Genomic DNA, 144,179 nt, shown 5'->3' with positions numbered 1-144,179 from the left:
GCACACCATCAACACGGAAAATAAATTATCAATAATCCATTTTAATAGCAGAAGTCTGTATGCCAACTTCAACAATATAAAGGAATATCTAAATGAGTTGACAAATCCATTTGGAATTATTGCCATTTCTGAAACATGGATCAATGCGGAGAAAGGAATGGACTTTGGACTGGAGGGATATGAAGTGAATTTTGTAAATAGAAGGAACAAGAGTGGAGGGGGAGTAGCTGTGTATGTGGATAAAAACCTAAACTACAAGGTGGTAGAAAGTATGACAACTGTAATTGATAATTTACTAGAATGTATAACAATTGAAATTTATAAGGAAAAAGAAAAAAATGTAATAATTAGCTGTATATATAGAACACCTGGCTCTAGTATTCAAGTATTTAATGACTTCATAGAGGAAATATTCTCTAAAACAAATCAAAAAGTTATGTTTATCTGTGGTGATTTTAATATTGACCTGTTGAATCCAAAAAAGCATAAAATGACCGACGAATTCCTAAACACTATGTACAGTTTGAGTTTACATCCTAAAATAACCAGGCCTAGCAGAATTACACCACATTGTGCCACCTTACTTGACAATATTTTCACTAACAATATGGAAAACAACATTGTGAGCGGAATATTAATTAATGACATCAGTGATCACCTACCAGTTTTTGCAGTTTATGACACTAATTATAAGAAAAATCAGCATGAAGAACAACTGAGATACAGACGTGTAAGGACAGAAGAAACTATGACTGCATTTAAGAACGATATATTAAATCAGGACTGGGACAATGTGCACAAAGAAGCTGATATTGATATTGCATATGGCATATTTTTAAGAATATTCATGGAGTTGTACGATAAAAACTGTCCAACAATAAAATACAACAGAAAGCACAAATATTCAGATAGACCATGGCTCACTAAGGGTTTACAAAATGCATGTAAAAAGAAAAATACACTCTATAGGGAATACCTAAAACAAAGAACAAAAGAAGCTGAAAATAAATATAAAAAATACAAAAATAAGTTGACCAATATTATACGTGTATGTAGAAAGGAGTATTATAGTAAAATATTGAACAACAATAAACATAATATGAAAGGAATATGGGATGTTTTAAACGGTATCATTAAAAATAATTCTGGACAACAAAGTTATCCACAATACTTTATCGATAATGGCAATATTATGGAAAACACTGCTGATAAGGTCAACAGCTTTAATCATTATTTTGTAAATATTGGACCAAAACTGGCAGAACAAATTCCTGAGTCACTGCCATCAGTAGACTGTAGTGAAAACCTGATTGATAGGAACCCTAACTCAATGTTCCTCACATCAGTGGAGGAAAAAGAAATAATTGACATTGTACACATGTGTAAATATAAAACATCCACTGATTGTAATGATATTGACATGAAAATCGTCAAGAAGGTCATTGAAGGAATTGTAGGACCTCTAACATATATTTGCAACTTATCATTTCAGACGGGAAAAGTGCCAAACAAAATGAAAATAGCTAAAGTTGTGCCGCTGTATAAAACCGGGGATAGACGCCACTTCACAAATTACAGGCCTGTTTCTTTACTACCACAATTCTCCAAAATCCTAGAAAACCTGTTTAATAAACGATTAGACAAATTCTTAGATAAATATAAATGACTCTCTGACAGTCAATATGGATTCAGATCAAAAAGATCAACATCTCTGGCATTAATCGAATCAGTTGAGGAGATTACGAATGCTATAGATCAGAAACAGTATGCAGCTGGAGTATTTCTGGATCTCAAGAAAGCATTCGACACAATCAATCATGACATATTAATTAATAAACTGGAACGGTATGGGATTAGGGGGGTTGTACTGCAATGGGTGAAAAATTATTTAAGTGACCGGAAACAATTTGTGAAGCTGGGTGTCCATTCCTCATCATGCTTGGACATTGCTTGTGGTGTTCCACAAGGCTCTGTACTGGGTCCAAAATTATTTATTATTTATATAAATGATATTTGTAAGGCATCTGATATATTAAAATTAGTATTATTTGCAGATGACACAAATATTTTTTGTTCTGGGGGGAAAATAAGGAGCTGCTGGATACAATTACTTCAGAAATGTGCAAAATTAAAAAATGGTTTAACAGGAACAAACTATCGCTAAATCTAAGTAAAACTAAAATGATCTTATTTGGGAATTCCCTTAGAAATGCACAAGTGCAGATTCATGTAGATGGTGTGGAAATTGAAAGAGTACTTGAACATAAGTTTCTTGGTGTGATTATAGATGATAAATTAAACTGGAAGTCTCATATAAATCATATACATAACAAAATTTCAAGAAGTGTCTCAATCTTGAGTAAAGTAAAACACATTCTGGACCACAAATCACTCCACATTCTCTATTGTTCCCTGATTGCACCGTATTTGAATTACTGTGCAGAGGTTTGGGGCAATACTTACAAATGTTCGCTATCATCAATCTTTATATTACAAAAAAGGGCCATAAGGATAATCCATAAAACTGGTTACAGAGATCATACAAATCCACTATTCTTAAAATCAAAAATTCTAAAATTCACAGATCTGGTTCATTTTCTCACAGCACAAATTATGTATAAAGCAATAAATAACCTGCTTCCTGACAATATTCTAAAAATGTTTTCTAAAAGGGAACGGGGATACAATTTGAGGGGGGAATTAAATTTAAAACATCCTCGTATCCGTACAGCATTAAAAAGTTTTTGCATCTCTGTGTGTGGAGTGAAGCTGTGGAACAGACTAAGTAAAGATATGAAGCAATGTCCAAGCATGGCGCAGTTTAAAAAGCGGTTTAAGGATATGGTTTTTACAGGGTACAGAGAAAAGGTAGAGATTTGATAGGGTGTTCTTGTCTAATATTTTCATGTGTGTGCGCATGCACGGGTTTGTTGGTATGGGTATATATATATATATATATATATATATATATATATAATTGTAGGCTGTGCTTGTCAGCGCACACTCTCAACTGTGCCTCTGTAGGAGGTGGTGATAACATCTGGACTCAGATGCAACCTTTTCAGCCTCCAAAAAAGTGCAGGCAGTGGTTTACTTGGTGTGCAGGGACCAGGACAGATTGTTCATCACATGAACTCCCAGGAATGTGCTGCACGCTCTCTACTGTGCTGGTGTTGATCTAGAGTGGTGTGAATGTGAGCTGTTTTTCCTGAAGTCGATCAGTAACTCCTTGTTTTTATCCTAAATCAGGACCAAGTTGTTGTTGCTGTACCCTGACGTAAAACGTCACGTGAAACGTGAAACGCTCCACCTCCTCCCTGTAGGAGTCTCCCCATTGTTGTATCGTCTGCATACTTAATGATGTGATTTGTACCAAACTTTGCACAGCAGTCATGTGTCATTAGGGTGTATAACAGCAGTCTCAGGACACACCCCTGAGGAGAACCAGTGCTTAGATGGTAGATGTGTTGTTTCCCACCCGCACAAACTGAAGCCTGTTTGTCAGAAAATCGAGTACCAGTTTTGAACGGGTGTCTTCATCCCCAGTGGGCCAAGTTTTTTTTACCAGATGCTGGATGATTATGGTGTTAAATGCTGAGCTGAATTCTGCAAACAGCATCCGGACACGAGTTCTTTTCCTCTGGGTGACTCAGGCTCAGGTGCAGTCGATATAGCATCCTCAGTTCGTTTGATATGCAAATTGAAGAGGGTCAAGTGAGAGTGGCAGAGTGAGGTGATGTTATTCTTAATCAGTCTCTCGAAGCACTTCATTTTCAAGGATGTAAGTGCTACAGGCCAACAGTCATTTAAGCAGGTGACTGAGGGTTTCTTTGGCACCGCTGAAGGCTGCAGTTTTGTAGCAGAATGGCACAGCAGCTTGACACGAGGAGATGCTGAATATCTCCCTGAAGATGTGAGTGAGTTCTTGTGCACATCCCTTTAACAGACGACTCGGTATATTATTGGGACCTGCAGCTTTCGTCTTGAGGTTAAAGCTCAGCACCTGCTCATCATGATGTGGGGTTATGCTTTTGCTTTGACAGATGGACATCATATGATGCAGAACAGCAAATGTTCTCCAAAAGATCTCCCCCAAAGTTCACATCAGTAGTTCAGATTGTGAAAAGATGTAATGCTCCAGTCATATTTACTTGTCCAAGGTATATCAACTGCTAGAACAAACTTTATATCGTAAGGTCGACCTACAAAAATACATACAGAGGAAAAACCCAACAATCATATGACCCCCTATGAGCAAGCACTTCGGCAACAGTGGGAAGGAAAAACTCCCTTTTAACAACAAGAAACCTCCGACAGAACCAGGCTCAGGGAGGGGCGGGGCCATCTGCTGTGATTGGTTGCGGTGAGAGAAGGAAGACAGGATAAAGACATGCTGTGGAAGAGAGACAGAGGTTAATAACAGATATGATTCAATGCAGAGAGGTCTGTTAACACATCAGCAGTAGTGTTACAACAAGATCAGCCTCGAGGTGAACCAACAGCTCAAGCTCATGTCAATATTCACAGTAGTTCACTGGTTTAGTGTTAGTAAGACCCTAAGGGCCTTCATCAGGAAGTCAATGGGGATGTGGCCTACAACACTAGAGACCAACTACAAGCTAATTTCACAAGCAATCATCAGGCACCTCCTGTATGACATCAAGCTGTGTGCCAGGAGTGAACGAGACATCGATTCACTGATCCACACCACCAGGATCTACAGCACAGGTGTTGAAGTCCAGGCCTCGGGGGCTGGTGTCCTGCAGGTTTTAGATGTGTCCTTGATCCAACACAGCTGATTTAAATGGCTAAATGATCTCAGCGTGTCTTGAAGTTCTCCAGAGGCCTGGGAATGAAGTCATCATGTGATTCAGGTGTGTTGACCCAGGGTGATATCTAAAACCTGCAGGACACCAGCCCTTGAGGCCTGGAATTCGACACCCCTTATTTACAGTGATGACTTCAGACTGGAGAAGTGCAGTGGCATGGTAACTGAGGGAAACTAACTGCTAACTGAGCGGGTCGGCAACATTGCAGACAGGGCTGGACTGGGACAAAAAATCAATCTGGGCATTTTGACTAGAGACCAGGTCTTAAAGCCATAAAGCCTTTGAATGAAAACGCTGTTGTGACAGTGATGTACAGTCTTGTTGGTATATGTATGATTTCTATACATTTTACGTCAGATAAAAACTTTGGTTGTAAGATTCAGATAATTATATAATAAAAGTGAGACATTTTAAATGAGAATAAGAAAGAAAAGTATTTCTTTGGGCCCCCCTCTCCCTGTTAATTCAGTAAGGACATCTCCTGGTTTCATCTTCATGTTTCCCTCTCACCACATATCCAAACCGACATCATGACCAGCAGCTAAACAGAAGGAAGGAGGCTGAGAACTAGTGAATCCGAACCACCATCCAGGATAAGACAACAAACAACAGGACATCTGGAAGATGGCCACAACTGACCATGTGTTCAGTGAAAACTTCAGGACCTAATAGATCCCATCTACCAGAGCCTAATCCGACTCGTGATGACCACACAGGCACTATTTAATAATGTTCTGCTGCAGCGAACAAAAAAAATACATTTACTCTTTAAAAAACTGATTTGTACATCACTCATAACAGGCATGTTATTGTGATTGTCATTATTTCTGAACAGGAGAGAGAAAGCCTGTCCCAGCTAATTGGTACTATGCACACTGTGTTGAAAACTGTCATATTAGATCTTTCCTCTCTTGACTGTTAGTAAATGGACTTACTGCACATTACATCGATACATAGATATCGACCCTGATTGAATATAATCACTGAGGGGTTTAATTTGTCAAAACTGCAGTCTCTACATAAAGACACATTTTTATAACTTAATGTGCTTTTGAAGCTCTGTCACCTTCCAGCAGACCTGCTGCTCCAAAACAATGAGATAAATAAGAGTGGGCGAGTCTTTGCCAGATAATGCAATGAGACTGTCGGGGTTTTTCTCTGTGAACAGTGTTTGGATTTGGACCTGGGTTAATCCCTTGTGAAAACAGCCCTGCATGCACTCTGCTCTCCTGGGCTCCTGGATAAATATCGCCCAATTAGAGGTGCCTGGGACTGGTTTTGTACCAGGCTAGTCTGCAGTCAGTGTGTGTGTGTGTGTGTGTGTGTCTGCGCACACATAAGGCATTTTCCAATCATCATTGCAAAGATAACCTCATAGTTTTACTTCATAAACCTAAGAATGGATATTCAGTGATATACGTCACAGACATGTAAGTTTCTTTGTATATAGACAAATATAGCATCATTATTAAGTAGCATTTCAGGTTCTAAAAAGGCTTATTTATATTTGACTTAATATTTATCATTTTGATCCTCTGCAGTTTTCTACAGAAGCATTTTTTCACTGATAAACGCGACGACACAATAAAGCTATTTTAATAGGAAACTGTGGGCTTAGAGTGAAGAGCTACAGCCTTTGGAGAGAATCAGTAAAATATGTTATTGTTTCTCATTAAATATAGCTATTGTACAAATGTAGATTAATTCTACTGTTGTGTCAATGTTGTTAGTTTCTTTTTGTGTGACTTTCTTTACAGCAGTATTTTGGAATAAAAAGTGACATAAGCCCAATGGTTTATCACAACAACAAGAAGAAGAATCATCATGTTATGTTCAACATATCTACTGATTACAGGAGATTGCATCGAACATGAACAGAAGAAGAATAAAGTGAAAGTGAGGAGAGCCCGTGCCGTAAGCTGACAATGTGTCTGCAACACAAACTCACAACATCTCTTCAAACTGTGTGCATGGCATGCATATTGGAGTCCATGATCAGGATAGTGGGGGGAGTTTTAAGGCAAACAGGAAATTACATGCAAGACAGCACAAGCTGGAGGGGCTGGAGAAGAGAACAGAAAAGCTAGATCGGTCGGCTCGGCACTGCAAAGGCTTACTGTAGGAATGTTAATCCTCCTAATGTATTACAGTTGGAGGAAGAACAGGACCACAGGCTGACCCGTGGCCTCGGGGCACAAAGGGGGAGGAGACGCAGGAGAGGAGACACAATACAAGGTCAGAAGAGAGAAGACAAACTGTAGGCAGATGTGATGAAAGATAAAAGGAAGTGTGGTAACGTATTGTCTGTTTGTGTGTTTTCAAACTTTCCACCACCTGGCATATGAACATAGGTTTTCTGAAAGCCCTAAATCATTCCTGTCCTATTAATACGAGATGTGCCAGCTCCTGCTTCACTGAGCCTCCATCACAAATTTGCCTGAGCTCTCCTCCAAGTTCAGCTTCGACCTCAACCATGGTGCGGTACACACCCATTTCTGTCTCCAGCATGACACAACGCTGGCTTCAGCTATAATACATGCATTGTGAAAAGTGATGTGAAGAACAATCTCCATAGTTTTATATGAAGACTGAAACATGTAGCTCGACTCTGTGTACACACCAGTTATCTGTCGTGGTCTGTGTGCTGCCATCCATCAGGGCGTGGTTTCCATTTCTCACCTGCTGTGACCACCTGCAAGCCTTCAAACAGCAATCAGCCATCCAGTGTTTAAGACTTCCACTCTCTGCCAGACCGTCTACTACCCTTGGTGGTAACTTGGCTCATGTACTCTTGAATTTGGGAGCGGTCTCTGTGCTACCTTTGTGTCTTCCTGTGCTCTCTGCATCCTTACCTGCCGTCGCTGGATTTTCCCTCACGGCTCACCTGAATAGCCTCCGCTGGCTCTCTTCTCTGCCTGCCCTCCTGCCCGTCTCTCACAAGGTTGGACTGTCTACCTCTCACACACTCCTCCCCCAAGGCCTCACTTCTCCCAACCTGAGAAGCACCTTCTCCATTCTTCTCTGTCACCAGGCTGTTATTCTCTGTCCCTCCACTAACCGCTCTCTTCCTCTGTTTCCAGTGATGCCTGAGACTCTCACCTCAGCCCACTACCCCAGTTCACCCCCTGGACAAATAAAAGGTTGTTCACTTAATTAATTTGTTGTTCATTGGGTCTGCTTTTGGGTCCTTCCCACGTATCGGACTGTACAGTGACAGTACAGTCAGGACCGCTATTTCAAAGCAGGGCATCATAATCACATGAGCAGTCCCTGCGATTGTTAGTACAGCATTATAAATCCATTAATGACTAACTGGTGCAGATTCTCTCAGGACATCCGTTCTGGGACCGTTGAAGGTCCTACTCGGCTGTCTCCCCCCACAGATCACACTTGCTCAGCCAGTCCTACGCCTCCTTCAAGCATGATCCAAGACACTGTTTCAGCAGCACCCGAGTCTTTTCCCGGTGATTTGTGTTGCTCTGGTGGCTTTTTATTACAAAGCTCATTGGTGTTCGGCATGAACAAACTGGAGTCTATTAGATAGATATGATACAAACCACTGCAGTGCAGTACCTGTAATACCTACAGCATGTTCTAATCGCTCTAATAGGATATTATGGTCGACAGTATCGAACGCTGCACTGAGGTCTAGCAGGACAAGCACAGAGATGAGTCCACTGTCAGAGGCCATAAGAAGATCATTTGTAACCTTCACTAAAGCTGTTTCTGTGCTGTGATGAGCTCTGAAACCTGACTGAAACTCTTCAAATAAGCCATTCCTCTATCACCCTATTAGAGCACTTCGCTCTCGCTCTGCACACACACCTTTTTGATATAGTTAGGGCTAAAGGTGGGGATTGATCAGAATTTAGCACTTACGATTCCATTATCGATTTAGTTCCTTATCAATCCCTTATTAATTGTTAGCGGCTCCGGTTTGAGAGTCGCCACCATCTCTAAGCAGCAAATCAAAGACATTACATTCCTGCAAACTGATTACATGCTGTAGGTCAAAGGATTGTGGGTGTTGGTATTTCTGCACTTTGCTGTGATCAGCGTAGGTGTCAATACTCAAAAAAAGTAATGTATTACACAGAACCATTTTTGAGTTAATTACTTACTAATACCTTAAATGTAATGTAATGCATTACTTAATTATTCCCAGGAGGAAGTAAGTCGTTAAACTACATTACTGTTGCATTTCTCTGTGAAATGACCTGAAACACATTCTCTCATAATTATCGTTTAACAATATATACCTGAGGCTACAGTCCTACACACCAGCACACATGTGATCTTACTCTTAGTGTTTAGGTATGAACACAAAGCAAAAATGAAACCAGAGACTTTAAAGTGATCTTTAGAAACATGAAGAGGGTCGTATTTTGCACATATTCAACTCTGTATATTTTATATATTTTATTATTATTATTATTATTTTATTTTATTTTTTTACTATTTAATTTGTAAAAATGTGTATACACACACACACACACACACACACACACACACACACGTAGGAAAATATTTAGTATACACATCCAGAAATGCATACACTATTATATATTGTACATATATTTATTAGTTTCAGGTTGGCCATTCTTGTATTTTGCTCGTTTGTGTTGTTGTGTTTGCACATCTCTGTTGCTTGTGGGGCTCGCACACAAGAATTTCACTCGCATGTGCTGTGCCAGTGTGCCTGCACATGTGATGTGACAATAAAAGTGATTTGATTTTATCGTATGGTCTTTACTTTCCAATATAAAGTGCCCTGGGGCAGCTGTTGTTGTGAATTGGCCCTATAGAAATCAAACTGAATTTAATCTGATTTAATTGGATTGATGAAAAAAATCGCTCCATTCATAATACAGCATAATAAAACAGGTTTTCTCAAAGGTAGACACTGAGCCAATAATACACCCACAGATTATTCCACCATCATCCGCGTAGAAACAGCTGTCTCTATAGATGCAGAGAAAGCATTTGACTGGGTAAACTGGAACTTTTGCAACCAACATGTAGATGTTACTTTCCAGACCATAAGATTAGCCTACGTGCAACTCCCAAACCTCTCTTCTGAAGACAATCATTCTCATAGATACTTTCTCATCCATGTCAGACTACTCTGTTACCTGGAGGAAATCTACAGTTCTGCCTCTGAATGGTACATTTCAGAACATCTCGACTACAGTCGGGTATAATCTTTCCACCAGATGCTCAGACCATATGATTGAACCATATTGCTCTACTAAAATCAGTAGAAGATGATCTCACACGTTGGAGCACTTTACCTACAACACAATTAAAATAAACTGTTCCCACTGTTTCCCAATAAACCCTCTACTGTCTAGTTCAGGTCACTAGACTCAACCATCTCGAAACTTTTACAGAAAAATCAACCATCACGAATAAGTCTGAAAACTACAAAAAACAAAAACACAATGGTGGTGTAGAACTACCACAATCTCATGACTATTTCTTATCCAACAGGTTGCTATAGGTTTCAGAATGGATCAAATCAAGATGGAGTTCTTGTTCTAGATCTGTGGCTGGATCGAGAACAAGAACCCTGTAAAAACGTCTCATCTCGCTCTCATAAGCACCAGTATTAAGCATCTTTATATAAACACCGCTGAGAGGCTGATGGCGATTTTTTAAAATAACAGCATCTTCACTTATCCCATGTAAACCAACATCCATTTGGAACAATCCAGATATCTGTCAGGAAAAAGAAAGTTTTCATGGCACGAAAAGGCGGAAACCTAGAAAAGGTTATTTAAGATGGAAACTTTCATTTAAGGTACCAAAACATGGACTCAGCAACAGTACGTTTCTTGAATACTGGCTGGGGATCTGGGGGCGGATTAACTGCATCCCATGGGGGGGGCCTTGGGTCCAGGACCCCATCCTCGGCCAACTTTCTCACTCTCTCACACACACACATGTTTGTTTGTGTGCCTCCCTGGGTTTTGTTCGGTGTATTTTGTTACAGATGTAGCAGAAACCCCGCATGTTCTTTTCTCTCTTTCTTTCTGTCCATTTTCTCGTTCTAGTCCTCTGTTTTCTTCTCCTTTCTTTCACCAACCTGGTCTTAACCCCCGTCCACTCCGGCATAACGCACAGATAATAATAGGAAAGATACAATAAAATAAAACGAATAAATAAAACAACAAGATTAACAAGAAGAGTCTACAGTGCTCCTCTTATGAAAGCAAACGTGATTGCCGCAAGAAAGCATTCAGACCATGATTCTGCAGAACAGGATTAAAAATAAGTAAAATAACTTCATTTGACCAAATAATAATAAATGGAGCAGCTACAACATGGCCTTCATGCTGTTGATGTGCCAGCCCTTGTAGTAATAACTGCAGCAGATAGAGTAGTGTCACCGTGGTGCTCAAGCGCTAACAAATATCCAGAGTTATGTGTCACACTTATTCATCTTTACATGCATCTTTTTCCAAATTACTGCTGGCAATTAACAGCTGAGATGTTTTCCACTTTAAAAAGGTGAACAACGAGGTAATAAAAACCATCACAAAAAGTCTCTTTAATTAACTACTTCAAAAGCTTGCTCCACCCCGGCTCTTCTCATTTTTTTCTAATCCCCTCCCAGGAACAAACAGTAACCCGTCTGTTGATTTACTCTGTGATTTCAACAGTAATTCTGTGAACTGCTTTTCTGCTTGAATCCTAATTATATTTGTCACATTCTTTGCTTTCATTCAGTCCACCTTCTCCAAGACAACGCATCTACCATAGCATGCTGACACACTGCACTCTCCTCAAACCTGCAAAACCCGGTGGTGGTGGCACTCCTCATGTGGTGGTGTAGCAGTGCACTGTGCAGTGAGGCACAAACTTGGAGGTGGCTGTGGCTCAGGTGGTAGAGCAGATCAGTCACCGATTGGAAGGTTGGTGGTTTGATCCTTGGCTTCCTCAGTCTGCATGTCAAATATCTTAGGGCAAGATGCTAATCCAAAGTTGCCCTCTGGAGTGTGAGTGTAGAGCACTTGTGTGTTGTATAGAGTGCTTTGAGTACTCTGGGAGAGAAGTATAGCGCTGTATAAGAATCAGTCCATTTACCAAACTGGAGGTAGTAGCCAGCAGCCCCAAAAACCACCCCACTTGTTTTTTTGGTCCTGGTATGTGATGGCTATAGCTTTCTCCATCTGTGGATCCACCCCCCCCCCCCCCCCCCCCCCACCTGGGAGGCTGGCAGGTGCATCAGACTGAGGCTGTGTCCCAATCCAGCGCCCGCACGCTTCGGAGTACGCGCAGTTCACGGACCACGTACGGCGGGTACTACGAAGTATGAGAAGTGCGGAAGTGAGAGGCTTGTGAAATGGGACGGTCTGGCCTTCGTCGCGCTGCTCAGGTTTCCTAGCAACCATTTGTTCATTCATTTTTGTCATAACATCACTTTGATTAGTTGAGTATCTGAGGCTGAGACCACCGGACTGTAAAACATGATTGTTGGGCTTCATTTCTGTGCTGAACAGTCATTTAAGATTAGTTAGTAAATAACAATTAGTTAATGTTGTTCATGAGACTAAAGTCATCTCACTGTGTAATGTAAATATAATATGGACAATGTTATATTTATTGTCAGATTATTATGATATATCACAGCAGTGAGCTTGAACTCTGTGTCAAAGATTCAAAGATTCAAGTTGCAGTTATTTATATTTCCTGTCACCTTAAATCTTCACTCAAAGACAAGAATCTGTGACAGTGTATATACAGATGTGTTATATATAAGAGACAAATATTGTTCTTTTAATATGTTGGCATCACTAAATTTGGCTCAATGCTTACATACATGTGTAAAAAGCAAATGTACGAGCTGTGATAACTGTGTCTGATAGAATGAAGAGTCGACTGATATATGAAATATTCCTTTATTGGGTGAGAAAATCAGACCATGTCATAACTGCTGTAAGTCACACAGAATAGATATCAGAGCCTTAAACAGGCTGACGTCTGCTAAATGGGTCAAACTGGGCAGAAAGTCTACAAACACATAACATCCTTATAGAATATGATGTAACACTATAGATCAACTTAGCTCAGAATATATAAAGCATATAAACAGTTACAGCAATATGATGCAACAAACACAGCAGCTACTGATCCAAAATACTCAAAGCTTCATAGAACTGAAACCAACATTTATTTTTAGCTCCATTCTGCTGCTGATACAGACTTTAGGTTTCTGAACATTAAACTTGTTGCTGCCTTTCATAGTGTGTAACCTGAAGGCCCTGAGTACTTTCTCCCAGCATCTTTCTTTCAGCTTAACGAGTGAACCGTCAGCTCGTTCAAACACACGTTAAAGTCCGTTTGGCTCGACACCACTGCACAGAGGCAACAATATAACATAGCTAACATTAACAGTGCAGTGAATCCTGCTTGTGCCGTGATGTTCAGGACTGCAAACCGAGCAGCATCACTGACTTTCAGCTCGTTGTGTTTGTGGATATATGACTGACTTTAATTATCCACAAAATCATCAGAGTCTCTGTCAGATTAAGGTCGACTATTGAACGGCGCATATTTTAAAGTAAAGGCTTTAAAATCAAGTTAGTACAAACGTCACTAATGTCACATAACTTTGCCGACATGTGGCCAACAGTCATGTTTTAATGTTCTTCGTTATTAAACATTCGCACATAAGTGACATCATATTCAGTGCTTACTTTTGACAGTTTACTCTTCGGCCGCTCCGCTTCAGCCATCTGCGTTTTTTTCCGAAAAAAATATCCACACCCACTGCCGCGCTATGAATTGTGGGACCACAAAGTCTACACCGGACCACACTTCAAATTTGGGGAAATGAACTGCGCATTTGTCGACCGCATTTGGAGTACACTTCGAATTGGGACACCCTTCGTCGAGTCGCTGTGACGTAATCGGTCTCCAGATGTGCACTACGAAGCGTGCGGTCGCTGGATTGGGACACAGCCTGTATGTACCCAGATGCTGTCACTACCCAGATATTGCACCTCCCTCCATGCAACTGAAGACTTCTTTGGGTTGGCCATGTTGGACTGTGACCATCATGCTATGGCATGTGTCTTCCCAGGTGTCATGGACTAGGGGCAACATCCTTCCAGCATCAGACTGTGACACGTCATTCACCTTGGCCACCTGGTCCCCACAGAACCAGACAGACCCTTCTTTCTTCAATACAAGAACTATGGGGCTACGCCAGGCACTGTGGAACTTCTCTGTTACACTCATCTCCAGCATAGCAGTCACCTCCTTCTGAGCTATTTGCCTCTTGTGTTCAGCTAACCTGTAGGGATGTGTTTCAACATGTTGCTCTGTGAGAGTGGTGTGACTATGCAGGATCCCAATTGTGTTCATCCTCGGGAATTAACTAAGGAGTCATGGATTTTAAACTCTTCTTCAGCCGCTCCACCAACCCGTCAGTCTGAGGGTGGTAGCAGATTAATTCCCCCTATTTCATACAGCTGTTTCAGTGTGCGAGACATGTGCCCAGTCAGTCAGTATCTTTGCTTGGAGATAACCAGAAACAGCACTAGCAGAAATTAAATACACTCTTTGCAGAAACTCTGGCTCAGCTTCATGATACTGTGTCCATAATCCACCAGAAATAATACAAAGCAATACAAGCACTCCAGTGAAATGGCCCGATAAGGTCCAGGCCACTGTGCTTAACTACTGGTAATGAGCACAAAGACACTTTTGGAATGGCACGCTGGTTCAGCAGCTGACAGTGCGGGCAGGATGCACATCATTGGTGCACGTTCTGTCAGGTACCCGGCCAATAAAATCAGTCCATTATTCACTCCAGAGACACACTGCTCAACAATCAACAAAGCAGGAGCAGGGCTGGAGAGCCTCAGGGCAGGGACCGGTGCCACCAGGTGATACTCTGCAGTGTGGCTGCCGCCTCCAGGCTTGGCTGCTGATGGCAGTGGGCCCACTGGGCTGTCTCACGGGAGAGTTCCTCCACAAATTGCTTGTGGATGGCCAATTTCAGATGTGGATAACAAATGCAAAGGGGCAATCATACACCTCCATCCTGGTGTTGCAGAGGCCCAGTGAGTCCATAAATACTTTATGGATTCAGCAGAGCACCCTCACAAAGCTGGCTGCAGGCTGGGCTTCCCCCGACAGCAGCAACAACCACAGTGACCATGCCTCTGCTGTCTCCTGCATCGTCTCCAGGAACGCCTGGGTATCATCCTCCTCCCGATTCAATGCAGTGTCACTATCGGGCTTGAGACAAGCAGCACTGGAGAAGAACCAGACTGTGGGACCAGCTGCTCTAGCCCCTACATCTGGCACTTGGTCTAGGCCTGCAGCTTCTTTAGTTGCACATAATGCACCACTGCCTGCTCCTGGTGTATCATTAACCCTAACCTTAACCCATCATCATTTACAATATCAACACACGACCACACTAAATCACATTTTTGTGATACTAAGACTTTTGAGTCACCGTGTCTCCAGCTCAGCTGAGTTCATTTTACCCCGTCAGTCCCAGCTGCCCTGCAAGCCTGACACTGTCCCGCAACCACTGCAGCGGTGCCCATCCCTGCCATGACCGTCAGTCCCATTTTCTATCCTATATCGTCACCTATGGTCTCACGCATTGGGTCGTGACCAAAAGAATGAGACTGCTGATCCAAGAAGTGTGGCTGGGCTGTCCCTCACTGATAGGGTGAGGAGTTCAGTCATTCGGAGGTACAGAGCACCATAACTACTTCTCCATAACAAAAGGAGCCAGCTGAAGTGGTTCAGGCCTCTAACTGGGTCATCTGAGGAGGTGTTGTGCACATGGTCTACCAGGAGGAGACCCCTGTGCAGACACAGGACAGACTGGACAGATTATGTCTCTTGACTAGCTTTGGAACATTTTGGTGTCTCCTAGATGAGCTGGAAGTGGCCTTATCATCTTATCCTATACCAGTGTTTTTCTCATTTTTGCTATGTAACTTTGCACTGTCCACTTTCTGCTGTAACAAAACACATTTCCCACGTGTGGGACTAATAAAGGTGATCTTAAATCCCAGAAAGAGCAAGAAAATGGGCGGATAGATGTCAAACACACACATAAGGAGTTTTAGCAGCACTCCCATAATGCATGAGTCCTGCCAATAGTGTCATGGGTCGCCATTTTACAGTTTTTGCTCGTTGCTTGAACACTATAAACCCATGCTTAGACTAAAGTAACACAACTTGAAGCTTTTGTTACCATACCCCAAACACATGTACCCATACCTTAAACAAAAGTGCTGCTTTGCACTCTGGTTGCAATTATGCAACACACTTACTCCTTTATGCAACACACATGGTCCTGCATACTACACTCTATTTCATACATAAGACACTTCGTTCAAAAATGAAATTTCAAGGTGCCATTTGGAAAACACATGTATCCAAAATACAAAACACATCGGGTAATTGCAACCACTCAAATACACACCTGAAGGCACTTACTTGCAAAACCGAACACCAATTAGCCAACCACAAAAAGCCCTCAGTTTAGCCATTTCAAGAACTTTGCAAGCATGGATGGAGGAAGAGCAAGAGGAAGAGGAGGAGGAGGTCAAAGAGGCCATGCACGGACCCATATTTCTGATGATATAAGAGCAACTTTGGTGGACCATGTCATCAACCACGGCCTGACTATGAGGGAAGCTGGGCAGAGAGTCCACCCACATCTAAGCCGCTTCACAGTGGCATCTGTAATACAGTTTTTACCGAATGCCTAAACACTAACTGTGAATCCTGTAGCACAATTTCTAAAACTAGTCAGACTTATAGCAAAACCACTCACTGAGTGTGCAAAACTAAAAGCACAAAAACTGCTTTGCACTCAGTTTGCAATTTTGTAACACACACTTTGCAAGACTGTAGGCACAATTCACTGCACAACACTCAATTACCAAATTTCCAACACACTCCTAGCAAAAGTATACACATGTATGGCTATCATTAACACTAATTTGCCAACTGTCTGGCACACTTTCACATGTGAAAACTTTCTTAGATAATTAGTTCACTTTGCAATCAGCCTAAGCACTATAATACAGGTAAGCTGTGTGTGCGGAGTACAATGGAGGGAGCAGAAAGAGTGAGAAGTAGAGGAGGCCAAGGAAGAGGACGTGGAGGTGAAGAAGTAGGATGAAGAGGACGACAAGGACAAGGAGGAGCAAGAGGAAGACGAGGAGGGGGCAGAGGAAGCATGTTCACTGCAGACCAAGTAACCCATATAGTCATTATGGCGATTGCAAATAATCCTGTACTTGGAAATAAACACTTGTGTTTGTTTTGATGTGTTTGACTAAACACCAGTACTTGAAGTTTGGATCCCTCCATGCTTATGGATCTATGACAGAAGTATGAGCTCAAACTGACATAGCCTACCTTGTGCACAGAGAAAGCAAACGCCAGATGTGTTTTGTATTCATACCATCAGTGTGCAGTTGGCGCATTGTGTGCTTAGTAGATGATGGCTTGTGTGTACTGTTTGATACGGAAACACCATTTTTACGAAGGTGTGAAGAGTTAATCCAGCTGTGTTTGCTTTTGCAAGAGAACTACAATGTTTTGATGATTGGGTGACAGGTTTTCTTATTTGTGTGAAGAGTTTTGCAAAATTAGCCAATAGTTACAAAAAATGTGCTTAAGCAATCAGAAAAAACTGTAAGAAAATTCCAACTAGAAAACAGGTCTGTCTTCATCTCACTGCCTTCTACTCTACTCAGATGGTTTTTATAGTACTGTTCTACAGTTACCATATCAAGTGTGCAGGGTACTGCAGGGTGCTAATGCTCCTTTTGCAGCCAAAGTGGTAGTTTCTGTGAAACATACCATGATTACTTATATTGAAGTACAGTGTTGTACAGTGGATGATACAGTATATACAGTAAAGTACTGTAAGAAAAATAAGCAAACCGATGACAATATGTGGTTGTATTTCTCTAGAATGACTCGAAGACCTTCTGGGGGAGGACGCCAACGCCTGTTCACACAACGGCAGGAACTTGCCGTTGTGGACCTAGTGAGGGCAGACAATGCTATGCGTCTCCACCAGCTACGAAAGCAAATACTTGCAGACAGGCAAGTGTTCAACAACATAAACCATGTGAGCATCACCACCATCAGACGCATCTTGGGAAAACACAGCATCACCATGAAGCAGCTCTACAGAGTCCCATTTGAGAGGAACAGTGACAGGGTCAAAGGACTTCGAGCTGAATATGTACCATATCAGTACCACATGAATACATTCTGAGAGCTACACAGGTACCTGTGTGATGGGTGAGGGTTCTGTATGTGTAGCACTGTAGTACAGTAATATGTTCTCTTTTTTCTTTTTTTTTTTTACAGAGAATCTTGGCCATGGATGGAGCTGCACAGCCTCATGAATTCATTTTCATTGATGAAGCTGGATTCGACCTGTGCAAAACAAGACGACGGGGTCGTAATGTAATTGGCCAAAGGGCAATTGTGCACGTCCCAGGGCAGCGCGGGGGAAATATCACATTGTGTGCCGCCATAAGCCTTCGAGGGCTTCTGCATCATCATGCAAAACTAGGTCCATACAATAGGCAACATATACTCACATTTCTAGATGCTCTCCATGATATAGTTGTACAGAACAGAGCAGATCAGCCCAGGTTTGTGGTGATATGGGATAATGTCAGTTTCCATCGGGCTGCTCTGCTCCAGGCCTGGTTCTCCAACCACAGTCAACTTGAAGTGGTATGCTTGCCCCCTTACTCACCATTTTTAAACCCTATAGAGGAATTTTTTTAGGCTTGGAGATGGCGTGTATATGACCGCCAACTACATGCCTGCATGCCTCTTCTGCAGGCAATGGAACAGGCCTGCGGCGACATTCAGGTGACAGTAATCCATGGATGGTTTTGACATGGAAGAGGATATTTTCCCCGGTGCCTAGCGGGAGAAGACATTGCTTGCGATATTGATGAGGTCCTGTGGCCAGACCCCAACAGACGGCGGGATCCATGAGCCCACGTATGCACAATTGTCATGATTTTTTGTTTACAGTATAGTGTTTTTTCTATTACTGTATTATGGGTTTTTTGTTTTTGTTTTGTTTTTTTGCTTTATCTGAATTCATGGTACTGCAATGTACAATATTGAGTAGGCCTATTTGCTTTTTTGGTTGTTTGCAAATGTGTCTCCTGAAAATATGCCTTCTGAATGAACAATGGAAATCAAAGACTGCAGTGCTTTATATAAAGTAGACTAGTGTGTTCCCCCTGCTCTGTAAGTGTTTGCATATGATGCAAGTATGTGTCATTTTGTCAACAGAGTTACATTTTGACAAAGGAATGTCAGGTTTTGATAGCAGAGTTTAGGTTTTGAGAGTAGAGTTTCAATTTGGTGCAGATGTGAATGGTATATTTCCCAGTGTTGTGTCATGTGTACTTGTGTTTAGGGTTTTGGCACAATGAGCAAAGTTTTGCAAAATGTGTTCAGGCAACGGGCAAAAACTGTAATATGTTCTAATTAATATTTTTGACTCCTAAACTCTCCAGACGTGTCATTTATGCCACGCCGCCTGTCTAATTCTATTTTAAAATTATGCTTTTTTTAAAAAAGTAATATAGTAGTGATTATAATGTAAATAAAAATATTACAAACATTAGATTACGTCTTCATCGGTGTTGTACATATATCAAATCTATCCTTTTCTATTTTGAACATAATCATCTAAAGTCCTTATGTTAAAAGTAATTAATGCATCATTTCTTAAAGCATAATCCCTAACTTCCTCTGAGGTGTCGGGATTGTTTTAAAACCATTTATGAAATATTAGGTTAAAGCAAAACTAGAGAACGGCTGAATCTTCTCTGTTTCTAGCGCTAACTCCTCCCTGTTAGTTTGCTCTTCTCCCCTACTCTCTGAGGTAATTGTTAGAACTTCCTTCGTTCTGTATTTTTTCCAGACCACGCTCTGTGCCCTCTCCTCTCTTTCTGTGGGTCTGAGGAAACATCAGGGACCTATAAACCCTCCGGTGGAGTATTGATTCTTTATTGTGGTGTGGCTGTGAGGAGCACATACTGTGACCGTTTCTCTTCACTCCACAAAACAGGTCTGTGAGGAGGCCACCAGGAGACTCGCTGCAGCTGGATCAGCAGGTTAATTTGAGCGCTCCTTGCTGCTTGTTGTACAATCTGACAGTGCTGCTTTGTCTCTGAGGGTGTGTTTAATACTGCAGCACATGTTTGTGTGTGCACAACACCCTTAATCTACAGCTTAACATTTAGGGTGATGTAGTCATTACTGTTCTTTAGATGTGGGTGATTTGGCCTGTTTTTAAATATTCATAATTCTGGTGAATAGAAGTTTATATAGAAGCTTATGCAAATGTGACTCTTCAGCTGTATGAAGAATATTACTGGATTATTAATCATTACAACAAATCTTAAAAAACACTCACACAACAATCAGTATCTGATGAAAGGTCCTGTGATCAGGATCTCCACTGGAGAATGTCTGTTTGATTTTATTATTATAGGATTTAATATTTCATTTTAAAAACAAGCATCTCATTCAGCCTGAGAAGTAAAATAATTCTATTGATTTTGCAGGGCTGTAATGTAATTATGGACATACAGGCCTTAATGAGTTAATTACACCCTCAGCCAATAGGACAGCTGAGAGTCATTGTTTTTGTTTGTGTGATGTTAATCCACCTGCAAGCGTTCACAATATGTGAAATTAGATTTCAAAATATAATATTTTTAATTCTAATTATTGTTATTTTTTCATTTTAAATTTACTGTTTTTCAACAAAGCTGAAAATTTTTTTTATTTTGTTTATTTAATTAAGATACAAAAATGACACATATTTATTTGTATTCCTGAAAAGAAATGAAAAATGTGAGTCGTTGAATATTAAGCTTGATTGATTTCTGGCTTCCCAGAGAACTCCAATGTGGCGGGTGTGAAACCAGTTATTTACGTCTTTGACAGATTTCTAAAATATTTTCCTTTTTGTGTTCTTACAGCTGGTCTAATAAATGACATTTGTAATGAAATAGATCTAATTAATATATAGATATGTTTATAATTATAATACATAGAAATAAATCAATAGAGAAACAAAGAACGCGTGCATTAAGTTCAGCCATTGGTAATTCAATAAGTGTTTAAATATGGATAAGAAGAAATATTTGCCCCTCTAACATCTTGTTTTCCAGCCCCACCCTGGTCTCTGAGGCTTGATTTAGCTTAACCGTGAGCTGGTAACAAGCTTCAAACATCCACGATGCTTCACATTAAATCTTCTTCTCCATTGTTCCAAAGCACGCTCATCTGGTAAGTCTTCTGAGTAAAAACTGTCTTAAAAGTGATGGAGAGAAAAGCACTGAAAAGGTAAAAGGCTCCTACTGTAAACGTGTGGCATTTGATTGTTGCTTTTTGTTTATGGCTTCTGACTTTGTGTCACAAAAACATGCTGAAAATTGTGTTAGAAGATCTAAACATATTCATAGAGATTTTTCTTTAAACTCTGTATTTGCCTCACGGTCCATAATCAAAGGAATATTAAGATTTTTGTTTAATTTTTATATAAAATGATTTTTTTTAAGTGTCTTCATTTTCTTCATACTCTCCATATTAATTCTGGGAGTTTCACAGTGCTTCAGTGTTAAAACCCACTCGAGATAAAGTCACCCTGTGGTTTAAAGCTGAATGAGTCCGATAAAGGGAACAGCAGTGGAAATGTTGATGCAAACTCCTTGTTTCTGACTTTGCTGGGACACCCTGCTCCTCAAAGCCTTTATATAATGCTGGCAGCGTCTCTGTGAATTCTCTCAGCGTTACTGGATCTCCTGTGGGCACCACTCACACTGTAGGTCAAACATATCAGTGAGCACTATTTCCCATCGAACTCTCTTCCAGCCTGCTACTTGCTGCTGAGGTGAGTCTGTTTCCATCACATCATGCACATTGCTTTGAGAACAGCATGTTTTAGTTCGTGTCACGTCTTTGAAATGAGAGAAACGGAGTGATAGATGCTCTCCACGGTTCATAGAATCGGATCCTTTAATTGGTTCATGAATGAGACAAAGCAGGCTACACCAGGAAGAAAGCTCGCTTGTTTTTTGTTTGGTTTTTTGTTATAACAACTGCACTCTTACATACATGTTTACAGTCATGGACTTTCTTTGTATAACACCACACAAATCTATATACTCAATGGCTTTTTATATTTACTTGAAACTTCTTGCTCATTCTGGTGCATGTGTGTGTGTTTGTTTGTTTAAATTCGAGGTTGTGCTCGTATTTCAGGACTAACCTGTCACCTCTCCAAGCCGACCTTTGACCTATGATCCTTCAACGGTCGAGGAATTCACAATAAAGTTCTTAAAGAATGTGCTCATAGAACATCAAACTAGGCCTTTGTATTTGTAGAACATGCTCCTGTCATCCGTACTACATTTGATATATTTTTCACATACAAAACAAACAGAAAAATTCAACTATATACATCTTCCAGTTGTCTTTGCAGCGAAGACTGCAGCTCAAAGGGTTTTGTGGGCCAGCAGCAGTCCAGTTGCAGCATCTTTGTTTTCTTTAGCCTTGGTTTCTACATTTATTCTAATCATGCAGTTCAAAAGAAGGCAAAAATGAAAAGGAACAATAATATTTAAAAATCATTTGAAGCAGTTGGTCAGTTCAGCGACAAAGCGCAGTGGTCCATCTGAACACGTCTATTTGTTGTGTCAGTTGTGGAGATAACTCTTATTGTGTACCATGAACACACAAGCTGGCAGTCTGCTGTGCATCGGCCACGTTACAGATGAAACTAAGGAGATGTGAAGTGGGGTAGCAGTGAGTTTACAGCTGGTTGACTGAGTCAGAGTTTCTAGTTCATACTGGCCGGTCCACAGCATATTGACAGGGGCTCAAGTTGGACACGGGGTTCTGCACTGCTGGATAGGCGAAATTGGTGTGCTGCTTGGCCTTGAGCCGCAGGCTGGCCAGACTGGAGTTACAGGTGTCTCTGTACATGTAGGGACTGGCTGTGGTGGCGTAGGGGCAGGTGGCTGCGGTCACTGCTACCGAGTTGAGTGCTGAGGGACTGTTGAGGTTGTTGAGATTGCCCAGGTTGTTGAGGCTCGTAGCAGGAACTCCAGCTACTGCTGTGGGCACCATGCTAGAGGCCATGTTCATGGAGGGGATGGTGCTTGGTGGGGAGAACATGGGCTGGGATGACAGGGGGCTTACATTCATTGAGTTAAAGAATGGGAAGCTCTTGGCAGAGAGTGGGCTGCTTGCTGCTAGGCTCTTGGTGGCCCAGTTGTTGTAGGAATAACCCGTGTACATGTCATCATAGGGCTGCATGAGTCCATTGAATTGGGCACCGAAGCCATTTTTGCATAACTCTGCCTGCTGGTTCCTCTCGCGCTTTCTCCACTTGGCACGCCGGTTCTTGAACCATACCTAGGACGCACAAAAATAGCTAGTTATATGTTACAGTTCATACAGTGTGTGTATGAACAGGTCAGTGTGAGGCATAAGAACATTGTTTTGGCATCCAAAACGTTCTTTTTTCACAAACACAGCTGGACATGTTCTGAATTCTCTTTTTTGGCTTCACTTTCCTGGTTTAAATCCTTCAGTTAGACAAACAAGCTCAGACAGTGAATCGTTACAGCTGCCTTCTTTTCAGAAGAAAACCTTACATTTTGTCTGTATTTGTTACATTTTTGGAACATCTATAAAAACATACATATACGTATATGTATTGTAACCCCAAAACACTGTTTTATTCTGTCGTCATTAATAAACCCAGACAATTCCATTAAACACAGGTATACATAACTCATCATAATTAGGACAATACACAATGCTCAGCATCTCCTAACTCACAGATATCACTGTGTGGTCATTCTGGATGTTTGTACATCTGCCAGTTTGGAAGGGAACACTGTGGGAACACCATGGGAACACTGTGGGAACACTGTGGGAACACTGTGGGAACACTGCGGGAACACTATGGGAACACTATGTGAACACTGTGGAAACACTGGGAACACTGTGGGAACACTGTGGGAACACTGTGGGAACACTGCGGGAACACTGTGGGAACACTGCGGGAACACTATGGGAACACTATGTGAACACTGTGGAAACACTGGGAACACTGTGGGAACACTGTGGGAACACTGTGGGAACACTATGGGAACACTGTGGGAACACTGTGGGAACACTGTGGGAACACTATGTGAACACTGTGGAAACACTGTGGGAACACTGTGGGAACACTATGTGAACACTGTGGAAACACTGTGGGAACACTGTGGAAACACTATGTGAACACTATGGGAACACTGCGGGAACACTATGGGAACACTATGTGAACACTGTGGAAACACTGGGAACACTGTGGGAACACTATGGGAACACTGTGGGAACACTATGGGAACACTGTGGAAACACTGGGAACACTGTGGGAACACTATGGGAACACTGTGGAAACACTGGGAACACTGTGGGAACACTATGGGAACACTGTGGGAACACTATGGGAACACTGTGGGAACACTGTGGAAACACTGTGGGAACACTGTGGGAACACTATGTGAACACTGTGGAAACACTGTGGGAACACTGGGAACACTGTGGGAACACTGTGGGAACACTATGTGAACACTGTGGAAACACTGTGGGAACACTGGGAACACTGTGGGAACACTGTGGGAACACTATGTGAACACTGTGGGAACACTATGTGAACACTGTGGAAACACTGTGGGAACACTGTGGGAACACTATGGGAACACTGTGGGAACACTATGGGAACACTGTGGGAACACTATGGAAACACTGGGAACACTGTGGGAACACTATGTGAACACTGTGGGAACACTATGTGAACACTGTGGAAACACTGTGGGAACACTGTGGGAACACTATGGGAACACTGTGGGAACACTGTGGGAACACTATGTGAACACTGTGGAAACACTGGGAACACTGTGGGAACACTATGGGAACACTGTGGGAACACTATGGGAACACTGTGGGAACACTGTGGGAACACTGTGGGAACACTGTGGTAACACTATGTGAACACTGTGGGAACACTATACCTGACAATTCTGCACTGGGCTCAGAATCGTAGTTTGTATAATCATACAAATATAAGTTCATATATATTTTATTTTGAGATTTTTCAAACATTGTTACAACTCCAGCATGTAAGCTTTCTCAGTGCTGCACAGCATGCTCATATTTCCATAACATATTTTGGTTTAAAGAACAGCATGAAGGCTATATCTCACTAAAAAGAATAGTTTCATAAATATCTGGCAATTTGTGTCATTATAAACGTGGTTATGGTGATTATGGCCCCAACAGTGCTCGCTGGCACCTTCAGTCCTTTCTTCTTTAACCAACACCATCAGTATGTTTTGCAGCAGTGAGGCTGCAGAGGTCTTGAGATCATGAGATGTTCCTTGTGTGACACCTTTTATATGTGTTGTTGTATCACATTTACAAATATATTTACTTAGAAAACTGGTAACATTTTAATACTTATTTTAGCTGCTACATCAAATTAAGACTAGCTCTAATTAAAAAACTTTTATTCTTTTTGTTTTTTATTGTTTTGTGGAAGTTACATGAAAGTTCATTTGCAATGACAGAGCCAACAGGTAATGTTGAGGGTAGAAAAGGTTAAACTGTAGAGAAACACACAGCATGAAATGCCACAGACAGGAAGATGTAATTTATCTGAAAGTTGACGTCTAACAGTTTCACTCATAATTTTATTTCAATAACAAAGACAAAAGCGAAGGACCAAGAAAGTTAGAAACTGTCTCTTAACCATAACTCTCTGTCAAATACTCAGTAATATTGTGTGCGCACGAACCCACAGTCTCTGAAATACGTGATGATCACAGACAGTAAGTGTACTGTCAAACAGTCATATTAGGAAAGGCTTATTAAAACTCATAATTCACTTATTTGAATTGCGAAATCTCAATGAAAGAAATGTCAGGGAAGGGCAAGCGTCACATTGGTGCTTTTATGGCCCTATATTTGGAGGATATATATCGGATTAAAGCTTTAGTGGAAAATTCAAATCTAGGGTTTTTCAAAATGAGAGGAGTTCTTCTGTAGCTACATTTCTGGACAAACTTTGCAGAACAATGGTGTTTGACACACTCCACCATCCATATAAATACTTGGTGTAATATCTGATTCACTCTGATTGACATGTAAACGCTATTTCACATCCCCGTTTCTTTCATTAAGCAACACTAAACTGTGAGCTCGAGTTTCCTCGGCTGAACCGGAGAAAATTGTACATATATTTCTGATATCGTGCACAGATGACTGTGACGCTCCACTCAGCCACTTCTCTGTCACATCTCCAAGCTATAGAAAATACCACTGCCAGATCAGTAATGTGCTTCAGTGCTCTTATTTTATACTCTTTACACTGGCTTCCTGCAGATTTTAGAAGTCATTTTTAAATTATTTTACATATATATAAATATATATTTTAATTCCCGTCTCGCCCCTGCGGGCGGTCTACCCTTGAAGCTCGGGGTGACGGAGCTTTTCAGCACAAAGACTTTGTTCAGCTGACTCTATGGACTCAAAGTCCTTACAAACATTTTTGTTTCTTTATTCTGTTTTGTTTGAATTTATTTTTTTCTGTATTTTTCCTTGTTTTGTTTTTTTTATCTTATTAACTGTATTTCCTGTGAGTTTATTGTCATTATTCCTGTCGTTTTCATTTGTGATGCACAGCGCTTTGTGACTACATGTCTGTGAAAAACACTTTATATTTGCTTCCTGGTGATCTGTTCAGAACCACATGTCTGTCATATTCACGTTTTCTGCTGCTTTAATCCTCCTGAACCTCTGTGTTGGTGCATGCTGTGCATCACCCGATCCTACAGTAACAGAGAAGTGTCAGGACAAGCTTGTGAGAGTCGTCTGCAATGCTGTTTGAAGGTTTCTGAGAGAGGTTTTTTTCACTTTTATGCGTCTTTTGCTGAAATAAATACACAAATCCAACGATCCCTCTGAAACCACAGTGAGACACATTTGATGAGATGGACTGGTTACCGTACTCCACTTTGTTACTTTTTGTCTGTGCCTGAAAAATAGTCACCACAGAAACTCTGACCCAGTTTCGTCTGTTGACACATCTACCAGTGCAGAGACTGGGCCCGTCTTTAGTGCGTCACCTGACTGACCCGAGCTGTCAGAAAGCCAAACCTACCAAACAATAATCAGGTTTCACAGCAACCCGCTCAACAACTGCCAGCTTTAGTTTACAGGTTTAGCAAACCCAGAGCACTCCTGACTGTTGGGAGCTGTTTATTCAATTTAGTCTCATCTTTAGAGTAAGAGACCAAACGTGCTGACCTCTGAGACCTCGACTCTATTAAGCCACACAAGCAGGTTAAAAGCTTCATTTATCTGTTAGGTTTTAACTCTCCTTAGACCAGGAATCAACAATGTTTGCAATAGATTTAAGGCGAGTACTGGCATGTAGCACTTTACATCATCATTACATCTAATACTTTGGATGTCTTTACAAAATGTGCTGCCATCCACCAACATTCACTGAGTTGTACAAACGTTTCTCATCCAGCATCATTATCAGCACTGATTTACCGCACGCCCCGACTAAAGTCCCACTTACCTGCCGCTGAATATGCCACCGACAGTCAATTTAAATCTCCTGCACTGAAACCAACCTTGGATTTGTCCGAGTCTCTGAACATTTGATTATAATTTTTAATTTAAGACTGACACAAAGCCATGACAAGAACATGAAAGTGTAAGGCCGGCCACGCCCTGATGCGGAGTGTATTTCATGGGGTGTATTTCACATTTCAAATCCAAAAATATGAGTCTGCTAATCTGCTGATGTCAGCGTTCAGTTCAACATACAGTCAGTGTAGATCACGCTGATCCAAAATGAAATGAAAACCAATAATGCATCACGTAGAAGTTCTTTATGATCAGTTCGCTCTTTACCCAAGAATCCGTCTTATCAACAGTGGGGTGATCTGTGCCACGCCCTGTTTCTACGAAACCATAGAGGAAGTGGGTCATGTGACCGCACATTTTTAAAGAGTCAACCATTTTCCTCATCCTGCAGAGAGGAGAGCCTCATTGCACAAGAATGAAGCACATAGAAGTTCTCAAACTTACTTTGAAAGGCAACAAAATCAAACTTTTGTTTTGTGTGAACATTTACAGATGAAATGTTTTAGCGCTCTGTAAGCTGCACTATGAGTAACTCAAACAAGTCCAGACTCTTTTTTTCTTTCCGGGCTCCTTAGACTGTGATGACTGAGAACCTTCACAGACATATTTAAACTAACTGTGATTGCTACGGTGAACTTTGCACACAAAACCAGATCCTACAACTACACTGGATGGTTACCGCACACCGGGGGCAGGTTGTGCCACAAAACCACTTTGTTTCGGATCCACAGTGATTGTTCCCACACGCACAACATCCTGAAATACATGTTTTAGTTGGAAACATGACTGTCATTGCCTCGCTTTAAAGTCACTTTAAGTAAAAACTGGCACAGCACAGCCAGCTTTGATGTTTAACAATAGCTCCCTGACAAATCACACGAATCACACTGACAGATGAACTCTTTGGAACATGGAGGAATCTGCTTCAACGGTCCGCATCGAGAGTTTTTAGATTCCACCGATGGACGTTAGGAACGACACGATGTGCGCTCTATTGTCCTTTCCAAATATCAGCCGAGCGTGCGTGCTATGTGACCTTTCCTACAGCCAACATTAATTTGATCCATTACTTGTCAGGCAGGCCAGCGATTGTATTGTCATCCATCACAATGTGTGTCCTCCTGCTTCATATAGCTACAATGACCAAACCAGTGGGTGTGGCCACGTCCTAACATTTAGGTTTATTGTCCAAACTCACGCTTTGGTGAAGGGAACAAAATGTTTTACCCAGCTAATTACATGGAGTCACATCCATGGGGGCAGATTTGTTAATGACATATTTCAACATTGAATAGCACGGTGCACACAGAAGACTGACGTATCCCGTTCTTGAGTTGTGCTAAAATCATGAATTCTGCCCCAGCTTTACAGATGAACATAAATTTTAAAGATTACAATCAGTATTACAGAGTAAAAGGTTTTCCTGAGCAGATGAAGATCCGACAGGATTAAACCCCCCAGATTGCAAAGACACTTTTCTGCCTTTGAATTTTTGGAGGTGCACAAAGTGAGGGAGATATTTCTGATGTGGTCCTTTCAGCTCGTGCTGTGTGCACACAAACCTTCCCACCTGCAGCCAATCAGAAGAAAGTTGGTTCAAACTCTGAAGAGCCAACAAAGCTAAAAAGGCTCGTTTCACTTGATGAAATTAGAATAAGAATAATTCCACCCTGAAGTAAAAGCAGAGTAATATGTCAGAGTCCATTTGTCACTATTGTTTATGAACAGTAGCCCATCACAGACTCATCTGTGGGACTGGCTCATAGACTTGCTGGACAACAACATGTTGTGAGGAGACGTCTGCATCTTATTTGCCTGAGCTCTGCACTCTGCCTTCTCCTGTGCAGGCTGACGCCATTCAAATTAAGGAGATCACGATTTTTCACGCAGTGCTGCAGTCACTGTGAACGCACACTTAGAAGTAGCAGGTTTAACTTTGCCAAGCTTGACAATGGCACTAAAGTTGTGGTTTGCAGAGGTCACAGTTAATAAGTTTGCACACTTGGGGGACACAGTCAAAGGCCACCAAACGTTAATGCAGGGAAATGCTTGGAAACATGTTGTGCAGCCTTGTCACCTATACTGGAACAAAATACAGTCAGGGCTTCCCTCTCCCCACCATGACAGCATGTACCCACCCTGACCCGAGCCTCGGTGAGGTTGGTCCATACTGCAATCTCCTCTCTGGTGCTCATGTCAGGGTAGCGGTTCCTCTGAAAGGTGGCCTCCAGTTCCTGCAGCTGCTGGCTAGTGAAGTGTGTTCTCTGCCGCCGCTGCTTCTTCTTCAGAGAGCCGTCCTCGGCGCTGGACTCGTCCAGCTGGTTCTGCTGGGATTTCTCTGTGTCTACAGACACACAGGGTATAACACATTGCATGAGACACAAGGAGGAAGTGACAGCAACGACTCTATAGACTATCAAACGGCTGGTCGTGAAGGTTCATACATGACTGTACAGTAATGATTAGAATTAAACATACCCGTTTTTTAAAAGGAAGAAACATGCATATAACTGCATGTTGCCGTGGCTGACGATGCAAATCAGCTCACAGTCATAACTGTACTCTACTCAAGACCACATGAAAGCAGCTGTGGACACAGTGACTCAGATTTCTGTCATATGTTCGCTGTAAGTAATAAAGGCCAATAAAACTGATCAGCATTAATCAACAAATCCATAAGAAGTCATTTAACACCAACTACACCTGCTGTACATCACTGTAATCAGCACCACACCTACAAGGAGGAACTCGTTTCTCAAATAACAGAAATGTGTAAATATGTATAAAACATTTATTGACTGTAACCTTTAAGTAAAATACATGAAAACAAGAGTGTTTGCTGGTTTCTCAGTTCATTCAGCATCTATGCTTTTCTGACTCGTACTCAGGAAGTTAACAAATGGTTTTCATTTTATACCCACAGTCATCTCATTTATAACTGGTAAATGGTGGTCACATGGTACCTTTCAAGTAAAGGTCATCCAGTCATACATACAGTCATGTCCCTCCTACATCCATGTCTAAGTACTCTCTAATACTCAAACACTGAGTGAGAGGCTACAGGAGGAGTCAGGCTTCAAGCACCCATCTGACTGGACCCATTTAACCATTATACCAGTGCAAACAGATCCAGTTTTGTTATGCAGTAAAGTTAACATGTGCAAATTAACGTGCAAATTTTAAATTTGTATAAATTAGGAAACAAAGTGGTTTTATGTAGATAAATCTGAAGTGTTTTCACTTTAAGTAATGTCACAAAACTAACATGCAAGCTAACGTCCGAGTAACACAGAAACAGACTTTAACCCTCCTGCCATCCTTTAAAAAACTCACACCCATCACCCTAGGGACCATTCTCAGCCACGCCATAAAAAGACCATATATCCATATTTTATTCCACTTTAAATTAGCCAACCTTGTAAAACTACTTCTCCCTGAAATATTCATGTAAAGTTTTAATTATATTTTCGTTGTTTTAACCCTTCAAATCCCAGTGTTATTACATGAGCGCCCTGTGTTATAAGCCCCAAAAACCAAAAAACGAAACTAAATATTTCCACAAAAAACCAGTTGAAGTAATATGTGATTGTCATTATAAGTAGGCCTTTAGATGGACCAAAGATTGGCACCAACATACATTTTGACCTGCCATTATTTATTTTGCATTTTCTTTGCAATTTAAAAATTTAAACTTCAAGGCCCTGAGTCTTCATTGACATCCAAGAAAAGAAGAAAAAATAAAATCATATGATGATAATTTGGGGTTGAAAAATAGCGTTTATAATGGAAGTCAATGGGCAGAAAATGGTCCCCAGGGTGATGGGTGTGGGGATTTCTGCTGCTCAGCCATTTTAGGCTGATTTAAGGAATTCACACTGGAATATTAACATTGACAGGTAAAAACTATCCTGTGGCAAGTTTGGTTATATTCCACTGAACACAGTGGAAATGGCAGCCATTTAACACATAGCAGTGGCACAAAAAGGTCCCAAGAAGGCAGGAAGGTTAACATCAGTGATATTTGTTATAGTCATATTGTGTGTTAAATAGTTGGCAGAAGCAGTGTTAATGTTTTTATTTGTTGTTGTTTTCTTTTTTGTGATATTTACAAACTGCTCTTCCTGTTGCCCCGGATCATAAAAATAAAGTGTTTCTCTGGAAGTGTGCGTGAACATAAGGAGTGCCGCGGCCCGGCTCTGTTCGGACTTGTATTCCTGACATTCAGAGTCTGTTCCACGTTGTGATTACAGAGGCCATCCTTGCCTGTGCTTCTGTTATCATACTTCCACGTCTTACTTTGTGTTTGGTTAAGTGCTCTCGGGGTTCCCTTGCTCCTGTGTCACTTCTCTTGTATTTAGTCTGTTCACGTGTATCCGTCTCCAGAAGTCTGTTTGTTTACCTTTTTGTCCATGCCGAGCTCGTGCGTTTCCTGTTTTATTTTGATAGTCCCTGTTTCCATGTGTGTCACACTGGGCTTTGGCTTTCTTGGCTCATTAGTGGATTGTGTCCCCCAGGTGTTTTCTCTGCGCCCTTACCTTTCCTCTGTTCCTTGTCGTGTCCTTACACCCAGGCTGTGCTGTGTGTGCTTCTGTTCTTACTGTTCCCAGTTCGGTTTATGCCTGAGTTTTGGGTTTCCTGCATCCTAAAGCTTCAGCAGTACAGCTGCTGTTTCAGGGTTGCTGCTGGGTTGTCGCACAGCAACCACGCATCACTTCCATGACCATCTCTGCATTTGAACTTGTGTATTTTTGATGCGCTTCCAGCATCCATTAATAATCATTAAGAAAAGATTGAGAGTGAAAAACCACAGGAAATGTACTTTATTATTTTATAAACATGTCCTACTTGTTTGAATATAGACACCAGAAAAACTGAACGCTCAGGTTCTTTTCTGGGAAATCATCCGAATGCCGTAGGACAGTGATTTCCCAAAATGGGGATTTTGCTGGCTTCGGAGAGAGCTAGAGACACTGGAAACATTTTTCTGACACCTTTCATGCTGGATGGCTCCGGCACTATCCAGACCAGCTGAAACTGACTGGATAATAATGTGAGAGAATCATCAGATGGTATCGCTCTGTCCCAGAACGTAACATCGTGTTGCCTGCAGGGAATGCCTGCAAACAGTGCATTATGGTCAGAGATGTGCAGGAGAACAGAGTGATTGCATTTCGCCCCCAGTGCAGTGTTTAAGGGACTGCATGTTATGTCTGCCAGGCCTCCTCTCTGACAGATCTGACTCCTGCAATTTGAGGACCTCACAGAAAGAAGTGAAATTAGTTGGCCAGTTAATCCTGTGGATCAGGCTTTTGTGACGAGGGCAGGTTGGGCTCTGTTTGGTGAGGGCTTAGCTCTCTGGGAGCAGTTCAAAATGATCAGCAGGGTTTAAAAGCAGGCTCCAAGGGACCACCGACCAAATGAATAAGCTGAAGCTGCTATCTGGCAGTAAACTGACACTGGGTAAGCTGTCACTTAAGGCCAGAATCTATAACACAATACGGACGAAAGGGCAGCGACTTTTAGAGTAATGCAGCGACGGACAATAGGAGCAATCGGACTGATAATGTGCCGACATGACAAAGTCCTTCCAGGTCAGCCTCTCTGAGATTTTAATACGGAAAACAACTTCAAGAAGCTTTTAACCAAATTACTTTTCAACAGCTGGGAAAAAAAACAAAGAGCAAGATGCATTCACAGAAAGAAGAAAAAGACATGAGCTGCTAAACGTAGACGAGTCCAGATCCCAGCTTTCAGAAGCCAGTCAGGTTTTACAGGAGTGGAGCCTTTTATCCAGAGAGAAAGCGTCCAGTAGCACCGCACACTCGTTCAGTTACGCCTGCAGCATAGGCGTCAGCTCGGTGTGGTGAGGTGTGGCAACCTATTCTCCAGAATAACAGAGCTTAAGGTTGTATGTTTTGTTCATGATCACGTGAACATTAAACTGAAAGTAACACACACACGCATATATATAAAATAGCCTGTGTGTGTGTGTGTGTGTGTTTGGTAAATGGAAGTTATGACATGTTTTATTGCAAAAGACAATTTCTTTAAACCAGACTTTAATGTTATTATTATTATAATTATTAGTCTTTTATTTATCCAGGTAAAAAATCTCATTGAGATTAAAATCTCATTTCCATGAGTGACCTGGCATCAGTGTATTCATTGTTTATGAAGTAGAGTTATTTTGGGTTTTGATTGTGGAGTAAAGGCTTGTAATTCATAAATTGTGTGATTTAGATTTTGAACTTTAAACACTGAGTTTTACCTTCAAACTAAAAGCTTTCTTTGATTTATTATTATAATAATAAGCAGTTTTAACTGGATGAGAAATGTGACAGAAGCAGGAGAACAAAAGGCGACAGCAGGTGCTGCGGAGGGAGCGCCGTATTTCTCTTTAGAATAGCGCGTGTTTGACAGTTTGTTAGTGCCACGGATCTCGTGGCGGAGTGGAGCCATTAGATTGGGTTACACACACATAAACACACAGCCTCACGGCACTGACACGGACTGGCAGACGGGTGTCTGGGTTCAGATCAGACCTTAGAGAGCGGAGACGATGATTCTTATGTACGACCGGTCACGTCACGCAAGTCTGTGAAACGTATAAAAATTTCAGTGGGTTAATTTTAGCGAAGATGAGTGGCAGCTTCATCAAACACAGTTTGTTTCTCTGTAAGAACGGAACTGAAGCCGCCGCCTCTCGGTGTCCGTCCGTCTCACGGTCACGTAGAAATTGGCGGAAGAGTTGACGGGAAGCTGTTCTTCGTCGCTTTGGTGATTAAACACAGAAATGTGGCGACGGCCGCAACTTTTCCAGTTTTCTCGCTTGTAAAGAGCGCGCGATCCTGGCGCCGGTCCGGTGCGCGTCCACGGCGAGAATTACGTTTGATTGTTCGGCGGTTCATTTTCATATTCAAAGTCGGATTGAGCGACGTTTGATTAGAGCTTATCATCGGCCTGAGTTTGGGCCTAGAGAGTCTGCGCCGACACAAATCACCCGCAAATGAAAAAGGCTCAGAATGTAATTCCACTCGCAGCGCAACACTCCGAGCCTTTCTTCACTTCTGAAATGACATTACACTCGAGGTCAGCAGACACAACAGCCCGCAGAAAAAGCAGAAAACCACCAGTTTCTTTTCCAGTCATCTTCACGGAAATATCATCTCGCTGTTAGAGTAAACTAATAAACCATTTAGTCGTACATTTGCGCAGTGCATCAGTCATGTGTCAGACAGAGATCAGACTGACCGCTCTGGTCCAGGCCTTTACATCCCGGGTCATGCTGCGGGGTCCCGGAGTCTGAGAGCGACAGCGCCGGGCTGCGGGGATCACCGTCCGTCAGAAGGTTAAAATCCATAACCAGGCTCTGCACACAGACACACACGGAGCGAAAGACACGGTCAGAACACTTTTCACCACCTGCAGTCAGCATAAAGAAAGAAACAGCGGCCTAAAGGTCAGCGACCACAATTATCATCTGATAAATCTACAATTCTACCAACAGAAAGACGATTTTACCTTTTTAAATATTTTATTTCCAAGAACATTTTCATCATTTTGTAATATTGTTACTTTATTGTTTGCAGTGTTGATTTCAGATGATTATCCTTCTTTAATATTGTCTTACTGCAGGGACAGTCGTGACTCCGTTCAAACATTTATCCATGTTTTCTCCAGTTTTATATTTATGACTCATGTCCAGCTGCCATAATCCATACAGAGCTGATAAAATACTGATGTTACCAACATCATGTGTTGTGCACAACTCCTTTCTTTAATGTAAAAAGGAAGGGACTGAGTTTTCATAATCGTGAAAAATTCAAAAATATTATCAAATACTCTGACTTGAAGTGCATCAAATCAAACACACAGTGTGGTTCATCATGTGCATACAATCATCTTTGCATCTGAGGATCACCTGACGTCTTTGTATCACCCTCTGAATCACAGTGTTTCATGTGGGTCTGTGTGTATTTGTTGTACTTGTCGATACATGCTCTCTTCTCTCTCCAAGCTTTCCTTTCACACTCGGTTGTGGTTATGATTATGATCCCCTGTATAGAAGGCTGACACAAGCAGCTATAAGTAGACCTGCCTTGAATTGGCTCTATTTTGGGATACACAGGGAGCGCTGTAGAGGTCTGGCTGTAAAACACACTATGACATTTCCAAGTGTCGGTCACTGTTTTATTAATCTGAAAGCAGCTGATTTTGAAAATGCAGTTATAGAAAACGATGGGATGATTTGTGGCTTTGAGGTGAAAATAGGATTTGGTTTAATCACAAAATGCTGGTTCAGAAATGAAGCCAGTAGAAACGGTCCTGAAGCGAGCGGATCAGTGCAGGCTCATCGATGTTACTGTCAGCTGCAAAGTGCTGGACTCAATCAAATCAAAGAAAAGGGAATCAAAGGGATAAAGACCCACCCTAAACTCAGCACGGTGCCAATGTTTACTCGTCTTTTTGATTGACTTTGCATTTTCCACGTTCGGTTAGTGAGTGAAAATTCAGAGCAGGTCTTGAGGCTACTGTCAGCGAATCCATGTCATCAGAGGTTTAAAAAGATGATACGGCTGCTCCCCGTTTGATGTTGCCAGTGTCTGTGTGTAGTTAACGTTGTGGTTACAAGCTTTATACTTAGAAGCAGCACATTTAGATTTCCAGGCGAACGGGTATTTGTGACCCCCACCTCTCCTCAGCCCCTCCATCACGAATGTGTTTCCCTGTCCTCTGTTTGCCACTATGCCAGGCCTGACATTCTGCTAGAGTTAAATCAGAGGGCTCGGACTGCGGTGTTGCATCAAAGACCACCATCCCACTGCTAACATGGATTAAACACTATCCCCTGTTTTATGGTAGGAATTCATTAAAAGCAATGGCCTGAAAAGAAGTTTGAGAAAAGGGCTCAAAGTTGTTCTGACCTTTTTGTCAAAATGAAATGGTTATCCTGACCGGACTGGTCTCTTCCAGGAGGACCGTGCCTCCATCCATATGATGTGATGGCTCACTTAATGCTTAATGCAGATGAAAATGATCTGAATCGCGTGTTATGGTCATTACAGTCGCTCCATCTGGAGTCAGTTAAACACCCACAGGAGATTTTAGACCAGCTTGGCAGACATTACGCTCTACTATCAAACACTAAACGAGCAAGATGAAGTTCCAGCTCCCAGGAGAGCTTCATCTTTACAATAAGGAGCACTGAAGAAATCTGGGTGTGTGTGGTGGCTCAACATGTAGCAATGGTTTTCTTTTAATTTGTCACTCATCTATACTCTACTCTTGAAATATGGGAGGTAGAACCAGTGACCACATGGAGTTTTTCTTGTTTTGTCTTTATTCTATTGTTCTAATCCGTTTCTCTTGGCAGAAATGCCCTAAAGAGTCTATGCAAATATTTGTAGCTCCATGCAAAACACACCTAAAGACTCCTACAGAGAGGACATAAAGTCCTAATATTTAGAGGTCAGCTTAATAAGACAAAATCAAGTAAGAATACTAAATGTAATCCCAGAAAGAACCACACAACGCCAAACTCAGCCTGACAAATGCAAATGTCCTCCACTAACGTTCACAGAACAAATGCTGTTTGGCACAACAACACACAAAAACATACAACTGCATTTTCTTCCTGCTCCCTCTTCACATCGTGTCAGCGGGTGTGATGCTGCGCTGAGGCCAACCTACATGTTGTGATGAAAGGTGTGCGACATGTGCCACATCTGAATCAACGTTTTCTTCCACTTCTGTTTCTCAGCCTTTAAAAAGCACGTTCGTGTGATCACCACCAACATTTGCTACACTTCAGAGAAAAAAGACTTGAGTCTCTTTTTTTTATTGAGCATCCGTGACAATGGTGACAACATTTCACAACAGACGGGAAAATGAGCACTGCGTGGAAGCTACAGCTGGATCCCGGGGGTGGGGGGCGAGACCTCAGTGCTTTGGATTAATGACTCTGACATGGACGGTGGGTTAAAAAGATCAGTTACTGTTTTATTTTCCAACTTTTCTTTAACGGGATGACTTAACAACGACAAACACACACTTTTACATTCAAGGCCCATCTATAGGCTTCACTGTAAAAGTCAAACAAAAGCAGCAAAAACTGCAACAAGATATGAATTCAGGCAATCAGCTTATATGATAATGAACTCTTTTCATTTGAAAAGCAGACCATCAATGGATGTTTACCTTTGCGCTGGATTGTTGTTGAGCCACTTCTCTGTTTTAAAGCTAACAGCCCTCCACAGACGCCACTTAAACGGCGATGGACTCGACAGAGCAACAGCCGCCCAGGTTTAGTATCAGCAAGGTCCGGTATTTTGGCCAGAAATGACAGTGAGCTAGTTTGGGGCACTATATCCGCCGTGGCAGTGCTGGATGGACGCGGGGCCTGCTGTCAATGTGGTGCTGAGAGGCCCGAGAGGCCGGCTGGCTCGGCAGTGAGGGCGAGTGCGGGTGATGCAAGCCAGTCATTTTGTCCAAAACAACGTGCCACAGCCCCACCCACCAGCACTCACACACACTTTCTCATGAAGGGCTCGATTATATTTGTAAAATCAAAAGCCCTCATCCTCCCTCCCTGCTCAGTATGTCCAACAAACTATCACCGAGCTAACGAGCAGGCCGGGCCTCAGCAGCTGACAGTGTGACTAATCACTGACCGCACAGCCTCCCGTGACCGAACCACTGAGCTGAGCAGACTTTTTCACGGATCTTACCTCTGCTTTCTAACACAGACCGCGGCTCTTTCCTGGAGCACACTCGAACCTCTACCTCAGCTTTGAAACAAAGCCTAAAACACGGGTAATCTGGAGGAGGCGGGCGGGGGTCCTGCTAGGAAGTAAACGCAAATCAACAGTTTGCATGAGCAGAAGCGCTTTGCATGAGTAGCAGCCTGGTGAAATCGAGCTCAAAGCATATATCTGCTGACGATAATACAATAAATACTTGTGAAAAAGTGCAATCCTCTCATTTCTGCAGTTCTGGCGGTCCATCTGGCAGTGCGCGCGGCGGCGTGCTTGCATTTCCACGGACAGCAGGCATTAGCCCGGGAATTATTCATAAACGCGTTGAGAATTAATTCCTGGGATTAAGAGTTGATTAAGATGTGTGTCACTTTGCTGTCTGAGAACTTATTAAGGGCCTCCTCCTCCTAAGAGGCGGCAGATGGAATTTCGGTCCAATGTTTGTAGATGTTAATTTCTGCCCTCCTATAACAGCCATTTGCATATGATTGAGGGAGCGAGGCCGATGAAGTCCTGCAGCAGAATCACGGAGGAATAATTGGTTGGGCGAGCCAATAGAAGCTCTCGACAGTGATCAGTACAGAGCGTTTCCACATCAAGAATTTATTAGGCCCGATAAAAAATGCATTTCACCCATTCAGCTCAGTCTGCGAAGCAACTTTAGTTAACAGAAATTCAGACCTGCAGGGGAATACTAAACACTCGCGATTTTATTCACAGACGGCCGGGTTAAGTCCCGCGCGTGAATCTGGGTCCATTTATAACTAAAGGTTGTGTTTGAACAGTGTGCGATCTGCTTCTTATTATTAGATGGAACACAAATGACAGTCAACTCCAAGTCTGTATTATTATTATTATTATTATTATTATTATTATTATTATTATTATTATTATTATTAGTATTAGTATTAGTATTATTGTTGTTATTATTATTGTTATTATTAGTAGTAGTATTATTAGTATTATTGTTGTTGTTGTTGTTGTTGTTATTGTTATTATTACTTCGACAGATCACAAAAGTAATGTAAACATGTTGATAAGTCATTGTGCTGGAACCTTGGCCTCTCAGCGGAGCACCTCGGCCCTCGGCTGGGTGTAAAATATTTCCATTGTGCCCTGAGGCCAAACGTGAACTTCGATTAAACAAATTCAAGTAAGTATTTTCATATGTCCGGATCTGAAAACATATGCAAAAAAGGCTATAAAGTACACGCCTGCAGGGGCAACGCTAAGATGGTCATTTATAAATTTAAAAAAGAACAATCGCTTTGATTTTCATGTTTATAATGATAACAACAACAACAATAATAATAATAACAATAAAAATAATAATATGAGCAGCGCGAGCTTCTGAGTTTATAGTGATCGAACATTTTGATCTGTTTATTCTGTAGTGACAGTTTCACGCTCTTTCCCTTTTTTATTATTTTAAAGGAATTAAACAAAATTATTTTGTGGAACAATAATAATAATAATAATAACAATAATAATAATAATAATAATAATAATAATAATAATAATAATAATAATAATAATATAAACAGCGCGAGCTTATAGTGATCGAACATTTTGATCTGTTTATTCTGTAGTGACAGTTTCACGCTCTTTCCCTTTTTTGTTATTTTAAAGGAATGAAACAAAATTATTTTGTGGAACAATAATAATAATAATAATAACAATAATAATAATAGCATTATTAATATTGTTGTTGTTGCTGCTGTTTCCTTGAAGATTCCCTTCAGTGTGATTATACAGAGTGAAGCTTGTGAGTATCCGCGCGCGTGTATGTCCGCGGGTTCGTGGGGTTTCCTCGGGCCTCTGCAGCCTCCCATCAGTTTTCCTCACATTCACAAATATTTTTCACATTTTCAAATATTGTCACGCCGTCGTTTGAACACGTTTCGAGATGATCATCTTTCTGGTTATTACAAAAATAGAGGTAAAAGAAAAACAGGCCTCGAACACCTACCCACGGAGAAGCGCTGCAGCAAACAGCACCGCTCTCTTGTACCAAGTGCGAATTGTCGGATTTACTCGAAGCACGTCACGCCGGCCGTGTATAAAGTTAACATTCACTGTGATTTAACTGAAGCATCAAACGGTCGCTTTTCATCAGCACAGTGATCTGCTCGTGAGGAACGCAGACGGGATTTTATTTGCGTTCCAAGCGCTATTCACGGTTTATTCTTCTGACTCTGTCCAAGAACAAACAACGTGTGTATTTTGGAAAAGTGCAAATCGTCCCACAGAAGAACGTTAACGAAGCCTCTCAATTTTTACTTTGGTCGTCTTGCGAACTTTAATGCACAGGAAAAAAAATCTACTTGGATTTCAAACACACCAAGAAAAGCTGAAAAATAAAAAGACAAAATTACTGAAGGGGCGCGGGGAAAGTTGGGCAGTTTCACTTACATGGAATCCCAGGCTAGTTAAATTAATCCGTGGAAAGGGCAAAGAGCTCTGCTGCAGGCTGATGGCTGTCCTGGCGTCAGGTCTGCTGGTGACATGGACAAAAACTTCCCCGGGTGCGTCCAAACCTCAGAAGAATGTGTCTGCCGTCACTCTCTGTCTTCCTCCTCTTCTTCTATCCTCGGTACTGTCAGACATGAAGGCTGTGGACGAGTGAGACTTGATCCCACACAGAGTATAGGGAAGAGGCGGGAGGGGGTGCGGGGATGGGAGGGGTTGATCTGGTGCTAAGTATTGTGTGCGACAGGTCCACTGCAGAGAGGAGAGGCGAACCCCCCCCCCACACACACACACACTCAGACACACTGATGTGCAAACACACGCAAACACTGAACTCCCATTGGCTCTGTCTACAAACACCCTCCATCTCTTCCTGACTGCACAACTCTGGTTATTATTTACCTGCACATTGTTTGTAGGGAACAGCTGCACTTATAGCTTTAAAATTCAACCAGAAAAATGAACAATAGTTTAGTTTAAATTGAATTTAATCATTTTCAGTTTAGTTTACACTGAAGTTTCTTTGACACAGAAATACATAGATCTGTCACATAAGCTCGAATATTTACTTGAATAGAAAAGAAATGCATCTGTGCTTCCTGTGGAAGATTTCACTTCACCGGCACGTTTTAAAAGAAGTCTTGTCCACGCTCGGAAGTATTTCTGAGCGTCTCTGAGAGCAGCGCTCACAATGACAACACTCAAACGCAGCTCTACATGTGGCGTAATTTAACATATTTAACCACGTGTTCAGTGAACCTGGAATTCTGTGACTAATGCAGCTGATACCAATCAACGGATTCACTGGACTTTTAAAGAGGAAGCACCACTATAGAGAAATGATTTTCATAAACATCAACAACAACAAAAATCAACAATCTGTTATTAGCCTCCAGAATGGCCACTATCAAAACAACAAGAACAAACCTACTGAATATTCTGGTAGCTGAAATAATGGAATTTACCATCATGTACAAATACTGAAATTTTTCATAATTAAAATACAGAAAAAAATGTGTTTCCAGGAAGGCAAATTAAGTTTTAATGCAATTCTATCAACTTTAAACTCCATCAAGTCTTTTGTATTTTTATTGATTATTTTAATATTAAATTAAATGTATTTGCATGTTTACATGCTTACACAAATTGAAATACAATTAATAGTTTAAAATGTGAAAAAAGTGTTGTTATCAGTTGGATTTTATTTTATATTTATGTAATTTTATGAATACCTGAACAGGTAAACCAGACAGTTAAAAGTCAGGAGAACAAAGATGTCTGCCACTAAACTATCCAAGGTGTGCGCTCAGTGGAGGGAACAATACCAGTCCCAGCGAGGCTGGAGACGGAGCCATACTGGAAAGGCTTATGACGATAATAAGAATAAGAATCATTTTATTGGAAAAGTCTGACAGAGCTAATCTGCTATTTGTATGAGAATTAAAAAGCTCGATGGTTGGGGGTGATTCTCTGTATTTCTCTGTTTTCCAATAAAGAGACAAGAATCCTCCAGTACTGCTGTTTTTGTTCCATAAAGCTAAAGTGGCTGATCAGAGTTACTGGCTCTAACATCTTTGGTGTGCATCTTTCCACCACGTCTCCCAGCGTGTCCAGTCTGGTTCCAATTACAAAGCCAACTTTCCTCACCAGTCTGCCTGCATCCGTGTTTCTAATGCCCCCCCAGCACACTGCATCATAGAAAAGCACACTTGCCACCGCAGACTGATAGAACATCTGTAGCATTTTACTGCAGATCTCAGCATATTCTTAGTTTTCTTAACAAAAAGAGGGGACTTTGCTACTTCTTGTAATAGTTTGTCTGTATAGAGGGACCAGTCTAGTTTGTTATTCAGGTGAAAACCTCGATATTTATATCTTGTTACAACCTCTATGTCTAAACCACAAACCTCTGAATCTACTATCATTTCCTTCATCTTAGAGGTGTTTAATATGAACCATTTTTGTAACTCCAGTCAATGAAGGCTTTTACAATGGACAGACTCTGTTTCATTTCTGATACATGCCACAGTGGCACGGTCGTCCAAGTATTTCTAGATGTGACAGGACTCAGAGTTGTATTTGAAGTATACAGTGTGAAAAGAAATGGAGCCGGGAAAGCCCATGTGCTGCTCATTAGTGTCCCACCCAACCTGATAACTATGGGCTTTCTGTCAGGTAGTCGGTGATCCAGGAAACAGAGGAGGAATCTGCTCCCACCTCTGTGAGCTTGCTTTTGAGTATATTTATTTGGAGGTATTGAAAGTGCAAGAACATAATTCTCTCACGGTGAATTATGTAGGGCAACATCATTCAATTCAATTCAATTCAATTCAATTCCATTTTATTTACACAGCGCCAAATCACAACAACAGGCACCTCAAGGTGCTTTATATTGTACAGTAGATCGTACAATAATACATACAGAGAAAAAACCAACAATCATATGACCCCCTATGAGCAGCACTTTGGCGACAGTGGGAAGGAAAAACTCCCTTTTAACAGGAAGAAACCTCCGGCAGAACCAGGCTCAGGGAGGGGCGGGGCCATCTGCTGTGATTGGTTGGGGTGAGAGAAGGAAGACAGGATAAAGACATGCTGTGGAAGAGAGACAGAGGTTAATAACAGATATGATTCAATGCAGAGAGGTGTGTTAATACATAGTGAGTGAAGAAGAAACACCCAGTGCATGATGGGAGCTTAAGTCTATTGCAGCATAACTAAGGGAGGATCCAGGGTCACCTGGTCCAGCCCTAACTATATGCTTTAGCAAAAAGGAAAGTTTGAAGGCTAATCTTGAAAGTAGAGATAGTGTCTGTCTCCTGAATCCAAACTGGAAGCTGGTTCCACAGAAGAGGGGCCTGAAAACTGAAGGCTCTGCCTCCCATTCTACTTTTAAATACTCTAGGAACAACAAGTAGGCCTGCAGTGTGAGAGCGAAGTGCTCTAATAGGGTGATATGGTACTACAAGGTCATTAAGATAAGATGGGGCCTGATTATTTAAGACCTTGTATGTGAGGAGCAGGATTTTGAATTCTGGATTTAACAGGAAGCCAAAGCGGGAGAAATCTGCTCTCTCTTTCTAGTCCCTGTCAGGACTCTTGCTGCAGCATTTTGGATTAGCTGAAGGCTTTTCAGTGAGTTTTTAGGACATCCTGATAATAATGAATTACAGTCGTCCATCCTGGAAGTAATAAATGCATGAACTAGTTTTTCAGCGTCACTCTGAGACAGGATATTTCTAACTTTAGAGATGTTGCACAAATGGAAGAAAGCAGTCTTACATATTTGTTTAATATGTGCATTGAAGGACATGTCCTGGTCAAAATGACTCCAAGGTTCCTCACAGCGTTACTGGAGGCCAAGGTAATGCCATCCAGAGTAAGAATCTGCTTAGATACCATATTTCTAAGCTTTTCAGGGCCGAGTACAATAACCTCAGTTTGATCGGAATTAAGAAGCAGAAAGTTAGCGGCCATCCAGGTCTTTATGTCTTTAAGACATTCCTGCAGTTTAACTCATTGGTGTGTGTTATCTGGCTTCATGGACAGATAGAGCTGGGTGTCATCTGCATAGCAGTGTAAATGTATGCTATGTCTTCTAATGATACTGCCTAAGGGAAGCATGTATAATGTAAACAGAACTGGTCCTAGCACTGAACCCTGTGGAACTCCATAATTAACCTCAGTGTGTGAAGAGGACTCTCCATTTACATGCACAAACTGGAGTCTATTAGATAGATATGATACAAACCACTGCAGCACAGTACCTGTACCTGTACCTGTTAGCTGTTTGACAACTACTCATTCACTGCATGTGTTGTTTGTATGCAAACTGCAGTGGATCATTTTAGTCTTTGACCTCAAGTCTCAGTGTTTTGATGATGTGCAATTATTATTATTTTGGCACAGTACAGGATGTTTTCCAAAGTGTCGGCACCCGCCCCAACTGTAGACTTAGATTTAAGATCCTGTAGAAAGGTGGACACAGTTGGGCAATACAACCTTAAGAAGCCTTGGACACACACCGTGTGGGCCAGCAGCCTTCCCACAGCAGTGTCTTCCTAGCGCCAGTCTTACCCTTGTGTCTGTGACAGACAAAGGTGGGGACACAGGTGTGAGAGAGGAAGAAGCTGCTGCATTAGAAATGCAAGGAGAAGGAGAAGCTGTGGCAGTGGGTGGGACCATAGGGTTGAATCTATCGAAGAACTGGTCGAGCTCATCTGTCACAGGCTGGGTCTCCGACCCAGCACTCTGAGTTTTCTTTGTATTTTTTGATATGTTATTAGTTTGTGTTATTTCCTATTTGCCTTTAGTTTATGCAGTTATTGTTCCTGGGTTTTCTATGTTTTGGGGTTTTCTATTTATTTCATCACGTATTAGGTCTGTTAAGTTGTGTTGTCATTTCCTGTTTTATTCTGACAATGTCATGTGTTCTTTGTTCATTGTATTTAGCTTTCCTCTCCTGGTCCTGTCATTAGGTTTATGTCTGTCAGCTGTTTTCCCCCATGTGTCGCCACTTCCCCTGATCACCTCATGTCTGTATTTAAGCCTTTTGTTTTCTTCATGCCATTGTCAGTTCGTCTGTTTATCTCACCAGAGTTACAGTCATAGTCATAGTCTTAGCCTGTTTATTTTCCACCTCAGTCATAGTTATAGTTTTTGGTCTTAGTACCTTTAGTGTTTTGTTTCTTAGTGTTTTGCCTGTTTGCTTTGGTCTCTTGGTTCATTTCCTGCCGTCATCGCAATAAAGGTTCACTTTTCTGTTAATCATTACTATTCCTCGTCATCATCTGCTTTTGGGTCCTGTTTCCGCACACATCGGCGCACCCCGCCGTGACATCATCAGCTCTTTCCACATCACCTACAAGTGTCCATGTTTTCTTTTTGATTTTGCATACCTCCTCACAGGTATTGCTGTACTGTAGCTTCCTTTCTATCTTCTTTTTGTATTCAGTTTTTTGTTTTAGATCTTCTCTTCCTGTTTGATCCATTCTTTGTCACCATCTCTAAAAGCTCCTTTCATGGTTAAAAAACCTTTTATGTTGCATCCTTATGGGAGAAGGACGCAACACATAACAACAATGTTCAGTGTCTAGTGGACTGAGCAGCACCTCCCTGAACAGGGTCCAGTAACCATCACAGTGTCAAATATCCAAGAAAGAGCCTCAAACATGAAGAGTTGTACAGCACCAGGCCCTGATATGGTTCACATCTGATGGCTAAAGAAGCTAACTGCACTCCATGAACGTCTGGCAGCACAAATGAACGAGATGCTCGTGGATGATGTGCACCTAGAATGGTTTCCCAAAGGCGGGACAGTCCTGATCCCCATCTGAATTCTGGCATGTAACATGCCAGTTAACATAGTGGATAAGATGAAGAGGCACATGGCTCAGTACAAAAGCTGAGCCTAGAGAGGAATTGACAGAAACACCAGAGCCATTATCAGAAATTCAGTGGTATGTGGCAAACAACACTAGAGGCCAACTTCAAGACAATTGCACAAGTTGCCATCAAAACAGAGATGCTCTGCTCCCACTGCTGTTCTTTACAGTCAGGAACCCCCTCACCCAAGACGTCTTTCAGACTGGAGAAATGTAGTAACAACTAGTGAGTGTCAGAAGGAAACAAAAGAAATCATGAATACATCAGGAAGATGACCACAATTGATCATGTGCTTAGTGAGTACCTCAGGTAGCAGAAACCCAAGAAAGGGGGCGGGGAACCGGGAGGAGGAGTTGGTGGTCGGGGTCTGGGATGCTGGGCCTCCCTGCTGCTGAAGGACCGGGGATGGTCTGCTTGTCTCCACCCCAGAGCAAATCTCCTGGGTCTGGGGGCAGATTGCCCCTCTGGGGGTGATGGTACCTGGACCTGGGCTATAGAGTATGTCTGGGGAGGGTGAGTGTGCGTACAGTGTTCATTTGTTTGTCTCCACGTTGGGTGAGTGCTCATTATTTGTATGTGTGTGCGTGAGGGTGGGAATGCATGTTTGTGTCTGTGTGTGCCTGTCATGTGTCAGTCGGGGTCTTAGACTCCACCTCTCTGGGAACATCTCAGGGCCCCCGAGGAATCTCCCCCCACCACACTCCCTGCCAGTGGCTGATGTCCTCACCCACTGGTGCGTTGGTGGTTCCCAGTGTCTGGGGCTAGGTGCTCTCGTGCTCTGGGGGGCCTCTAGATGTCTGGGGCCTGGATCTCCTCCATGTCTGCTTCATGTCCTTGGGGGCAGGGCTATGACTCCTCTGAACCAGCTCCCCTCAGGTTGGGTTAATAAATGCCAGATCGGTGGCAAATAAGACGTTTATTTTGAAGGATTTCTGTTCTTCCCATGCTTTGGATTTCCTCTGTTTGACTGAAACCTGGAGTTCCCCCGGTGAGTTAAGCACCTTTTCTGAACTGCTGCCCGCCAGCTGTGCTTATGTTAGCGCTCCGAGAGCTTCTGGTCATGGCGGGGGGTTAGCTGTTTTTAAAGCACACTTTGAGTTTAAGCAACTATCCTCATGGACACGCCACACCAGCTTTGAACTTTGCCTGTGTGAACTGGGCCACTCGCCTTCATTGCTGTGTGCAATAGTTTATCGGCCTCCTAAATATAACAAGGAGTTTTTATCTGAGTTTTCTGAGTTTCTCGCTGACTGCGCATCCCGGTTTGACCAGGTCCTGCTGCTTGGTGATTTTCATCTGTTGCCCATGAAGCCCCTGGCTAAGGAGTTCATGGACCTGGTGAACTCTTTTAATCTTGTTCAATCTGTTAAAGGTGCCACTCAAGAACCTGGTCACACGTTGGACTTGGTGTTATCATATCGGTTATCTGTCTGTAACTTACATGTGGAGGATGCTGTATTCTTTGACCATATGCCCATTGTATTTGACGTTGTTCCTCTTAGTCCTGTTGTTAAACGGGCTGCACTTATGCGATGCTATCGTGCCTTCGGCTCAGATACTGCTGAGGATTTTTCAACACTATTTGAACAACTTGTGTCCAGTCCCTCTGAGTCGTCCTCCGTAGATCAATACCAGCCTCTTGTCAGGTCAAGTACCAAGCGAGTTTAAGCATGCAGTTATTCATCCTTACTTACAGTTTTTGCCCGTTGCCTGAACACATTTTGCAAAACTTTGCTCATTGTGCCAAAACCCTAAACACAAGTACACATGACACAACACTGGGAAATATACCATTCACATCTGCACCAAATTGAAACTCTACTCTCAAAACCTAAACTCTGCTATCAAAACCTGACATTCCTTTGTCAAAATGTAACTCTGTTGACAAAATGACACATACTTGCATCATATGCAAACACTTACAGAGCAGGGGGAACACACTAGTCTACTTTATATAAAGCACTGCAGTCTTTGATTTCCATTGTTCATTCAGAAGGCATATTTTCAGGAGACACATTTGCAAACAACCAAAAAAGCAAATAGGCCTACTCAATATTGTACATTGCAGCACTGTACATTGCAGTACCATGAATTCAGATAAAGCAAAAAAACAAAACAAAAACAAAAAACCCATAATACAGTAATAGAAAAAACACTATACTGTAAACAAAAAATCATGACAATTGTGCATACGTGGGCTCATGGATCCCGCCGTCTGTTGGGGTCTGGCCACAGGACCTCATCAACATCGCAAGCAATGTCTTCTCCCGCTAGGCACTGGGGAAAATATCCTCTTCCATGTCAAAACCATCCATGGATTGCTGTCACCTGAATGTCGCCGCAGGCCTGTTCCATTGCCTGCAGAAGAGGCATGCAGGCATGTAGTTGGCGGTCATATACACGCCATCTCCAAGCCTAAAAAAATTCCTCTATAGGGTTTAAAAATGGTGAGTAAGGGGGCAAGCATACCACTTCAAGTTGCCTATTGTATGGACCTAGTTTTGCATGATGATGCGGAAGCCCTCGAAGGCTTATGGCGGCACACAATGTGATATTTCCCCCGCACTGTCCTGGAACGTGCACAATTGCCCTTTGGCCAATTACATTACGACCCCGTCGTCTTGTTTTGCACAGGTCGAATCCAGCTTCATCAATGAAAATGAATTCATGAGGCTGTGCAGCTCCATCCATGGCCAAGATTCTCTGTAAAAAAAAAAAAGAAAAAAGAGAACATATTACTGTACTACAGTGCTACACATACAGAACCCTCACCCATCACACAGGTACCTGTGTAGCTCTCAGAATGTATTCATGTGGTACTGATATGGTACATATTCAGCTCGAAGTCCTTTGACCCTGTCACTGTTCCTCTCAAATGGGACTCTGTAGAGCTGCTTCATGGTGATGCTGTGTTTTCCCAAGATGCGTCTGATGGTGGTGATGCTCACATGGTTTATGTTGTTGAACACTTGCCTGTCTGCAAGTATTTGCTTTCGTAGCTGGTGGAGACGGATGGCATTGTCTGCCCTCACTAGGTCCACAACGGCAAGTTCCTGCCGTTGTGTGAACAGGCGTTGGCGTCCTCCCCCAGAAGGTCTTCGAGTCATTCTAGAGAAATACAACCACATATTGTCATCGGTTTGCTTATTTTTCTTACAGTACTTTACTGTATATACTGTATCATCCACTGTACAACACTGTACTTCAATATAAGTAATCATGGTATGTTTCACAGAAACTACCACTTTGGCTGCAAAAGGAGCATTAGCACCCTGCAGTACCCTGCACACTTGATATGGTAACTGTAGAACAGTACTATAAAAACCATCTGAGTAGAGTAGAAGGCAGTGAGATGAAGACAGACCTGTTTTCTAGTCGGAATTTTCTTATTACAGATGCCACTGTGAAGCGGCTTAGATGTGGGTGGACTCTCTGCCCAGCTTCCCTCATAGTCAGGCCGTGGTTGATGACATGGTCCACCAAAGTTGCTCTTATATCATCAGAAATATAGGTCCGTGCATGGCCTCTTTGACCTCCTCCTCCTCTTCCTCCATCCATGCTTGCAAAGTTCTTGAAATGGCTAAACTGAGGGCTTTTTGTGGTTGGCTAATTGGTGTTCAGTTTTGCAAGTAAGTGCCTTCAGGTGTATATTTGAGTGGTTGCAATTACCCGATGTGTTTTGTATTTTGGATACATGTGTTTTCCAAATGGCACCCTGAAATTTCATTTTTGAACGAAGTGTCTTATGTATGAAATAGAGTGTAGCATGCAGGACCATGTGTGTTGCATAAAGGAGTAAGTGTGTTGCATAATTGCAACCAGAGTGCAAAGCAGCACTTTTGTTTAAGGTATGGGTACATGTGTTTGGGGTATGGTAACAAAAGCTTCAAGTTGTGTTACTTTAGTCTAAGCATGGGTTTATAGTGTTCAAGCAACGAGCAAAAACTGTAACACCATAATTCCCTCCACACTCACCACCAAGCTGGAGCATCTGGGACTCAGCTCATCTATGTGTCAGTGGATCTCCAACTTCCTAACTGGCAGACCACAGGCAGTAAGGATGGGCGGACATATCTCAGCCTCCACCACTCTCAGCACTGGAGCCCCCCAGGGGTGTGTTCTGAGCCCCCTGCTGTACTCTTTGTACACATATGACTGTGTGGCCACTACCAGCTCCACCACCATCATCAAGTTTGCTGACGACACCGTCGTGGTGGGCCTGATCTCTGATAACAACGAGACTGCCTACCTGAAGGAGATTAGGAATCTGGAGAACTGGTGCCAGAGGAACAACCTCCTTCTAAACGTCAGTAAGACAAAGGAGCTGATAGTGGACTTCAGCACTAAGCAGGAGAGGAACTACCAGACCCCTGTCATCAACGAGTGCCCAGTGGAGAGAGTGGACAGCTTCAAATACCTCGGAGTTCACATCACGCAGGACCTGTCATGGTCCTGTCACATCAACACTGTGGTGAAAAAGGCCCGACAGCGTCTCTACCACCTCAGACGCTTGAGAGACTTCCAACTGCCCTCCAAGGTGCTCAGGAACTTTTACTCCTGCACCATAGAGAGCATCCTGACGGGAAACATCTTAACCTGGTTCGGGAACAGCACCATGCAGGACAGACGAGCTCTACAGAGGGTTGTGCGGTCAGCTGAGCGCACCATCCGCTCCGAGCTCCCTGACCTGCACTCAATCTACAGCAGGCGGTGCTGGACCAAGGCCAGGAAGATGGTGAAGGACCTCAGCCATCCCAACAACAGACTGTTCTTTCTGCTGAGGTCAGGAAAGCGATTCCGCTCCCTGAAGACCAACACAGAGAGACTGAGGAGGAGCTTCTTCCCGCAGGCGATACGGTCTCTCAATCACACCACCACACAGTACTGACCCACACATATGGTTCTTACACACACACTGGACTTTCTGGACATTGTTTTCACTTCATTACTTAAATCACGCTGCTGTTATTGTGTATATGCTGCTGTTATTGTGTATATATTTATTTATATTTCTTCATACATTCTTATATAGTTCTATATTGTGTATTTTGTTGTAGAGTTTTTTTATTTTCAACTTTAATTTATATATTTTATCTTATTCTTTCCCAGTTAAATTTACCCTTCATTCTAATTTGTGTTGTACAGTTATTTCATTTTTAACCTTAATTTATATTTTATTCCTTCCTAGTTAAATTTACCCTTTTTATTTTTTCATATTTATTTCCTATCTTATTCATAGCCTTTTCCTTTTTTGTTTTCTTTAGGTCACGAGCAGTTGTCCAAGCATTTCACTACATATCGTACTGTGTATGACTGTGTACGTGACAAATAAAAAAATTTGAATTTGAGTATGGAAAAATAACAAACACATGACAACTTCATAAGGTCAAGAATCACAGCAAAAACATCTCACATTAGGCTTTGTTTCTTAATTTGACTATGGGGAATAGGACGCTTGGACTATAGTGAGAGAGCACCGGTTCCACACTGATTCAAAGAAGCGCATGAATCACACTTATCTGACACGTTAACACAACTAAACACAGCTGTGGCCCTCGAGATATGATATTACACATATACACAATACAGTGTTTGTCATCTTTCAATGCCATTTGCTGCTGATGCTAGCCCCGGAGGCTTGCAAATCCAACCACTGGTGCAGGTTGGGTATGAAAATGACCGACAATCGAAGGCAGGTGTATTTGTCTTTCTTTTACACCTGGTGTGTGAAAAGCCCACGCTGAATGCCAGCACTGATAAACTACTTGTCCATGTTCTGCAGCTCAGGTGATACAGAAGGGCAGAGAGTGAATAGTAAACAAGAGACAGTTCTTTGGTTTTAATAAAGAAGACTGTTGCAACCAGCTCAAAGAATTCAGACTGTGCAGCTAGCTAAGCATGTAGGTCAGTTTACAGAGACCACATATCCCACAGGAAACCTCCATAAAAACCTCGTTTGATTCCCAGTTTACAGCTCGAGTTCTGGCTTCTGGAAACATTGGAGTGCATTCAGGACTATGGAGATTTTTGCCATGTCTGTTGTAAACCTTTCAAGAATATATTAGGTTTAGCGACAGTTTGTGTTTGATAAATAAAGTATTTCAAGATGTTGTATTTCTACATTTATTGGTTTATTTTTCAGATAAGATCAATATCAGTTTATGGCAGGGGTGTGGTCTCTGGCCTGCTGCAGTGGAGCGGTGGTGCTGAGGGGACGGGTGATTATGATGGGACTAATCACTCTCTCCCCTTTCCTCTGCACTCTTTACAAAGAAGGCAGGAGGGTAGGAAAATTGTGTTTACGTGGTTTGTGTCTTTCTTATCCATGCGAGTGGGTGGAAGTTAAGCTTTATTGTAATAGCTTAAAACACAATCTGCAGCATCATCCATAAAATTTTTATATCTGCAGGTGTTTATGCACAAGACCAGTTTCAAGGGTTTTAGTTTTTATCATCAGACAACACCAGATTTCTCACTGAAGTAATGACATCAAAATGTAGGGAGTCTTCAGATTATACAAAGTTGTAATGTTTGCCCAGGTTGGAGCAACCAGGCCATATCTTTCCCAGTCCACCAAGCCCAGCCCCTCTCACGCCATTGATGCTTCAGCTGCCTTCAACTGGAAATGATGGTGTAAGATATCCTGTAAAGAGGAAACAAAGAGCATCTGGAAAAAGTGCAGGCTGGTGGCCGACTGGGGACGCAAACAGGGACAGTAGAGTTGTCGCTGATGTCATGTGGTTGTGCGCATAATTAATCCAGGGCAGGTGAGATCTCCAAGTTGACCGGTTGGATGATGCAACACAGCAAAGAGCGGCATCAGTGCAGGTGGTTAGCATGCTCAGTTTTTCCATTAGTCTGGGGGTGAAAATGGATAAAAGACTGAGCGCTCCACACATGAGAGGTGAATTATTATTCCGAAATAAGAAGATGTGATCAATAAACAGCTGGGTGGTTTTGAGAGTGGATGGAAGTTTTTTTGGTTTGTTTTTTGTTGGTTTGGGAACAGAGACAGTTTCTAAGGGTGAATGAATACTGTGAATTTAATCAGCAGATGATTAAACAGAAATGTGAATTATTACACTATGAAATAAGATGTTATCTACAGGTTTTTAACTAACCTGGCTGCACAGATAAGCTGTGTGTTGTAACAGGAACAGGAAGTGATGCTTTCGTTCTTGAGTCCCACTGAAATCTAACTTTGGGAGAGCTGCGATTAGTCTAGGGCATGGTGGTAAAATTTTGCAAATTGTTTCTCCAGGAATCTATTTGTAATCAACATGAATCATTGAAGCTGCTTTCTGCTGGGGGGGCAGGCCACTCCATCACTGCTTGCACTGACCTTTCTCAACAGTGAAACCAAGAAATGAAACTTGGCGTGAACCACTCACATCTCACCCTTTACACAGAGACGGTTTTCCAAGAGATGTTGACCAACTTGACAGATGTTAGACTTAAAGTTGGATTAGGATGTGGTCGAGTTAGACAAAGACAGAGTGAGGACATCGTTCACTAGGGGCTCAAAAGCAACTGGTGCATTAGTTGACTCAAATGGCATTACCAAATACTAGAAGCGAAGACCGTCTTCCTCCGTCCTTTATACTTGACTGGAAGTGGTGCACAGGCCCAGCTCCAGAAGTTGATAGCCACTGCAGAAGGTCAAAAGCAGAGGAGAACAGAGGTCACAGTTCTTTAAAGTTATTTTGTTCAGGCCAAACAGGGACAGAGTTATTTATCTTTCTTTTAAACAAAGAAAAAACCTGCACCAGGAAGAGACACCAATGATACCAGGAGCTCAACCGTCACTGATGTACCTCAGCGGGCGCCGATTTAGAGCAGGCAACCATGAACTGCTGAGAGCGGCTGGTCCGGGTTTGAATCCCAACCCGTCAGTCTCGGTCGTTGTGTCCTTGGGCAAGGCACTTCACCTACCGCCTACTGGTGTTGGCCAGAGGGGCCGATGGCGCGATATGGCAGCCTCGCTTCTGTCAGTCTGCCCCAGGGCAGCTGTGGCTACAACTGTAACTGCCTCCACCAGTGTGTGAATGTGAGAGTGAATGGGTGGATGACTGGGTGTGTAAAGCACGTTGGGGTCCCTAGGGGGGACAGGCCATTTACCATTTACCGTATATCCTTTGCCACATGTCTTCCTTTCTCTCCTTCTGCTTTTACTGCTCCTATCAAATAAGACCAAAAACACAATTTTAAAAAGGACTTGGCTAAACTGTAGAGGCAGCTACAGGGCAAAGGAGCACAAGGAAGCAGATCTATAGAGTCCAAGATCTTTGGGGAACACCTCAGTTAGGTCGTGACACAAAGCCGGATGGTCGGAGGGAGGGACTGAAACAACCAGTGCATAGCTGACTTTGGAGACCCCAGAGACTCCCACAGGAAATGCTATACAACAGCGGTCCCCAACCCCCGGGCCTCGGACCGGTACCGGTCCGTGAGTCGTTTGGTGCCGGGCCGCGAGAGTTGAGGCTCAGGTGTGAAATGTATAGTTTTCAGGGTTTTTATCGGTTTTCAGCGTTATTTTGTTATCGTTCTTATCGTTAACTCGGTTTTCCTGGGTCTTTTCACCTGTGTTATGAATAAATCGTCTTTTTTTCAGTACCGGTACTAGTTTTATTTTGTTGTATTTATCCGCGACACCTTAAAGGCCTTAAAGGCCCACAACCGAGATGTGCGCCTTGTTGACCATACATACAATACACAAACATCACATTGGGGAAACAGGTCAGGCTAGGTAGCGAGGAAAAAAAACATCGAAATGTGTAACACAAAAGGATAATACAGGAATGCACAGATATCAACACACCATAGCACAATAAACACAGACAGCAACATGGGAAAGAGTTCCAGTGTGTACATCTGATCTGGGACCGCTGCAATCTTCGACTGCGCCTCCAGCTGACCCGAATATTGTCGGGCATAAACCGGTCCGTGGCGCAAAAAAGGTTGGGGACCGCTGCTATACAACATAGATGGTAAATGGACTGGTTCTTACAGTATATAGCGCTTTTCTACTCATCTGAGCACTCAAAGCGCTTTACACAACTTGTGCATTCACCCATGCACATTTTTCTAAGTGCTTTATAGCTAAAATTCACACACATTCATACTCCGATGGATGCATCAGAGAGCAATTTGGGGTTAGTATCTTGCCCAAGGATATTTGGCACGTAGACTAGGGGAAGTCAGGAATCGAACCACCAACCTTCCGACCAGTGGATGACCTGCTCTACCACCTGAGCTACAGCCACCCCCACAGCCAGGTGGGAAGTAACTCAGTTTTGTTGTTGTTGTTGTTTGTTTTTTGAATACAAAAAGTGCAGCTGTGCATAAGTTTGGCTGCTGTGCTCAGCATCCAGCTACGAAAGAGGAGCGAGAGGAGCATAAAGAGTAAAGTTTGTAATTAGCAGAAATGCAGCGCTTCTAAACAGCAGCAAACACAAACTGTTCATGTGTGCAGTGTGTCTGCTAAAGGTCCCACTGCTGCATTTTAAAGAGCGAACTTCAATCAGATGGAGAAAGATAAGAAAGAAGGACAGGAGAGGAAGAAGAGAGGTTTGTTGCTGAGGACTGCTCAGCTTGCATCAAGTGCTCATGGCTTCAAATCAGATACTGGGTCTGTACATGTGAAATGTGCTACAAAATAAACTAAGGTAAACAAACGGTGTTATTTAAAGGTTAAAATAATCTGCAGTTTAGTTCAGGATGAACTGGTTAGCTCGGAGTAATGATGGATTCAAATGAAGATCATGGTCTGATTCAGGTTACATTATAGCAGGGACCTTCATGCTGTTAAAGTCAGGACAGCTGTTGACAGTTTTCACAAAGTCAAAGGCATCAGTCCGATTGTGCTGACAGAAGCTAGATGTGACACATTTTTCTAACCCGCTGACAGAGAATTCAGGTTCAGGCGACTCCGGAGGAGCAGGAACATCAGGCTGTGAGGAGGACATGGTTTAGGTTCCAGAAGATTTAATCAGAACTATTAACTCTGCGAATGATCGCACCCTGCTGTCCCGGGCGTCCTGAATAGAGTGGACGGATCAAACTCGGTCCGCTGAGTCAGGTTTGCTAGCGGGATCGTTCTGTAGGTAGGCGCCACTCTACTGAAAATTCACCCGGTTTACGTCCAATAAGAAAGTGCATCCATAATCCAAACTTTACCCTGCAGAGTTAAAGAAAGATCAGTGCTCTTATTCTTGTGTCTGTCATTCATGATAGACACAGAGCCTTCAGTTTTCAGGCCCCTCTTCTGTGGAACCAGCTTCCAGTTTGGATTCAGGAGACAGACACTATCTCTACTTTCAAGATTAGTCTTCAAACTTCCCTTTTTGCTAAAGCATATAGTTAGGGCTGGACCAGGTGACCCTGAATCCTCCCTTAGTTATGCTGCAATAGACATAGGCTGCTGGGGGACTCCCATGACTGTTTCTTCTTTGTCACCTTTGTCTTCATGCACCACTCTTCATTTAGTCATTTAGTGATTATTAATCTCTGGCTCTCTTCCACGGTGTGTCTTTGTCTCGTCTTCCTCCATTCACCCTACTTGTTCATGGCAGATTGCCGCCCTTCCCTGAGCCTGGATGGGCCAGAGGCTTCTTCCTGTTATAAGGGACCTTTTCCTTTCCACTGTCGCCAAAGCGCTTGGTCATAGGCAGTCATCTTGGGTTTCTCTGTATTATTTCCCTCGAGGCACCTCTTGTTGTGACTTGGTGTTATATAAATAAAATTGAATTTTTCATGTTCAATCTTGCCTCTTAGTGTGTGAGACACCAATGATGTGCCCGGGGCAGTCAGTGTCTCTTTTCGGATGCTGAATCAGAAGATTACCAGAACAGCCCCTGAGCCACACACACACACACACACACACACACACACACACACACACACACACACACACACACACACACCAGGAAAGACGGAATACTCAACCGGAAAAAAAGGGCCAAAGGGCACCCTGATACCTGCACAGCTGTGTAATAAGTATTGAGCTGTCAACAATTTCTAAAGGTGCTGCTGACATGAAATGTTTTATTAGGTTTCACTGATAACCCAGATCATGCTAAGAAGTCAAACCATCAATGTCCATAGATGAGTCATGTGTAATAATGAGAAGTACTAAACTCTTGAAAAAGAGAGGTGCAAAAAGGCACGGAAAGCCACGACAACAGCCTAAATGCATCAGATATTAGAAAACAATCCTTCCACTTAGTACAAAGAGCCACGTCCGAGAGCCGAGAACGACGTGTGGAGAGCTCCAGAAGGAACTGGAGTCAGTAGGTACAGTTGTTTCAAAGAAAACAATAAGTTATGCACCCAGTCACCATGGAGTGTATGTCAGTATCACCTTTAGAACAATAGTTAGAAAACTGGTGGCAAAAATGTTTCATAGCAGTTCAAATAAGAGATCTGCAGCAGCAACAGTAACATGCAGCTCGATGCTTCAGTATTATGCAAATGTGACTCACAATAATATGTAAGATCAAACCATGCAATTAGGGTCATGATTTGTTTGACAAAGATAGAATTTGTGTCGTTTTGCTTTGGTACAGCACCACAGAGGATTTTAAATCAGTCAGTATGTGATTGAATTCCAGACTTTCAGCTTTAATTTAAGCGGTTTTACAAATATTTTACATAAACTGCTTTAGAAATGAAACGAAACGTACGTGTAATGGCCAGAACACAGCCAAATGACAGCTAAGCGTCACAGTGGGATTGCTCCTTTCGTGCTTTCGTCATCTGTCCTTCGCAACCTAACGCGCCACTAGTCCCGCCTTTATCACTATGTAACGCAAGTGGTATTTTTGAGAACCCCTGTTATTTGTAAATAGTTATAAAGTAACACAAGCATTAATATAACAATCAGCCTTATTTCATGATCTGATACGTACTTGTATAATGAAGCCGTATATAGCCTTAAAAACTACTTGGTTTAGTTGCACGTCAATCAAAACTGTGCAATCAAGTTCGGTTGAGAGTGTAGAGCTTTTCCACGTCAGTGTGTTTACTAAGAGCAGAGTGACAGCTGGAAGGTGTAGACTTTACTGACCTGTCGAGCATTTTTAAGCGAATGAAGAGCCGGTGTTTGGGAATATTTCGCTATCGCACTGTGGGATGTCCGACCTTTTTGCTTTGTTTCATTGCGGAGACTGAACTGAACTCTGGTCTTTTTCATTCACTCTTGGCCGGCTAGCCTACTAGCTTACCGAGCAAGGCTAGCATTAGCTATAGAAGGACTTCATCTGCGATACAACCGCCCTAGACAGGTAATATATTCATTTCAAATGGACAACAGAAGCGTTTTATGTTTTACTCAGCGGAAGTTTATCCTAAGCAAATCAGGGACGTACATAGTGGCTTGGATGATGAAAACACAGCTACCAGTAGCTAAATAAGATGCTAGCTAGTTAAGCTAAGTAGGTAGCATGCAGGTAATTGGTCCCGTAAATTGCTCATTTACATTTGAGTTCGTCAGAACGTCGATTAAACTTAAGTCTGACGCCATGTTTTTCTTTTGCTCAAATGATAAATGCCTTTCAATGAGAGAGAGCCTGTTGAGTTTGTCTTTAAGGAGATACTGCCTAATCTAATTAGCCACATAGCATATTAGATTATCAGAAGCTTGCATGGCTGAGTTTATTTTTTTGTTTCTTTTTACACTGATTGATAAAATTGTCTGCATGCTTGTAATCCAGACACAGGCTAAAAATACCACTTTCCCCCAAAACAAGCACAAACTGTTCCATAAACACTGTTACTTTTTACTCAGCTTGTTTATGGGGTTGGTATTATGTGATTTTTCTTTCTGTCTAAGGAAATATTACCATTTTAAAGGGTTGGTACAAGTTAACCATAAAAATGTTTTCCTGCACATAAAAAATCCTGGCACCCCATCAAAGATGTTTTGGTTTCCACCAAATAAAAACCAGAACTGTGACAAAGATATTTATTTGTCAGGTTTCATTAGCTGAACCTAAAATACATTTCATTTTTGTTGCTTGTGTCAGCTGTTGTTGGAGATGAGACATGAATATATGAGGCCAATTGATTATGATGACTGTAATTACATTAATTTAATTAATTGAATTTAACAATAGTAAAATGTGCTAAGCTTAATTGGTGAGTTGCTGCTGCTGCATATTTTGACTATCGTTGATGCCCGACATCATCGTCCATAAGCACGACCCTAGTGACATCACCAGCCCCTGAGATGAACATTATAAGGAGCAGGTAGGACAAGGTGTCACTAAATAAAGGCCCCTGCACACTGAGGACACTACTAAAACAAAGTTACTTAGGTGTGGAACAAGGTGCCTTTACTTTGTAAATTAGGGATGTTTTGGCAACTAATTTCCTAGTCAATGAAATGCTCAAAGATTAGTCCACATCTGGGCGTTGTATGGCCCTGGACCACATCCAGCCTTGTAGTTATCTCTGACTCGCCCACGTGAGGACATTTGGGAATTTGGATTCAAATTTACATATGTACATGTGTGCACGTGAATGCAGCTTCAGTGTAAATGCATTGGGACTGATGTGTATGACAGATGTGAGTGTGCTGTCAGCTCACATTTAAAAAACAAAAACAAAGGAAAAAACCCAAAGATTTCTCAGCCGGAAAAGGGTGGAGTGGCCACTCCGGGTCGGGGATGAGTTCCTCCCACAAGTGGAGGAGTTTAAGTATCTTGGGGTCGTGTTCGCGAGTGATGGGAGAAGGGAGCGGGAGATCGACAGACGGATTGGTGCTGTGGCTGCAGTGATGTGCACGCTGTACCGGTCCGTCGTGGTGAAGAGAGAGCTGAGCGTAAAAGTGAAGCTCTCAGTTTACCGGTCGATCTACGTCCCTACCTTCACCTTTTGGTCACGAGCTGTGGGTAGTGACCGAAAGAATCCCCGGGCCACTGACCGGTACCGTCGTTTGGTACCAGGTCCCGAGAGTTGAGGCTCAGGTGTGAAATTTATGGTCTTCAGGGTTTTTATTGTTAACTCCGTTTCCTGGGTCTTTTCCCGTGTTGTAGTTGTGTCTTATTTTGAAAGTAATATTTACACGTTACCATAGCGACCAGAGAGCATTAAGGGACAGAGAGGCGGATGTTACTCTCAATGTTGTTGGCGCATTTCAGAAGGACTAATAAAGTTACACACTTACAAAGTGAATTCGCGTTTATTATTATATTTACAAAATACCACCGTTTTTGTCTTGGTCGGATCATTTTATTTTTTTGTATTTATCAGCCACACCTTGAAGGCCGGCCAGTTTGGTTTATTGGTCAGCTGACGCTAGTACTTATGACTCTATTACCTCAATGTCCATTCTGTGGCTGTTCACTGTAGTTTAGGTAGGTGGAGGATGTTTGTGCTTGTGGAAGTCAACCAGCAGCTCCTTTGTTTTCTCACCTTTGAGATGGGGGTGGTTCCGGTACCACCAGTTGACGGCGTCCTCAGTCAGTTCTCTATAGTCCCTGTTGTCCTCATTGGCGATGAGGCCAACAATTGCTGAGTCATCAGAGAACTTCTGAAGGAAGCAGATACCAGAGTTGAAGAAATCTGGGGTGTATATGTTGATTATGAGCTTACTTACGATAGCCAAGTTAGGGTAACTTATAAATCGTGAGTATTGTGACTGCTGAAGATGTTTCATATTTCTAATATTATCATATGTAAATGTTAGAATTATTTGTTAAACAATTTAAAACTTTAATAACCTTACAATAAAGCAACATCTCAGATTTAATCATTTTGAAACAAAGTGTAAACTTTCCATAACTTTGTATTGTAAGGTTTTAGGGTGGTTTGTTTCCCGGCTCAGGCATTACTGCTCGACTATGATAGAGTTGGGTGATCCAAGTGCAATTTCCTGACATGTCCTCTTTTATTACATAAGGGTCCAACCACAGATAACCTTGTATCTGTCCATTACCAGCATTTCACTTCTATAAATCTTCCAAGTTTGTGTGGTTTTTCCATGTCACCTGATGCAGCTTTCTCTACCGCATTTTTAACATCCTTATGTTTATCACCACACTGTGTTTATGTGCTGAAAGAGAAATAATTTCCTTCCTTGTAATAAAAAACAATTCTGAAGTGTGATGTCACTAACTTGGACAGTTTGGGAACTGTGGTGGTTTGTCTCGAAACAACCATTTCGACTTTCTTCTGGAAATACAAACTAGATTTTCAACTTTAGTTTCTAAATTTCAACTCTAATACTAGCTCTAATACGCCATCTTTTTTTTAAAAAAAAGGGACCTAATGATTCTGTCCTCTTCTTTATGTAAGACTGTAGATGTAGTTGTCTCACCCAGATGTAAGAACTAGAGACCTCTGACTTTCTGCATATGCTGTGGGGGAAATACAGACCCGTTAACAACTGTGGCTCATGAAATGAATGTCTGGTAATTCTTCCAGACTGCTGTCAGCTCCTGAGCATTGGGCTCATTCTCTTGCCAATATCTACTTAATATTATTATCCTTTTTTTTTTTTTCCATCAGCTATACGCCTGTCACTGTATCCAGCTATTTACACTTATATCTGGGTGTTATTTTAAATAGGCTGCTTTCTGTGTATTCAAAAAATGAATGGTATGAAAAATTGCCATGAGAGTCATGGCAAAAGGAACAAGGTTAATCCAACTATTCAGACCTGTACTGCTTGTCAAATATAAATCACATGTCATTTTGATTCTGTTTGGTTATCCATATTGGCTTTAGGCATTGGAAAGCCAGACACGGAAATTTGCTGTTTGCTTCTTATATTCGATGCACATTTACTGGTCATAGTTCTTAGACTTAAACTTGAAGCTTGAAGACTTAACTTTCATATAGTTTTTGTAGAAATTTGGTATTTGACATTGAATTTTTTTAAGTCTCACACATAAAATGACACAGTATACCTACTCAAATTTTTATTGGAACCTATCTGTTCTGAATAGTATGATCAATAATGTATGTTTCTTTTTTTTCTTTTTTTTTTTTAAATATCTATGGTTTGACTTGAAAAGCATACCGGTGGTGCATCTGCTAAAAATCGTGGACTAGTTTAAATCCTGGTGACCAAGGGCCGTTTTCTGAAAAATATATTGACAACAATAAGTTGGGGAAAGATGTCACCTAGGATTTATAAAAAATAACATGGGTGCATCTACTAGGAGGCCGAGGGGTAGCACTGGCGACCACCAGTATTTTTACTGGATGCCGCCGTCAATACTACCAGATTGACGGCAGCAAAACTGGTACGGTAGATAACATCACCCACACCCAAGACCCCGAGTGTGATGGAAGAAGGATCATTGAGTGTGAGAGAAACTGACCTGAGAGATGGGATCATAGCGAAGCTTGAAACCTGGATCCTCCCTAGCCGGTTACCACGACTATGTAAAGTATCCTCTGAAGATCTACTAGATGATGTGAATGAGCACATGGCTCAAAACATGAGCGGGGCACAGAAAGGGATGGGTAATAATACCAGAGTAGGTAAACACCAGCTGCTGGTAGATCAAGCAGTCGTCCGAGACTGCAAGACTAGACTGACCAAACTGTGCCCTTTCTGGATTGATTACAAGAAGGCCTGTGACTCGATGCCCCACACATGGATCCTGGAATACCTAGAACTAAACAAGATGAACAGGACCCTAAGAGCCTTGATCAGGAACTCAACGGGGATGTGGCGGACAACACTAGAGGCCAACTTCAAGGCCATAGCACAAGTCACCATCAAGTGTGGGATCTACCAAGGAGACGCTCTGTCCCCACTGCTGTTCTGCATAGGCCTGAACTGACTACAGATACCGACTACGGGATGGAGCAGTTGTCAATCACCTCCTGTACGTGGATGACATCAAGCTGTTTGCCAAGAGTAAACAAGACATTGATTCACTGATCCACACCACCAGGATATACAGCAAAGACAAAGGAAGTCGTTCGGACTGGAGAAGTGTAGTCAGATGGTAACAAAGAGAGGGAAGGTAGTCAGAACTGAGGGGACTGAACTACCAGAAGGCAACATTGCAGACATGGAGGACAGTTTCAAGTACCTAGGGATCCCGCAGGCAAATGGGAACCATGAAGAGGCCGCTAGGAAAGCTGCAACCACCAAGTACCTGCAGAGGGTCAGGCAAGTCCTGAGGAGTCAGCTGAATGGCAAGAACAAGATCCGGGCTATCAACACCTACGCCCTGCCCGTGATCAGGTACCCTGCTGGGACAATAAGCTGGCTAAAGGAGGAGATAGAAGCCACTGACATCAAGACAAGGAAGCTCCTGACGATGCATGGAGGGTTTCACCCCAAATCCAGCACCCTGAGGCTGTATGCTAAGCGGAAGGAAGGAGGCCGGAGGAGACAACGACCATCCACGAATACATCAGGAACATGGCTCCAACTGACCACATGGTCAGTGAATACCTCAGGCAGCAGAAACCCGAGGAAGAGGAGGAACCATCATGGATGGACAGGCCCCTGCACGGTATGTACCACTGGCAGATAGCGGAGGTGGCTGACATCCAGAAATCTTACGAGTGGCTGGACAAAGCTGGACTGAAAGGCAGCACAGAGACTAATCATGGCAGCACAGGAACAAGCTCAGAGCACAAGATCCATAGAGGCTGGGGTCTATCACACCAGGTAAGACCCCAGGTGCAGGCTGTGTAAAGATGCCCCTGAGATAATCCAGCACATAACAGCAGGGTGCAAGATGCTAGCAGGCAGGGCATACATGGAACGCCATAACCAAGTGGCCGGCACAGTGTACAGGAACATCTGTGCCGAGTGTGGCCTGGAAGTCCTGAGGTCAAACTGGGTGGTGGTGAATGACCGAGCTAAGATCCTGTGGGACTTCCATGTTAAAAACTTAAATTCTTCTGTGATTATTTTATTAAGGGTGAAAAAACCTCGATGACTTTCACTAAGAAAGACTTACAGACAGGCAGAGATGGTGGCTGCCTGCTTGGATGGATCTTTAAGAGGTGACGATAGTTTCAGTGCAAATGAAACGCTGCAGCTGAACAACAAGCACTAAAATGAGAAAATCCCTCTTTTGAACGTTGTATTTTCCTAAACTTTATCACAGAAAAAATTATTGTTTTTGTAACAGTGATTTGTAAATACGTTCTGTCAGTGATTCCTTGAATACCATTTACATGTGATAAAATCAGGGCTGGCATCGAGAGGATATTTGGGCTGGGGTTTGGAAGTCGCTGGCTTCTGTGGGGGTGGGAGCGCTCTGAATGGTCACCCACTGTGTGACAAAGGAACCCACTGTGATGCTAATGACAGCCTGTGCTTTCTTACCTGTCTGTAAAAGTCACAGCAGGCAATTTACTGCATTTTAACATGATGCAATCCATACTTCATTAGTAAAGCTACTGTCAAGTCATCCATTCAATATATTTTTACCAATTGTGTTATAAAAGTGTTCATTTATTTATTCACCGTTAAAATACCATATTACATTTTGATTTTGCATTGTATATAAGAACATTAGCAGTGCAATAAAAGCCTCGTTTTATGCTTTCATGTTCAGAAACACAAGTCGACAATAATCAGAGAACACAAACGGTGTTGGCGACTGTCAAGCCTTTGAGTCGCCGAGCAGCTGAATAGGGGAATAATGTTGACGCGCCCGCTGTTTAAAACGTTAGTCAAAGTTCCAAGTTAAAACTCCTTTATTTGTTATCAAATCCTTAAAATCCGTAGAAAAACAGTGAACAAAAACATTCCAAGCTTGAGCGGTCAGCAAAAGTCGACTTCCCCCATCACCCACTCATTCACAAAATTTCCCTCGGGCCGTGAACAGGTGATATAGCAATCACTATTACTGACACCACGTGACCAAAAGCTACGCCTATCCACAACAAACAGTACTTTCTGTCTGGCTGCTTCGCTGCGCACAGCCTCTATTGTATTTGCTGCAAACACATATCCAGGTATGAGTCTGTCATAATTAAAAAAAACCCTGAACAAGTATAAACATATAGTGTAGCAGCCTGTAAATGACTGCAGCGCCACACTGCTCCCCCTGGTGGATACATTAGACATTACCACTGGTTTTCCTAGCCGTTTAGCAGCGTTACTACTCCATGGTTGCCTCATCCACGTCACAGGCAGGGGCTATCATTACGGTCACCCATCTGCCGGCAGTCAGTCAGAATTCCTTCATGGTCCTGTCAGGGAGAAGGCAGCAGTACACATCTTTCAGTGGCTGTATCTGTCCATGGTCCATCCTTTAGCTCCAGTCCCTCCTGCGCCCTCAGCCCAAAGCCTAATGTTCTAAATTCAGCAGGTATCCAATCATTATTTTCCCCAGCGTACTTTTTACACTGGATGCCCTTCCTCTACCTACAATTGAACAAGTAACCTTTCACTTGCTAAGTGAACGTAAATCAGTGTAGCATGGAGCCACAGATGAAGAGCCGCATTATAAACGCCTGTAGAAATGGCCTTTCAGTGACTTCAGGTTATTTAGCCTGGCTCTAGAAGTGACCATATGCTATTATGTGTTTTCTGTCAGGAAGCAGCATGGTGGATAAGAACATCTACATCGTCCAGGGTGAAATTAGCACCGTTGTTGGAGCCATAAAGAGGAACTCCAGATGGAATACCCACACTCCACTAGTAAGTTCAACACAAGCGTGTTATGTGTTGTTTTACACAGTTAGTTAGATTTACTAACAATATGAAAAAGTGACCAGCGTGAACGTGATGAGCTCCAGCTTGGCTGTATGTCTGTCTACAGTCAGTCTGCTTCAGGGCCAAACAGTAAACCCATAATACTGATAATACTGTGTGTAAGTGTTTTCTTACCAATCAGATTCTGTTCTTTACCCAGGACGAAGAACAGGACCCATTACTCAACAGCTTTGGCAATCTCAAGGACATCCTGAACACCATAAAAGGTACGTGGCCTTATTTAGGCTGTGTGCTAATTTGAATTCCACTTTAAATACTGAAAGATTTGATTTTTGAGTCACAGCTTCACTGGAGAACCTTCAATCTGTAAAAAGTGTTATGAATTCGTATTATTGAACAGATACGAGTCTGCAACTGTTCATCAAGATTTGCTTTGTTGGTTATCTTATTTTCAGGACTTCCACGTACTTACAAGTTTATTTATCAAATGACCTGAAGTTGAAGTTAAAGGACAGGTCCACTGTTCTTCTGTAAATCACCATGGCATAGATCTGTTAGAACGTGCTATATATGGGTTTAGCTCAGGAGGCAGAGCAAATGATCTGCCAATTAGAAAGTTGGTGGTTTGATCCCAGGCCGGGTGCTAAAGTGTCCTTGGGCAGGATACCGTACACTCAGTGGAGAGTGTATAAATGTTAGAAAGCACCAGAGCGTAGTGTTGTTGAGTGAGGCATGTTGTATAAAGTGGAAAGAACGATTTACGTTACGTAATGACTCACTGTGTTTTGATTCCTGCAAATGTGATGATGACATTTTTGACCTTGACCACAGAATTTTTTTAATTTTTCAATAAATGCCAAATGTACCATGTATACATGTATATAAATAAATGGCCTGGCCTGTATTTATATAGCGCTTTACTAGTCCCTAAGGACCCCAAATAGAGCTCCTGTGGACTTGCAGAGCAGCTGACAGTCTATGTGACTCATGTTTTCATGCTTCATGTGTGAAAATGTCAGAGATCACAATAGGTCGCCTATTATATTGACTGGCTCTAAATGGGATCTTTTTATCTAACATTACTCTTAGCCAACAGAAGAAATGAGCAGGAGCGAACCAGCAGTTTGTATTTTACTGTTTCGTTCTAGTTGCTCGAGGAGTCTGAAAGCAAAGTGTTAACAGTGATCAGTGATGTCTACACAGATCAGGTCAAGCAGGCATTTGTTGCTCTTGTTGATAGCACATCTGTAACAGCCGTCAGGCTACGATGAGAGTTACAGTAGTGCTGTTACAAATGTGCAGGGAAGGGTTGGGTGGCTTTATGAAATGATGGTTTCCAGTTTAACTACCTGAAGCTGCTGGCCACCCAAGGTGCAGAGGGTGTAGTGCACATACCCCAGGGCACACCCACACTTGTGTTTCCAGTAGATTCAGGTTGTGCCATTGGATGTTGTAGTAACATTGTTACTGAGTGGGACCAGTTATTCACGAGTCCTCGTGTCTGTAAGTACAATGGTGGTGCTGAAGCCCCGCCTCTCCGTCAGCTGGCCTGCTCTTTCTGAGCGGTCCAAGCTGGCTCCGTCCCGCATGTTGTCATGCCTTTGGAGTGAGAATCCTGGCAGCTCCCATGGCCCTGCAGCTCTGGGCAGTGGGAAAGATGAAACACACACAGCACTAAGCCCCCACCGCTGCTGCTGCCTTCCTCCAGGGAATGCCTCTGCCACTGTGAGATGGACAGGCACTGCTGGCTGAGGAGGAATCCACAACACGGGCTCACCCTCCTCTTTTCTTTTCCTCCTTCCATAAGCTTTTCCCTTCAGCCATCAAATCACCAACCTCACTGCCTGCATTATAGTTCTGTGTTTGACCAGACTGCAAGTTGAATGTAATGCTGGATTATTCTTTTTTTCTTTTTTAGACATTTGCATTAAGTAATGACTTGATGTCAAGAATGTTTGAAGGCCTTGTTCCGTCCTTAAGTCCAAATCTCCTGTGCAGTCAGCCTGTCAAATGTTTCATTCATACTTGGGTTAGAGGAATAACCGCAGCAGAGCCAAAGTGCTTGAGAGACTGATCAATTTGTTTTGTTTTTCGCAGCAGCACAACAGCCTAATAAACCTTTCACACAGAACCTCAGCGCTGTGCTGGTGGATAAATCTTGTGGGTGGGCTGTGTTTTGCTGCTTGGTAGTAGCCCAGCTGTCTGCTTAATGAAAGCCCGGTAATTCCGTTCGCTCTCGTGTGCGTCTCCGTTCCTCTAACGACAAGAATCAACCAGCAGAGGAAACGGGCATTAGTCCCCACAAGATTTCTTTTCGTTTTTCTCTGCAGCTTAGTGTCGTGGTAGCATCGGTCGCTCTGGCAGTCCTGCTCTGCTGTAACCGGCGTGATTGACAGGACCATGTGCCGTGGTGCAGCTGGAAGTATATCATCTGCAATTTTAGTTGGGTAAATATAGCAGGGAGTCTTGTCAAGCAAAGAGATGAATTGTTCTGGGAAAGGAAGTGTTGTGTCTGTTTTGTGAAAGCGGGAAAAGCTCTCCCCCAACTTCTGGAAAGTGTAAGGTCCGTTCTTGACTTCAGAACAATGAGAGCACAGTCAAATAGTTGGGCCAGCGATGGGCCATGTGTTGTAATGCCCTTATTCAGACAGGCAGTCCCAGGAATCCGGAGCTATTCCACCGATTTACATGGGACGGTTTGTATCGAGCGCCATACTTAATGCTCCGGCGCTAATCTCATTAGACTGGTGTAACTGAGTGCTTTTCACAGCTTTGACCAGAAACTGAATCGGTATTTTCTTGCTAAAAATTGTGGCACAAGAGGCAGACCACTGAAAGCACTGACCATTCATTTCAGTATGAAATCAGGTCCTAGCACACCCTGTGAGCGCTCTATTGTTTAGCAGTTGTCTGTTGTCTCAGTGGCTGCTGCTGGCTTTGGTCGTAGTTGTTAGCACGTTTCATTCGTCACACATAAAAGTCGCCCAAACAGAAGATGGTGATGCATTTATTTTTTCTTCTGCTGCCCCCCCCCCACTGCTCTTTTTTTTTTTTTTTTTTTTTTTTTTTTTTTTTTTTTTTAAATAAATAGGACAGGGGGAATGAATGAGAGAAAGAGGGGGAGAGAAAGAAAGAAAACCAAAGGGGAGAAGAGACGGTGAGAAGGGGGGGGAAGAGAGAGAGAAAAAAAAAAAAAAGAACTCCTGGGTCACCTGTATGGGGGGAAAAAAAAAAAAAAAAAAACAAACAAACAAAAAAAAACAAACAGAGGAGACCGCAAACAACAAAGAGCAACATAATAATAGAGAAAACAAAGCACCATCACAATAAACTAGCTAGTCATAGATATCAATATTTACTAAATAATAAACGATATTGTGCAGCACGCAAGATAGACAGCGCACAGTGTGCTTTGAGGCAGCAGCCAAGAAAGCTTTAGTCCGCGTCTGTGAATACCCATGTGTGCATACCTGTGTGGATCAGCATGCTTGCATTCCAAAGGTTTCTCCATGTAATGATCTGCTAGGGAGTGTGGGGGGGCCACAGCCCCGTCCTCCAGGGTGTGAAGCGGGTATGGAGGAGATCAAAACTCCAGACATCCAGAGGCCCCCAGAACACAAGAGACCATGGAAGACCAACAGAGGGGCAGCCGCGCCACTGTCCCAGTAAGGGCTGAGGAGAGTCCCAGATGAGGGCTCGCCCAGCAGCCGCGGAGCAGAAGTCAGGGGGAGTTGCAGTGACGCGCCCGTGAGTTCCGCCGGCCCCCAGCTGTGCCTGAGTGACCGAGCCCCAGGCCGAGAGGCCGGGGGCACCCCACCTCCAAAGGGGCCCGAGCGAGCCCCAGGCCCCAGGCCCCGACAAGCGGCCGCCAAGGAGTGAGCCGGTGTGTACCTGGACGCCCACCCCCAGACACAAAGAACCACCAACGCACCGACACCTGAGGGAGTCCGCCACCGGCAGGGGAAGTGGTGGTGGGTGGAGATAGGCCTCCAAACCTTGGAGGGCCTGAGGTGTCCCCAGAGAGGTGGCGTCTGATACCCGACCTGACATATAGACACAGACATACAGGCACACACAGACACAAACATCCATTCCCACCCTCATGCTCTCATATGCACTCACTCCACACTCAACCAACGTGGAGACAGACATAAAGAGACGCTGTACACACAATCACACTCCCCAAGCGTACTCTACAAACCGGGTCTAGGTACCCTTGCCCCTGGAGGGGGGAATTGCACCCAGACCCAGACCCCACTGCTCTGACCACACTGTGAAACATGCAGACCAAAAGTGAGGGGTGTGCATAAATTCTTTTGATCGTTGTGGAAGGAAACGTTATCAGGTGCTCGTTGGCGAACAGTTGTAACGACGTGAATTACGATGTTCTTCCTAATCCGGGCGCTGCGCTGGAATTACAAACAAGCCGCCGACGCTGACAGATTGTCTTCCCAGATTCCCTGTGACCATGAACTCAGAGCTTTGGTGTTCTAACATGGAGGCGTCGTTCTGACCTGCAGATTGAGTCTTCATCTCTTACTTGACATTGGCGGAGGGTCTCTCCCACACAGGGCCGTTATCACACGGAGAAATCCGTCTCGCTCTCTTGTTGAATAATTCTGTGGATTTCTTTTATTGGCTGACTATCCCTCTGAGACTACAGGAGAGCAGAGAACAGCCCTTCCTGAAACAGATTGTATTTCCTCTCCTGCTCACCTTCTTTTTTTGTTATGCAGAAGTCACTGAGCCTCAGCTACTCAAATCTTCAATTCTTTCTTTTTACTCCCTGCACTCCCACCTCCCCCATCCCTGTGCTGCAGCCAAACAGTCTGCTCCTAAATCCCTTCATTTTTATTCATACAAATACAGGTTTAGAGCCCCTTGCACCCTCCAGATACATAGCCAGAGTGGCCCTTTGACTGACAGCTTTCCCCTTTACATCCAGACAATAACGAAATCCACAAGCGCACCTCTAATTGACTCGAATCACTAGCACGGCGCGAGGAGCGGATGTCTTGGGGGCATGGCAGTGGACTTGCAGAAGGAACACGGCGGAGGATCACTTGATTGCTCTCTAGATGGGCTTCGTAATAATTATCCGGCATATGAGGCGTTGCAATCGCAGAATTATGGCAAAAATATGAGATTTTTAATCATTTCGCTTTGAATGCTCATATTTCTTTCTTTGATTTCAGTGATACTTGAGGGCCACAACAACAACAACCCTCACTAATTCATCCCATTTTACCTTCATGTCAGTCATCAGGAGAGCATGCACACATGCTGTCCCTCGTCGTCTCATTTCAAGGTCGCGTGCATGCAGTTGTAGGCATCGGCATGCCTCTGGGGATTGCAGCCCAAGCACTTATGAACTGGTTGTGGCCTTTTACCCCCACCTTCAACAGTCTCACCCCTCCCTCCCTCTTTTCTGCCACCTGATCTTCACACATATATCACTCCCAATTGAAGTGGCAGAAGACAACTGGCAAATGCCGATGAAGAGGCGCCATAATTCATGCTGCTTAGCTGCTTATGCAAATATGTTTACTTATGAAGGCATTCTGGGCACAGAGAATGTGCCTCATGGCGATGCTTCACATGTCTGCTGCCAGGCCCCGGCGTCTGAAACCCTTAAGCATGAGATTATGTTCTCATTCCTTCTGTCAGTGTCGTTTTATGACACAGTAAGAAGACGGTGATCGATTCAAGCCGTCCCTTCTATTAATCTGTAGTCTGATTTTTCAGGATAAATAGTCCAGATTAACTCCTGAGTGTATTAGTATTTAGTATTTATTTATTTATTGTCATTGTCAAGAACAATGAAATTGCGTTTGGGGCTTCCATACAACCCAAAAAAAAGAAGAAAATAATAAATACCCCTTAAAACCCCAGTGTGACTCCAATGCAATAAGACAATCCTTAGCAATAATGTTCGTAGAAATTCAGACAAAGACAAAGAGTGGACACATTATTGTACTGCTCTCCTACAAACTCTAACACTGGCACTGATGCATCAGGAGGAACTTGAGCTTCAGATATACTCTTTAATTAGACGATGCTGTAAAATAACGCATGTACAGATATGAAATGTTTAATCACAAACGTGCTGTTTTCATTCAACTCTTGTTGCATTAAATAAATACAAGTTGTAGAATGAATAAGATGTAAATGGAACAGCACTGGAGCTTTTAGATTGAACTCTTTAAGCAGTGCTGCCTGACAGTTTCTTCTCATTGCTGCCAAAGAAGCAAACAAACCAAATGCTTTGGAAACAGAATATAAATGTTCGCTGCCTCGGTGTAGCACGGTCCTGGATGCCTGATGGGAGACAGCATGGACTATACAGGTGTGCCAAGCATTTGGCCTACTGGTTTTAAGAGTCCCATCAAAACAGCTAAAAGAAGTAGCCGCGGGTCCTCAGACAGGCTGCCACCTAGTGCTGGTTCGTAGCTGTAAATCTGGCCAGTTAACCGGGGAATGACAGGCAGGGCTTAGGCCCAGTTTGAAGTGGGGATGCAACTGTTGTTCTGTTTCAGACGCTCTCAACAATGTGCTGAGTGGATCGAGAGTCCCACCAGAGGGCTATTAATCATCCTGTCTGTTTGGGTGGGGGTGGGGGGTCTGGACTTAGTCACAGAGGCAGCAGAGAGCTACATGGGACAAAGGGTCGAAGGTGCCGCAGAGGATCTGGATGTTCTGACAGAGCTGAGAAGAAAGCGCAAACTTCCCCATGAACCCCGAGCTGAAGGAAGAGGAGGTCGAGGAGGAGGAAGAGTGGGTGGAGGAGGAGGTGGAAGGCAGCTTTGGCTTGAACATCAGTTTTTGAAGTTTTAGTCCACTCATAATAATCCTGAAGTGATTTCAGATCAGTTCAGCTTAGTTCCAAGTCGTTGAGCTTTTGTGGACATAATTTATTTCTGATGAATCTCTGATCAAAGGTCACAGAAGCATGATGTACACATTTAAACTCTTATTGTTCCTAAATGCAGTCGCTGCCACACATTCTGTGTTGGAGTCTTTCCTTTGGATGCATTTAGCTTATTAGGACAGTCTGGCAGCACAATGGAGGAATGTTCTTTTGTTGGCACTTATCAGCTTTACCTCCAAATAATATGATTGCTTGGTTTTTTTGGCTTATTATTATTGTTGTTGTTATTAATGTTATTATTATTTGGACTGAACGGCCAAAAAAGAACATCCTTTGCTTGGTAAACCAAAACGTCTTCATCTGGCCTGGTCAAGAACAGTTTGTTGGGTTATTGTATGAAAAAGCTCCGACTAAGAGACACCTTCATGACTGTAAAGACAAAGGGTTTACCTCCAGTGGTAATACATTGTTTTGTTTTTCATTTTTAACCATGCAATTATTAATGTTACATGCGAGTATTATACTGAGAATCAATTTAGGGATAATGTTGACTTAGGCAATACATTTTCATTAATTCATTTAAACTGTAGAAGCTTCTATAAAAGTTTTGTTCTGATCTATGATTTTTTGAATAATCTGAAAGGCAAGTTTAAAGTGATAGCACTATCAGAAACATGGATAGATGAGGAAAGGGGTTGGGACTTTCACATTGATGGGTATGAATTACATCATATAAATAGATCTAATAAGAAGGCAGGAGGTGTGGCACTTTTTGTTGATAGTGATTTGAAATGTAAACAGGTTGAATATATGTCTGTGGCTATTGATGATTTAATGGAGTGTGTGACAGTAGAAATAGAAAGTGAAAGAGTAATATAATTGTTACTTGTATGTATAGGAGGCCTGGGACACTGATAGAAACATTCACAGATGTAGTAGAAGATTTATTAGGCAAGGCAAAGGGAAATAAGACATTCTGTATTTGCGTTGATTATAATATTGATTTTTTAAAAATGTCCAATCATAAGGCATCATCAGATTTTTTTTGAGTTATTATTTGGAAGAGGGTTCTACCCTCTGATTACTAAACCTAGTAGAATAACTGAAAAGTCAGCTACTTCAATTGATCATATTTTCATAAATTGCTTGGAATTCAACATTATAAGTGGTCTTGTCATAAATGACACAAGTGATCATTTACCTGTTTTTGTTACTTTAGATTATAAAATGAAACAAAAGGAGGAAGTGTGTGTAGACAGATATATAAGAATTAGAAATGATGATGCAATAAATGAGTTCAGGCAAGATCTTATGAAAGAAGATTGGAATGAGGTTTATGTAAATGACGTTAATGCTGCATACGAGTCATTCTTAAATACTTATTTGGTTTTGTATGAAAATCACTGTCCACTGGTATTATATAAGCAAAAGAAAACTACTGGTAAACCATGGATAACAAAAGGACTAGAAAATGCATGTAAAAATGAATGAAAGTGGCAAAAGTTATCCCTCTTTATAAATCGGGAGACAGACAAAGTTTTAATAATTATAGACCAGTATCATTGCTATCACAGTTTTCTAAGTGCTTGAAAGACTCTTTGCACAAAGATTTGATAGTTTCATTGAAAAACATCAACTGTTAAGCGAAAGTCAGTACGGATTTCGACGGAACAGATCAACAGCAATAGCATTAATGAATACTATTGAAGACATTTCATCAGCAACACATCATAATAAATATACTATAGGGGTATTCATTGATTTAAGAAAAGCTTTTGACACTCTGCAACACTCCATCTTGATTTCTAAGTTAAGAACTTATGGTGTGAGAGGAATGGTATTGAACTGGTTATTTAGATAATAGGTTTCAGTATGTGCAGTGTTTAGGCGACTCATCTGATAGAATGAAAATAGAATGTGGGGTCCCTCAAGGTTCTGTTTTAGGACCAAAACTTTTTAATTTATATATAAATGACATTTGTGATGTGTCAAAAATGTTGAATTTTGTTTTGTTTGCAGACGATAAAATTTTTTTATTGTTCCGGAGAGAACTTGAAAGAATTATGGTTATTGAAATGAAAAAAATTTAAAAACGGTTTGATGTAAATGAGTTATCACTGAATTTGGAAAAAACAAAGTTTATGATATTCGGAAACCGTGTAAAGGAGGAAGAGATAGTATTATCTGTACAGGGAGTATTAATTGAAAGAGTGACAGAATTCCGTTTTCTGGGTGTAATAGTGGATGACAAGTTAACATGGAAATCACATATTGAACATGTTAAAAAAAAGTTGGCTAAAAGTGTTTATATCCTGGGTAATGTTAGATATATATTAGATTGCAAGACAATGAGAATATTATATTTTTCATTGTTTCTACCCTATCTGAGCTATTGTGTTGAAGTATGGGGGAATACATACGTGACTGATATGAAATCATTATATTTATTACAGAAGAGAGCGCTTTGAATTATGCATAATGTTAAATATAGAGAACACACTAATAATTTGTTTATAAAATTGAAATTATTAAAACTAGAAGACATAGTGAAATTACAGACTTTAACTATTATGTTTAGGGCGAAAAATAAAACACTACCTCTTAAGTTACAAAGTTTATTTGTATTGTGTTCAGAAAATGGGGACGGCAGAAGGAAGTTTTATTTTAAGCACCGGTTTGCTCGAACCACGCAAAGGCAAATGTGTCCAACAGTCACAGGCATAAGAAACTGGAGTTCTCTCAGTGATCATCTTAAGTGTTGTATAAATGTTTCTCAATTTAAAATCTGCTATAAGAATAAAATGATGAACCAATATGAAGAAGTTGAAAAGAATAGAATTTAATTGTAGAAAAATGATCCTTTTAGTTTGATATTTAGTGGTATTGCTCATTGTTGAGTATATTGTTCTGTTTGCTTTATTTTGTTATGTGCAGAAAATTGTCATAGTGTAATTTTGGTTGCCTACTTGTATTATCACAGATAGGGGGCAGGTATCAATAAGAATTTATTCTTCTTCCTGCTCCTTTTCATGCATGGAAACAGTGTTACTTTAATTGAAAGGAAGATTGTGTATGGGAATGCATTACTGCTGTACCATGTGTGAAATAAAAAAATAAAACATATCATGTAATGTGTTTAAGGATGAAATCAAACACGAATGATGGCATGAAAAAGAGGATGCTGATGATGCACAGCAAGCCTCAAACATGTTGTTAGTAACACAGTGACTCCTCCGTTTGATAGTTTAGTGGAACGCTTTCTTATGAAGGCGCTTCCTGAATTCCCTGCTGATTTTGGCTCGACGACTCAAAAGAACGTAACTTGAAACAAAATGGTGAACATTCGGTGTCTTTCGTGCCGTGACTAAATCGTAACGGGAAATCGTTTTTTTTAACCCTTCAGCCGTGAAAAGGAGTAATGTAGGAGCTTCCAGTCCATACAGGAGGTGCATCTACCAAAGCTCTTGGACAAGCCTGAATCTCTGTAACGCTTGTGAATGCCATAAGTCAAGAATTGGGATGTGCACAACTAGACAACTAATGGGCACTGTTGTCAGTCGGTACCAGACGTGCTGGTTGTTTGTTCTGATGAATTTTCGTTGGTACCCAAGTCCGGTAAGCTCTTTGTCTGAATGTCTACCAGTTGGAGCATAGTTGTTGAAACACTATACATCTAGGCCTGATGTTTACATGTTTTGTTAACACCACTAGAACGAGAGGCTCATTCTGGACTCTCCCTTAGGAATAGGGTGAGGAGGTGGGTCGGGGCTGGGAGTAGAGGCGCTTCTCCACATCGAAAGGAGCCAGCTGAGGCTGGGCATGTCCTACTGGAGACCCGGACACACTGAAGAGATGTTATTAGATTTTCAAATGTTATTCTTTCTCATATTTATGACTGAGTTATGAGTTTTTTACATTAGACTCAAATTTAACTCAAACACTCAGATGTTAAGAGTTAGAGTTGGTTACTCAGATGTTATTCGACTGAATTGCAGGAGCATCCCTATTAAAGAAGGAAGTCACCCAGAATTCCCAAATCGAGACTTTGGCGCTTTCAGACACAAACAGGCACATTTTGCAGTGGGTCACTTTTGCTGGTCAGCTGTTGATCAGACGCTCCCGGACAGTGCTGTCCACACTCAGGACGCTGGGACGGTTCTCTTAACTTATCCTTGGGCCATAGACTGGATGCAGTGTTTGGACAAAGTGTGTGTGTGTGTGTTACGTCCCTCTGCAGCCCCTAATCATCTCAATGTTTTCAGCTGGTGCTAATTGGCCACACCTTGTCAGGTGTGGATAAAAGCATACCTGAAGCAAGCTTCCCAGAGAGCTCCCTAGTCTTTGCCTCGGTGGTACCAGCCATTTGAGCCAACCTGCTATGCCATTTTAAGATAAAACTTCTTTTCACCTACACTCTAGTATTCGTCTCCTTTTTTATGTTGCGGCTTTTGAGCCGGGTCGTAACATAAGCGGGGGCTCGTCCAGGATATTTGGACATTTTAGTGGAGACTGAATGTCAGTTTGTTTTGCTTTTAAGTGGGTGAGTGATGGTGTTCACTGTAATTGAGCAAACTCCCTTTAGTAAGTGTGTTTCAGCTGGGTGGCTGTGCTGCCCTTCCATCCAAGCACTTGTTTGTTGTTTTGCTTTATTGTTTTAGTTTATTGTGTTTGGTGGCTATCCTAGGTGGGGGTACGCTTCAGAGTTTGGTAGGAGACTATATCTCTGGTCTGCTGCCTGCTCTCGAGTTCGCGTTTAAAGTTGCCTCGAGGCTGGTACACCACTGAAGACTAGGGTAGGAAAAGTAAGGGTTTTGTTGTTTTTAGTGTTTTAGGCTGGGAGTTGCACATAGTAAATCTAGAGCTGGGCGATAGAACGATAACGATATGTATCGCGATATAACTTTTACTCGATAGAGAAATTAAGCTATCGCGATAGACCTCGCCGCTCTTGTCCTCATAAAAAAAAAGAAAAAAAAAAAGGTCAGCCGATCCAAATTAAGTAGCGCAGAGCCGGACCAATCACAGCCGCAGCGTCACGTCGCGTGACTTGTTACGTACAGCACAAGTGCCAAGCCGCACGTGTGTTTGTTTGGGAAGCAGCCAGCGGGTAATGGAGGAAATGAGTGTGCCGACTAGAAAAATCAACCGAGCGTGACCGAAGAGAAAACAGATGATGGTTCCAATGCCGGAGAGATTGTCGAACCGAAGAGCCATAGAAGTTCCGTAGTGTGAAGGTATTTCGGCTATTTCAACTCTGACAAAAAATAGAGTAGCGTGCACTGTAAATTGTGCCGAAAGCAAGTCTGGAAATACAATAAACTGGTGCATGCGTCACACTGTGCGCCACGTTATTGTTTCGGTGAAATGAATTTCTACAATACTGTTACTGTTAATTCTACTCTCTGCAGTGTTTAAATGCTTACATATACACACAGTTACTGTCCCTCCACACATACGACTCGGTTCTGCTTCTATGCCCCAGCTTTGTTTACTTTTTCCCACCGAGGCTTCTAGACTTCTGATTGGCCTACATTTCTGCACGGTTAGGAATCTAGCGCCACCTGCTGCTTTGGCATGTTCATAGCAGCGTTTTCCTTCATTTCTGCCTTTATGTGTGGACGGGATTATTTTTTAAAACGAAAACGTAAAATCTCCGTTTTCAAAAATACCCGTGTACGTGTGGACGTAGCCTCAGTCTCTGACTGGAAGCGCTAATTCGTCATTCGGCTTTTGTCAGACTAAAGTAACTGTTAAAACTGTTTGAAAAGCTCAGCTATACAACAAGGAGAGATTGAGAATTTCCTTTTAGTTCTCAGTTTATTTGATATTGACAAAAGTTAGTCAGTTTTGTCTGTTCTTCTGTAAAACAAACTAAGATTTATTTTTAGAATTAATATTTTGTTTCTAAGTGGAATTGACAGTTTAGTCTGTTTCATTTGTTCTATTTTGAAACTTAAACGCTTTAGCGGCTGCCTTTTGTGTAGTTTGCAATATTTGCCTTTATTTATCTGAAAAAGTCTCGTGTTCCTTAAGTACATCTACCCTGTTGAACTTATTATGGGAAATAAATATTTAAAAACAAGCTGCTGATTATTTCACATTTTACTTGTGAGCAACGGCACATTTAAATCTTACAAATATAGTTATTTGGCTTATATCGTGATAGATATCGTTATCGCCTGAAATGAAAAAAACATATCGTGATATGAAAAAATCTCATATCGCCCAGCTCTAAGTAAATCAGTGGCACCAAACTTGGTAGGAGGTTTGAGACCATTCATGATTCTGGTCTGTAGCTGAGGCAGGTAGGCTGTTTTTAGGTTGGCATTGTGTGTACACCATGTGTGTGCATATGTCAGTGTTGATGGATGCTAATGAGATCTTTGTGAGGTGAGTGTTTTATGCTGTGACCTTTAGTGTTGTGGGGAATATGGCTATTTTGTTGGATCACTTGTGAGTGTTGTTGGCCAGGTGATGGCAATAACACTGTGGGGTGCTGAGCCACCCTTGATGTGATCATTGTGTGGCCATAGCTCTCTATTTTGTGGTTGGTCACTAGTGTGCTTGATTTACTGAACTTTTTGGATTAAAGTAACTTGTTGTGGTATAGGGCCACTTGTATGTGACTGTTTGTGTGGTGGAGACAACAGATCACTTAGTTGTGATTATTTGTTGCTACTTTTGGTTTTGTGTTGTAGCAGATCAGGTAATCATTTTGGGTTTGACTGCTGTGCTCCTTTGTGTTGGTCACATGTTACTTTTTGTGTGTTCAGTGTGGCAACTTCAAATCCTCATGCCCATCCATGCTTACAGATGCCAACTATAATGTGAACACTGTGCTTCTGTTAGCTTCAACTTTTATTCCAGGTTTGTGGGTCAAGGACCTGAAGGCTTCAGAGGGGCTTTTAATAAATTTAAGGGTCCTAGAGGAACCCTTTTAAGGGAGGAGGTGTTGCGTCCCTCTGCAGCCCCTAATCATCTCAATGTTTTCAGCTGGTGCTAATTGGCCACACCTTGTCAGGTGTGGATAAAAGCATACCTGAAGCAAGCTTCCCAGAGAGCTCCATAGTCTTTGCCTCGGTGGTACCAGCCATTTGAGCCAACCTGCTATGCCATTTTAAGATAAAACTTCTTTTCACCTACACTCTAGTATTCGTCTCCTTTTTTATGTTGCGGCTTTTGAGCCGGGTCGTAACAGTGTGATTGAATGAATGAAACTTGTAGTAACGTGCTTAGAGTAGAAAAGTGCTCTGTATGTTGTACATGGCTGTGAAGTGTGAATCACACGGAAGGAAACGAGGCTGTTGTTGGTGTTCTCCCTAGAAAGGTAGCAAAGCTGGTCAAATCACAGTACACAGTTCACTACCTGTGTATGCAGCACCCCCACCCTGTCTGTGGAGGTGAGGGTGTGTGTAGGTGGTAGAGCTGAGTTAGAAAATAAGGGCTTACATTATATTAGTATTTCAGGGAGGAACCGTCTTGCTGTCTTGCTTGTGTGATGCTTGCATCCTTAAGCCTTTGGTGTCTCAGTGTGAATCCCACACTGGTTTGATGGACTGGGTTAATAAACCTCTCAGCAACCACACACACACACACACACACACACACACACACGCACAGCTGCCTGTTATTTCATGCCCCCATAAGGGAGCTGTGACCACAGACGTTGTAATACACATATCCAATTAGCTAAGGATTGCATCACATGTCTCTGGATTCTCATGGAGTGTCCACGCTGGCCTGTCCTACACACAGCCCATCAGATAGCACTGTTTTTACATTTTCCTGTCCTCAGTTCAACATTGCATCATTTATAGTATTCTGACCTCTATAGCCTGATTTGTCTTTGCAGTTTAAACAGTGTGAATTAGGGCTGGGCAATATGGCCTAAAATCAATATCACGATAAATTGAGCAGTTAACCTCGATAACGATAAATGGACGATAACCACCCCAAGTGCCAAAAAAACAAACGTTTTTTTTTTTTCTTTCATTTGATGGGGCTGTGGCAGGCAGCATAGTTCCTCCAGTTATTTTGATAATATTATTCCCCCTAGACCTATTCATTGCAATTATATTATTACCACTTTAAAGGACTGTAAAATGTCACTGAAAATAAATGAAGACAATAGTAGTAAGCACTTTTAGTGGTTAAGATTTATTAACTGAACAAAATAAAAAGTGTAGGATACAATATGTAACCATGCTCTCTAAAAAATGTGTATCCCTTGTAAACAAAATAGTTTAATAATAAATATGTTTCACATTGGCTATTCACAAAGTAAACAATGATTGTGCAAATGTAATGCCATCATGGACAAAGGCCTATCTCTGCTAAGGCCTTGAGGTACTATAACTTGTAAACAAATAATGTCACAAACACAAATGTCAATTGAACACAGAAAAAACTATAATAAATACTAAGCACTGCCATGTGACTAGTGAAAACTACAAACTCTTAAACAAAAACATTAAATTGTGCTGTTTGCAAAAAACTTCAATAGAACACTGATAGTTAAAATTAGGCAGGGCTTGAACATTTTTTTGTTAACAAGCGTCTCCTCTTCCTCCTCCACCAGCTCTACCTCCGTCGCTGCTGCTTCAACATTTAAATCGTCCTCCATTTGTTCACCCGTGTCTCGTCTTGTTACAGGTAGTAGAGTCATGTGACTCCACCCCGTCAAGTCTGTAACATAGCACAGCGTCTTAAAGGGACATGAACATCGCCAACCTGCACATGCCTTTTCTTTTTTTTTTAAATACCGAATTTACCGACATGGGCAAAATGACATCGATGAGAGTCATAAATTTCGGTAACGATAAAGTTTTGATATATCGCCCAGCCCTAGTGTGAATGTCCTGAAAGCCTGAGCTTAGGTTTTGTCTTTATTTACTCCACATAGTTTGAAGTTTTTCTGTTCAAAGTTACAACTTTAAAAGTGTTTTTTAAAGATTGCTAATGGTAAAATGTTAATGAACTAGTACATACATAGGACCTTTTTCCTCGATTTGAGAACCCGGCTCATGTTCTCCTGCGACTCTTATTCACACTTGATGCTACAGGGGAGGCGTCGGTGTCTGCTCGGAGGACGTCAGTCCACTCAGTTTTTTTCTTTTAGTCTTTTGTGTAAAATATACACGAGTTTTAGTCGTCTGCTGTTCCTGTGACAGTTTAACGCCCTGTGAGTTTTCTGTGGCTGCAGTTCATTTAATGTTGCTATGTAGGGCTGTGCTGTACGACCCATGTCTCATCTCCATAACAAAAAAACACGTTTTTCTGTAAATTCAGTGAATAGTTTGTACAATCACCACATTAAAAGTACTATTTCTTTTTTCATTTAAGTTCAGTAATCCAAAATGAAATGAATATGGATCTTTCATGGCCTTAACACACGAGCAGTTATCAGTTTCCATCATGCGGTGTGCTGGTCATTAAAACGGTCTGTCTACAAACCTGCACAGTGTCCAGTCTGTGCGCACGCTTAACATCATAAAGCGTTGTGTTGTTTGGCTCGCCCACGTGTCTGTTGTTGCAGCCGAGGATGCTACATTGCAGATTTCAGCACTCTGACCCAACACTTGTAGTATAAATGAAGTGAATCGTCTTGTGTGACGTGTTTTTGGCTGAGCGTTGTGTACCTGGAGTGTTGAGCAGTGCACAAAAGTGTATATCTACAGTGAGGTCAATAAGTATTTGATCACCCTGTGAATTTGCAAGTTCTCTTACTTCGAGATCATGGAGGGGTCTACAGTTTTCAGCATAGGTGCATTTCCACTGTGAGAGACAGAAAAATCCGGAAATCACATTGTATGATTTTTGAACAATTTATTTGTGAATTACTGTTTCAAATAAGTATTTGATCACTTGCTTATTAGCCAGATTTGTGACCCTCAAAGACCTGTTATTTTGATTTTAACACTCTGGGGTCGACCGACACGCCGGCGCGTCAAAGTCACATGAAGAATTTAAGACGACACGGCAACAACATGTAGCATCCCAGAGTCGAAAGGCCAGACTTCAAACTATATACCAGTTTTTAAATTGTGTCAATAGGCGACATACAACCAGGGTTATGATAAGAAATACACGTCATGTTTTTTTCTGAACAAACAGCGGTGTTTACAGCGGGAGAAACGGTAAAAACGGCGTTTTCTAAGGACAGCGCTCGGAAACACTCTGCGCTTGCAAGTGAAAAAAGACCCTTTCCTATTGGTGTTAAAGTGTACTATGTCAACCAATCAGAAAAATGATATGGCAACATGTGGCATTGAGTTGTTTAGGGAGAGGGGGCAGGTTTAGGAGTGACGCCCACGAGAGAAAGAAAGAAAGAAAGAGAGCATGTTTTCACATGTGAGACATGAGTGATGTTTAGTGTGTTTGGAGGCTGTAGTTAGTGTGTAGTGTAGTCATTGTTTTGTTTTGTGTGTCAGTGATACCAGTGAATGTCACAGTTGCTGCCTTAAAGCTAGGGCTGGGTTTGATTATCGATTAAAATCGATTCTGGCTTGGATAACGTGATATCGATTCATTGAAATCCACCAGGATAAAATCACACTTCATGCACAGCTCTCTTTCTGTTTTCTGCATTATTCGCTTGCTTGTTACGCACAAGTCTACCGTTGTTCACAGCCTGTCGGACGCTGTTCTTTTCCTTTTAATTACTTCCAAAAAGAAAGCCTCATTTCTGCTGTTCAATACTGAACAAATCTAAACTTTTTAAAATTATGCAGAATTGCAAAATGCTCAGCTGTGTCTCTAATAAAACCTCTGTGACTTTGCTCTGCTTCACTTGAGCAGCATCAGGTAACGTTCATGTGCTGATTAATGGTTTTCTTTCATTTTTGATCTGCTGCAGAATATTTTTAAGGTCATCTGCTGTAAAATCCCAGGCAAGGAAAGCACCTTCATGTTTTCTTTTCCTCAGTTACTTTGACACAAAGACCTCTGCTGTGATGCTCACACCTTTTGAGAAAGTCTCGCAAGTGTCAGCTTTCTTTTTATAGAAATAAAGATATGGAAATGTACTGATACGTGATCAGAATTATAATATTTCTGACTGTCTGAGGCAAAATTAACCGATTCAAATCGAATCGTGGATCGAATCGATTCGTGTGAATCGACCTGCTGTCAGACCTTCAGGTTTATCCCTGTGCTGTTCTCCTTGGTCTTATACTGGACAGAAACGATTTTTTGGACTGGCACAAATCATTTGTGTACCTTCTCCTTTGATGCAGCACACCTCATTGTTCTGTAAATAGTTTTAAATGGTTATATAAAGAACGCCTGAGGCCTGGGCTGCATTTTTAGGTAAATAGTACCATATAACTTTGTTGTTTGCAAAACTTGTGCATAATTTTTAGAAATGTACAATTTCTATTTGCATTTCAAGTTATGAAAAGGATTCCTTAAACATGTTTGTGGATTTTACAGTAAAAAATAAAACTTTTTTTCTACTCAGATTTTACATTTTTTTGCCTAAATTTAGATCAACTGTGCTAATATCCATAATGCTAAAATGGAAAACATAACTCCAATTTCAGATATTTGAGGTTGTGCTGAAAATAGTGAAAACAAGGCAAGATGAACAGTCTTTAAAGGTGAAATATAGAAGTAAAATCAAAAGTGGTCAAAAACGGTCAACTATACCCTGGACCCCAGAGGGTTAAATAGTCGAGCTACACTGTGCTCATGGTTCTAAATTAGTAGCACCTGTCTGAGGTCGTTAGCTGTCATAAAGACACCTGTGCACCCCACAATCAGCCAAAGTCTAAGTAGCAACATGGGCAAAACCAAAGAGCTGTCAAAAGACACGAGACATAATTGTAGACGTTCACAAAGCTGCAAAGTGTGTGTTACTATGTTTGTGTAATCACAGTAACCCTGTGTCACGGTACCCTCGTCTGACTTTTACTCCCTTTAAGTTTGCACTCTTGGAGAACGTGTGAGAAGAACAAAGAAAATAAAATCAGTATATAGAAAATACAAAACTGTTCTCTGAACATGAAATGCTGTCCCGGGAGTGAGCTGCTCCCAGGCTGCTGCTCGTTTGTTTCTCATGTTCTGTGTGGAAGCAAATAAGGCCACGTTACAGTACTTTTATTTTGAAAATGTGGTAGCTACCAGCCAGTTAGCCAGTTGTGGCTGTTCTCTAACGTTCTCTTAGTTTAGGACTGCAGCTAGCAGCACTAGTCAGTCTGCAGCTGTTGTGAGCTGGCTGATCCACACTGACTGCTCTGCGTTGGGTGCAGAGCTGCTTGGTATATTCACTCTTGCAGCTCCTTATCATGCTGCAAATCCAAATCAGCAGCACTGATCAGGCCATTGAAGATCAAAGATTCAGGACTTTCTCCTTTGACTCGTGTGAACATTGCCCGTCGCTGTATAGATCACAGCTGAACAGATTTTTTTAAATAACTACTGATCGATTAGAAATGTTTGCTCTTTTTTTGTAACTTCTGAAAAACCTCGTTGATCACGTAAAGGCCGAATCGTGTCAGTCCCAGACCCCTGTGCTGGTGTTTACAGAGAGCTTCATCATTTCCACCCACAGACACAGTGGCCACACCATTTTCTTTAAAGGTGACAAAGGGGATAGCCAATTGTTTTTCTGTTTATCAGAGGTGACATGACCAGTGGCGCAAGGGGGCGAGGAGGCCCTGTGTTGCCATAACTAAATATACATCCCTGACAGCTCCATAATAGGTTCCAGGAAGTTCAGTCAAAAATAAAAACAAAGCAACATTTCTAGCTGATTGGCTTTGAAAGGCCGTTTTTCCTTGCTGAATGGGAAAAATGTGGACTTCAGCATTCCATGGCCGTGATGCCAGTCGGATTGGATAGGCGCAGCCTTGCGTGTGCAGAGCGAGCGTGATGTGAGGGAGACACATTGCACTGCAGAAACCAACTTTATGGGAAAGAATTTGTCTACATGTTTGAAAAAAACAGCAGATACTGGAAATGTTTTCAGTTGTGTACATCTGTCATCTTATCATGCGTTATTTAGAAATGTGCACGTGTGTGATTTTTGTGCTTTAAACGTAGGGCTGGGCGATATGACCCAAAATTCATATCTCGATATTTTTTACCTGGACGGCAATATAAGATATATATCTCGATTTTTTTTTCTTTTTTTTTTTAATCTATAAAGTAAGAACAAAAAGAGTTCTTAGTCAAAGCTGTGTCCCAGATGTCACACAGGCACTTTTATTAACATAGAGCATAGATGTACATAAGATTTACTCAAAAATAAATTATGAGCATTTATTAAATAATAATGCTCCATAAATAAAAGAAAACAATGTTGTTTTTGTGCATAACAAAAAGCTCACAATTGTGCAGTCAAAATGTAAACTAAAAGACACTGAGCATAGTAACAAAGACAGATTTCACAGCTGCTCTGTTCCCAACTTCTACTGTGTGACTGACAGCATTGAGTTTGAAATCCTCTTCGTAACCACGTCTCTGAACAGGTGCCATTTATGGTCCTTATACACAGTAGGGTAATATTACGCTGAAGCACAGTACCTATCACTCCGCGAAGCTCCTCGGTAGCTGTTGTCACTACCCGATCCGTACCGGAAACCCGATCGGTACCCCGCATGCGCAAATCTTACGTCACTTCCTCTCTTTGCCAACATTGCGACATTCAATATATTTGACTGATACGGTTAGCGCCCAGTTAGCTCCTAGCATTTCTCAACAGCTCTGCCTCCTTTTCGACTGCCCGGGACATTTAAACAATGGATAATCCGTATACAAAGAAATTCATGCTTTTCTCCTCAACAGAGAGCGTCCCCCGATTGAGCAACAGCGCCGTAAAATAAGAAGAATGGCGCCGAATTACAGAGTTAATAATGCAGACTTTGTAATATCTCACGTGTAGATTCATCAGCCAGATGAAGTGTTTACTGACAATTGACAGTGATAGCGCACATCATCATCACTATTCCAACAATCCTCTCTTCACAGACAAGCATAAACACACTCGACTATCGCTAAATCAGATTTAACACACGTTTGTAATGATGATAATTCAGTTTATAATAGGGTTTATTCGCTCGGTCAGCAGGTGGCGGTATCCTCGTACACTGGGGAGTAAACTGCCATTAAACGAACAGAAGAAGAAGAAAACATCTGCACATGCGCGGTACGGATCGGGTAGACCCGATTTGTACGGTCAGACTTTACACATGCGCAGTAAGGATCGGAGAGTCCTGATCCGTAATTATCTTTTTGTTTTTCGTTTTTGTCTACATTGTACTGAAATGCTTCATTATTGCAAACAATTTAAGATATACTTGTTATTCTTAACATCTTAACAGATACTCTGACCCATAACTATCGTAAAACGCTACGACCGGAAGTAGAAGTCGTACTAAAACATTTTTGACAGATTGCTGAGTGCCGTGTTCCACATAAAATCGGTTCGCGGCCATCAAGCACAACCAGAATTCATACATAAGGCGCGCTGTCAACTTTTGAGAAAATGAAAGGATTTTAGTCCGTGCGGCATCTCTGGGCTAACCACGCTAACGCCATGTTAGCGTGGTTAGCTCGTTAGCGTGGTTAGTTAGCTAACACGTTGACGGCGTCCAGCCCCACGCACGGGGCGATGTGCAGTAACTCGTTAACGGAGATTTGCCGTGTCCATCTTGTCGCTTCCTGCAGGTGAAGCGATGGGGGAGGAGGGGGAGTTGTGTTTAGTGAAGGAGGGGCGAGGCCGAGTAACGTTGCGTAAAGACAAAAGTGGACGAAAGAGAGGCAAACTTGCGGCTCCACAAGTATAATTATAACGTAACATAGACTATATCGATATAAAGGATATCGTCACATCTTATATCTCGTATAAAAAAATATACCGATATTTTTTTAAAAACTCGATATATCGCCCAGCCCTATTTAAACGTGCAGGGTGGTTTCTGGGTGTTCTTCTGTTGGGAGGTTTTTGGTTCTTTGGCTGTGTGTGGTTCATATCTGTGCAGGCTGAAATCCAGAAATACTTGCAACCATCTAATCCACGATTGAAAAATGATGCTGTTCCGTGTAATTCCTCGAAGTCAAAGCCATCGAGCAGCTTTTTATTCCTCAACACTGATTTTTGAAGCAGTTTATTTGCAGTCACGTGCGCATCTATCATTGTCAGTGCAGATGCTGATAAATGCATAAAGATAATGCACTCTCTGGAACGCCTCTCATTTGCTCAGCTGCCTGGAATTACGCCACAGTATCTTTGAGGAAGCACTACTTGAGCTTGGTTTAGGATTACTGCGCTCTTGGCACACAGCCTCAGTGTTACTCTTCACCACTCCTTTAGAAAAATGTTTTATCCCTCCCCCACCCCGCTTTTACCTCTCAAGTTTGGTTAAATTATGTGCTGAAAGATGTTTTATGACAAACAGCAAGCCCTGGGGAAGTGCACTTTGTACATGGGTGGAAGTGGGCTGCAATGTGAACAGCAGTGAAGTGGCTCGTTTTTCTCCTCCTCTCTAACCACTCAGTCTGTCCTCACGTTGGCACTCACAGCAGACAAGGAAACGTGGATTTCATGGAAGCAGCAAAAGTCTGCTTTTATTTGAAATGATCAGCACATTTTCTTACTGAAAGTGAACTAACTGTAAAAACGATTGGCTGACATCTCTTCAGTATAATGGTAGACCGGTACTTCTTTGTGATGCCCCCGCACACCTGTGCTCTCTCAGGTGTGAGCCCCCCTGCTGTGTTTCTGCTCTGCAGCTCACGGAGGCCCAAAGGGGCATGGACTATGACGGGCAGTTCAGTGCCCCACTGTGGATCAACCTGACTGGGTTTAATGTCTCCCCACCATCCACAGTCCACAGTGTTGTTCATGTGTTGCCATGGACAGCTTACACGTTTCATCACTTTTTCAAAATGACGACTTATGGGCCCCCTTTGCCCTCGGTATAGATCACGGTCATGTAGAACTGAAATAGATGGCAGCACTGAGGAATAGATGAGTGGGTTGGATCATAAGCTTTAAGCTGAATGTCCAACGTGTTCATGAAGCCAGTGCACCAGTACAAACAGTCCCTGTACAAGCCCACCATGGTTTTCTGTTAAAATAGCACACAATTATACATACACTGGTTTAGTGTTTCCAGCTTTGATTGTATACCTGCCTCTATGACTGATAACTGTGGTGAACAGTAGTTGTAGCTGGCATCTGTTTATTGGCCTCATTCCTGCTCATTGTGTCACTGCATGTTACCACTGTGCTGCTGGTGTCTTTTGGAGCATTGGCACCTGTTGTTAGCTACCAAAGAACAAGCCTGCCACAGCTTATCTCTACAGTGTTTCATGCTGTAGTGTCAGTTTTTGGAGACTTTGCAACCCTTATGCAACCTTTACATCCCAGATTTTAATCAGATGTCGGTAACAGATAATCTAAATAAACTGCTATAAGGTGCAACACACCACAAACACATTGAAAGCCTGGTGATATTTATTCCCTGCAGGCCAGTTTATATAAAAGCACTGAATGAAGTGCTGCTTTGTCACAGGCGTTTGCATTTATTAATTCTGTAATGCAGGAAATGTATAAATGCTGTTATACTTGATTGTAATCTGCTGCTTAACTTTGCTGCTGGAATTACAGATAAGAGAACACAGGAGACACAGAAATACCTGTTGAGTCAATAAAATTCAATTCATTTTGATCTGTTGACCAACTAAAGGGATCTTCTTTAACAGCTTGGGGACGGTGACCTTTAGCGTTTAAATGTATGATGTCCAGCTCTCACTGTAGAAATCAACAGCAGCTCTGAGCGTGCAAGAAAAACTATTCACTGGACTTTACATGTTTATTTCAACACATTTTCTGTCTCAGTCCATCTGTTGTCTTCTTTCCAACATTGCTTTATTTTCTTGTCTTTTGTGTTTCTTAATGATTTTCAGTCTCCATTTTATCCCCTCATTATCTGATACTGTCTCTGATTGGGGATTGTTTGTTGCAGAAGAAGAGTCACGTGACTTTATAAGGATGGTTTTTAATGGAAGCAGAAAGCTTTTCTTAACAGACAAAGTTGGTAAGGACTGTGGTGAGACACGTTATTTCCAACTGGAAATTAAAGAATGGTAAATGGTAAATGGCCTGTATTTATATAGCGCTTTACTAGTCCCTAAGGACCCCAAAGCGCTTTACATATCCAGTCATCCACCCATTCACACACACATTCACACACTGGTGATGGCAAGCTACATTGTAGCCACAGCCACCCTGGGGCGCACTGACAGAGGCGAGGCTGCCGGACACTGGCGCCACCGGGCCCTCTGACCACCACCAGTAGGCAACGGGTGAAGTGTCTTGCCCAAGGACACAACGACCGAGACTGTCCAAGCCGGGGCTCGAACCGGCAACCTTCCGATTACAAGGCGAACTCCCAACTCTTGAGCCACGATCGCCCCCGAAATACATAATTTCCCCAAATATATTAGTGACATAACAAGTGTATAGATGTTTTCTGTCTTTTGTTTTTCTGTTTTTCCAATGTGTAACAGCGTGTAACACTTTGTAACAGTGTGTAATGGTGTGTAACGGTGTGTAACACTTTGTAACGGCGTGGGACAGCGTGTAGCACTTTGTAACGGTGTGGGACAGCGTGTAGCACTTTGTAACAGTGTGTAATGGCGTGTAACAGCGTGTGACAGCATGTAGAACTTTGTAACAGCGTGTAGCACTTTGTAACGGCGTGTAGCACTTTGTAACGGCGTGTAGCACTTTGTAACGGCGTGTAACACTTTGTAATGGCGTGTGACAGCATGTAGCACTTTGTAACGGCGTGTGACAGCGTGTAGCACTTTGTAACGGCGTGTAGCACTTTGTAACGGCGTGTGACAGCGTGTGACAGCGTGTAGCACTGTGTAACGGCGCGTGACAGTGTGTAGCACTTTGTAACGGCGTGTGACAGCGTGTAGCACTTTGTAACGGCGTGTGACAGCGTGTAGCACTTTGTAACGGCGTGTAGCACTTTGTAACGGCGTGTGACAGCGTGTGACAGAGTGTAGCACTGTGTAACGGCGCGTGACAGTGTGTAGCACTTTGTAACAGCGTGTAATTGCGTGTAGCACTATGTAACGGCGCGTGACAGCGTGTAGCACTTTGTAACAGTGTGTAATGGCGTGTAACAGCGTGTAGCACTTTGTAACAGCATGTAACAGCGTGTAGCACTCTGTAACAGCGTGTGACGGCGTGTAGCACTCTGTAACAGCGTGTGACGGCGTGTAGCACTTTGTAACAGCGTGTAGCACTTTGTAGCAGCGCGTGACAGCGTGTAGCACTTTGTAACAGTGTGTAATTGCGTGTAGCACTATGTAACGACGCGTGACAGCGTGTAGCACTTTGTAACAGTGTGTAATGGCGTGTAACAGCTTGTAACAGCGTGTAGCCCTTTGTAACAGCGTGTAGCACTTTGTAACAACGTGTAACTGTGTGTAGCACTTTGTAACAGCGTGTGACAGCGTGTAACAGCGTGTAGCACTCTGTAACAGCGTGTAGCACTTTGTAACGGCGTGTGACAGCGTGTAGCACTTTGTAACAGTGTGTAATGGCGTGTAACAGCTTGTAACAGCGTGTAGCCCTTTGTAACAGCGTGTAGCACTTTGTAACAGCATGTAACAGCGTGTAGCACTCTGTAACAGCGTGTGACGGCGTGTAGCACTCTGTAACAGCGTGTAGCACTTTGTAGCAGCGCGTGACAGCGTGTAGCACTTTGTAACAGTGTGTAATTGCGTGTAGCACTATGTAACGACGCGTGACAGCGTGTAGCACTTTGTAACAGTGTGTAATGGCGTGTAACAGCTTGTAACAGCGTGTAGCCCTTTGTAACAGCGTGTAACAGCGTGTAGCACTTTGTAACAACGTGTAACTGTGTGTAGCACTTTGTAACAGCGTGTGACAGCGTGTGACAGCGTGTAACAGCGTGTAGCACTCTGTAACAGCGTGTAGCACTTTGTAACGGCGTGTGACAGCGTGTAGCACTTTGTAACAGCGTGTGACAGCATGTAGCACTTTGTAACGGTGTGTAACACTGTAATCCCAGGTGTGAAGCGCAGGGGTGAGGAGCTGAATGTAGGAGAGCTTTTTAAGTGTGTGGGTGCTGTATACCCTCACTATCCCCAACGATAATGAGATGGCAGAGATCAGCATGCAGAACTAAGTCAGTGATGTACTTTTGCTGTGTTTGGAAAGCGGCTGACACACTGGCTGCCAGGGAAACCCACACTGCTCCGTTGCCTGCTCAAAGCACTCTCCCCTTTAGCCCAGGGTAAACTGAAACAGCCAAGATTAGTATTCATCCCTCTTAATGCTGTAGCTTATAATATAGTCATTAGGTGACTGGAGACTAAGCCATCCCACCTAACTGCTGTGATTTATTAAACACACAGAGGATTTGCTGTCAATGCAGTGTGGACATAAAGCGAACGTCACGTCTAAGTACAGTGGTATCAGCTTATTAATGCTGATGAGCTGTGCTGTAAGTGGTTACATTCATACTGGGGGAGGGATGAAATGGGATGACTCTCAACTGAATCCTGCTTTCCTGCATTTAGTCCAAGTATCTGAGTTGCATCGCAACCAGCTAGCATGTAGGCTCCTGGTGTTTGTGTGTCAGTTTACCAGCCTGTATTTGTGCTCAGTGTGTAGTTATACTTGCACATCAAGTAAAAGTTATTTTGTTAGTGTAGGACGTGGTAGCTATTTGCATACTGGTGTTCTTTTTTCTTACTTATTTAACTGAGTGTTGTTTCTAAAGTCAGCACAGCAATCTTCTCAGGGTGCTTTGTGTTGTAAGAGAGAGTCAGACGTTCTTCTCTGGTACTTTTGGGAAAAACTGGGCTCAGGAATGGGCAGCACTCTGTCACAATGACTGGTGTGAGGCAAACGGAGCTGAGTACACACTTTCTGAATAGGCTTTGTGACATGTTCAAGCCGTGACACCCATCTAATTTTGTCAATATATCAATAACTATATTAACCAAATGTCATGTAACATGTGTGACAGTTGGTGTGTGTGGTATCACAGTGAGATGAATAATTATTCTTTGGCAGGGAAATGAGACAAACCCATCTCAGGTGTGATGTTTGAATTGTGGATGCATTTCCAGGTTGGAGAGTGGTTTTGATTTAGAAGATTTTCATGAGGAAATCTGAATATGACATGTTAGTATAGACAAGGCAGCAGCAAGGTGGAAACTGAAGGTATTATTATGGGATATTGGATGTTATAACCCCTCAGAGTAATAACTGTTTTTGGTGTGTTTCATTGGATAATAGGAGCCAAAAACAAGCTAAGAAACAAAGCTAGGCCCATGAGGCAAAACCAGTAACAATATGATACCCTCCTGGCAATAAGAAGGTAATGTGTCTGCTTTCCATCATAATGACCTTATGGGCTACTGTTTTAGTGTAGCAGGATTATACCAGATTATAATATTTAAATTAAGCCTGACTTAGGCTGCCAGCATTCTGCTTGGTTTAAAGCAATAATGTAAATATCAAATCAAATCAAAATTTATTTATATAGCACATATTAAAAACAACAGTGTTGACCATAGTGCTTCACAGTCAATAAAAACATGAGACAGTTAAAACAAACAATAGAAGAGGACAACAAACAATAGGTAACAACGCAACAAGCTAAAACAGCCAACTAGACAGAATCAAAAGCCAAAGTAAAAAAATAAGTTTTAAGACGTAATTTAAAAGACTGGATAGACTCGGCAGTGCGAATATGAACGGGGAGGTTATTCCAGAGTCTGGGTGCCACGGATGCAAAGGCCCGGTCGCCTCTCGACTTCATTCGAGTCCTAGGTTGTGCTAGGAGCCTATGGTTGGATGATCTAAGTGCCCTGTTGGGATTGTATGAATGGAGTAAATCAGAAAGATAACTGGGCGCTAAATTATATCTCGTTTATTGTTCTGACTTATTAAATATAACGTGTAGTGTGTGCTAGGTTTGGTGTAATGAGCTGCAAATTATAAAACTGCCTGTTTCTGTTTAATACTACATGAACAAGTTATTAAAGCAAACTTCAAGAAGTGTGACCATTACCAGGAAACACCTGTGGTACTTTCTGTGTAATTAGCAGGAATAAGGACTGTTTTTATTAGTACTGAAAGTATTATTAGCTACCAAACATAAGCACCTTTCTTCACCTTAGTGTTCAAGACATGTGGCCACAGATCTGACGATCAGATTACCAAATCCACCCGTGAAGCTTTCAGTTTACCGGTCAGTTTACGTTCCTACCATCACCTAAGGCCCGGTGCTCCGGGTGGTGAGGTCGGGGCAGCAGACATGAGTTTCCTTTGAAGAGTAGCTGGGCTCACTCCATCTCCTTAAAATTCTGTTGCTTACTTTTAAAATTACTAATAACACAGGACCAAGCTATCTTAAGGAAACTCTTAAACTCATATGCTCCTGCGAGGGCTTTAAGATCATCCTCACAGTTATTATTGTTGGTTCAGCCCAGATCTCGTTTGAAGTCTAGAGGTGATCGAGCGTTTGCTCTAGCTGCACCTGAGCTGTGGAACAATCTCCCGATTGGCATCCGGGCGTCTGATTCTATTCAATCTTTTAAATCACGGCTTAAAACATATCTGTTTGAACTTGCTTTTTCTACCAGTTAAATCCTGGCCTTGTTTGCAGTGAGTTATTCTATTAATTTTTCTGTTTGTCTTGCGTTGTCTATGTTCTCTATCACTGTGTTTGATGGTACAGCTTTACTTTGCTATAGCTATGTGCTATAGTTTACTCTTATTAGTGGATTTTACCTGTGAACATAATTCCACACTTATATGACTCTGATGTTATAATGTTAATTGTTTTATTCTTTTATGTAAAGCACTTTGGCATGCCCTTGGCTTTTAAATGTGCTCTATAAATAAAGATTGTTGTTGTTGTTGTTGTTGTCCTACAGAGAGCCCAGCTTCTCTTGGAGAGTAGAGCTGCTGCTCCTCCACAAACTCCATCCTCCTTTAGGCATAGGTGTCACAGTTGCCCTGCCTTTGTCTTATGTCTTTAGACGTATGATTCACTTTAATCCCACTAAGTCTTTAAGTCTTTGTAGTGTTTTGTTTTTAATTGGTTCAGGTCAAACTGAATAGATTTAATTGAGTTTAGACATAAACACAGGTGTCTTAATTTTAGAATAGGTGCTGACAGCAGATCTAAAAATGGTTCTCTTAAATCAGTGCTGGGGAAGTCCAGGCCTCGAGGGCCGCTGTCCTGCAGCTTTCAGATGATGATCCAACACAGCTGATTTAAACGGCTAAATGACCTCCTCAACATGTCGTGAAGTTCTCCAGAGGCCTGCTAATGACCTCATCGTGTGATTCAGGTGTGTTGACCCAGGGTGAGATCTGAAACCTGCAGGACAGCGGCCCTCGAGGCCTGGACTTCCCTGCCCCTGTCTTTAGTGGTACTTGGTGATTGTGAAGAACTGCCTGTAAGGAGATTTTTACAATTCAATGGCAGTTTTTCAGGCGCTGCATCAGTTGTTAATAGCGGCTGTGCGTTGTCTCCAGTAGAGTGCGCCTGCAGTGTGATCGTGTGGGGGAGGGCGTAGTGTGTGAACACACTTGCACAGTGTGTGTGGTTTCTGGAATCTCTCCCGTTCCTTGGGAATGCCATTAATGGGGAGGTGAAGGAGAGCAGCAGGTGAAACAAATAAGGATGATAGCCACACACACACACACACACACACACACACACACACACACACTTCAGTCTCTTTTTGGCTCATGCAGACTGGATGTTGGTGCCAGCTCTGTCACCACATATGAAAATGGTCACAATGGTGTTTGACACTAGGTTTGTTTGCTATTATATACACAACAGTCTAATTCCACATGGATGTGTGTGTCTAAAGGCACATGTAGACTTGAGTATTTCCAGTGCAGCATCTTATTACTTATCAGCTGTTTGTTTTCTTATCCTCGTGCCTGCTGATATGTGGTGGACACGTCGACGTTCCCTGCATTTCCATTTTTCCTTAAATCAATCATCCTTCGACTCTGCACTCTTCGCTTCTGTATCGTGGATAACTGACACGATCCAGTCTGAGCCTGAAACCATGTATTAGTTTATCCTGCTGAATGACAGTCCACAGCCTTACTCTGTACTATTTCCAACCTCACACACTCCCGGCTCTATGCGCTCTCGCTCCTGCTGCCCACCTAAAGTTTGCCCCCCCCCCCCCCGTCCTGCATCATAACCAAGACACACGCTGACATTGGCAAGGATACATGGTTAAAAGATGGGATGGAAATTGCGCGTCTTGCTCTCCACTGTTTGTTTTTCTGGAAATAGAGGTGATAATATGAGCCCATCTTATCTGAAGGGCACCTCACTGTGATACTACAAGCAAACACTTATGCATCCAAATGAAATGGAGCCATTTGAATCAGGCGGCTGCATTTATGCTTTAAGAGCTGATAGGATATGTCAGCAGTGACATTTTACATGATGTTCAGTGTGGAGCAGAATATCTCGCACTTAACATCCCCATTAATACAGAACTGTTCATATGTGCTCAGGTTTTAATTTGCTGTGATAAAACATCCGTTATCTATAATCACAGTGACCGTGACTAGTGCTCGTCCATCACAGAGGGGACAGCAGACTGTGAAACACATTAAGTGGACGCTGGGGCCCAGCCAGCTCCCTGCTGGAATAATGTAGTCATTGTGCAAAGTATGCACCATTGAAAATACATTTTACGTACAGGATAACAGGTGCAGAGCAGCACAGTGGCTGGCAAGCTGTGGCCTAGGCACGGTTTGGTAATAAAGTCATGCTGGCTGAATAATGCACCTGCTTCCTTTTTTATTAGCTCTGTTTTTCAGACTGGAAACAGAATTCTGCTGGCAGCAGTAGTAGCTGGACATCATCTACAGTTTTAGACAAACCACAGTTACGATACGTGCATCTCATATCTGAGGCCTTCTCACCTGACGATAATAATGATGGGATTGGGTCAGTGAATGATGCACTTACTTATGTGTAGATCTAAAACATATTCATTCATTTTTAATTAATATTAAAGACAAGTCTGTGGTGGATGCTTTCCACTGAAAACTCATTGTTACATTTGTTTGAAAAGCTGATCCAGCTTTGAGTTCTGCTCAGGCTTCAATGAACTGAAATGTTCATTTACTGAATACATTTATATTTGAACTAGGGCTGGGCGATATGGCCTAAGATTCATATCGCGATATAATTTGAAGCATGTGCGATAACGATATCTATCACAGTATATTATTTTCTTCTGTATAACGTATTTTCCACACTATAAGGCACACTTAAAATCCTTTAATTTTCTCAAAAATCAAGAGTGTGCCTTATGTATGAATTCTGGTTGTGCTTACTGACCTCGAACAGATTTTGGCAGAAATCTGCTAAAAATGTTTTAGTACAGCTTTGGTAAGCCGCACTGCTTGATGGATCGTCAGAGCATTACGCTGCCGTAGTGAGGAGCTTCGCGGAGTAATCTGGGTCCAAAACTCTGTCAGCTTCAGGTTCCAAAGTCAAACGAACACTGAGAGTTAAAAACGGTCTAAATTATTTCATCTGTAATAAAATCATCAGTGTTGCTGCTTTATCGGGTGTAACAATTAAGTTTAACATCCATGAAAACAGAATTTATTAAATTTAACGGAGTTAGAAGTTAACAGGAAGTTAGATCGCTAGTTTACACCTAAACATTTCATAGCATGTTCTGACAGAGATTTCTGAAACTAATTCAAACGTACAGCTCTGCTATCACTTCCAACATAAATGAAGACAGGAAACTAAACAGCAGTGGCGTTTGCAGGGTTATTGAAGTTGGACTACCTGGTATATAATGTTGTGCTACGTGATTGCTAGCGACACAGCTATGTTAGCATAACATTAGCACAGTGAAGCTGCAGGATGAAGCCAACTTTTTTTCCACTCATTAAAAGTTAACGTGAGGGATTCTGGTGGTCAGGGACAAATGCAATCGCATAGCAGGATGCTATACACGGGGCAAACTTCAGTCAGAAGAACAACTGAGATTATTCATCCACAATACGAGGTTAGTTATTAATATACTGCAACAACATGGGAACAGAACAGCTGCGAGAGAATTCAACATTAATGAATCAATGTTACAGAAGTGGAGGAAGCGCAGTTTTTGGCTTTCCCCATATTTCAACAGTGCTTCATCTCTTTGCTATGACTGTCGGCATAATTTGCAGATGATCATGGTTTTAGCCGCTGCGATGCTTTCGACCAAAACAGGCGCAGCTTGATGACGTGATTTACTCAGGAACAAATAAAATACTGAAAAAAGCCAAACAATAACATTTTAAGTTATCTAAGTGACTCATATATCATGTTTAACCTGAGTAGCGAAAGACGTCGGTGGGTTTGAAAACGATTTGTCGGGAGTCCGGTGTTCTCATGGCTCTAGTGAGCCTTGCTGTCGCTAACCGATCCGTACCGGAAACCCGATCAGTACCCCACATGCGCAAATCTTGCGTCACTTCCTCTCTTTGCCAACATTGTGACATTGAATATATTTGAATGATACGGTTAGCGCCCAGTTAGCTCCTAGCATTTCTCAGCAGCTCTGCCTCCTTTTCGACTACCGGGACATTTAAACAATGGATAATCCGTTTACAAACAAATTCATGCTTTTCTCCTCAACAGAGAGCGTCCCCCGATTGAACAAGAGCGCCGTAAAATAAGAAGAATGGCGCCGAATTACAGAGTTAATAATGCAGACTTTGTAATATCTCACGTGTAGATTCATCAGCCAGATTGTTTACTGACAATTGACAGTGATAGCGCACATCATCATCACTATTCCAACAATCCTCTTCACAGACGAGTATAAACACACACGACAATCAAATTTAACACACGTTTGTAATGACGCTAATTCAGTTTACAATAGGGTTCAGTCGCTCAGTCAGCAGGTGGCGGTATCCTCGTACACTGGGGAGTAAACTGCCATTAAACGAACAGAAGAAGAAGAAAACCCCTGCACATGCGCGGTACGGATCGGGTAGACCCGATTTGTACGGTCAGACTTTGCACATGCGCGGTAAGGATCAAGGAGTCCTGATCCGTAATTATCTTTTTGTTTTTGTCTACATTATATGGAAATGTTTCATTATTGGAAAAATTTTAAGGGATACTTGTTATTCTTAACAGCTTAACAGATACTCTGACCTCTAACTATCGTAAAACGCTTCGACCGGAAGTAGACACCTTTCGCACATGCGGGGTACCGATCGGGTTTCCGGCACAGATCGGGTAGTGAGCCTAGCCCCCGGCTAGCTATCGAGCTAGTGGGTAACAGACGTCTCCGAAAACGTCGGAGCGCTTTTGAAAATATGCAGTGTCTTGATAAACTGAGCAGATATTTGAGGTTTACACAGCTACATTCTCGCCTGAAAATATGTTAAACGTTTATTTTGTGACCCAGAAAGAATAATAAGAGTAATATTAAAACTAACTAGCTGCCGCCATTGTTGGAAACTGAGCTGGGCTGCGCTATGAATTCTGGGACACAGCTTCTTCCTCTTCGGGGTTTAACGGCAGCTGGCATCCTTGTACATGCAGTGCTGCCATCTTCTGTTTCAGTCCGTTATTACACTCTTAAATCCTGCTACTTATTCCTGCGTCTTTTGTGATCTTACAAAGCTTCAAACGAGGCGTCGACTATTAAATCAGTCGTCGACGAGTCTGATAGTCGACTAATCGTGGCAGCCCTAGTACATAATTCATCCAAATATCTCAACCCGTGTTTTTTATCATTGTGATGACATCTGTCCTCTGCTTGGTGTCACTCATGGTGAAAGGATTGCTCAAATAAAATGTGTACTTTTGAATTTCAGAGCCACATTTATGTCTGTCTCTCCCTGATGCAGACAACACTACCACCTTAACATGGAGCTACATGACTTGTAGTAAAATGTTACATTTAAAAACTCACCAGAAGTCATTTTCAAACAATTATAAGTTGTTCTTGTCATTTAAGAACCGTGCACATCATCACCAACAGCTACGTTCACCCCATTGCAGGGCTCCTTAGAAGGGACTGTTCAGGCCTCCATGGAGTGCCGCACAGAGGCTCTGGACTTTACACATAAGGATGTTGTGTTAAGTCTGGTACTGAACTATACGTTTTGTCCTCTCTGCCCCACAGAGTTGATTCTGTTCATGTGGATGTTTTCAGTTGCAGAAACGTCTCAGTGACCCACACAGCAGCTTTTTCCACACCTCCCCCTCCTCTCAGTGGCTTTAGTCACTATAGCAACCACATCCCACAGCTGTGTGGTGATGTCACACTTTCTCAGTCATCTAAAGCTCATCATGGCTGATCCTGTAGGTGTGTATGTAGGAGTATTCCTACACTAGCTTTAAAACAGAGTAGCACAGCTGTATTATAGTCCATACATCCAACAAACAGCATTCAAACCTTTGGTGACTGGCCAGGTGTCACAACCTTTACAAAATAATAGGTCATAAATACTTAAATTAATAAGGTTAGGGATATATATATATATTTGCCTTAGCATGAGGCGCCTCAGCACTGCAGTCACAGACCTTCTTACTCGTGTCACTGGTGGGTTATCAGTGTGTGGGTCCGGGCCACAGCGTCTGTGGCAGAGGGTGTTTCACCACTGCTGTTTGACCTGGCAGAGCTCCCACAGATACATGACTCACCGTCGGTCAGTTTAGTGATGATGACCGTTTATAACACAGGCTCTTATACACTTCCTTTCCATATAACACATTCTTAACATCTCTGTTCAGTAGAGCAGGGCGATATGACCAAAAAAATTTATCACCATATACATTTGAAAAGTTGTGATAACGATATAATTGATGATATAATTGACACAAGACAAAATACTTTACAACTCCTCAACTTTATTAGTGCAAAAAACCCCGACATCAATGTATTTCCACTGAAACAAGCAGCTGTTTTTTATCTGCATTAAAGTTATATAAAATGTAACAGTGCAAATTCCTCACTGACAGTTTAACCAAAAGGCGTTTTCAGTGGAAACTGGCCGACACATCCTCAGCATAACCATGTATAATATCCACAACACTTAAAGAGGTTATACACACACAGTACGGTAACATTATGGTGAAGCACAGTACGTATCACTCTGCGAGGCTCCGCCTATGATAACCGTAATGCTCCGACAATCCATCAAGCGGTGCGGCTTCGTAGCTCAGCAAAGTCGTACTGAAACATCTGACAGATGTTCGAGCGCCGTGCACATAAAATCGTTCCGAGGTCAGTAAACACAACCAGAGTTCATACATAAGGCACACGGGATTATAAGGGGCTCTGTCGACTTTCAGAAAAATCAAAGGACCAGCCCTACTGTTCAGTTTTAATAAATATAGATGACATAGGCAAACCTCACAGCAGGCCTGTCAAACCTATGGCCCAATTATACAGTTATATCTGCCCTGCGAGATAATTTCATATGTCAATTATTAATGTCCCGTCAGTGTGTGGGAGCCGCGGGTTCAGCCCTGCTGAGAATCAGTGCAGGCAGGGGTGGGACTCGATTTCAATGGGCACACCATGTGGCCAATCACATGTAATGACAGACTGGGATCATACCATTATGTGAAAGAGTCAAAGGGGCAGACGTTCCAAAGACAGCAACGGTAGTGGTACAGGCCAGGTACACTGGGACACGGGGAGGTGGGTTTAAAGGCAAGCGTGTTGGGAAAACGTGAAGAGAGCAGCTTCTGACCGCAGTGATAACGGGATGAGCGCAGAATTTCTTAGGAGCTAAAATGAAAAAGATTAAATGTACAGTTATTGAACGTCCCGTAAAATAAACTACATGCAGAAGTGTGTGCATGTTACCACACAAAGTCATTAAGAAATAAACGACTACATGACAGAAAAGTTTCTACTTTACAAAGTTCTGTTTATTTACGACTACAGTGTAAAACCCCAAAAACCTTTTATGCTGTTTTCCAAATGTGTTCATGATAACTGAAGAGTCTTTGTTTGGCTGTCACAGCAGCTTTTTCTTTATCATGTAGAAGAACATTAAACAGACTGTGTCACAGGGATGTGGTGACCTCTGACCTCGGACTGACAGACTTGGCAAAGGAAAATGAGGAGCATGAAGTAGGCAGTGAAAGGATACTGCTGATCCATGAACGGGACAGTAAGTGCTGACTGTGCACTGAGGAGCAAAGGGAGAAAAACGCCACACTCTTGTTGTGTTTGTGGCCTCATTTATATCTGTTCTTCTAAATAGCAACAAATGTCTAAAATCAGCAGACGTCTGCAACGTTCTGGTTTATTTCCCACAGAGTCCAGTCAGCCCTGTAACTGCCTCTTAAAGGGATGCATGGAAGTTAGTGGGTCTCCATCATTAGAAGAACTCCATATTGTGCTTAGATCCTGCATTTTGGGATTGTAGAGCTCCACGACTCTGTTTGGAAAGCCTTACAAAGACACCACAATAAACAGAGGCCTGTTTGCTTTCTGCTTTTGTCCTTTTTGTCTGAACAGTGTCTTCAGCTCAGATTCATCTGCTGTAGTTGCTCCCTGTGCTCTAAGCTTTTCTGCTCCAGTGCCAATAGATGCGCATGTGTTAAAGACGGCCTCTGTTGCTCAGAGAGTTTGCCTCATCCTGATGTGCTCTCTGGGGGCAGAGGTTCACCCCCGGCTCTCTTCCCTTCCTTTGCGAGGGCCATTTGTGAAGGTAATGCACACATGGCTGGATCCTCTCCTACAGCTCTGAGCAGAGAGACGAGCTCCAGCAAGTCAAGGTAGATGGGATCAGGCTCATGGTGAATCATAATGGCTTCATTTCACAAACTGGTTTTCTTTTGGTCTCCAGTTAAGCTCAGCTCCAGTTGGACTTGTGTACAAGACAGACTGTATGCAGCAAACACAGCTCATAGAAGGCAACACGCCCCTCTGACTGAAAACTCATTTCTTTATTGCAGTTTGGTCAGTGTCGTCCTGAGGTCAGTCTAAGCTTGGCTGCAGCTATAATTATTTATTTTCCTGGACTTCTCAAAGGCCACAGAGCGGCTGCATTCAGCCCTGTGTTTACTGATGGCCCTTTGGATCGTCTCAGATCTTCCTCTTAAACTACATGTGTTTGAATATAAAGTAATAAACCACTGCCACCCTCCTAGAAAGCTGATGGACACCTATCATAGTCTTGTGAGTCAAGTGAGCACCGAGGCTTTGTGATTGCTTCTGCAGATATTTGTGAAAGAACTGCTCTCAGGACCAGGGATGGGATGGGTTTCCATAACTGCTACATCCAGGCCTTGCATCACCACGAGCAGTGCAAGCCACCAGACACAGTAGTGTGAAACAAGCCACCGCTGGACTGTAAAGCCGTGGAGACAAGTGCGAAATGATGCTTCTGACAGTGTGACGAGCAGCACCTGACTGCACTGTGCTGGTACGGTGTGCATTCTTGTAGTCGGCTCTTAGTTTCACCCTCGCTGCTGCAGCACACGGAGACAGCTCCCAACGCTGTGGGAAAAGCTTTCAGGCTCACAGAGTGGGTAGTGGTCCTTTGTAAATATGCTCTTAAATCATTATAGTGATTCATTTTATTTATTGTTCATCACTTTGATCATTATCTGTTGTGTTTACGTGTGTGATATAAAAAGCTAGAGTGTTGGTGACCCTGCGGTGCTCACAGACTGATCTGATTGTTGTTCTTTGGTCGGGTTGTGCAGATTGACCCTAAAAACACTGGTGGAGGTAAAAAATGAAGAAGAATAGATCAATAATAGGGAGTGTGGAGCCTCTTTACCCAAATGCTAACCTATTCTACTGTTAGCACACTTCTCTCCCTGCCTTAGCAGTGCCTGTATCGAAGATCTTGCACCCCCCTCGTCTTCCCCTCACCATTAAGTAAAACACAGGTCATGTTAATTCCTCATCGATTTATCGGCGCAGCTGTTTGCACGAACCATCATTTGGAGTCTGGGGAAAAACTGTTTGCTCCAGATCATGACAGTGATAAAACCTTTGCAGGGGACCGTGTGCCTGATTATGTGTGCCTGCATTGTTTTTCAGAGCTGTCAGATGTTGAACCCAATATTTTCCTGAGGCCTTTCCTAGAAGTCGTGCGCTCCGAGGACACCACTGGACCAATCACAGGCCTTGCTCTTACCTCTGTCAACAAGTTCCTGTCTCACGGCCTTATAGGTAAGAAAATCCTTACCTGTACATGAAAGCGACCTGGTTTCCAGATAGTAGTGGAGCGGCTTCATGTGAAGACTAAACATGCTGATGAATGTACTCGATTCTTAAACAAACCCAAAAACCTCATGCCCAGGATGAGAAAGCATCATTTCCCAGTTTAATCACATTTCCTTCAAATGGTGAGACTGGTGTGGGACCGGTTGTAGGTCTAATATTAATAACAGGAGGGTTCCTGGTAATTGTAAAGCTCTTTGGGTGCCTTGAAAAGCGCTATATAAATCAAATCCATTATTATTATTATTATTATTATTATTATTATTGATGATAATGATGATGATAATAATAATAATAATAATAATAATTATTATTATTATTATTATTATTATTATTATTATTATTATTATTATTGATGATAATGATGATAATAATAATAATAATAATAATAATAATAATTATTATTATTATTATTATTATTATTATTATTATTATTATTGAATAAATAGCAGAAAAACAGTTAAGCATGAGGTCAGCCTCGGGCGAGGGGGTCAGACGTGTGTGTGTAAGAGCCATTTAAACCATGAATTACATTCTGCAGATTGTGTGTCAGATGTTGTCATGTGTCTCACACAGTGTTGGGATAGTGGCTGACTGTAGTGTGCTAGCACCAGCAGCCTCTTTTTTTCTAGGTGAAATCCAGGCCAGAACGTGGCTGTGGGGCCTGTGTCTGTGACTTGGTTCAGCAGATGAAGGAATACGAACACCTGGCTGAGGTGACTTTCTTTATGATACCAAGAAGAGCGGAAACCACCTTCAGGTGAAGTCCAGGAGCGCAGTCGGCCCAGGAACATGTTTCTGTTCTTCATAGCTGCTGCAGAATGAACCGAAGGTCGCTGCCATCGTTGGCCTCGTCAGGGAAATGTGGCCCAGTGTCTGCCAAGTGTGAAATGACGATGCATCACCAGGTGTTGGTGTGAGCAGCAGGGTCTGAGGCAGCGTGACGGTGCTGTCAAACGGCTGTAGGCACCCTGTTAGAGAGCTGCTGGGAAACTGTCTTGGTGCTCGCTCCTTTACATTGAAGATTTCTTGCGAAGGATGTGAATAAAACTGAGGAGCAGCTTCAGTCGGTGCAGAGCTGCACCCCATCTAGGCCAGCTAAGGAAAAACCTGAAACTTAGAAGCTGCATGTCATTAAGTTTCTGAGCAGGTAGAAGATAAATGGACTCAAACATGACCGTTCCAGTCACATACTGCCCCCTGCTGGCCACACAGACACCACAGAGTAAGGCTTTGGTGGATTTCTGTTTTCTGGATGCAAGTTTTCCTCACTGAGCGTTTGCCTGTGAGTCTGTAAAGCTGCCTGCAGTCACACAGGCCTGTCAAAGTGCAGAGAGAGAACAGCGTGGGTGTCACACAAATATGATACAAAAAGGTCAGCACACTGTCAGGCTACACTGGAATACAGTTTAATAGTGGAATAGTCTACAGACATCTCTGTGGAAATGACTGTCAGACGCACACATTTTAATTTTACTTAGAGAGCAGTGGCTCCTCTCTGTGGTCGGAGGGCTTCTGGCAGAGCGAGAGCAAACTAAGCCCGGTTGTTGACAGATATCCAGAAATGGGGTCTATTCGCTCTCATCTTATTGCTCATCTTTCCCCCTCTGCCCCTTCTTTATTTTCTCAGAGTCTCCTGTAGTCAGCAGTCCCACACTGTGCTGCTAGCAGCCGCGTGGTCACTGGACCTCACAGGGCTCAGCCGAGGCTTAGGCTGCAGGGACTGCCAGAAGAGACGAGCTTAGAGTACAGCTGAAGCCTGCCTGGGGCCGAGGCTGGAGTAAACTCTCATGTTCTTAATAAACTGCCTGCTGTAATGAAACAAAGTGTCACACAGGGCCATTTGCTGAATCTCACAGTCAGAGCATTAAAGAAAATGAGTGTAAATACAGTCAACTAGTTCTTTGGACGCATGCTCAGTGTGTGAAAAGCTGATTGTAGTTCAGCCCCCGCTCTGTGACGAGAACCACAGCTCATAGTTAGCAGAGCAGCATGGTGTGCTGTTAGGAAGATGACCAGGGGAACAAACTGCTCAGGAACAGAACGAGTATAAATCCATTAAAGTAAGTGTTCCCTGTGTGTGGTTTGTCATGCAGAGTGCAGCTCGAGCTCTTTTTGTGCGTCGCTGCCTCTGCGCCCACTCTGTTATGCCACAGAATGTGTGCGTTTCTGGACCACAGTTTGATAGACTCGACTTCATGTGGCAGCTGTTTCAGCCCCCTGTTGACTTTGCAGCCCCGCTACCCCCCCCCCCCCCCACACACACACACTGAGCCTCTCCTTTCCTCAGTGTTATTTTAAACCCCCCCACCATAGCCCACCTTTGGACACCACTTGCCTCCGCTCTGTGCCAGAGGAAGGATTAGTGTTTTCTATCACTTCTGTCTCTCTGCTCGATCCCTATGTGGCTCCAGTTTCTCTGTGTGGGTGTTGGATGTTTCCAACACGACCTCCATGGTTGTTGTCGCCCTCGACTCTGGAGGGATGTCAGCATGACTCCATCTCCCTGGACTTTTCTGAAACCAGTTCTCAGCCTTAAACGAACCACCGACTCTTGTTCTCCACACCATCTGTCAAAGAGCAAATTCCCAAGAAGTGTCTTTAACTTTAATTACATATCATGTAGTAAACACATGTTCAGAGGGAAAGGTTGTGTCAGAGTGTTAATGTTGACAGGCTGCATTGTTGCCTCGCTGGGATAGTCCTAATCCCCCCCCTGCTGCTTATTAGTTAATGAATTGCTGCTCGTGAGGATGGTGGGAAAGAAAAACAAGATGGCTCAGCCACTCTGGTTTCAAAAACACTGGGGCTGTTGCTCTGACAGGAGTCGGTGGACGTAAGCTGTTTGTCCAAGCTTACGTTCAATAAAGGGCCACATCTGGTCTCTAGATCCACGGTTTGAAGCACGTTGTCGATGGATGCTGTTGGACATGTCTTCATAGTTGCTCATTGCCACCACGTGTTGGATATCATGGCTCACACTGTATTTATGTCACCGCTGAACATCTGGCAGTCACTGATTGGAGGAAAAATGCTCACTTTACGGTGCTCTGTGCTCAGTGTTGGGGAGTAACGGAATACATGTACCGCCGTTACGTATTTAAAATACAAAATATGAGTAACTGTATTCCGTTACAGTTACCGTTTAAAAAGGTGGTATTCAGAATACAGTTACTTTGTTGAAATAAATGGATTACACTGCGGTACTTTCCTGTTTCATATTGTCGCGGGTCAGGACTATTTGGGTTTTGTTTGACAGCTACGTTCTGTTGTTCCAGGCCGGAGCGTTACGGTTGCCATGGTTACAGGGCGACGCTCTCTCTCTCTCTGCGACTGTGTGTTTCCTGGGTGAGAGAGCGCCTTTTCGTTGTTGTTGTGCTAAGCTAACAGGCAGAATGCTACAAGCATAGCTCTAAAGAATGTAGCATCATGGGCAGTGTAGTTGTAAGTAAGCTATTAAGACTCGACTGTACACCGTGTTCCTGTTTTCCTCCGAAAACAATAAGTTCCGTTGGAGCCTTTCAACGCCTCTCTCTGTCTCTCGCAAGAAAAGTTGACCCACACAACAAAGTAAAGCTAGTTTTCGGCTACGAGCCGACAGGGACCCCGCCGTATTAGTCAGAGGTCCCTTTACTACAGTTCGGAGTCGCGGACCTTCAGTAATAGTAATAAATCACACAGCAATAGTACATTCACGTTGTTGTAAAAAACATGATAATATATTAAGTAATCCAAAGTATTCAGAATACGTTACTGTCATTGAGTAACGTAACGGAATACGTTACAGAATACATTTTGGGGCATGTATTCTGTATTCTGTAATGGAATACATTTTAAAAGTAACCTTCCCAACACTGTCTGTGCTACATCATTTTATATGCTTGTGGTGTATGCCACATGTTCTGCAGCAGCAAAAATAATAGTTGATTATTAATGAAGGAAATCTCAAAACTGGCCGTCATACGTTTTGAGATGACTGAATCAAGTCTTCCTTTATTCAGCCAGCTGTGCGAAAGCTCAAGATGAAGACGATGTAGCATAAGTCCAGTCGAGCTGGACCTCATCAATGAACACGCGTCTGAGAGTCAGTCTCTCTTCGGCGCCCCTTCAGTGACGACAGTCTGACTCTGAGAACCTTCTGTTTGTTGTCTGTTGGCAGATGCTAGCCACGAGGCAGCAGCGGAGGCCATTGAGAACATGGCGGACGCCGTCACGCACGCTAGATTTGTAGGAACAGACCCGGCCAGTGATGAAGTTGTCCTTATGAAAATTCTACAGGTATGCCCCGTTTGTTTGGTCAGCGCTGTCACTGCCAACCACAGTATGCATGTTAGTACAGTTGTACCTGCTGCTTCAGGTCCTGAGGACTTTGTTGCTGACACCAGTGGGAGCCCACCTGACCAACGAGTCTGTTTGTGAGATCATGCAGTCCTGCTTCAGGATCTGCTTTGAGATGCGTCTGAGTGGTAAGTTTATTTGAAGCTAATTCAAGGAAGCATTGCATCCTTATTGGAAACAGTTTGATCAAGTTTTACTGGCACATTCCAGCAGCTCCTTCACAACACGGCTCCTGTGATGCAGTGTTTATCATTTAATGCCTGTGAAATGGTACTCAGACAGGCTGGGAGTGAAGAATAAAGCTGAAATAATAAGAATATTAAATCATTCTGACCCTGAGGACTCGACATTAGGTACAGTGTTTGTGTGAGATTAGCCTCACACTGATAACAGAAGACATTTTCACATCTTATTCATCTTATTGGACGACCTGTTCTTCGGCTGTACCGCCGTCTTCTGTGAGGTTCTAGTCCAGTCCTGTTATTTACATAAAAATATCAAATTATGTCTTAAACTGTCTCCACCCAGAGGCGTCTCCTCTCTCACGCAGTTTTTGGTTCTCATGTCTCTAATGTCTGTGTGTGCAGAGCTCCTCAGGAAGACGGCTGAACATACACTGGTCGACATGGTGCAGCTGTTATTCTCCAGGTAAATAAATGACGGGGTTGTGTTGGTGGTTTGTTGCAGATGGCAAGTTGACAGTCTTTAATATAAATGAGGAAGGTTGTAAGACAAACACTCGTTTTGGAACTTAAAATAAATGTCCATAGTAAGTTTGCCAGAGATACAGGTTAGCACCTCATGGCAGGATATTCAGAAGAGCCTGAAAAGTGGAGGCAGAGCTTTGTGAGCTGTGGGCTCACTGACAGGCTTTGTGTCCACATTAAATACATGATCACACGTTCAGTAAGATCTGTGAGAGAAATGCTTATTGTGTCTTAAATGTTTGTCTTTTGACCAGAACACTCACCACAAGCTGTTGTTACCTCAGTCTGTTTCTTCCAATGTAAGATTCTGTATATGAAGTTTGCCAAGTTTATTCTGATATTTGAACAGCGCTGCTCCCGACAAAGGGAAAACCAAACCTGCAGGGAGACCTACCTCGGCACTTGTGAAGCCAAAGGGCAGATTTGCTTCACCATATTTTCTAGTCTTTGGCTTAGAATGAAGTTGGTTTGGAAACATATTCAGCGATGCTTTGTGTTTCTGTGGGCGCCCATGCTAGCAGCGTCCAAGCGTTTTGTTTTTTCCCCCCCATTTTCATTCCGCTCCCCCCCTGCATTGGCTCTCCACCCCCCCACTTTGGGAAGGTCTGGTCTAATCAAACCGCCCTCTCACTCACTCACAGCACCATCGTCCACACCATGTGTTCAGGAGTGCCAGGCACATGTGGTCACAGACAAAGGGATGAGCCACTTGAGCTGCATGCTGTATGATCTGCATATAGATAAAGCTGCTCTCTGATTCAGCAGCAATGTTCCAGCCCCCATAAATATTAAGCACACACACATCACGCACTGAGTTAGCATTGCCAGCAACGCCACATAGAAGCAATCAGCAAAAGCATGTCTGCTGATGTGAGTGAAACCGACTGCAGCTGGATAACAAACAGAGCTTAAATTAAAGGTGTGATTTGCTTCACCTCCTCCCTGATGTTGTGCATTCTTAACTAAGACTATTTGACATGGGGTTTGTCACAAAGCACTAGCTTATCGTCCTTTCAGTGAAGTCCAGAATTAGTTTTTGCCGAGGTTGTTGCCGTTTGCTGCCAGTTCCTCCGAGCAGTCCAGTTGTTATTTGCTGCCTGGATTCTTGTTATCAAGTCCTCTTACAAGACTTGACTGTGTTAGCATTTGTGTCACTAACAGACATTTCAGCACACGAGCAGGTGCAATGAAGGAGTCTGGACTTTTACTCTATTGTTCTCATCCTGCACTCTCGCACACACAGACACACATACGACTCGCAGCTCATTTCCTTCGTGTTCAGCCCCAGCCCCCCGCTTGTCCACAGACCCCAGATAATAGAGATGTGAGTCTGGGATGCCCTCCACCCTCACCCACCTCCATCAGAGAGTAATGAGCAGCAGCTCAGTCTTAGATTGGCTGCTGAACGTATTAAGCATGTTAATCTGTTGGACCCACAGATCATCCAATAATCGTGCTTACAGAACAACACTCTATTAACGCTGAGCTAATGTCAGGAGAAGGCTGCTGGCTCGCACAGTGCGTGCGTGCGTGCGTGCGTGCGTGCGTGCGTGCGTGCGTGCTTGGATGTTGATGAGCTCTAATCTCATCATTTTCTAGCGAAGCTTTAGCTTCACAGAAACCTGGTGACACACACTAACATACTCTGTGTGATGCCTTACGTTTGTGGCTTCACTGAATGTGCTGACACTCTTACAGTAATATTTCCTCTTAAGCAGCTTATGACAGGCTCTGTGTTTAGTGCTATATGTTTTTTCTTTTGGGTTTTTTTATTATTTATTATTGTACTTTTGTAGAGTTTTAATCAAAAAGTCGTTGTTAGTGTTTTGGCTTTTGGTTCAGGGCTAAAGGATGCACTAAATAACTTTAAAGCAGTGTCCGTGCAGGAGCCAGTTACCACCTCTGGGCCAGTATACAGCAGTTATTTAAAGCCTCTGCCTAAATAAACAGGGAGGCGTGAACTTTTGGTTTACACGCTAATAAAGGAATGGCACAGAATTACTGCTGTGACTTCAACAAATCAGTCACTGGACACTTTTCAAAGACTACCAGTCCAATTTGATTTAAAAACAACTTTAATTTGTTTTTCTTTGGCTCTGTCATGCAGACACATTACATTTGCTGTAATGAGCTGTTAATTAGTCATCGATGATTTTGATAGTCGACGTAATCGTGGCAGCCTTATTCGACAGCCAACATCCAGACTGACGGCGAAACAACCAGTAGGTCAGCATTCCAATATTCGGAAGAAGCAACTGCTAACACAACTAGAGATTAACAATGTACCATATAAATGCTACGGCGAAGAGGAGCCAGGACATCAGGGGGGAGATGTCATCATCCTCACCCTCCAAGATTGGTCCAAGATCAAGGCGGTGTGGAGGGAAGCTGGGGAACTGTTAGAGCTGGAGAAAGGTGTGATGAAGAATACCTTACCTTGCATGCCTTAGGCCTTAGAAACTGCCAAGCAAAGCATGGCCTCGGCTTACTGCCTGAACAGGTACACCAGAGAAGGAAGTCATGAGAATAAACCAGCTGTTCTCCACTCAGCCATCCAAGGTGTGCTCTCAGTGGCAGAGTACATAATGCACAGGCACATGGCTCAGTACATGAATACGTCAGTACAAGAAAGTCTACAAATGCCTCGTAGATCCTGGAATTCCTAGAACACCACAACATCAACAGGACCCTGATGGCGAGCAACACTAGAGGCCTACTTCAAGCACACAACGCTATCAAGCGTGGGATGCGTCTGTCCTGTGCAAGCCTGAACCCTCTCAGTGAAACAGCAAAGATACTGGAGTGGCATTTGGACTGGAGACGTGTAATTGGATGATAACAAAGAGGGAAGGTAGTCAGAGCTCAGGCTATCATGTCTGTGTAGGGCCTCGGTCAGCCAGGTCATGATAATCGAAAGAGCTTGGGAGGAACAGTGACTGGACTTCTTTGAGTTTCTTGACGAGGTTTCATCTGAGAAGCTTCTTCAGTTCTAAGAGGAACTGGTGGAGAGATTGAAGCTGTTCTTTAAGAGAGCCATTGATCATCTGCCCAATCACATGAGCCAAGATGTGAAAACAGGTGTGGGTCAGTATCAGCCAAGGTTTTGGATGAACCCATTGGGAGACCTTGCCCCACCCTATCACGTGATTTATCGATATCAAATGACCCAAAACGTGAGTGGACATCAAGCCGTCTGGGACGGGACCTTAAACCTGGATTAGATGAGCTCCGTAGATTACAATAGAAATTGTCATGAAAATAAAGAAAACCCATTAAATGAGAATGTGTGTCCAGTCTTTTGACTGTTGGTGTGTTTGCTTCCATTTCTAATTCACTTACATCATCTAAGATGCACAGCGTGGGCGAGGTTGGTGATTTATGTCCTGGACTGTAGATGGGATGTTGTAACATGTTCATGTCTCTTTACAGACTCCCCCAGTTCAAAGAGGAGGCCAAGAGTTATGTTGGTGCTAACATGAAGAAGGTAACATGGCTGAGATTGTGAATGTGTGCTGCTTGCTGTCATCGTGCTTTCTCTTATTCTTTGTTAATCTTCCGTCTGAGTCTGTGTCCTCCCCCTGTGCTTGGATCCACTTTATTATTTGTAACTATTAGTTTTCTTTTCAAGTTTCCTGTACTTGGATGTGTCCCTGTTCTCCTTCCCACAGACCCTACCTGTCATACTGGACTCTGAGGATGTTATTTGTGCAGAGCAGCATAGAAACACAAGTCAGAGTGGGGTAGACAGGGTACTTAACTGGCAGGGTTAGCATGGCTTCTTGGTGGGAGTGCATGAGCGCATGAGCGTTAAACATCGGTGGTTTTAAGGATGTAGTTGAATCAAACATCAGCATCTCAACATTTCTGCAGTATCCACCAGTGAGCAGCACAGTGGTGCTGTGGTGTAGACTGCAATTACATGTTGTAGTTGCACTAAGTGATAACAAGAAGAGTTAACAGCTACACTCTGGCTTTATCTATCAGATGCTGCTCTTTTATTGCACTGTTAGAGATGACATTTGTGAGTCCTTTGTACTGTATATGCAAAAATAATTAGGTGAGTTTTCTCCTTGAGCCCCTGAGAGGTGTTCAAGCCGTGACTGTGGTGCTCTGTTCGCCTGCTGCTGACTGCTCCTGCAGCTTCTAATGGCAGTTTTTATCTGAAGCTCATTCTTACATTGCACCGGCTTTATGGGCAAAATCACTTTACAGCTTTAAATGTGTAAATCTTTTACATATTTAGTGTAATTAGAAGATCTATCACATGACTAAATATGAAGACGCTTTGAGCTTACAGGTAAATTCAATCCCTGCAAACATAAGTCAGATGCAGGTTAAAGTAAACGGCTTCATCCAGTCAGCTGTGCTCACCTCTATGAAAGCCTGTTGTGGTTCAGTCTGGACTTTCTGTGGATGTCCCTGCCTCTGAAGCACTGACTGGTACAGCACTGTACACCACAACACAACAATGACCCTTGTTTGTCCTTTGAGCTGCTGGTTACGTGTCACGTCACATATGTGTATTCGATGCAGATTGGGGTGTTCCCAGAGTTTTAGCGCTTGTTGCTTCTTGCATGGTCTGCCTGTCCACTGACACATCTGTGCTGGCTGCTCTTGGTTACAGCCTACAGTGACTGTGCACTCTGATCCGGAGCACTGTTTGCACTCCTCCCATCGTGCATAGATGTGTATGCTCAGTTGTGTTATGTGTTGGTCCCACTTATCTGCTGATAATGTTATCCATCACTAATCACGGGCCTTGCCTGCTCCCCTTCTCTTCTGAGGCTTACAATATCTTGTGGAAAAACAAACGTGTGCAGGTAAGGAAGATTACTCTCAGTATTTAGGCTAGGGCAGTATATAGATTCTCTCCCAATAACCTTTGACTTACCCTCGCTACCTTAACCTCTTTTCCTTTACCTGTGACCTTGGCAAGATGGAGGCATGACATGACACAAACAGGAAGCAGGCCTGCAGATCCTGCTGGTCATTGTGTGACACATAGCAGTGTATGACTGTGTAATACTCACATCTGGATTATCACACTTTAAATGATTGAATTCATTTGGGCTACACAGCTGTTGGATTTCATTTGCCAATATGTGTCCCAGCTGTTAGCAGATAGCTTTTTTTTTTTTTTGTATGTGTGTTTTTCTTTATTTAAAACAGACTTCCAACTATCCCAAGTGTTAAATAAATAAATAAATAGTTAGAGGATGAAAACCTTAGGGAATATTCTTCCAGCAGAAGTCTCTTCCTGTTCTTTTTTGACTCTTTCTCATAGTGGGGCAGGGCTATGCGATCTGCATACAGGGATCGTTTCATATTCTGTTCAGTGCAATCATTTTCATTGCTTTAGATGATGGTTTGTAATAGTGCGCCACAGGAGAATCAGCCAGACAAGTCAAGGAGCTCGTTTCTAAACTGTAGCATGAAAACAGCAGAAAACCGTGCTGTGCAAACTATGTGGCAAGTAGACGCCAACACAACAAAGCTGCACTAGCTAAGCGAGAGTAACGTGCGAGAGTATGGAGACAGTTTACCAACGAGACGTCGTCAAGTGCTCAGATAAACCTGAGACGTTAGAATGACCTTCTCCCCGCAGCACGCCATGTCATAAAGAGTCACTAATACAATAACGAGCATATATACAAGCATATATAAATCTGGTTTCAAAGCACTCCACTCCAGGTACACAGCGCCGGCTGAAGACATGCCACACGAGTCCCGGTGCCTCTTGTGTATTACGAGTGTGTAAATGATCTGGATATAAAGAGAAGTGAAACATTGTCATTGCTCAGTGATGATGGACCAGCTGACTCACTGAACCACTGTGTTTCCTCCAGCTGAAGATGCGTGCCGGTGGCATGAGCGAGTCATCTAAATGGAAGAAACAGAAACGTTCTCCACGGCCGCCTCGGCACATGGTCCGTAGTTCCTCCGGTCAGATGGAACCAAGCCAGCCCAGCACACTCAACAACAACCTCTCGGGTAGGACGCGCTGTCGTAATAATGGACTCACAGCCGTCTGTAAGCAGAGCTTGGCTTTCAGGTCTTTGGTGGAGCGCTGTATGACTGGATCCTGTGTTCTCAGGTGGTGTCCCGTTCATGGAGGAGGGCTTGTCCAATCCCAGCCTTCCTGTCTCAGACAGCTCTGCCTCATCTATCTGCAGCCCAACAGCCACTGACAGCGGCCTGGACACCTGCTCAAAAACTACTTCCAGGGAAGACCTTTCTGACCTGGATCAGTGCAGCTCTGCATCAACCGCTGGTGCAGCCATTGCACTCACAGGGACTGAGTCTGGCTCTACAGATGCACAGGTGAACATGTTTCTAATGGCTCTTGTTTACATTTTCGGCTCCGTGAGAGACATTGTATTTCCTCGCTTCTCCCTGTCCTTCTCTAATCTCTTGTGCTGCGCCTCTTTCTGTCTAGTTTGAGGGCCAGCAGGCTGAACCAGCCCCGTCAGCCTCAGTGGAGTCCATCCCTGAGGTTCTGGAGGACAAAGACTCCATTACAGAGCAGTCAGACAGTGCCTCTGTCCATGATATGGATTACGTCAACCCCAGAGGCGTCCGCTTCACACAGTCCACGCAAAGAGATGGTAGGATCCAGCTGAATTTAGCAAGAAGGGCAGAAGATGATCTGAGAGTTCCACGTTTCTGTGATGTATAAAGACAGCTGTAGAGCGGTTCTCTCTAACCTCTTGTCCTTTTGCCTCTTGTCTGTAGGAGCATCCCTCATCCCGTATGGCCTGCCGTGTCTCAGAGAGCTGTTTCGTTTCCTGATTTCACTGACCAACCCTCATGACCGCCACAACACTGATGCTATGATGCACATGGGGCTGCAGCTGCTGACTGTAGCCCTGGAATCAGCACACATCCCTAACTACCAGTCCTTGTTAGTGCTGGTCAAAGATGAGCTCTGTCGACACCTGTTCCAGGTAAATTAAATGTAGATGATGTCATTGCTGACAGTGAGGAGCAGTCCTCGTCAAAGCCGCGGTCTTATTTTGGTAACTCTGTGCTGATCGGAGTCTTTTTAGCGATTATTGGCTTTTTATTGAACTAAAGCATCTGGTCCAGGTTCCTTACTGAGACGGCTAAAAGTGTAGCACCATATATTTGTGTTTCACTGCTAATGACAGACATGACCGGAGTGTTTTTAGGTTATAAACCCAGAGATCTACTCTTAACCTTCTCGACTGATTTATCTGACCTCAGATGGACTGATTGGTTCTCTTTGTCGAGGCCTGAGTCCTCTGCAGGGCAGTACGCTGGTGTAGTTATGAGGCCTTGCTGATGAAGTACCTCATCTGTGTTCCAGCTGCTGAGTGTGGACCGTATGAACCTGTATGCTTCATCCATACGGGTTTGCTTCTTGCTCTTTGAAAGCATGAGAGTGCACCTGAAGTTTCAGCTGGAGGTAGCTGTTCTCATTGATCCACACTCCTGTCATTCAGCTTTCATAGCGTTAGTCCCTGAGGACCTGATGGCCATGTCTCTGTTTGCTCAGATGTACCTGAAGAAGCTCATAGACATCATCACTTCAGAGAACATTAAGATGCCCTACGAGATGAAGGAGGTGGCTCTGGAGGCACTGGTCCAGTTATGGAGGATCCCCAGTTTTGTCACTGAGCTCTACATTAACTATGACTGTGACTTTTACTGCTCCAACCTCTTTGAAGACCTCACCAAGCTGCTGTCTAAGGTAACTCGCCCTGAAAGGCTTGCTAGTGATGAACAGGCCCTGATTACCTTTTTGTACTGAGAGCAGACTGCTGCAATTGTTCTGTTTCCATGTATTTCAATGGCAAAATAATGGAAACCAGTTTTCTGTTAGAAGAGGTTTAGAGCGTCCTCCATTTCTTCTACTCCTGAGTGTTTTCTGCAGAGGACGTTTGGCTCTGTTTACACACTGGTCACCACTTGTAAAATATTAGTGTTTTAGGTGATAGGAACAACATACAGGTGATAACAGAAAGCAGATTTGCATTGATCTCCAAACCAGCCGTTTCACTGCACCACCGTCCTGTTCCCCATCGTCCACTGCACATGTCAGCTGTTTTGGTTGCCGTGCAACAGTGATGTTGAACCAATGTATAAACACAGTCTCGAAAACTTGGGCTGTGTAAAATGTAAATAAAAACAACATGCACTAATCACATAAACTCATGTTATTCACATGAGAACCATGTTTTGTGTGAGTCAGGACTGCAGAGAGCTGTCTCCCAACAGGAGGAGGAGTCCTCCGGCCAGGCTCCTCAGCTTGCAGGCATTTAAAAGAAGAGAGGATGCTGCACAGTGGTACACATGTGGTCAAATAGTCCATCAACTTCAAAATGACCTCAGACGAAGCTGATCCAAGCGAAGCAGACAGAAACAAAAGATCAGTCAGAACAGAGCCAAACATGTCCAGTCGTAGGAACGATAATTATAACACTGTATTCACAGGTAGTATTATGTACCTGGACAATAGACCGTTTGCAGGCTAATATTCTGTAGATTATGATGTGAGTATTATGTGAAAGTGTTTTTTCTTCTGTGGCGATAGAACGCGTTTCCCGTGTCGGGGCAGCTGTACACCACCCACCTCCTGTCACTGGAGGCGCTGCTCACAGTGATCGACAGCATCGAAGCTCACTGCCAGGCCAGGGTGCTAAGCAGCATAGCTCAGCAAGACCAAGCAGAGACTGCGCTGGCAGACGGAGAGGGTGCAGCCAAAGCTGAAACAGACTCTGCAGCTGGTATAAGCACAGATAACTTCACACCTCATAGATGCAGCTTGGGTGTCATTTTACTGTCTTTTTCTCCTTTGTCATGTGATTGAATAACGTTGGACACGGACGGCTTCAGTAAAAACATTTCCCTTCTGTTTACAGATGTTAGTAGACTTGGCAGTACCAATGGTTTGAGTCCCTCGCAGCCTGAAAAAGCACCAGTGTATCCTCCAACCAGTGGACATCTAATGGCCGAGAAGATGAGGCTGGGCAGACAGGATCAGGGAGACGGCGACCTTTGTGAGGCCTCCGTCTTCTTTAAAGTTTGTCTAAGCGCTGCGTGGAAACTGTTCAGCTGAGACTAACAGAAATTCTTTTCTCCAGCTGAGAAGAGAAGTCTGAAAAAGCCTCAGCGTTTCTTGTCCTGTTTACCTGATTCACACGAGCTAATGGAAATTAGAACAAAGAAAAAGGTATGTGGAATTCATTTAATGAGAGTAACGTAAAGAATAACATCTGCAGCGTTTCTTGCTGTGTGTCAAGCTGCTGATCACAGGCACGGAGCAGTTTAACCAGAAGCCCAAGAAAGGCATCCAGTTCCTCCAGGAGAAAGGCCTCCTCAGCAGCCCCATAGACAACAACCAGGTGGCCCAGTGGCTGAGAGAAAACCCCCGACTGGACAAGAAAATGATTGGCGAGTACGTCAGCGATCGGAAGAACCCGGAACTCCTGGACAGCTTTGTGAAGTAGGCTTAGCATCCTTTCATTTCAACGTGTGCTCTTCACAGGCAGAGCCGTGTGTGTTCAGGAACAATAACCAGTAATGCACCGTGTGAGCAAACAATAATCTGACTGGTTTCTTTTCCAGCACATTTACCTTCCAGGGGCTTCGTATTGACGAGGCCCTGCGGCTCTACCTGGAGGCCTTCAGATTACCTGGAGAGGCTCCTGTCATTCAGAGACTCCTGGAAACGTTCACAGACAACTGGCATGTAAGGGACACGTCCTACAATTCATCATTACTGCAGGACACAGCAGGATATCGGGCCACACGTGGTCTAGGCTGCGCTTGAGTCAGAGACTAAGTCATTTCACTCTTAGTTTGAATACTAAAGCTAAAAGAAGTCTGGACACCTGCAAAGGTCATAATAAGAGCGTGATCAGAGATGAAACAGACCTGAGAATGAGCATCAGCTGACTGCTGTAGCAGGATCAGGCACAACAGTAATAATGTGATGATCCCACTGAGGTTTAGATTCCTATCAACCTCTCACTTTAGGGCCAATAGGGGTTCAGGGGTTTGTGGATTGGGTGGTGATCTGAAGGTCAGTGCTTGTGTGGAGAAGGAGCCTGAGCCTAGGATACAGAGCCTGGTATACTGGTTTCCCCCAGTTTGGCGTCTGTATACTGGGACTTTTCCCAGTGGACGAGGGGGTTGCTTTCCTCCAGGGCAGGGAAGCAGGTACTGAGCGTCATTTGCACCGATGCACCACTTCAGGTCCCACAAATAAAAAAGCTTTAACAATGAGGCTGGAGACGTCATGTCGCCTGGGTGGTCCGCTGGACCTCACCCCTGGGTGGACGGGGTTCGCCCTGAGGTTCTCTGGATCTTGTAGGGCTGTCTTAGTTTTGCATGGAAGACTGGGACAGTGTCTCTGGTATGACTGGCCCTTTGCTGCAGGCACTCCCTAAGAGCTTGGTGTGCATTACCATTGGAGTCATTGCTCCTGGTGAAAGTTGGCCTGTGCTGCTCTTTGTCATCGGTTCTGTTCATAGCATTGATGGATACGATCTCTCGGCACAGCCAAGTCGTGGAGGGGCTCTGGCCTTAGTATCACATCTCTGCTGTTCACAGCTGATGTGGTTGTCTTGGCCTGATACGGCAGTAAACTGCAGGTAGTTGCAGTCAGTTAGGACAAGTGAAATGGAACAGTGACAGATTGTTGATCAGAGGTTGACGCCGTGTCTGCAGTGATGTGGACACTACACTATTACGGTGAAAAGCCTGAAAACGAAGCTGTTGATTCTGTGGTCAGTGTATGTTCCTGCCCTCACATATGGCCACAGTGGAGACTGACTGAAAGAGTGAGATCTCAATTCAATTCAATTTTAGTTATATATATATATAATCACAACAAAAGTCGCCTCAAGGCGCTTCATAGGTATCATCCTCCTCTGTCATGTCTCGGCTCTCCCTTGGTTGTTCTGAAAGCGCCAGTGTAGAGTCACTCATCTGACTGGGATGCCCCCAGTTTGAGTGTTTTGGGCACATCTTGCCTCAGGATGTCTCTGCTTAGGCTGCTCCGCCTGATATCTGACCCACTATAAGTGGCAGAAAATGGACAGATGGATGCTGTGTAGTTTGATGTGTCCATCACAGCTTGTCTGAACAGTGTGCTTCAGTCACTGGAAGGACGGTGCATGTGTCTGAAAGCAGCTATGGAGGGAGTTCCTACAATGGTCTTCCAAGAACTGAGCTGTTAAGTGGCAGCACGGTGCTGCAGAAAGAGGAGGCAGCCTATGGAGCCTGTGCCAGCTGTCACAGGGCAAACGCAGGCATGCAGCCGAACAGCTCGCCAGTGGCATCAAACAAAAGACTGATAAATGTGCATATACTCTTTTATTCTATTGTTCTTTGGCTAATAATGTTACCACTGGGAAGACTTGGATTATGTAATTATCTAGTGTCCCCTAATAGACCCTAATAGTGCAGTGCATTTATAATTTAATGCTTTTACTCGTTCCAACATACCTGGAAACAAACTCGGTCACATTCACATGTTTCACAGTCTGGTCACAACCAAGCGTGTTCATCACAAGGTAACTCCACTTGTAAGAGGCGGCCCTCAGTATTGTGGTCAACCCTGCAGATTGTTTAGATTATAGCAGTGGGATGACATAAGTGTCAAGACAGAGTCACGTATAGAGTGTGACAGGCAAAGGACAAACTCCACAGGGGAAACATGTGACGCCTCAAAATAGCAGGAGGAGCCATGTGACCTGGAAACTATTCCTAGTAATGTCCCTTTTTTTTTTTTTTTTTTTTTTTAGGCCAGCCGCACACAGGAGTAGGCTTTGAAAGAGAAGATGATTCATTCTAGGCAGTGACACTGTAAATGGGTTTTCCACTGTGTGGGGTCAGTGTGGTATCAGCTGAGAGGTGAATCTGGAGGTCAGAACACGGGGAGTAGTTGTAGTGTGCCATAGAGGCACAGCAGCCTCTGTTTGTTGTGTGATATCTGGTCCATGCTCTGTGTTTGTAGAAAGTCAACGGCTTTCCTTTCATGAGCAACGATGCTGGCTTCGCCCTGGCCTACGCTGTCATCATGTTGAACACTGACCAGCATAACCACAATGTCCGCAAGCAGAACATCCCCATGACCGTAGAGGTAAGTGATCACACACCTGTGTGCGGTTGTGAAGCATGAACTAGTCGTGCCAGTTTGTGTAAATGGACAGCAGTCATTCCCCCAACACTGGTCTGAAAGGATATGCCTCCGTAGCACCAAGAACGGAGCTTTGAAATAAGATAACACGTATAAGAAGCGTTTGAGATTTATTATTGTGCAAGCCCAAACATGGCAAATGTCACCGGACAACACCGCTGCAACAGGAGCGTCGAACAGGACATAAAAACAAAGAGCTCAGTAAGAAGCTTGAATCTAACATGATGGTTGTGTTGGAGTGTCACAGGGATGGTAGTTTGAACCTCATCAAACCAGACTCAACTGCCAAAATGTAACCAAGCAACAATGGTAACACTGGGATGAACTACCAATGTGATGGGAAGATATATTCATATGGTCTACTAATGATAATTACCTAACCTGAATGATTACAGCTATGCATCTGTTTACATTATATTGTCAAAATCCAGGTGTCCCAATCACTTCATGGCCACAGGTGCATGAAGTCGAGCCTCTAGCTGCTGGGTCATATTGATAGGATACCACCTGTGCAGCTGCAAACAGCTGCAAACTGCAGTCGGGAAATTTCCTCACTACTAAATAGTCCACAGTGAGCTGTTAATGCTATTATTATCAGAGAGGTAGGCCAGGTAGAATCACACCTGAGGCGTGTAGTGTGCAGACGGCTTTCTGCAGGATCAGTTACTACACACTGACAAACTTCATGTACTGCTGCACTCCAAGTGTGAGGCACAGCATCAGCTGCAGTGATGTGCACATCAGTATCCCATGAGTCAGTATGCCACCTCTGGACTCAGGAGCAGTGCACGCGCTCTCTGGAGGAATCAGCATTCACCGTCTTCTTACCCAGTGGACGAGTCCTAGCAGCAGGCAGGAGAACAGAACTATCTGACCAGGGCTAGTGGCTCAGGGTGTGGGGCTGATGTTCAGGCTCAGCTCCTTAGGTTCAGTGAACTTCATGTGTCAGCATGCTGAGATATTTTGGATCATCTCATGCTCCCAACCTTTTGAGAATAGTTCAGGTGTGGCCCCTTTCACGTCCAACCTGACTGTGCACCATAAAGACGTGAATAAACAAGTTTGGTGTGGAAGAAGTTTGACTGGTCCTGTAGTGGTCCTGTAGCCCAACACCAGTATGTGCCTCACATATGTGGGTCCTTCAGAAGAACTGAAGCTCTTACAGCTGCAGACATCATAGGAAACATTGATGGTTGAATTTATTTATTTAAAAGGGACAGTGCAGTTTAACACAGTTCAAGTGCAAGACATGACACTGATGTACCGCACACAGGTTTATAGCTGCTGCTGATTTTCAACAATTGTCCCTTGTTGGGCTCACAATCTAATAACAAAGATATTAAAGTCGTTGTTGTGGTTCTCATTCACCAGCCTGTTGTGCATGAGTAATAATGGCTGAATGAAGCGTAAAACGTCCGCCCTGTTTCCCACAGTAATCGAGTAAATACTCGGTGGTCAGCAGGGAGCTCGTTAACAGAGAAAAGTCCTGATGCTGAGTTACTTCTATGCAGTGTTTTAAAGCACAAACATGTTGAGTAGAGAGACTGTCCATGGAAACACTGTGAAGACTATTAAGGTTGTTTCAGTGATAAGAAATGAAAAGTCAAATGCATTAGCATGAGTCTGTTTCTTATACCTTCATTATCATTTCTTTAACAAAGTCAACATCCTGATTATCTACACACTATCTTTGATTATTGTAAAGTTTGCAGCTCTCTCTTAAATAACGATATACCGAGCTAAATGAAAATGGTGAGCTGTTGTACTTCACATGTCAGGGTTAGGTTAGGTTGTTTCATTTAAAGTTCAGTGCACGAGTTAATAGAGACGTTTAAACTGAAGCTAGTTGCAAAGCTCGTTTGTTACAGCTGCTGTTACAGAGTATCCCTCCCGCGATACCACATCAGCACGAAAATAACACAACACTGTCACTGAAGCCTGCCATAAATGTTGTAAATATGATTATAATACTACTAATGATAATGATAATAATGTTGTTGACCTGTGTATTCTAGCAGAATGCAGTCAGATGTTGGTGAGGCTGAGAGTAAAACCACAGCACTGGTTCTGACATGCATGTGTGAGAAACCCATAAACACAAACGAACCCATTCAGCAAAACAGCAAATTAAAGAGAAGTACATCAAAGAGTTTAGACCAGCGGTCCCAAACCCCCGGTCCACGGCCCAGTACCGGTCCGTTAGTCGTTTGGTACCGGGCCCTGAGAGTTGAGGCTCGGGTGTGAAATTTATGGTCTTCAGGGTTTTTATTGTTAACTGTTTCCCTGGGTCTTTCCCGTGTTGTAGTTGTGCGTCTTATTTTGAAAGAAATATTTACGCGATACCATAGCAGCCAGAGAGCATTAAGAGGGGAGGATGTTACTCTCAATAGGAGGACGCTGCTATTATTATATTTACAAAAGACCAGCGTTTTTGTCTCAGTCATGTCATTTTATTTTTGTTAAACATGACACATGTGGTGGTTTGACATTCCTCTAACAAAGCTGGTGTTTGCACTGGTGAAGCTGCTGGTTCAGAGCCCACAGCTGTAGTCAGTGGCTCCACACAGTCATGGAGGGGGGTGGATGTCGGTGCTCTCTGCCTTTGGTTGACGGTGTCGAAGCCTAAACTGTGTGTGGCACTCACTGACGAACACACACTTGCTTTCTCTCTTCTTATGTTCACATAGTTAATAAAAGCTGGTCTGACCTCATCGTCTGTTGTTGTGTATTAAAATCATTTCTATGCGCTTTCAGCTGTAGTCTGGGGACAAACTCACCGAGCTCGGGGTCAGCCAGCACACAGACGTCCACACAATAGTTTGGACAGGGCCAATAAAAGTGGCGCCTGGCACTTCGCTTACTTAGGAGCTTGTTGCAGTATGTAACATTCATCACAGCATGTGTTGGCACCAGTTATTTTTGGAATGGGAAAACTATGGCTGTGTGCACATCAGATCGTGTTCCCCGACAATAACATGACACGAGTGCGGTTCAGCTGAGGGCGGTGGGATGGTAGGTACTGTGTCCATGAAACCCAGCGTGCTGTTTCCAGCAGCTGCTCCCAGACCAGCGCTGATACTGACCACTGTGCGTTTCAGATGGCATGTTCCTGATCCTTAGCAGGATCCTGTTTCTGCGTCTCTCTGTGGCATCGCTGTTTTCCTAATGATGCACCTAAAATATATTAAATGACACATGAGTGCGTGTCCAACCAAGGCCTTTTAACTGTTGGTGTGATGCTCTGAACAAAGCACTAGATGCCAAAGGATCGGTGCTCTCACCGACGTGTGAGTGGAAATAAAAGTCTACTGGTCACATGTTTGAATAGAGTTTGTAGAGTGAAACCAATGCTGCTAACTGCTAACACGATGTTTCACTTTAAAACAGCAATTCAAGAAAAATCTAAAGGGAGTCAACGGAAACAAAGACTTTGACCAGGACATGTTGGAGGATATCTACAATGCTATCAAGTAAGGCGCACAGCACAACTCCCCTGATGTGTTAGCATCTGCTATCAGCAGCCAGACCTGAGCCTCATCTCTGTGCTCATCCTGGTTCAGGATATCTTGTTAAAAATGCCCATCACGCTGCTTCATTCACCTCATTTAAAAGCAAAAGGCTGATTCTGTTCATCTGCATGTAGCGTTTAATGTTTCTCCTGCTGAAACGCCACATCCGGATGAACAGAATAAGGCTTCTGGGGTTTCCTTACCTGCATCAACACAGATCTAAAGAGCTTCCAGCTGTTTCCATATTGATGTGATTAAAGAAGGCGGGCAGCTGTCCGAGGCTCATGAATAGACTGATGTTCTTTCCTTTGCAGAAACGAGGAGATTGTGATGCCGGACGAGCAGACGGGTTTAGTGAAGGAGAATTATGTGTGGAGCGTCTTACTGCACCGCGGCGCCTCGTCCGAAGGCGTCTTTCTCCACCTGCCGCCCGGCAGCTACGACAATGACTTGTTCACCATGACATGGGGCCCCACTATCGCTGCACTCTCCTATGTCTTTGACAAGAGCCTCGATGATGTCATCATCCAGAAGGCCATCACTGGCTTCAGGTATACAGCACTCAGATGCACTCGGTGGTAAATGCTACGAGACGCTGCGAGTTGTAGTGCAGGCTGCCGGCTGGAAGCGGCCTTTAGATGTCCACATCCACGGGTTAGCCTGCAGGAGAAGCACGGTCCACCCACACACAAGTTACTGTTATTGACTGTGGACGGACAAATCGTGTGACTACTGTAGGAGAAAAAATGCACGTTTTAAAACAGGCGTAGTTTTGTCAGGCGTTCAGTTGAAGTAAAGAATGAAGTGTAAACACTTTGTGTTTGTCAGCTGTTAAAGTGTGCAATCGTCTGTGTTTGGCAGGAAATGTGCGATGATTGCAGCTCACTATGGCTTCAATGACGTGTTTGACAATTTGATCATCTCCCTCTGCAAGTTCACCACTCTGAGCAGCGAGGTGGGTCCACAGCTTAAATCGCTTCTGTTCACAGCCAAAGACACTGCTGTACCTTTGACACACAGTAAGTGCACATGTGACACTGCTTAGTCCAATCACGTGTTTTGGGGATCAGCTGATTAAAGAACACAGTTCCTGACTGTGTCCACTGTCACTGGTTAGTTTGGCGTTCTGGTTCACACAATCGTTTGGTGGTTTCTGAAGAAAAACTGACACCTCTGATACACACCCCACATTAAAACATGTGTACAAAATGTAGCATCTGCTAATGTATAAATACTGCTAACACATAAATAGTGCCGTGAACTGAACTGTGATTGTGAGAAAATGTACTGTTGTATCAGTTGTGCTCCACAGCAAACACTGAGCCGTGCCACACACAACTGTAGTGAGGATGAGTGAACGCAGCAGTTTAAACTTGTACAGACTAGGGCTGCCACAAACGATTATTTTGATAGTCGACTAGTCACCGATTATTTTTGCGATTAGTCGACTAATCAGATCATCATCCATTGGACGTAAAACTACAGCTTATTGCACCAGCAGCATCTGCTCTCATATAACTATCATTAGCTTACAGCTTGAAGTGTTTGTGCTAACTAAAAATAAAGACAAGATGGTAGTTTATTAATTTTTAATGAAATTTGCAGATTGTTTCGGTGAAGTTTAATAAACTCCTTGCTATCTAAAATATAACAGGACACTGGAGTAAATTCTCCAGCATCTCACACTTCTGATAATCAGCTGTCTGCTTGATGTTTATTCAGCTGTGCAAAAACTATAACTTTAATCTCAGCCAAACCGATTTACTCAGGAACAAATAAAATACTAAAAGCCAAACAATAACATTTTTAAGTTATCTAAGTGACTCATATATCATGTTTAACCTGAGTAGCAAAAGACTGCGGTGGGTTTGAAAACGATCTGCCGGGAGTCCGGTGTTCTCACCGCGCTAGTGACCTAGCCCCCGGCTAGCTATCGAGCTAGTGGGTAACAGACGTCTCCGAAAACGTCGGAGCGCTTTTGAAAATATGTGGTGTCCTGATAAACTGAGCCGATATTTGAGGTTTACACAGCTACATTCAAGCCTGAAAATATGTTAAACGTTTATTTTGTGACCCAGAAAGAATAATAAGAGTAAAGTTAAAACTAACTAGCTGCCGCCATTGTTGACAACTGCGCTGGGCTGCGCTATGAATTCTGGGACACAGCTTCTTCTTCTTCGGGGTTTAACGGCAGTTGGCATCCTTGTACATGCAGTGCTGCCATCTTCTGTTTCAGTCCGTTATTACACTCTTAAATCCTGCTACTCATTCCTGCGTCCTTTGTGATCTTACAAAGCTTCAAACGATGCGTCGACTATTAAATTAGTCGTCGACGATTTTAATAGTCGACATAATCGTGACTAGTCGACTAATCGTGGCAGCCCTAGTACAGACACACGTTTGTTGTCACTAATGAATTGATCCAGATTTCATTCAATGTTCCTGCTGATGCACTGAGAGGATGTTTTCACACGTGGCTGGGGTCAGTACCACTCCTCCACCTGTTGATGTCAGCAGAGAGTCCCCACTGTCAGCACCTTAAAACGACCTTTGTTTAAAAGAAGCCTTCCTCACAGCTCTCAGCTTCTTAAACATCTACAGAAACAACAGAGTTTGTGAATGATCTAATTGTGTTGTCCTGCATGTTGTTCAGTAACAGTAATGTATTCAGATGTGTAAATAGTGTTTGTGTGTCCCCCCACACACAGTCTGTGGAGAATCTTCCCACCGTGTTTGGCAGTAACAGTAAGGCCCAGACAGCCGCCAAGACGGTGTTCGACCTCGCTCATCGGCATGGCAACATCCTGAGGGAGGGCTGGAAGAACATCGTGGACTCGCTGCTGCAGCTGTTCAGAGCTGAACTGCTGCCCAAAGCCATGGTTGAGGTCGTTGTTCCGTCCTCGCTTTCTGATAGTACTGCATAGATCATCTGTGGCATCTACTGTTTGTTTGTTTGTCTTTTGTAAAGAGAGACATAAAGTTGTGCTAACACCTACCTGCCTGTGCCCTCAGGTGGAAGACTTTGTAGAGCCCAATGGGAAGATTTCTCTTCAGAGAGAGGAAACCCCTTCAAATCGGTACACACCAATCTCATCCTCCATCTTTTAGACCAATAAGTGTCACCACACAGTGACTTTTTCCCAAATACTGGTGAACTTTTTTTTTACCTGCTAGAACTGCTTTCAGCTGCTCCCATGCTCAGCGGTTAGCTCTGCATGTTTGTGAAATACCAGCTTCACGTTTAATTCCCCGTAGAACAGACCGGATCTTTAAAACCAGTACAAAGGCATGTGCTAGCTAAGAGGCCATGGAGTAAAAGGACGTTTTCTCCTCATGTGTTACATTCAGTGGCGAGTCAGCAGTGCTAAGTGTTTTCAACTGGCTGACGCTTAGTGGAGCCGAGCAGTCAGGACTCAGAGGACCGTCCACAGAAAACCAGGAAGCCAAACAGGCTGCTGTCCACTGCATCAAGGTACTGGACTCACCGCAATCTCTGAACACAGTCCAAACACCAGCTGCCATCCTCAGCTTTATTTCAAATACAGTTCAAGTGAAGGCATATCGTAGCAACAATGACACAGAGCCAATGCTCCGAGTAATCAGACTACTTGTAGTTACAGTAATTGGTGCCTAATTAAAACCAGCCCCATGTTGCAGTGTCTGACTTTTATTCAGTTAAATGACGACAGCACCGGTGATTGTTTTGGTTTGTTATAATATGAACGTTACAGCCGTGATATTTAACAAACTGGATTTAAAGCTGTGAAAATGGGAACAACGTTAGCCTGCTTCATAGTTTATTTTTACACATTTGGCCTTATTGAGCTGTGCACTTTGACCAACACTGTTCGGACAGCTGACACTGTATCAGATCACCATCAGTAGGTTTGCTGTTTGTCTTCCAGCAATGTGACCCAGAAAAGCTGATCACCGAGAGCAAGTTCCTGAAGCTGGAGTCTCTACAAGAGCTCATGAAGGTTATTGTTGTTCAGCACATACTTTAACAGTCTAAGTGTTAGCTTAGTGTTTCCCTTACCATTCACCTCATGGTTCAACATAAGCACACTAAATGACCTGGATTCTCCTGTCAAGGCTCTGATATCAGTCACCCCAGATGAAGAGACGTATGATGAAGAGGATGCTGCCTTCTGCCTGGAGATGCTGCTGCGCATTGTTCTTGAGAACCGGTGGGAATGACTCTTGTGACATCGTTTGTGTTGTCAGTGATTTTGAGCACAATAACGAGCTGTTTCTCTGCGTTTGTGAGCAGAGACCGTGTGTCCTGTGTGTGGCAGACGGTGCGCGACCACCTTTGCCAGCTCTGCGTTCATGCTAATGAGAGCTGCTTCCTGGTGGAACGAGCTGTGGTGGGACTCCTTCGACTTGCAATTCGCCTGCTACGACGAGAAGACATCAGCTCGCAGGTATACAAAGATGCTTCCTGACCCCGGCACACAGATGTGGTCTTGCAGACTCGGATCATCATCAAGTTAGCAGACAGTCTCAGTTTTAGGGCAGCTTAAACCCAGGTAGCTGGATGCTGTTGGTGCAAAGCCACCTGTGCTGGTGGTCTCTTTGACCAGCACGATGACCGTGCTCTCTGATGCGTCCATCAGAGTATGAACATGTGTGAGTGTCAGAAAGCACTGAAAAGCATAGAAGAACGTGCTGGTGTGAATGTGGCATGTTGGACATGGATACAGATTAGCATGTCATTTTAAAATACCTGTGTTGCTCTATTTTGAATATTGTTGTTCTTTAAAAAGACAAAGTATTTATCCACCACAACACAATCTTTCGAGTATTTGTTACTCGATGCGTTGAGTCAAACGGCAGATTAGTGAGAATTTCAGAAGGATGCAAAGAAAGCAGGAAGAGTAAATCATTTAGATCCAGCAAGCACTTTGGGCCAAGTGCATGTTAGATCTAAAGGTTTGTTTCCTGTTTCTGCATAATGTTGTTGAGTTTACTATTTCGTTAGAATTTACCAATAAAATAAGACTGGAAATGTCTGATGTGCTTAAACCAGGGTCGGCAACCTTTCTGATGATGAGTGCCTCTAAAATTCCCTCAGAGGTCAGTGTGCAATATGACTGCATTAGCAATGAATTTAATAACGCTCTATATGAACAGTTACTCACTATATAGATCAACTTCATAGGATTATATTTGTTTGCAGATGTTGGCAGCTGTCAGCGAATAGTTATCAGCTATTTAGAAACAAAAAAAGACTTTTTATCCATAACAGCAAATGAACTGTACAACAGAAAATACAATTTAATTTAAATTTAATTTAACTCCCACCGTAAGGGTGTGTTTTAACTGATGAAACTGTGTGGTACTCAGGCTCGGACGCCTGATTGCTGCCTTTGTCGCATAAGCTAACACCAGTACAGTAACCGTGCCTTTACAAAACTGAAAGACACAAAATAAAACAACATCAACAAAGCAACCCTATTAGTGACAGTACAGTTTGGTAATAGTCATATTTGTAGCTTTAACACGTTATTTATCAACAACTCACCAGCTCGGCTTCATCAGTCATAACAGCAATATCAATGAAAAGAAGATCCGGCAGGTAGGAACTATGGCTGTTAACACGTACCATCCCAGACTGACATAAATCACTCCGTCTTAAATACATTTGTCATTTAAAGCAAATATGGGTCTGGCTGATAACAACAAAATAAACTGACATGCTAGAAATATGGGAAAAACCACACACTCCCCTTCCCTCATCCACCTGCTGGCCTCTGTTGGAGCTCCGCCACCACCAAACCACTGAGTTATTTTTACACATCGGCCAGCATCGGGACAATCCACCACCTTTCATTGTTTATACCGTTACAAAAAAAAAATAAAAAAATCATCGGCCCATTAAAAATGGATGAAAAATGGCCGATGGCCAGTCCAGCTATGGTCGTGCCATCAGTTAACCGTTCGTGCCCAGGGTTGCCGACCCCTGACTTAAACGATTTGAACAGATTACCACAGTGCTCTCTCGCTGTGCACCCACAGGTTCTTCTCTCCCTCCGCCTCTTGCTGATGATGAAGCCCCATGTCCTCTCCCGGGTCAGCAGGGAGGTGGCTTATGGCCTTCATGAGCTGCTGAAGACTAATGCAGCCAATATCCACTGTACAGATGACTGGTACACGCTCTTTTCACTGCTGGAGTGCATCGGAGCTGGAGTGAAACCTCCTGTCGCCTTCCAGCTTACCTCGGCCACAGCTGACACTGACACAGGTTCAGCTGAATAAGCGTCTAAGAGCAAATAGAAATACATAAAAACATCATGTTAGGAGTTTACATGAACATGTCTTTGTTGGCATTTACTGCAGGTGCCCAGTCAGACAGTGAGCTGTCGTCTCATCATCCCAGTGAAGTGAGCTTAGACCGAGGCTACACATCGGACTCGGAGGTCTACACTGAGCACAGCAAGACCAGGATCCCACGCTCGGCCACTGATGTGGATGTAGCCAGCAGTGGATGGCTCGTGGTTAGCACATACACTCACACTCACACCTGCTTCATGAGTAACAGTATGTTGCATATGACACTGAAACTGTAACAGTATCATATATAAAGCCAAGGACATGTTTCTTTTCCTGATTTTATTTGAAAGCTTAATTTATGGAAAGAACATGGGATGCTTGTTTTATTTCAGATGTTTCTTTACCCCCACACAGGTTGGGAAAGATGACTTTGAGATAAGTAAGACCCCCACAGTCGGGTCAAAGGCTCAGCTGAATCACCCACTGGTCAACCAGTACAGTCTGACACTGGGTCAGGACCTTGGCCAGCACGACACAAAGTCTCTCATCAAGTGTGTGGAGACGCTTTCTTTCATCGTTCGAGACGCCGCCCACGTCACGCCTGACAACTTTGAGCTGTGTGTCAGAGCGATACGAGTGTTTGTGGAGGCCAGCCTCAATGGAGGTGAGACACTAACGTCCGGTTGGTTTTATCAGAAGAACTATTAAACTTTGTTCACTTAGTACTAAACACACTGAGTTAAATATAGCAGGTCAGTACTGAACACATCACCAGTTTATTTCTAAAGGTGTGACTGGCATGAAAGTCTCACCAGATGTTGATAACAACACATTCAGTCCACTCATGCAAACACATCAAACCACAGATGTCCATAAATGAAGTTATGATTTAATATTGGAACACGTTCATGAGTCCTCTTCACACGCTGAGGTTAATTATGGAGCTCCACAGGGTTCAGTGCTAGGACCAATTCTGTTTATATTATTCATTAGAAGGCATAGCATACATTTACACTGCTATGCAGATGACACGCAGATCTATGAAGCCAGATAATATATTCACATTCCAGTTTCTCTCCAGTGTCCGTGGGAAAGTACCAAGAAATGATGAATGAAACATCCGTGCCTCACATGTGGTCAAAAGCTTAGAGCTGTGGATTCAAGCAGCAGAAATGAGCTGGTTTTAATTAGTGGTTTCATGGATGATATAAAACGGTGTAATTACTGTGTACTTTCCATCGCCACTTACTGAGACGAGGAGGTAAACTGCACTGCATCCACACGGCCACATCTCCAGCACACCCAAGCAGCAGCATGCTGGATGTGCACCGAGCTGCGAGGGCTCTCTTTTAGCTGCTTGTGGCTTTAATTGGTCCCATTATTATAGCATGTTTTAAACCCTTTATAGATCGCCTCTCTGTTTCCTCATACTTGTCCAGGTTACCGCAACCACGACAAGAAGAAGAGCCACAAATATGACACCTCCAAGTCTCGGATGAGGAAGAAGGCAGGCGGCAGGGAGAAGGACAGCGGAGGCAGCGTGAGGCGAAGCAGCAGCAGGACCTTCAGCCAGCGCCCATCACGTTCCTACAGTGATGATGAGGAGGATGAGGGTGTCCCAGCCAGTTACCACACGGTGTCATTACAGGTTAGTCAGGACGTAAGTACAACAGCCCTCTTTACCCTTCCTTACCCTTCTAATGATGAGAACCCAGCTGTCCCAAAAGCATCTTGTTTTACCCACACATCTCTGATTCAGTTGAGCATTTTAATGCAGCACTGAGACTCCTCCCACTGACTGTAGTGTCAGCATGTTAGACGCCTGGTTTGGGTCACAGATGGAGTTTTATTCAATTCAATTCAATTTCTTTATTGTCCCACAAGGGCAAATTAGTTTAGCAGCAGGAGGATAAAAATAAACAGAACAATACTATAAAATAATAATAACAGTAATAATGATAGAAAGTTCAAGGACAATTATTTGCCATTAAGGAGACAAGACGCAGTAGGGATAAAAGAGACCTGGAGTCTTTTAGTCCTCCTCGGAGGTGCCCTAAAACGGCGGCCGGAAGGCAACAACTCAAACTCACTGTGAAGTGGGTGGTTCACACAATTAATAATAGAATGAGCCTTTCTAAGCACATTTCTATTGTAAATGGCCAAAAGTCCATCTTGCCAGCACCCTGAAATTTTGCTAGCAGTTTTTACCAGAAGTCCCAACCGATTCTTATTCTTCACCGTCAGGTTACCAAACCAGGCAGCGATACAAAAAGACATCACAGATTCGATAAAGCTTCTATAAAACAAGGACAACATCTCAGATGAGACATTAAAAGATCTCATTTTCCTTAAAAAGAACAGTCTTTGAACTTTTTTAGTAGTGGCATCAGCATGAGATTCAAAACACAGTTTATGGTCAAGTACCACACCTAGATATTTATAACTCTCAACAGTCCCAATATCGGCAGTTTCAATGATAGTAGGTGATGAGCTATAAGAGGACTTCCTAAAATCAATAATCACGACTTTAGTTTTAGGTGCAGCTTATAATGTGTTGCATCAGGACTCTTACAGCTGTAAATCCACGTCAGCTGTAAATGTAGCATCACACTCTTCCTGACAGAGTCCCATTTGTTCTGTTTCTGATGTGGTGATGGGTCACAACACTGGGTTGAAGGATGTTACCTGTTTATGCTCATTGTTACGGTCAGTGTTCACCAGAGTTTCCAGCTAATTTCAAAGACCATTTCACTTGTGTTCTCGGCACAGTCACAGACTTATTGTAAGTGTAAGTAGGTGGAACATGCTGTGTTTAGAGTGTTTACACGTTAAACAGAGAGTTGAGAGCTGTTTCAGTGCCTGATCTCATCCTTCAGTGCAGATCAGAGCGGTGGAGCTTTTAAGTCAGCATGTTCAGAGTTGGATGGACGTTTGAACATTTTTGTGTTGTTGGTCTGGATTTAACATCCAATTAATGTATTACACACACACACAGGAAGTAAACATTACAAACCAAAGTGCAGTTTGTGTCGTGGATGTAGATGTCAGTGCTTTGACCCATCTCCGTCTTTTCTTCCTACACAAAACCATCTTCACTGCTTCCTGTACCTGCTACTATGGCTGTTAAACTAACATGGCTTAAAATTCTTCTCTTATTTTAAAGAGCCTTGTTTTGTACCCAGTGGGAGATTGTAACTACAATACTTACGTACGAATTTGAGTTTATTTTGTTTCATTCAAGTCGTTTCTTTGTATAATGACACTCCACCTCCTCTCAGACAAACATGGTGTTTTCCTTGATCACATTTACTGATGTCATTGCCAACTAATGACACATAAAGAGCAGCTTGTGAAGAACTTCGTAAATGTAACTTCATCTACGATGAAATTAGATGAAAGACAAACATTTAAACCACTTTGTTGTGTTCACCAGTAGTTTTGAAATATTTTCCTGTGAATTCCTGGAAAAAATAGTCAGCGTATTAGTTCATGATGAAATTAATTATTAGCTAAAGTTCTGTATAAACTGGTTTATTGACCAAATAAACTATTAACAAGAAGAGCAATGCTTTTATATTAAAGCATAAATATGAATAATCTCCCTATTATTCACTGTGGCATTGCAGGACTTCATAATATAATGTCTGTATAACATATAGCATAGTCTCTTGTTATGTGATTGATCAAACTGTTTACTGTCACAGACACCATTACTGCATCCTTGCTGCTAGTAGAAACTGAGTAAACATCTAAATAGTCTGTACATGGTTTTATTCGTCAAGTTTGAACTGCAGACATAAAGCTGGACATCTCCTTATTATTAATGCTGGTTTTTGTGTGTGGGGGGGTGCAGCTCTTAGATCTGATGCACACCTTGCACACCCGGGCTGCCAGCATCTACAACTCCTGGGCAGAGGAGCAGTGCCATCTGGAGGCCTCCAGCAGGAAGATTGAGGCTGATTCTCAGACTTTGTGGACCAGCTGCTGGTGCCCCCTGCTGCAAGGTAGGAAACTATTCTGTGCTCTCTGACTGTCGTGCACACATTCACAGTGTGTGTGTAAATATGGCTTGTAGTAAAAAGCCTGGTTGGAGCTGAAAACTAGAGGTTTCCAAAGTCTTCTTGGCAGTTAAATTAACAAAGGGATTTTGGTAATAAAGATCAGCATTTAGGAAATTCAGAAGTCTTATTTAACGTTTTAAAAATTTGAAATTTATCAATTGCGCAAAATGTCTTAACTCAAAACTTGAAAATGTATTTATTTAAATGTGTCTTGTGAAGAATTGTGAGCAGACTTTGTTTTCCCTCATGGAAAACTAGTCCCTGTTCAGATACTCAGGGAATTCTTAGCAGGATCACTGACGTGCTCCATCCTGGAGCTGAGATAGTCCTCGATAATCTGGTTTGACTTCAGCTGAAGCTCAGTCTCATAGGTTGGTGGTGGATATTCCTGAATCTTGATCTTAGGTGTTGTGTTGTGTATACTACAACATGTCTGAAGTACTTGGTGTATTTTTTGTCATAGAATAAACTTTTTTTTGTTTCTGTTCTTAATGTAGACCAAATGCACAGTCTTGTATATTGTCTTACAACATGTCTTTTTACAAGAATTTGAATTTCTGGTAGATCTGTGTTGTTATAAAGGATCTCAGACCACGCTTGCTCTTTCAGTGTATGTGTGTTACTGTTTCTAGTACAAGGTTGAGAAGTCTTTTTCTTTTTTAGGTGCCATTTTCTTTTTTCCACACTTTTAGTTTTCTCTCAGATGTCAGTTCTGCTTCAGCTCTGTAATGCAGTTTATGTTCATATCAGTGTCTTCGTCACAGCTCCACTCAATGTCACTCCCACAGGGATTGCTTGGTTGTGCTGTGATGCCAGGCGACCGGTTCGCATGCAGGCCCTCACCTACCTCCAGAGGGCACTGCTTGTTCATGATCTGCAGACACTTGATGCAATTGAATGGGAGTCCTGTTTCAACAAGGTAAATGCTGAATGTCTGCGTTATTTCAGGACTGTGAAGACACCTTTGTTCACTCGTTTTTCATTCGTGTTTCTTTGTTGGCTGTCAGGTGCTTTTCCCCCTGCTGACTAAGCTGCTTGACAACATTAGCCCAGCAGATGTTGGTGGTATGGAGGAGACCAGAATGAGAGCCTGCACGCTGTTGTCAAAGGTTGAAAGCATCACATATTGCACTGCACACAACCACAGTTACACAAGTTAAACCAACATTCCAACCTGCGTCAGATCTATGTCGTAACTGGAACCCCATTTTAACCCTATGCTGACGTGAACCTGAGAAATATTAACTACATGTCGGGTAAACTACATGCATACCACAACAATTTGAATGGCATGGAAGGTTGCAGTGTGATACATTTTAGGTGATACATTTCCTGCAGAAGTTTAAATCAAGCTTAATATTGTTTAAGTTCCCACCAAAACAGCCCTGACCTAGATATATATGACAGAGATGGATATAGTGCCTAGAATGTTTCCTGTGGTATCTGGCACTGAAACATAAGCAATTGATCAGTCGAGTTCTGTGGGCATGCAGGGCACACGGGGCATGCAGGGCACATGCAGGGCACATGCAGGGCACATGCAGGGCACATGCAGGGCACATGGCACATGCAGGGCACATGCAGGGGGCACATGCAGGGCACATGCAGGGCACATGCAGGGCATGAGGGGACATGCAGGGCATGAGGGGACATGCAGGGCATGAGGGGACATGCAGGGCATGAGGGGACATGCAGGGCACATGCAGGGCACATGCAGGGCACATGCAGGGCACATGCAGGGCACACAGGACATGCAGGGCACACAGGACATGCAGGGCAGCTCCCCTGATTTGGCCTGTTCTTGTGAAGATACAGTTCACATAAACACTGCCTGTAGCAGTTTCCAGGTGGTGCCACGTGTCAAAGTTAAGGCTCACCACATGGGTTGCTCAGAAGAACATTACATTCCAACAAGATCCTGAATTGTATTCCCTTCACCTGTCAGTGCCTTTAATGTTGTGGCTAATCAATGTTAATAAAAGTCGCTCTGTCATTGGTTCATTTTGTCTACATCTCTTTGCCGTAGTTTGAGTTTAGGTGGTCAAACATTTTCTTCTGACGTGTGATTGTCTTCTAGGTTTTCCTACAGCACCTCTCTCCTCTGCTGTCCCTGCCTACCTTTGCTGCCCTCTGGCTCACCATTTTGGACTTCATGGATAAGTACATGCATGCTGGATCAAGTGACTTGTTGGTAAGGAGAATATAATTCTTATGTCCACATTACCAAAATACCATGGTAGTTATGACTGTCACTATGAGAGAAAGGTGTGTGTAGACTGTGTTGCCTGTGTGTGTTCGTGTAGTTGGAAGCCATCCCTGAGTCTTTGAAGAACATGCTGCTGGTTATGGACACAGCAGGCATCTTCCACAGTGCTGACTCTAGGACAGGATACTCTGACCTGTGGGAAATAACTTGGGAAAGAATTGTCTGTTTCCTGCCTTTATTGAGGGAGGAGCTCTTCAAACAGACTATCATACCAGGTGTGACACACTGACATGACAACCTGTAAATTTGAGCTTGTACCGTCACCAGTTTTACCCCGTTGTATCATCTTTCATTTTAGATGCAGTACCCAATCCTCAAGCAGAGTCTGTGCAGCTGACAACCCCAGCAGGCCGGCCCCCATCGCCTCAGGTGTCTCCACCTCCCATGCAAACACCCGCCCAAGCCCCAGTAAACTCTACAGTGGCTCAAAGCTCCAGCAGGCCGGCCTCACCACTGGAGCCTCCACCAGCCAGTGCCAACGGTAAATGTCTGAAACTTTCCTCTATTATAGCACAGTATGATCTCCGTCAGGGTACAAATACATGTAGGATATTCATTTGTTTTAACGGCAGATGGATAAAATGGCAAAACTTTTAAATGGTCTAAATGACCGTCTGTGTGTAAGTTGAAACCTGATGTTAGAAAACCCAGGGGGCCGAATGGCTCAGCCACTGTTCAGCTGAGGTCATGGTCATGAGTGGCCTACCACTAACTGTGGAATATTTAGCAGTGAGGAAACTACTGGATGGCTGGACTCGTTGCACGAATAGCATCCTATCACCCATTCTTACACACATGGTTGTAAAAGCAGTCTGGATGGAAACAACGTGGCATGTTACACACCGTCAGTGTTAATAGTAGTGTGTGAAACCTGAGGGGAATCCTTGCTGCTTCTGCAGGTGGGTAATTAGCAGCCAGGTGCTGGTAATTAGTTGCACTTTGATTAACTGACCATCTCGTATCCAAGTAGTCAGAAATGTTGCAGTCTGCAGGTCTGCAGTATTCATGCTTGTGGTAACCCAATGCCAAGTATATATGAGTCTTAAAGAAGTAGTTGTTACGGCCCATCACAGATTCATGGGCCATATTAAGTCATTTCCATCAGAAACATTCAGGACTGTTGTCAGTTTTTGTAGCTGTGGATCAGCACATTCATCCCGAGGTCAGAGCATGCATGCTCAAAAGACTGCAAGGAAAACAGCAAACTGCTCCAAGTGAGACTGTGTAGGCCTCATGTTCAGGCATATCACACTGATAACTGATGTAGAGCAGAGACTGAATCACTGTGTTCTCTCGTTTCGTGTTCCAGGATCAGGCCGATCATCTCCGGCCCCCCCCTTGATTCCTCCCATGCCAGTGCCATTAACAACCTCTCCTGTCCAGGGTCCTTCACCTTTAGGCCAGTCCCCCCTCATTCTGCAGCCCCTTGCTTCTCCTCTGCAGGTGGGAGTCCCACCCATGTCCCTGCCAATCATTCTTAATCCCGCCCTCATAGAGGCCACATCCCCTGTACCACTGCTTCCTGCTCCCAGATCGACAACTCCTTCCGACGAGGTCCAGTAAAGTCCAGCTGCCCCCCAGCCATGCTGTTCTCTCCTTAACAACTGGAAGAGCTGCAGCTTAAGATGGGACATGGAGTAGTACCGCATTTAAAGGAGAAATCCTCCAGAATGGAAACCTGGTGACACCGATAAAAACTCAGCACTGATGTTATTGTAGGAAAAACCCAACAGGTTAAGGTTGGTTTAGAAGCCACGCGCAGTCTTTGAGAGGTTAGTGCGACCCACTGAGAGCAATTTACTGATTCCACAATTTTCAGCAGTGTTCACCGTGCATATATTTTAAGTCAGGCAGTAATTTTAAACCCACAGATCGAACTTATCCCCATTGATTTATATTTGTGTTTTTTACTGTTGTAAGTCTGTAAACGGATGAACAACACAGCGTGTTAGTTGTTCTCTTTGAACTCGGTGGGTGATGGGTTCAGAAAGCTGACTTTGATTACTATTTATTGTTTTTAAAATAAATAGTACAGATGTGTTAAGGACTGTTTCTAAGAGGTTTGTAGTGCCAATGATGATCGTCTGCTTGAGTCGTGATGCACACAGTGGCTGTCCAGGGGTCAGACTGTGCCTCACTGCTTTGTTTTAACAGTTTTTACATAAGAATGGAGCCGTACAGACGAAAACACACTGCACATCCTGTATATTTGACACACACACTGCTTATTCAGTGCCAGACTGTGTCGTTTGGCTCTGGATATCAGCAAACAGAGCTCCGTCTTGTAAATAGCTTCTGAGTGAAGTGTTTTCATTGCCCCACCTCATCGTCAGGATTAGCTTCATGTTGGGAGTGATGAAAACATTTCATCTAGACTGAGCACTGTTGTGTTTTTACATCAGAAACACCTGCAGGAGTCCTCTCTTCGCCCCAGGCTGAACTCATAGCTTTGCTCATATATGTCTATGCTTCACAACAACCTAAAGATAAGAAGGACAGTGAGTTGTGAGGATTATATGATCTGCATGTTTTAAGATTCCCAGAGCCTTGGCTACAGTCTGATGTTGCAGAAGGCATGACAACATCAGCATGTGTAAAATGGCCAAGTTCGATTCATCGTTTTGCCCCAAGCTTGCATCTCATAACCTTCAACAAGCAGCAAATGGAGGCGTAAACATTCCAGTGTCAGTCTGTAGTGAGCACGCTCTGCACAGGAACTGCTCTGGTACAGGAGCTCGCCACGCCGTCACGTCACCTTCTCCTGACTTGCATCTTTGATTTGACAGACTCGTACGAAACATCTGAAGTTTGCAGCATCGTGACAGAGAGGAATCACACATGTAGACCGGTGGTTTTCTTGTGGTTCTCCTTTATTTATCCAGGTAAAAGGCTCACTGAGATTACAGTCTCTTTTCCAGAGAGAGGTTGCCAACAGAAGTTAAAACATTTCCACAACACGTCCTCAGTTTGAGTCAGCTGCTCCTCTTTGCTTCCATACATGTGCTGGCTCATTGGTTAAATGACCATCTGATGTCAAATTGACTGGAAACCATTCACAGCAGTCCTGGGCTTCTCTCACGGATGTTTTGTGTTATTTATTGAAAGTGGACTGAGCTGCTGCAGTACGATGGCATAGATGCAGTGTATGTGTGTCAGTCAGGTAACACTACGGCCTTATAGAGCCACCAACATGTAAGCTGAGTGTTTATTTGTTGGATGGCATCGTAGATTTATCAGAAGCTGATTGTGACTTGAACAGGAAATTCCGTGAATATAATGTCTAATGTATATAAATGAAAGGTAATGTACTTTTTACTATGTAATAAATATGTTGTAAGAAAGTGCTCCTCCTGGTGTCTGCTTATGTTTTAATTCTGAAAGAACACTCTTAATGAAGGGATTAAGCAAAAGCAACAACACATTCACTACATCGATCACTACTGCCGTCTTCTTCTGTTTGTCTGCCACCACTATGTCCGGTTGGTTATCCACCACCATTTTGTCCGTCTGTATCTGGAAGTCCCACAGGATCTTAGCTCGGTCATTCTCCACCACCCTTGGGGGCGTCTCCCAGTTTGACCTCAGGACTTCCAGGTTATACTGGGCACAGATGTTCCTGTACACTATGCCGGTCACTTGGTTATGGCGTTCCATGTATGCCCTGCTTTCTAGCATCTTGCACCCTGCTGTTATGTGCTGGATTGTCTCAGGGGCATCTTTACACAGCCTGCACCTGGGGACTTACCTGGTGTGGTGTGTCTCACATTTTTGATATGTTGCAATACAACTGGGATAACTAACATATAACATTGTGTGTGTAGTAGGGCTGCCACAAACGATTACTTTGATAGTCGACTAGTCACCGATTATTTTTGCAATTAGTCGACTAATCAGATCATCATCCATTGGACATAAAACGTACAGCTTATTGCACCAGCAGCATCTGCTCTCATATAACTATCATTAGCTTACAGCTTTAAGTGTTTAAGGTGCAAACTAAAAATAAAGACGAGATGATAGTTTATTAAGTTTTAATGAAATTTTCAGATTGTTTCGGTGAAGTTTAATAAACTCCTTGCTATCTAAAATATAACAGGACACCGGAGTAAATTCTCGAGCATCTCACACTTCTGATAATCAGCTGTCTGCTTGATGTTTATTCAGCTGTGTAAAAACTATAACTTTAATCTCAGCCAAACCGATTTACTGAGGAACAAATAAAACACTGAAAAAAGCCAAACAATAACATTTTAAGTTATCTAAGTGACTTATATATCATGTTTAACCTGAGTAGCGAAAGACGTCGGTGGGTTTGAAAACGATTTGCCGGGAGTCCGGTGTTCTCACGGCTCTAGCGAGCCTAGCCCCCGGCTAGCTATCGAGCTAGTGGGTAACAGACGTCTCCGAAAACGTCGGAGCACTTTTGCAAACATGTGATGTCTTGATAAACTGAGCAGATATTTGAGGTTTACACAGCTACATTCTCGCCTGAAAATATGTTAAACGTTTATTTTGTGACCCAAAAAGAATAATAAGAGTAACATTAAAACTAACTAGCTGCCGCCATTGTTGGAAACTGAGCTGGGCGCTATGAATTCTGGGGCTGCGTCTCAATTCAGGGTCTGCACGCTTGAAGTACGCGCACTATCACTACCCGATCCGTACCGGAAACCCGATCGGTACCCCGCATGCGCAAATCTTACGTCACTTCCTCTCTTTGCCAACTTTGCGACATTCAATATATTTGAATGATACCGTTAGCGCCCAGTTAGCTCCTAGCATTTCTCAACAGCTCTGACTCATTTTCGACTGCCCGGGACATTTAAACAATGGATAATCCGTATACAAAGAAATTCATGCTTTTCTCCTCAACAGAGAGCGTCCCCCGATTGAGCAACAGCGCCGTAAAATAAGAAGAATGGCGCCTAATTACAGAGTTAATAATGCAGACTTTGTAATATCTCACGTGTAGATTCATCAGCCAGATGAAGTGTTTACTGACAATTGACAGTGATAGCGCACATCATCATCACTATTCCAGCAATCCTCTCTTCACAGACAAGCATAAACACACTCGACTATCGCTAAATCAAATTTAACACACGTTTGTAATGACGCTAATTCAGTGTATAATAGGGTTCATTCGCGTGGTCAGCAGGTGGCGGTATCCTCGTACACTGGGGAGTAAACTGCCATTAAACGAACAGAAGAAGAAGAAAACCCCTGCACATGCGCGGTACGGATCGGGTAGACCCGATTTGTACGGTCAGACTTTACACATGCGCAGTAAGGATCGGTGAGTCCTGATCCGTAACTAGGGTTGCCAACCGTCCCTTAAAATACGGAATCGTCCCATATTTCGAAACAAAAGTACACGTCCCGTATTGAGCTAATAAGGGACGCACTTTGTCCCGTAATACAGTGAGAATCAAAAGTAGTCTATAACGTTTAATGGAATTAACGCTTTGTTTGAAAACATAATTCCCAGCCCCTCTCCTGCTTTGTGACCAATGAGCTGACAGCACACTTATGACAATTCGAGTATGACAATTCAGATTACCGCTCATCTCATTGGTCGAGGAAAGGTCGCTTGCGGAGAAAATACCGGAAGACAACAGATGACCACAACAAGAAGCATGGCCAACAGGGAAACAAACGCCGACACTGCGGTGCAAGTCTCGGACGACAGTACACCTAAAGCTGGGCAGACACTATGCGATTTTTTTCAGTCACGATATTCAGCTCCTGCTCAAACTGCACGATTGACTCGCAGGGGTTAGAAGTTGGTAGGTCACGATGCAGGTCTCACACTATACCACCCGATGCTCTGATGCGACCTGAGTGCTCACACTGTGCCTCCATAAAATGAAGGTTATAACAGAAAATCTGTCGCTCGCTCTCTCTGTCTTTCACTCACACAGACACACCACCACCATCAACTTTGCTAAATTGCTAATGAAAAACATTGATCAGGCAGCTGTGATTGAGCAGCAATGTAAATCCAACTATTTTCACGGTTGTTGTGGTCGTGATAATTTTGTTAGGCCACATCGAAAAGGCTCGGATGAGCTTTCCAAAGTTCTACAAGTTGTGCCTCCATCGCTTGTGTCCAGATCACACGCTGCACAGCCGTGCTGCTCCGTCTTTTTCACCGACGTTTACGTGTTTGCGCGTGAGCAGTGTGAGCGGCTGTGGTGACACCCTCATAGATGAATAATGATGATGAGTTAAGATGCGTAATCATGGGAACAAGCGGGTTTACAAACAGGAGCAGCTGATTAGCATTAGAAAAGCTGAAATAATACCTCAACTGAACTCAATTGTACTAAATGCACTAAATGTGCACTGTTACAAGAATGTTTTTCTTTCTATTATTTTCTATTATTTTAAGTTAAGCAGGACAGAGTGCTTTTAAAGAAAGATTTACTTATATTCTCAAAAGTTAAGCATGACAGGCTTCTGTTTAAGAAAGAGACCTGTTTTACTGTGTTAATGTTGTCATTTTGAGCTAAAAATAAATGGCTAAATGATCACTTGTTTCACATGTGTTCATATCACAAAGAATAGAATATGCATCTACTTAAATCAACTTCAAGTCAAATGGTTAAAAAAATAATTTCACACACAAAAAAGAGCTAGAAAATTCACCACACTGGGAAGGGTGAAGACAACTGGGTTGCCCGGCCCTGGCCACGAGGTGTCCCTTATGTATTTTCCAGGGAGTTGGCAACCCTATCCGTAACTTTCTTTTTATTTTTCGTTTTTGTCTACATTGTACTGAAATGCTTCATTATTGCAAACATTTTAAGATATACTTGTTATTCTTAACATCTTAACAGATACTCTGACCCATAACTATCGTAAAACGCTACGACCGGAAGTAGAAACCTT

The 144,179-nt window shown here is 43.0% G+C and overlaps 2 protein-coding genes across 5 annotated transcripts; one reads left to right on the top strand and one right to left on the bottom strand.

The window, feature by feature from the left end:
- Window positions 1-21,867: 21,867 nt before the first annotated feature.
- Window positions 21,868-40,876, bottom strand: pitx3 (paired-like homeodomain 3). The gene is made up of 4 exons (XM_085476775.1): window positions 40,754-40,876; window positions 34,839-34,956; window positions 29,726-29,931; window positions 21,868-23,291 (listed from the first exon to the last, which is right to left on the bottom strand). Exons 2-4 carry the CDS (start codon window positions 34,945-34,947, stop codon window positions 22,719-22,721), a joined length of 888 nt encoding a protein of 295 aa, XP_085332901.1. The 5' UTR covers window positions 34,948-34,956; window positions 40,754-40,876; the 3' UTR covers window positions 21,868-22,718.
- A 17,312-nt stretch (window positions 40,877-58,188) lies between these two features.
- gbf1 (golgi brefeldin A resistant guanine nucleotide exchange factor 1) lies at window positions 58,189-140,632 on the top strand. Of its 4 annotated transcripts, none has more exons than XM_085476771.1 (41): window positions 58,189-58,476; window positions 65,716-65,819; window positions 66,034-66,100; window positions 103,786-103,917; window positions 108,128-108,246; window positions 108,326-108,434; window positions 108,894-108,954; window positions 112,443-112,497; window positions 113,798-113,833; window positions 114,860-115,004; window positions 115,108-115,334; window positions 115,450-115,618; window positions 115,746-115,957; window positions 116,341-116,439; window positions 116,530-116,724; window positions 117,568-117,760; window positions 117,896-118,033; window positions 118,118-118,206; window positions 118,277-118,479; window positions 118,602-118,725; window positions 120,997-121,122; window positions 124,567-124,649; window positions 125,003-125,239; window positions 125,550-125,643; window positions 127,397-127,573; window positions 127,701-127,765; window positions 128,037-128,160; window positions 128,594-128,665; window positions 128,781-128,875; window positions 128,959-129,112; window positions 130,707-130,932; window positions 131,028-131,185; window positions 131,376-131,625; window positions 132,401-132,609; window positions 134,815-134,965; window positions 135,811-135,941; window positions 136,030-136,131; window positions 137,100-137,213; window positions 137,326-137,503; window positions 137,587-137,769; window positions 138,598-140,632. In XM_085476771.1, the coding sequence occupies exons 2-41, from the start codon at window positions 65,724-65,726 to the stop codon at window positions 138,849-138,851; spliced, it is 5,652 nt and encodes a 1,883-aa protein (XP_085332897.1). In that variant the 5' UTR covers window positions 58,189-58,476; window positions 65,716-65,723; the 3' UTR covers window positions 138,852-140,632. The 4 variants fall into 4 exon arrangements, with proteins under 4 accessions (XP_085332897.1, XP_085332896.1, XP_085332899.1 ...); XM_085476770.1 differs by having other exon boundaries at window positions 132,401-132,621; XM_085476773.1 differs by lacking the exon at window positions 113,798-113,833.
- The last annotated feature ends 3,547 nt before the right edge of the window (window positions 140,633-144,179 follow it).

This window comes from Copadichromis virginalis, linkage group LG13 (genome assembly GCF_057382275.1).
Source record: "Copadichromis virginalis isolate Kocher_CV1m ecotype Utaka linkage group LG13, C_Virginalis_male_GT1.1, whole genome shotgun sequence".
Taxonomy (NCBI): Eukaryota; Metazoa; Chordata; class Actinopteri; order Cichliformes; family Cichlidae; genus Copadichromis; species Copadichromis virginalis.
This window is presented reverse-complemented; position numbering and strand designations above follow the sequence as displayed.

Excerpts from the sequence above, each read along its gene's own strand:
- gbf1 (XM_085476770.1), top strand. The coding sequence starts at position 65,724 with ATGGTGGATAAGAACATCTACATCGTCCAGGGTGAAATTAGCACCGTT. Across the intron at positions 129,113-130,706 it reads GAGAAGACATCAGCTCGCAG|GTTCTTCTCTCCCTCCGCCT; the intron begins GTATACAAAGAT and ends GTGCACCCACAG. Across the intron at positions 137,770-138,597 it reads TCCACCAGCCAGTGCCAACG|GATCAGGCCGATCATCTCCG; the intron begins GTAAATGTCTGA and ends TTCGTGTTCCAG.
- pitx3 (XM_085476775.1), bottom strand. The coding sequence starts at position 34,947 with ATGGATTTTAACCTTCTGACGGACGGTGATCCCCGCAGCCCGGCGCTG. Across the intron at positions 29,932-34,838 it reads TAAAGGCCTGGACCAGAGCG|ACACAGAGAAATCCCAGCAG; the intron begins GTCAGTCTGATC and ends GTGTGTCTGTAG. Across the intron at positions 23,292-29,725 it reads TCACCGAGGCTCGGGTCAGG|GTATGGTTCAAGAACCGGCG; the intron begins GTGGGTACATGC and ends TGTGCGTCCTAG.